General features: G+C 33.9%; 1 protein-coding gene across 1 annotated transcript; it reads right to left on the minus strand.

The window, feature by feature from the left end:
* Positions 1-9,282: 9,282 nt before the first annotated feature.
* LOC144443812 (serine/threonine-protein kinase Nek9-like) lies at positions 9,283-111,127 on the minus strand. The gene is made up of 22 exons (XM_078133364.1): positions 110,990-111,127; positions 109,184-109,361; positions 108,580-108,641; positions 107,980-108,050; positions 107,119-107,224; positions 106,372-106,421; positions 105,637-105,718; positions 105,113-105,282; positions 104,388-104,493; positions 103,815-103,952; positions 102,548-102,692; positions 101,884-102,084; positions 101,106-101,152; positions 99,943-100,104; positions 98,211-98,319; positions 97,531-97,692; positions 96,650-96,823; positions 94,635-94,694; positions 74,899-75,104; positions 70,943-71,179; positions 65,823-65,876; positions 9,283-9,465 (listed from the first exon to the last, which is right to left on the minus strand). Exons 1-22 carry the CDS (start codon positions 111,125-111,127, stop codon positions 9,283-9,285), a joined length of 2,841 nt encoding a protein of 946 aa, XP_077989490.1.
* Positions 111,128-111,965: the final 838 nt, after the last annotated feature.

A 111,965-nucleotide genomic window follows, 5' to 3' on the forward strand; every position in this document is an offset into this window, starting at 1 on the left:
CTATGTATATGTAAACGGGCCTTTATACTATTGAAATAATACACTATGTTTTTATATACATACTAATCCATACCACAGACAAGTCTGTGTCCATACAAACACACGGGATGTTTGTATGAATGAGTATTTACTCTTGCATATTTTGTTTTGTTCTATTCATTTGCTTGTTTGTTTGTTTGTTTGTTTGTAACAACGTTCCTGGTCTCCCTGTGGCACAACCTGTGCGCTTTAACGAATAGTAGGAATTCGCTATTTTAATAAATCATATAATTTTTTTTCAAAAGTAATTACTCATTGACCTTTTTTTTACACAGACATTATCAATAAATTGCGTAAGTAAAAAAAAATGCGACGTATAACAAAGTTCTGGCATGATACGTACATCGATACATTTTCAAATGACTGAATTTGATTGATTATAATAGTCACGTGAGGGGAGGGATAGACATGTTTTTGCACAACGAATTGTATGTTGTAATTTATCGAATTTAGTTATTAAAGACCCAACAAACACGGTTGTGAGCGAAAACGTCAACTGGGGGGGGGGGGGGGGGATATAGTCTGCCGAATGCACTAGCTAAATATAACTTTAGTTGTGTGACGACATTGAGTCGTTCACACTCCCTCCCCGGTCTCTCTCATTGCCGCTTTTTAGTTCAATACCAGTTGATTAAGATTAAGAATGCAAATCTAAAAATTGTATTATTATTTCATGTAGCAACGGATATTCAATCCACGTAGATAAACTTGAACTTCGCGTCAGAGAATCATTCATGAACTATATCCACCAATGGATGACCGATCTAATGCGACGACGACGAGGTCAAGATCAACAGCTAAAGATAATAATCTTTGGAAAGCACTTGTATCGAATTCAGTCCGTGCACTCCAAAAAACACCCCCCCCCCCAAAAAAAAAAAAATAAAATAAAATAAAATAAACCCCCCCCCAAAAAAAAACAACAACAAACAAACCCGGACAACAAACCCCTTTTTTTATTTGATCCGTCTGGGAATTAACTCTTCACCGGCCTTCGAATCTACAACTGAATAATAACGCATGTAGCCGGGGTATTGTTTTCCACTTGTCCTTGTCCCATATTTATCATCACCGTCCTCTATTAATATTCGCGCACCGTTATTCCCAACATTCGCGAAAGTGTATTTAAAGTTTGTCCATCCATCGCGTTTTCGGTGAACAGGTGTGGGGCCTGTTTATGAGCTATATAAGTCTGTAGAACTTAGATATATCACGCATAATCCCATATTGTAAAGTACGGTGCCCCGGGACGGTGCCATACGATTGATTATGGGTGTGGATGTTATTAAAAACAGGGCGGGTGAAATTCTATCCATAGTATATAGAGCACTATGAACGCAAATAAATGAACATGAACAATCATTAAAAAATCATATTGAAGAATCATTTTTTTGAATGAATAATTTTTTCAGTATCGATTCCAAATCTTTCGCCCATGACATGAGTTGGAGTGAACAAATAGCCGACTGCGTTGAACTTAAAAAGTGGGAAATATCCACACGTTGACATCAGTAATGACAGGATAATTAATGAGGCCATAAAAGTAGAACATTACGAACCATATGTGCACAAGGTGTAATGTTGATTTTAAAAAAAATGTTCGACATCTGACAAGTGATGAGACCTTTTCGACACATTTTGGTAATGTAATCAAAATTAGAATCTGAGCGAAACAGATGTAGATACAATAATTAATTGTACATGGTGTTTTTCGTGACTGAAATGGAACTGAATGTGTGTGGTTCGATGGTGCACAGTGAGGGCATTGCACTTGGGGCGTTGGGGGTTGGTATGTGGCTTTTCCAGCATCGAATTTCGATCGAAAGGTATCACGTGGACGTAATGTGAACAGAGTCGGGATATTGTATTTCACCAGATATCGTGGTGTGGTACAAAGGAGGGGCCATGCCTCATGGACAGTTTGCTTGTGTGTGTGTGTGTGGGGGGGGGGGGGGGCAAAATGTCCTATCTCTTCACGATACTTCCAAGTGAGACCTTTCGATCGAAATTCGGTGCTAGAAAAGCCACCCCTCCCTCAAACAGAACAGTGCAATACCCCCCCCCCCTTTATACCACACACTTTTGGCTGTCGTAAACCTCTCACACCTCTTTGCGGAAACCGTTCTAGCCCTCTTTATATCGTGATGGAAGAAACATCATTCTGGTTCGTGAGAATGTAAAAGAAACTAATGCCAACAAAAGCATCATATTTGTGTATAATTTAGTAACGACCCTTTTAGGCAGTAGAGGAAAAGAAATTTTGCTGAATCAGCATTCTGTTTCTGCGCAACTTTATGCAGGAGCCTACATGTAGAAACACATATCTTGTGACACAATTTGCTCTATTAGAACTTATGTTACCGTGTATATGACATTGTATAGTAGGAGAGTATAGTACCTGTGGTTTTATGGTTCTAGCCTTTATCAGTGGTACATAGTGGAGATCGCTATTGCACAACAACATTACAAAAAGGTGATTTTTAAAGGTATATTTAATAGCAGTGTAATAAAAACATAAGGTATAAGTTTATACAGATATGAAATGTTATATGGTTAACGCCATCAGGATTATAGGAAATTAATACAAAGCATAACGTTTCGTTCAGATCACAACAAGCAAGCTGTTTCCTTCCCAAATCACCTATAAAAAATAATAAAACAGTTCATTTTTTTATGATTTACAGTCACGCGGGAATTTGTTGGCCCAACACAGGATCTTGTGTTATACGATCAAAGCAGACCGGGGACGTGTGTATATATTTTATACCTAACTTAGGTATGTATGTACGTACAATGTATGGCAGCGCCGTGTCGCATCACCTGGTCTGTTATATTGATCTATTTATGGAAAGGGAGTTTGAGAGACGGCACAGGTGACCCAAGTCATTGACACCAGCCAGGGATTGTTACATTTTTGAACGGGAACCACGCCTTGTCAGTGATGTGAATGCGATGGCAAGGCACCTATTCTGCTAATAGATAATCTGACATCGACAAGTTTCGTCACCGACAAAAGAGTTCGTTCTATCACGCCGCATGGTGTCACTTCGCGTTCCGGACAATGACCGATGTATACCATCAATTTTGTTTAAATAAATATTTTTTACCAGTTTCACAGGGAAATCCTGAGCCAAATCATTGTATACGATACTGTGTTATTCAAAGGATTTGATTGCGAACACGGTTTTTCATTACGTACCCTTATTATATTCTGTGCAGCTACAGGATACGCCAGCTCCGGATATACTATTACTACTCTTACGTATCGACTCATCGTCTCGAGGACACACTGCTGGTGAAGCGAGTACATTTAAAAAAATCTCTCTGAGTTATGAATAATAAATAATATTGATTTCTTTGACAATAGTCTATAGAAGTGACGGAGGCAGTGGTATTATTTGGTGGATCGCCGCGCCAGCGACATCATACACAAGGAAGTCTGTCTACATATATCTATACTAGTATTACGCAGTCCCAAAGAAATAAGAATCATTAAATTCCTCGTAATAATATTGTCGATCAAAACTATCGATTATTGATAATGTATTGTGTCAATAGTCTGTTTACAGAAGGAATACACTTTTAAACAGATGACGATGGTGAAACACCTGTTCTAGCTGGGTAAAATTGACAACGGCGAGTTTACAAGTCCGCAGACTAACCCTAGATATCGACCCTTAGCTTTTATTTGATTTCGGTCCCCAATTTCGGTTACGTCCTCTAAGTATTTCAGAGGACAGCCGAAAAGAACCATGCGAAGGGGTTTACCTACGCTATCCGTAAACAGGCAACGGTTAGACTGACAGTGCATCGCGACCTACTTTAGCTACGATTGAGGATGCGATAATTCCAGTTGTTTCACGTGTCTTACGTGTCGATATTTTTAGATCCCGGTCGTTGCACCGAGTGATGAACGACACGTCATTTCTAGATAGAGATCGGACGGTAAATAATAGATAACACAAATTACACAATTTCAACAAATATATCATTATACAATTACCCATTTCATCTTTTATGACAATATTGGGAAAAAATAACTTCCTCACCATCTGACAGATCGCTTTTTTTTATGAAAATGGTTTTATTTCGTAAATCTTTGCACATTAAATAGCCTCAGCAGAATTAAAAAAAAAAACCCACACAATATCCGCATCACATAAATATTCATATAACTAAAACAAACTTTATCACTGTATGATAAAAAGCATATTTTAATGATAAATTTACACATCTATATTAAATAAAACTTACATTTTTTATGTTTTGTTCAATATTTATATTTCCTTATGTAGATGAATAAAATATGTGCGTAATAAAAATACCCACATCTTTACATACAGGTTGCTGACCTCTGTAGATATTGTAAATAGGGTTTGATAATCTGTACGTATTGACGTCATCCTCAGCTGTCTTTCAGTTTCATGAGAAACTCAAATCTGAATATAGAATTTTGGAAACCCCCCTTGCACTTCCCTGCAATGTGTGGCCTCTACCTTCCTACCCTTTTGCACACAAGTGTTAACAGCTTAAAATCGGGTATCATTTAGATATGATTGTATGAATGAAGGAGAAAAACAACATTAAAAAAAAATCTCTGGTTGGTTGAACTATGCCCGAATTCATTAAAATCTCTTGGGTGAATCCAATGTCTTAGGTAATGCTGGTACATTGATCAACTTTCTACTTTATTTAAGAGTGATTCTGATTGGCTCCTACACAAATCCTTTGACCAATCAATCACACACTTTTAATGATATACATTACATATATGACCGGTCATTGTGTTTGTAATGGTCTTGGTCAGTGCTTTATGACAACAGTTGTAAATATATACAATTTGTTGTTTTTTCCCCCAGTGATATTGGATAGTGTCACAGGTGTTACAAATACTAAATGTACTAGCATTGAACATTCACTGAGTAAAGGAATACAATGTAATTACTACAGCGGCAATCGAGGTTTCAGTTCACTAAGACAGACACAAACTTAGACTGTTGTTGTTCAATGTGGCAGAGTACACAAGTGGGTGATTGAGGTGCTTCTGTTGTACAGATGTAATTATCCTGTAATCAAGATAGTGTAAACTCTCGAGGTCCCCCTCCCCCCCCAAAAAAAAAACCCAGAAAAAAACACTACAAGATCATGAAAGTCATCAGAAATGCTACCCTGCTGTGCACATTCAAACCATTTGATAGCTAATATAGACGTCTCAACAATAGTTGTAGTATGTGTCTATCTTAGTAAGCCGAAACCTCGATTGCCACGGCAGTATTAGCACAGATGCATATGACAAGTCATTTTGAGAGCTTCACTTCATAATCTACAAAAAATTATTTCTTATTAAAACCCTGTAAATACAAAAACAAAAAAGCACACTTCATAACTTCAACATATCTGATATATATATATTTGATAATTTTAAATATTTTAAAGGAAATGTAAATTTACAATGACAGTCACATGACTCTTTTCAATTCGATGTATGGTTTTGACAGAATTTAGGGATGAACGATCATAATTGTCACTAACCTGTGATAAGTGAGAATTGATGACAATTTCTCATTAGCAGCTGTTACAATTGATCAAAAATGATCACACAACTGCATTTGCTGTCAAAGTTTTTTAGACTGTACAATTTAAAAAAAAATCTTATCCAATATCATAAATTTGTGGAAATTTTTAAAAATAGAATTAACAGTTTACTGAAATTAATGGTCAATAGGAAAGAGTTTCACAGTTTATATACATTTTTTTTAAAACAAGTTCTGATGTTACACCACCTGTAAACTCCATAGTCAAATCATTCATTGAATTGTAAAAGGTCAGGGATAAAATGCATACATCTGTGAAAAAAAGCACACTTTTCAAAAAACTCAAAATGGCAGACAGTTACATAAATCTCTATATCGTATATACTAGTTTGTATTTACATGGTACTCTGAGTACAAACATACATTCCAACAGGTTGCACAGTTATAAACATTATCAGAAATAAAAAATTTGCTTTTTTTTCTTCATATCATACATGTGGTAGAATATGACTGATGATGATCCAGAACACAGAGTGGGAAAGTGCTATATAAAATCTAACGTATTCAGTATTATTATGAACAGTACTGAATGCCTCCCTTCCTCATCCTGTATGCATATATTATGTAAGATTATCGATATTTGGTTTTGATGTGCAAGTTGTTACACAGTCTGGTACAGTTACTACTTTTGTTGTTTAATAAATGAGTGAATAGTTTACATAAATAGTTTTTTTTTCAAATTCGTACAATTATATAGGTTATATAAATGTCACATATGGCAGAGATGATGATCTATGGTCTGATTACAACATGTTGGACCATGTAACTAGGGGTAGGTATATTATATAATATATTATGACACAACCTGCTATGATGCCCAAGTACAACTGTAGTATGTACACTTGGGGAATTTGCATGAATATGATGCGATGTGTTTCTCTGCAGTCTTAGCTAGTGAAAGTGCAGCAGAAAACACTGTAAGCATGAGAACAAGTACCCTGAGTACTAAACCAAAACTTTTGGAGCCAGTGATGAGTTAGCTGGGAGTTTACATAGTGCAAGTCACTTTGTAAAGCTACAACTAAGGGGAAATTGCAGACGATCCTAGAGCCGGCACCTAGCTCTAAAAACAATGATATTACTTGTGTAATAAAGTCATTCACATCATTTCCTTTGACACTTATTATCCAGAAATAGTAGAAACACAAAAAGTGCTATTTTCAGCAAAAAACATGTGTTCAATTTACCGACTTTCTCCAATTACATATAGCAAGTAAATCATGATTTGTTATACATTTCTATGCCAAGGAAGGAGGTCACCAAACTTTTAATACGTAGAGTTTTGAATTACGTGATAATGACGATAAAATACATCAATTTTATGTCATTTTACCACACAAATTATTCTCTAATTATTGCTATTAAGTACAGTATTTTATCTCCACAGCCATTTAAAACATAATTGCGATATTAATCAGAATAACGTCATAAAACATTTCAATACGGAAAGTGCGAGTGTTATAGTATCCTGTTTTTTTTGTAGCATTAACCTGGTAAGTTTTAATAGTGTGTCAACTCTGTTGGGGGTCAGTCGTACTTTGGAAGTACTGACTTACCTATTATATGTAAATTAGCCGACATTAAAATGGCCATATGGATGAATAATGGGTACTTATTCTGTGTTTTTAATTTAAAAAATAACAAAATAACAGTACTGTGTCTTTCTACTTAAAGAAAAAAGCAAAGTGAAATAACGTATAGACCAATCTATGTTTGTAATTCATATTTCAAAAATTAAAAAAAATTGTGTACACGTGTAATTGCATGCAAAAGAAATGATTTGTAAACAAAGTGGGGTATTAAATAAAACACAGGTAATCGCTTGTAATCATAAGTAAACTCAAGTATTCAAACTATTCATGGATGGTGAGATTTCGGTATTAGGGGACACGATAAATGCAGCGCAATGGACGTAATGTAATGTTTACATGGTATACTTACAAGTGAATCACTCCCTGTAAGTATAATAACAAACTGTGTACCCATATTTTCCTTTTATAAATTCATTAAGCTACAAACACAGATTTGGTCAATGTTGTTTCACCTTATTTTTCTCCCATAGAAAATAGTCAAGTTGTTTTTATTCAAAATAGACACCTAAACTTCTCATCCATATGGCCACCTTAAAAGACTAATTCAAAGTGGAAGAAATCTTTTTCATGTTTTATATCATTAACAATCACTGCAACTTTTCAAGCCATTTTTTTTCAAGATGACAATGAAAAAGTGAAGTTAGGCTGGTCAGTAGAACTTTAGAACTACTTCCTCTTTCTGTTTCAAATAAGCTTTTCATTAAACATAAGATGCCACCTAAGAAATGAACTTTGTTCAACCCCTTAAAACCCATTCTCAGTTACAATCAAGAAAAAAATATCAGGAGGCAATGTACAAATCTTATAAAGAAGAGGTCAATTTGTGACCATTTTAGAATCCAATATGGCTGCCAAATACTCTGTTAATTCTATGGAAAAAATAAAAGATTAATGATTTCCTTGGAAACAAGATGGTAAACCCTCAAATCTCTTTTATTATTTTAAAAGGGCAAGAAGCAAGCTTCCATATAGTAAAATTAGGAGAGATTTTAAGAATATTGACTTTCAGTGAAATTTGTCCCTGTGGTGCAATTCAACCTTAACAGATAACCCTGAGTGAAAAAAAAAATTATCTTTTTATGCTTTATATCCTCAAAAAATTCATGTCAAATTTATCTATTATTTCCGATGACTCAAGATGACAATGAAAAGGTCAAGTAGAGTCAGGACAAAACTGAATACAACAGATAATCTTCCATGAGAGGAACTCTCCCTGAGATTACAAAGGTATCACTGATAGCTCTGAGATTATGGAGAGATGCACTTATTGGCTTGTAGCTGCTGGCTGTAGCTCATATCAGGTTTACAAAATGTATACATGCATTACTTATAAGTCCTGGTACTTGTTATCTCGTCACTGACTCTAACTTCAATGTCTATCTCTTCCCTCCCCCCTCCCTTCCTTTTAGTGTAGATGACACACTTGAGTCTACACACAGCTTATCTGTTATCATAGGATTTACAAACGTTGTAAATTGGTATGGCAGATTATCAGGTACTATCCATGGCCCATGTCTTAGAATCATAACATTCATGGATGACTAATGGACTGGGCAAAGGTAAACTTATGTAGATATTATAGTTCACACACAGGGCTTGTTTGATAACCATGACAAAGTGAAAAACCACCAGGAAAGGTGTTTTTTTTTTAATTTGGTTTCATAAAATACAGTCTCGTTCTGTTATTTTGTGTTTAACCTGTCTTTCTTCATAACTAATTGATATCATCTTTATACTCCCATTTCCCGTAAATCAACAATGGTTGACTTACTTTCTCACCAACCATGAAAAAAGACTAACTTTCATTTTTATGGGATGTGTGTCCTGAATGTGAATGGGTATCCATTTGATGATGTATTCTAACTGCACTGAAAGTCTATCACCTGCAGCTCTGCAGGGGGTCCATTTACATGAAGCCGAAACATCAATCCCTTGATTCCACTCCTTAACACACAAAAAAGTAATCTCTTCAAGTTCATCACGCTTGTTGGAAATCTCCTGAAACAAACTGTTGAATGACCACCCTTGATAAATGACCTTTTTACATGATTGCTGATTCAGACCAGATGAGGTGCTGAGGGTTGATTTCCACTGTGTGCATTCCTTGCGGAGATGCTGGACTTCTTTCTACTCAGGGAAGTAGAATTGATGATAGAGTCATCCATTGCAAGCTGGCATTCTCCTTGCCACTTGTCTATCAACTCCCAGAACCGAAGGTTGGCGTTCACCAGGGTTTCATTCTGTAGGGTCAAAAATAATAATAGGAAAATATTTCTTAGAAACAATATTACAAAAAAAAAAGATACACACTCTCAGTAGGACATAACATAAACATTATACATAATTTTATTAACGCTTCATCTTTTTATCTTTCTAGTTAAATACACGTATAAGTTATTCCTTTTTTGTGTGCAAGGTATAATTACTTAAATTTTCATATGCAAACTATATGCAAAGTGTAACAAGCAATATCCAACATTCTGTTGACAATGGTAACATAGTATCATAAAACAGCATATTCTGCTCTTAATTTATATTCTAATGTTATGATATTCATCAAAAAAGGAATTAGGACAGTCCACTTATGTATATACTATTCTGTTTTTAAAAAATCACCCAAATGTAGGCATCAAACAAACTTTTGAATTAAAAATTAGGTTAAAACCCCCTTAATATTCAAGTTATATAATTGCTTTGTTTGCCTAGTTAATGCTTCCTATTAATTAGGTTAAAATCCCCCTAATATGCAAATTATATAATTGCTTTGTTTGCTTAGTTAATGCTTCCTATTGATTAGGTTAAAATCCCCCTAATACGAAAATTATATAATTGCATTGTTTGCATAGTTAATGCTTCCTATTAATTAGGTTAAAATCCCCCTAATACGCAAATTATATAATTGCATCATTTGCATAGTTAATGCTTCCTATTAATTAGGTTAAAATCCCCCTAATATGCAAATTATATAATTGCTTTGTTTGCATAGTTAATGCTTCCTATTAATTAGGTTAAAATCCCCCTAATATGCAAATTATATAATTGCATTGTTTGCATAGTTAATGCTTCCTATTAATTAGGTTAAAATCCCCCTAATATGCAAATTATATAATTGCTTTGTTTGCTTAGTTAATGCTTCCTATTATATACACACTAATTAAGTTAAATCTCCATAATATGCAAATTAAGTAATTACTTTGTTTGCTTAGTTAATGCTTCCTATTATATGCAAAATACGTTAAAATCCCCTTAATATGCAAATGCTTTAACTGCTTTGCTTGCTTAATTGATTAATGTTCTATTATAAATATGTATATCATTAAATTCCTCTTTTAAAATAACAGTTATTGTTCCTTTTTTTCCCCGAAGATATGAACATTGCCTTCTTGTACCATGTGTGACCAATGGTGAGTTATTTATGTATTTCCATTCCGAACATTTGCCAGTCACAGGTTAGAACTGAGGGTATTCAACTCAATCACCAGACATGATATCTACATGTAGTATACCTTACACATTTTTGCTATTTTTATATTTATAGGTATCAATTTATCTAAAAAGTACAATAGGATGCAGGGTGAACACGTACATATAACCATGACGACTATCACATTTTTATCAACTAGATGGCATGGATACTTTTCTCAGAAAATAATATGTAATCATGATTTGTTTGGAGATAAGGCATGAATGAAATCAGGAAAGCACCATTATCTAAAACCATATTATCTTTAATCTTATAGAAGGGTATTGATAACAAAGTAAACAATACAGTTTGTTTTTTTGTTATTTTGGGGGTGGGAGGTATTAAGATGCAATTTCTCTCATGTGGGGTGGACAAAATTATGCACAATTGGTCTAGTGGGAAATCTTTGTAATGAAACTATCAATTTAACTTCTCAGTATTTTGTGTGGTATGTAGGTAAAATCTGTAAGTTCCCTAAATTCCCATATTTTTGGTATAACAGTGTTTTCTATTTAATTTACAGTACAAAAGATATGTAAATCTAAACATATTACCAGGGTCCCCAAGGCTTATAGAAACACAGTAGATGGATATCAAAAAGAATCATTTTCAGATAACTTCCAAAAAACCCCAGAGTATGTATTACTTATTTTGATTAAAATTCTCATTATATAAAATGGAAACAAAAACAACTGATTGCTGTTCACCCAGCTACAAAAAACCCTCCTTCAACCATGTTCAACTATTTTCAAATCAAGTGCCAAACAGTTTCATCAATTATTAAATTGACATTTTTCTGTCATTTGCTTATCTATTTTAATATTAAGGTATCATTAGTTAATTAAAGCAATTAATAATCTCGTGCCAAAAGAGATGTCAAGATGACCATAAAGTGCTACATCAGCGAGACCTGTTTTTAAAAAGTTAATTTGCTATGTTCAACCAGGCATTTCACATGATTACAAGTGGAATACGGCATCTGATGTGCATAAACTTCACTCACATGGAAAATCCGATATGCACTGTGACTATATTCAATATGAACAATATTCATGATCTTATCATGAAAACAGCCGTCATTAATCTGCAAGTCTGATCTCTGCTTGCATAATAATGTGCTCATTAGTATATCACTTTACCATTTGTATATCTGTAGAACTCATTCTTGCCTTTCATGACAATTAGCTCATTAGCATATCACTTCAGATTTGTATATATGGGGATCGAGGCCTTGTTTCCCATTTCATAACAGTTATAGCTCATTATATTACCTTAATTCACATTAGCATATTTGTAGAAATCTTGTTCACTCCTAGCATAACAATTAGTTTATTAGCATACCACTTCAAATTTGCATATCTCAAGGACACTTTAGGTAATTACACATACAGGAAATGTTGAACTTGCGAGGTTTTAGCCATTGATATTGGTACTCTTTGCCAAAGCACTATTTTTTTAATATTCATAAATGCCTAATAACGTCATTATAATTATTTTGTATAATGACCATCCTTGAATTGAGTATTAGCTTTAAAGGTTGTCTACACTAATCTACATAATTGCCTACTGGTCAGTATCCATAAAAACCAATGATAAACACTTTGACAATCAGAGGCCAGATGAGAAATGAAATTGGCATCAAGCCAAAATACTGGTCAATTAATTGCTAAAAAAAAAAGGTTTTTACTTGAACAGTGAAGGCAATTTACAAAGCCATCTTGACATCCTTTGGTATAGCAATGCTGTGTTCAAGTACTTATAGCTCCAATCTGATTATATCTGCCACAAAAGGAAGGTCAATATGTTTTTTTTTCAATTTCCTGAGTTTTTTGTTGACGTCTATTGTGTGATTGGGTTCATGTTTGTGTGATTGCATTCTGAAAAGGATGTTCGAAAACCGTCACTGGTTACAAACACAGCAAAAATGATAATCATGTATTTAAAAAACAGTACATGCAATAAATACAAACAGCTTTTCTGATTAGATCTTGTATGGATTAGTATAGATAATCCCCTTTATAGTGCAAAAAGATTACGATTTTGGGCTTATATTTGTAATTTAAGATTACAGATGAGTGAGCCAAGAGTGTGGGATTTCGATCGGATTTACAGGGATTACAATTTGGGGATTATATTAAATTATGTATTTAAGATTACAGACTAGAAAGCCAAACGAATGGGATTTAGATTATCAACACAATTTGGATCACAATTTTTTGGATAATTATTTGATGATAAAATTTACCTTATTTTAGAGAATTTTCTGTATGAAGGCTAGGTTCAGAAGGTAACATATCTTGGGCCAAAGGGCCTATCAGTAACTGTTGAATACATTTAACTATTATTCAATTACTGACATACATCCTAATTCCTGGGTAAAAACATTTACTTTAGCCCTTAATGAAATGGTACCTCCATCAATTTCAACTACAGAGATTCAATTGATTGTTGATATTCAGTGTCATTTCCACGAGGCATGGATATATCTTCCGTTTCAAATCAATTTCATGGGGCAAGAGATGGGAAACCGCATGGATGGACACGGCAATGACTGTTTGCTTCAAATATCTTAAATTCAAAATCCAAGTATCCATGGAAGTTATTTTTTAATATTTCTTCAACACCACAATCACACACATCTACAAAATATTCTGTATTTGCTTATATTCTATTTAAAAAACATACTTTTAAGCGTTCATTTGCTCTATATCTGGCTGAAAGACCTTCATCCCTTTTTTTGATCTTTTAAGGTAGAAAGATATAAGATATTTCCCCACAGTTTTCTTGCAAAGATAAGGAATGATGGACAGGTAATAGCATGGGAATGTAGAAATCATTAGAGTTCAGCTGCATCCATGTTTGCATAGGGCCTGAGTCACCGTGAACAGAATTTAAGTTGATGGGAGATTTGAGTGTTTACCAATCACTCTCATTGTCTTGGGCTGAACGTCTATGGTTGCTTCAGAAGCCTTAAATAGAATATCACTTTATTTGCAAATGAGTGAAATCAACATTTCTTTATTCAAGAATTGTCAAAGAAAGTGGGAGAAGATTCGCTACTTGGAGAAAAACTTCTTGGGTTGCAAATTAAAGGATTTGATTCAAACGCTTAACAAGAATCTGAATATTGGAATCCGATTTGGAATCCGATTTGGATTTCCTCAATCAAAGTTAATCAAGGATCCAAGTCAAATTCTAAAGCAAGGATCTACAAGTGAATCTGATTTGAAGTTGAATCAAAGATAAACGAATATTTCGGTCAAATGATCCAAACAAGGATCTGAATCAGAAAAAAAAAAATTGATAAAATCTGACCATGAAGTGATAACACATATTAAGTAAATTTATTTGACGGTCAGAGCTCCCAGCTCTATGCAGTGTTATGTAACTACCTTGGTAGTAATCACGCGAAGTATACTGTCCATGTAATATGAATAATATATACTGTAATCACATGGGCAGCACATTGAAACAAATAATTGATCTTTCTAATTCTAATTTCACGTTTCAAAAATTAACAATTGATTATGTTAAGAAGATAATTTTTCAATCATCATATTTTTCCTTGTTGTTGTAAAACTGAACTACCAGTAGAAATAAAATGATATTGGGGCAATCTTCAACAAGCACACACACATGCAGGCTTTAGGTTTCTAAAGCAATTTGATTGTGAAACATCTGATGGAATGAGCGAATTAATTAGTCTTATTTTGTATTCACATGTCTTGATGTCTTGTTTAGTATCTTGATAGTGTATGGTCTATGCACCTTTGTTAAATCTACAAATAACAATACCATTATCCATCTATTTATTTATCTAATAGCTATCTATCTGTTTATCCATCCATCCATCCATCCATCCATCACCCATCCATCCATCAATCCATCCATCTACCCATCTGTCCACCCAAATCCACCATCTTACCAACATGAAGGATTGACCACTAGAAATAAGTGATTTCACTACAATCTACTTAAACACCGTAAGGTGTTAATTGAACTATTGTTCTTTAATATGAGAGGTGATTGCAAAAAGTGTGATTTATGTATAAAAATAGAATCGCTTGCTAATATACTTGACCAGAAAGGTACGAAAATTGGCATGAAGAGGGAAAACAAACATTGAATCATCCATAAAGCCATAGACATCTCCAATATCTATGATAAAAGTTACAGTTCAGACAAACGTACCTTGTTATGGTAATTGATATTGTCATCTATAACCATTATATTCTGAAATGTCCATGTTTTTTGTTGGTGAAAGGTTCAGTAATTTTTTTTTATCAATCATCCGAATTTCTCAGTCATGGTTGTCTTAAAATTTGCAACTTACATTATTTTAACGTTAAATATTGATATCAGTATGTTACACAAAAATTTGGATGAGTATGATTGACGGATTGTATGGCTGAACTTTTCATATGATAACATGTTTTTTATCTAATTATGATACCTTAATTGATAAAACTGATACATCTTCTATGCTCATATAAAAAATTAATTATCACCTAGTTATTACGTAGTTATCTAATTCAATTAAATATGGTGTTACATACTTGCATAATTGGACGTTACCATATACACCATGATATAATTTTTTAATGATACACTCATTGAAAATGTATAAACTCAATAAACCCCATATCTCAGCACTAGCAGACACATTCTAAAATTGTAAACTATGGTTTTGTTATTTATTATATGGAAGAGAACTGATAGAGCCAATAAAAATGCTGAATAAAAAGTTACAATGATAAACATGACCATAGTCAAATCGTGAAATAGTCGTTTGTATATGAGACATACGATAACATGTTTGTTTGGTATACTGCGTAGCCAGTCTTTTAGTTAAAGTGATATTGATTATAAGTCAACAATACTGACAGAACACAATGTCAAAATGGCTGTCACTCATGTACACAGAAATGCACATATCACCTAATGTTTTGTACATGTACAATGTATTGTATGATTATTAATGAATAAAAATTAACCTTGAGCCATTGAACTGGACTGTTGATTAATTGAATGAAAAGGTTTTTCTTATATAAAAAAAATTGATAATTAGAATTTTAATTCAAAGATAGATCTGACGTACAGTGCTGGAATGATTGTTAATTTACAAATAAATTCAAGAAATGATATTCTCTCAAAATAACAATGATCTATTTTCTAATGATTTTGATAAAAAATGTCCTCATGAGACAAAGTCTTTCACAACTGTAATTTATACATATATTAACACACACACACACACACACACACTTATATATACACTAATATACACAATACTATCTCTATGAACCCATATACTTCCTGCACTCACTGTACTTGGCAACAAAAGAGGATAAAAATGTATGCCATACCCCATTCTGATAATGGCTAATAGACATAGAATTACAGACTCATTCTAGTTGATTCCACTTTTTCAAATTACCATTTAATGGAAGACACATGCTAAAAATAAGTGAAGGTCTCGGTCATCTGATAAACTTAGAATTGACCTTGATGCCCAATTAGTATACTATTGTTAGATGTTATTACAACAAGCTTCACAATTGCTCTGTAATTTTAATGATGGCTGGGCATGTTGCCAAGGCTTGACAAGTTATCCATAGTTTCGTGTCATATCTATTCTGTCCACACCACACCTAGGCCATACAACATTTCAACTACATTAAACCATGACCTGCCCTGTCCAGATCACACCTAGGCCATACATTTCAACTACATTGGACCACCACCTGCCCTGTCAAGATCACACCTAGGCCATACAACATTTCAACTACATTGGACCATGACCTGCCCTGTCCAGATCACACCTAGGCCATACATTTCAACTACATTGGACCATGACCTGTCCTGTCCAGATCACAACTAGGCCATACAACATTTCAACTACATTGGACCATGACCTGCCCTGTCCACATCACACCTAGGCCATACAACATTTCAACTACATTGGACCATCACCTGCCCTGTCCAGATCACACCTAGGCCAAACAACATTTCAACTACATTGGACCATCACCTGCCCTGTCCAGATCACACCTAGGCCAAACAACATTTCAACTACATTGGACCATCACCTGCCCTGTCCAGATCACACCTAGGCCAAACAACATTTCAACTACATTGGACCATCACCTGCCCTGTCCAGATCACACCTAGGCCAAACAACATTTCAACTACATTGGACCATCACCTGCCCTGTCCAGATCACACCTAGGCCAAACAACATTTCAACTACACTTGACCATCTACTATCCTGTCCAGATGACCAAGGCCATACAACATTTCAAATTAAAGAATTGACAATAGACCATACAACATTTCAAGATATCCTGTTCAGATGACATCAAGGCCATACAACATCTTAAGGAGACTTGCATTTCCACCTAATTGACACATGTTTTACCCACTTATTGAATTTCAACAAAGGTATTACATCTCTAGAAAGAGAAGTAGTACTAATTTGATTGCATATTTCAATGATATCCTTGGATTGGATATAACATCATAATGATTGCACACTGACATCTGAGGCATTTTTAAGGGACAATTGCACAACTCCACACAAGCTCAATAAATGAACTGTGTTCATTAAGGGGAGGGTGTTTGGTCCTAAATGAGTGAAGTTCGTTTATTGAGCTTGTGAATTGGAGATAATACAATAAAAATAGCACCAATGACGTTGTGCTCAACTGAAATCCAAGCGGTTATTTTATAAAGAAGCTTTTAGTATCGATCTACAAAGGAGTTTACCAAACCTCCAAAATAATATGCATATTAATCATTGTTAGAATTACTTCATCAACAGATCTTCATCAATACCCTTGAAAACATTGTCTTCAATAATTCTTTATCTGGACACACTCAATTTTTTGGAATTTAAACCTTTGACCAAAATTAAAGTCTTAAGCGTTATATTGTGATCAGGCCATCATCAGTATTGGTTTGAACAATCTTTACATTAGACAACCCTCAGTAAATTCCCCACTAAAATAGTCCCAAAAATAACATCTCCACACACATATTTCATCAAGCATTGACACTGTTTACTGTGACAAGTGGGAGTGAAAATGGACTTTAACCATAAACATACCTGAGATGTTACATTGAAAAGGAAATTGATCAGATGAAATATCACTCTTTTGGGCATAAGTTGCATTTCACTGATCTCACCATTTTCATTTGAGCATTATTTCAGCTATAAAACCTAGTAAAGTACCTACCAAATACCAAGTCAATTGATCAGGCAGTTTTTGACTTTAAGGGGATTTTGACTTAAAGTGGTTCACATACATACATACATACATACATACATACATACATACATACATTTATTGATGCCTACCAAGCACTGCTGAACCTCAGTTCAGTTATGGTAAAAACAAGGACACATTCTTTTTTAACCGTTTATAAAAGGATGGGGAAAATCATCTTATAAAAAAGCAGAGAACAATAAAAAGAATAGTGCCATGCTCTATCCTCAGGGTCATATGAGTAATTATTATATTGTGATAGGAATCAAAACCAATTTTATGACAAACAGTTAAGATGGTATGATTATACCCATGATAGCAATTATTAGTTTTGATAATAATACCATTCATCATATAGTTCGGATATAACACAAGTGAATTTTAATAGAAAGCTGTGGCACATCGCAATGACCTCAAGAACATCCTGTCAACCTTACAGAGGTCAACAAACACTGTGTATATTTTGGACTGCAAAGCTTTTTTTTTTTATCACAAACATGAAAAGATGATTGTCTTAGCATATTACAATGGAATGAATAGTTCCTTAATTTCACCCAATTTGTACAGATTGAGAGTGTAAGTTGAAGACAGCTACTGGGATTTTTCAGCTTATTAACCATTCAACTCCATGGTCTGAAATTGAGAAACGAACTTACCATCCCTGAGCTTTTATACCATATACAGTAAAACTCCAATTATCTGAACCTTCCCAGAGACATGGATTTTGTTCGGATATGCAGACAGTTCGGAATAATTGATTTTGTAGGTGGGGTATAATTTTCCCCCGTATTTGTTTGAAAAACCATGAATGCATCAAATCTGAAAGTTGTTTACACAAGCCAATTTAAAACACCTAGTTAAGACTGTTTATTGTACTTTTCGAAATAGATGAACATTTTAACGTAATGCAATTCAGATACTAGTCTTCTTCTGATTGTTTATCTTATTATCAACAGTAGAAGTTACATCTCAACTTTTATTTTATTTTCTCATTTTATTTTCCGAAAAAATTCTATTGGCCTTGATGTTATACTAGTAATTCATGTACCTTAATTTGCTTCATGCTCGTTCTTTCATTCAATAGAATGTTTACAGTTCCATTTAATTATTAAAATGTAAACTTCTTGAGAAAGCCCACTTATGTGTGATCAAGTATTAAAACATTCAACCTGGTTTTTACCCATTTCCTAGTAAATCCTATATATGAAACAAACAGAATTTCTCAAATATCAATCTTGACAATTCATATGACCACCTTAATTATAATTACACCATAGGATATATAACTGTACTGTTTATGTCTTTGTTACAATTGTAAAGTTTGCTTTTTGATTTGAAAACAAAGGTTTGACTTTATACTTGTGCAATTGATATGCCAGAAACAGATGAAGCAAATCAGGGCGTTATCTGATAAATTACTGACCAGATATCTTAATATGGACAAAGCAAATAGAGGTGTTACACAATAAATCAATAAATCATCAATCAGATATTCCGTACCTGGAAAATGCAAATAAAGGTCTATAGTAAATTATTGACCAGATATCCCATATACGGACAAGGCAAATAAGTATATTACATAGGGAATTATTGATGAGTTATCCAACACAACAAAGTAAATCAAGGTTTTACAGAGTGAATTATTTACCCTTATCCCAAATATGAACAAAGTAAATCATGGTCTTATATAATGAATTATTGACCTGTTATCCCACACATTAACAATTTAAATCAAGGTCTTATATCGTAAATTATTGACCTGTTATCCCACACATTAACAATGTAAATCAAGGTCGTATATAGTAAATTATTGACCTGTTATCCCACCCATTAACAACGTAAAGCAAGGTCTTATATAGTAAATTATTGACCAGTTATCCCACACATCAACAAAGTAAAGCAAGGTCTTATATAGCAAATAACTGACCTTTTATCCTAGATATGATCAAAGTAAATCAGGGTTTCATATAGTAAATTATTGGCCAGTTATCCCACACATTAACAAAGTAAATCAAGGTGTCACATAGTAAATTATTGATCAGTTATCCCACATCTGACCAAAGTAAATCAAGGTCTTATATAGTGACCTATTATCCCAGATATGAACAAAGTAAATCAAGGTTTCATATAGTAAATTATTGCCCAGTAATGGGATGTGTTGTTTCAAAAGTGTCTTACATAAACAGATGTGTGACAATTTAATTATACCTTGGAGGCAATTCTATAATTCTTTGAGCAAGAATGTGAGACAGTTTCAGTATTATTGTTCATATTAAAGTTATAGTTATCAGTATGAAAGTAATTGCCTCATAAAACTGGGACTCATCATCTTCATTTCACTCATCAACCTGAACTAATGTCATACCCTCATAAAACATTATGATCGTTAAATTTAAGACATAGCTCAAATAATCACTCATGGAGGTAGCAATTCTGCTTATTTTCGCACTAAGTGTTTGATCTGCTATGATTAGTAGGCCTACTGTGATCTGGTATGTACATTGAGATGATAAAGTCAACAAACAAACAAACAAACAAACAAACAAACAAACAAACAAACAAACATAAACATAGACAGGTAGATAGACACACAAAGAGCAAATGGTGTGATTGTCATTGAAATACACATAGTAATAATGTTATGTTTTACACTGTGCGTTCAAATTTCCCTAACACTGCTCAATGCACTTTACAGTTATTACACCTGACACAACCAGTAACAGTAACAACGGCCCTTTATACTTCCTCAACTACCTGGGGAGCATACAATCCATTTTATTGGTAATTGTTGCTTTCAACTTCAGTTACGGTAATAACTTTCTCTTGTAGGTGCCAAAATTTGACCAAAATTCATTACTGTGTGTAACTTTTCTAAAACTACATCTGAACTTTTTTTGACCTCAATTCCAGAGATATCTATAATGTGTAGCTATGCCAATATGCATTAATAAAGATGACATTTCACAGGCACTGGTATCACTGATTTGACGTGGTTATTTACGAACACTAATAATTTTGTACCACGATTGCCGTCAGCTGTATAAAATAATCTGTTTCTCTGAACTTAGAATGTCTATGGTTATAGTTTGATGGTGAATTCCAGGGTACTGATAATGTAATAAATCAATTATCATGATATTTAAAACTCTTTTGATTGATTTTATCACTGTTTGTATCGTTTGAGCAGACTGTAGCACTTTGTAGTTGACTTGTTTGATACTTCTACAACTTGCGCGATACGGCTCAGATGTCACCATCAATAGTACGACTGAACAGTCTCAGGAGTGGTATTGGGTGATACTTTACGCTATCATCAAATGGTATCAACACATAGCCATAAAGTTATCAAATATACATAATTTAAAAACCACAGAGTGGCTATTTTCATTTTATTTTACTTTTTTCATTATGTGTGTGTGAGGATTACGTTACAGTCGACTTGGATTTCGCTTTGAGAATGACTAAATGGTGCCGACATATTTTGATCTACGGCTGTGATCATGATCATGCAATCAACACTAACTTTTACGACTTTATGTTTCCACTACATTCTCAGGATGACTTTACAGAGATGGATTACAATATTTTTGCAACTGCTGAATTTGAGATGGCTTACATGTACTTGAAGGGTTGATTAGCTAGATATAAATAGAAACCTCTAATGTCACTTTACACTCTTTAAATACATTCTGCATGTACACTCATATCTTACACTTGATATATGATGTTCTCGATCACATGGCAACCAACGGATTACAATGAATGCATGTTTTTTTTGGAATTTCCCTGAAAATCTAAATAATTGTAATCCCTTCACACTTTGCCATCTGAAAATTTTCTCCCTGTCCTCAGTTTTGAAATAAGAAATGGGAAATGTTGGGGTTTACCATCTAGTCAAGAAAATCACTAGTCTTTTATTTTCCCATAGTCAACACAGTATTTGGCAGCCATTATTGATTCTAAAATGGCTTCATTTTAAAGTGGTCATATGGATAAGGATTTGGTATTTATTTTGGAATTTTTAATTTATTAAACAATTTTATCATGGTTTCATATTTGAAAAATCAATGTGAAACAATATAGACCAAGTCCTTGTTTGTAATTGCAAAAAATTAATAAATGTTTGTTATTGTACGTAAAATAATAAACACTTTTTAGCTATTTGCAATGTATTGAGTTACAAACACAGACTTCCTCGATGTTGTTTCACATTGAGGTAGCCATGATAAAATTGTTTTGTAAATTAAAAATCCAAAAATAAATACCCGATCCTCCTTCATATGGCCACTTTAATATCCTTTTGATCTTTATGAAAAAAGTTGCATGGTGAGGCCAAAAAACAGAAGAAGAATTGTTTGTGGTCAGGAAATTTGGTCTAAAGTGGTGCAACAACGTGAATTAAAATTTTTTTTTTTTATTTTCAACAAACTCAATCTTCTGCATGTATTTATGGTAGTTATTGTTCTTTTTATTCTTTACTTCAGAGAAAGTGTATATGTGGGGCAGATGCCATTTGCTTGTTTATGATTGGCTCTGCAGTTGTCTTCAAGGGTTATTGGGCTGGATAAACACACCAAAATAGAAGACCGACTGACGCGAGGGTAATAAGTGATATGTGCGCTGACCAGTAAAAATTCTATTTTTTGGGGGGCCTGACCCTAGATTTTTCCCCCTTGATTTTAGCAGAGCTTTCTTGAACAAAATATAAGAAACAGCAACAATTTTAAGATTTTAATCTCTGATATGCCTACCATGTTATAAAACTATAAAATGTATTTATCAATTTCTCGGCAGGAAAACCACAACTGAATTTCACAGGACTTTTACATTTTAGTGTGCACATAATGCTATCAGCTGATTATTTCTTTCATGTCACAACTTTGTTGCAAATTGTACACAAAAAGTTCATATCATACAAGTTGCACGATAATTAATCTGTGTAAAATTTGAATATCGTGCATTACTGGATAAAGGAATTCCTAACAAAGGATAGACTGAATGATTCTTTTTTTTGGTGGTGGGGGTGATAGTGGCGGGGGAGGGTACTGCACTGAGAAACATAGCAAGGGAAAAGGGCACTGATGTTGACTAATCGATCGGGTCAAAGTAATCTTTAAGACTTTTTAAGTGGAGAGTAAAAGGTAAAGGGGGGGGGGGACACTCAACAGTCACATATCCAAGATAGTCACTATCATATTTGAACAGCAAATTGTTACTGCATTTGACCCTAATAGTATTAACAGAAGAGCTTTAATACTAACAGTTGTGTAATAAAGCTTAGATTATCAATAATCTGGTACTAATTTTAACACATTCACGTGTGTTTTCCTCCTTCTGTCCATCTGTCGGCCTATATCTCTGTCACTTGCTTGTCTGTCTCTAGCTGAGTCCCTTTACAAACAAACAATATCATGTAACACACACATGTACACCAACACACATATGAATACTAAATTACAGAGAAGTAGAGCTCTTGATCAAAGTCCTGTCAACATTTTTATGAAGACTTTATAATTATGAACAGATGACATATGGTGGCCTCAGGGCAGATACTTGACAAAAGTGGCATGCCAGTGTCAGCTTGGTCTATAACAACAATTTAATAGATTTTGTGTGATCAGACCTTGCATAATTGTTATAATTAACAAAGAGTATGTAAGCAAAATTTCAGGGATACAAAAGACACTTTAGCTATTTAAAAAAAAAAATTAAAAAATTCCCTTCGCCTTTCAAAGTAACAGGCCTGGAACAAGTTGATTCATATTTGTTTGTGATGATAAATGGAAAGTTATTATTAAACCAAGGCTTTACTACTATAAATGTTTTTGCCACATGTGTTTCAGAATTGTATTTCACAGAATAAGCCTTGAAGTGGACATACCACAGATCTAACACTTTATTGGTACTCATGTTGATCAGGCTGGTGGTCTTTACTATACGTATATCAACTGGTGGTGACGGCAATACCATATGCAGGTTTCCTCGTGGGACCATATATGACTCACCCCAACAAATGCTGTGTTTCAAATGACGTGTGACCAGAAGGAAATAACAGATTGTTGGGGTGATTATGCAGCAGGATGAGCTGAGGGAAACTGATGGATATGATATCGCCAGGGTATTATTTACTAGTATGATAGTTATAAACATGTGTTTTGTCACTCCTACACCCAACATCCAGTTCCTGCATCTGACACCCACCTAAAAACAACCCAGGGAACACACACAGTTTGGTACACATGAGGGGGCCAGCCTTGGATTATGATATAATTTTAACCATGACCATGTAACTTCAATTTAGTATTTTATAATAACTTGTTAACATCAATCATACTGGTCTGACACACTAATACCCAGACTTATGAAACTGGAAGTACATCAATAATCTTGTGAACTCCTTATCCATGACTATTACTAAATGACAACAATTAACTTTTTACTACTTCGTCTAAGAGTGCCTTGGGGATCAATTTCACTGAAAATCAAAGTTTTTCCAAACTTTGTCATATGAAAGTCTGTTCTCTGTCTTTTTTTTTAACGAATAAATAAAATGTTTTTGTTTTTTATCATGGTCTTCTTTCTAAGGAAATTTACAATCTTGTATTAAGAGTTAACGCAGTGTTTGGTGGCCATATTGGATTCTAAAATAGTATTAAAGGGGCACAAGCTGCGTTTATAAAAATTTTACTCAAGTGAACCTTGATTAATAAACTACTGAGTATTATAGTATAATATTGATGTCGATGCAGGCCTTCTATGGTATTTCAATTGCCTTCTAATTTTGTTAGTAACAGTTGATTGCATAGTATGGATTCCTCAACATTTTTTGGTATATATCAAAAATTACATCATCAGATAGTTTATATGTTATATCTTAATACCAGGTTTGAGTTCACTCACTTGAAAGTGATAGATATGTTTATTTCAGTAGGTAGAATACTATGAGTGACTTTTAAATAGACAACATAAATCTCGCCCATTAATGTATAAACTCAGCTTGTGCCCCTTTAACTTTGATATCATTTTGAACATTATTATTTCACAAATTTGTATGATGGTCCCTCATCATTTTCCTTGATTTTAATTGAAAATGGGATTGAGTTTTCCCTCACACAAAGTTAGAGCAAAATGATGTTTACAGATGCATGATGTTTACAGAAAACAGTACAATACTTTAAAATGAATGTCAAAAGTACCAGCTATTATTACATACATGTATGTACCAGAGATTACTTGCACTGGTGCGCACGCATACTAGTGGTATTTGCACTGCAGTGCACTACTGAAAACATTATTGCATACATGAACTTGCATGTAAATAATATGTAAATGATGACGCAATTGTTCGTTCTACACAAAAGTGCGAGATCGCATAGTGTCATATTTACGGAAATTTGTTGTTTCGGATAAACATAATTATGTAATAATAACAGAACCCCATGCCGTGTGAGTTCCAGTGTGGGTACTCAGGGATATTTGCACTCATGCTTGCAGTGTTTTCTGTTGCACTTTCACTGACTATGCTTGTGAAGTACTGCCACAGAGAACACTGCAAGTATTTGTACACCACCGAGTACGTAATACGTAATACTTGCAATTGTGCGTCATGGGGTTCTGTCATATTTTTTCTTCAATGTCGCCAGTAGTCCAACAATATAGACTTGATACGGAAATACGTAACAGACAAGAAACCTTATCAATGAAGTCTAGTCGAATGAATAATTGATGTTAGTGTAACAAACGATTCACACTTTGTTCTGATTGGGATAGACATAAAGTGTCTACGTGAGTGCACTTACTCTTAGTTTCCAGACTCTATTCTCTAGTTAACACATTATTTATGCATAGGTGACTATAGAAATTAACCGTTTATAAAAAATAAATTAATGAAATGTCAACAAGACACATCACTTCAACATGTTTGAAAAATGTGTTAAATCGGAATACTTGTAATTTGAATACCAAAAACACGAATTGGTGGTGAACTATATAATTAGAGTTATAAAATGAAAATTTCTATTTGGATTTATTGCTCCAAAACTTGTGAACGTGTAAAAGTAGAGACATTTTTATCTTAAAGCCATGAATCCAAAATCCATGAACCTTGCTATTTCATGTATTCAATTATACAGGTGTACAAGAATCACTCTCCAGGTATGACAACAAAGACCCCCCCCCCCCACCTTCCCTTCCCCTGACTCCAACATGAGTGACCCTGTGCGTCTGAGGATAAGTCTTTGAAAGCTATCAACACCAAATGATAAATAACGAAAGTGAAGAGAAGACTTTGTGAACACCTGCAAAATAGTATAGAACCATTGTAGTATCGACTTGACACATGCATTTATACAGTGTCCTTGCAATTGATTGCATGAACTCGATCAAAAGATATCAATTTTGAACCTTATTTGGCGACAGACTGGCGGCATAAATGTCAGTGCGTATCTTGTACGACAACCTTGTCTTTGGCATAGAGATAAAGAGAGACATCTCGTCAAGCCTGCAGCTTACAGATTGCATCAATTATACAGCATTACTTCTTTTTGGGGGGGATCTAAGTGAGCGGATGACTCATATACCAATCTATGGTTTGGCTGGCAAGCAATTTACTGACTAGAAAAAGGGACAGCTTTTCAAAGTCAAAGTTACATGATCAATCAATGTCAAGCTTATGCTGGAGGGTTAAAAACACATCATCGCATCATTGTTCTGTTCTTGGTATTTGCATGTTGCCATAAAATGGCCAGATGGTCGCTTAACGATGCGTAAAAGCTTTTTTATTGAGTTATATGAAAATAATTCGGAGATAATTTTTTGATGGTTTGAAAACCGTATGATGAAAAGATAATACATTCTTTCTATATTCATATTGTTCCTAATTTTAAACATGTTTTAATAAAAAATTCCAACGTCTACTTTTCAAAAGGAGTCATCAAACATCGCGTATGTTTTACATGATGAGATATTTATACGTAATTTTCATATTTTATTAAACTTCATTATAGGGTCAATACTTCCATTCAAATAAACAATTGGTGAAATGTAACTTTTAGATATCAGTATTTCCAGAGAGGTTTGCAAATTCCTTTATAAAATAGAAAATGAAAAATGAAAATCAAATTTTCCTGTATCGTAAAATTCATTTTTTTTTTTGGAACACACGTCCAAGAGAGTGAGTAGTAATAAGGTGATTTTTAGGATGGAAAGGACTTCAGGTAAATTCTTAAGAGGAATTCTGTGGATAATATTTGACATCTATTGATGTCAAGAGAATTGCAACACAGAGATATTTGTATGCCATTTAGGGGTAGGGGTGGGGATGACAAGCTTCACATGCAGACGCCCTTTAAATACCGAAATACTGTTTATGATGGAGCAATTCTGTTTGCTTTCTTCTATGGTTTAGTTTTTAGAATGATGAAGAATATAGAACTATTAATAATACTTCTCTTGTCATTAAAGCCAGTTTTAATTTGTCCACCACTGATAAAAACGGCATTCAATGACAAGAGCGGTTGTATTAAACAATAAAATTTCACGAAATCAATGTTACGTTGTTTTTTTTAAAATTCATGGAAATATTGAAATTGAAATGAATGTCTTTCATCATTCTATGTTCTGTTGTCATGGAGATGGTCAGATTTGATAAGATGATATAAAAACGACAATGTGATCTCATCTAAATTTGATTTTTAGTAAGATGATCCAATTTTAATCATCGCCAGCATTTTAGGCGTTTTCCAATTTCCGTACAATATTAGATTCACAGTTCAATGTCATTTTTTGTGACATCGGCATAGAAACCAGATGAGTGAACGCACACTATTGAATGTCAGATTTAAATAATTTCCTATCGTACATAATTTCATAACTTTTCATCATATGGCCAAATACCGTAATTCAATGAATTTGCAATTTTCTCAAATTTCTCTGATAACCGAAGAGGAATGTGTCATATGGCTCTTTGTTGCAATGAATCTGACATTGTAATTGCAATGTCATCGAGCATTGTTACCAAATAGAAGATATTGTGAGATTATATTTTCAAAAACTGTCGCCTAGCTGTCACTGGAGTATTATTTCTGTGATCAGACAACCATCAATATATTTACTTAAAATTATCAAAATACAAAAATTAGACATTATGCATACAGCACTTTATCCATAAGTAGTACAGTATCTGGTTGAAATCGTTATAATGGTGGGGGTGGAGGTGGCACTGATTTTAGGGTGTGCACCTAACAAGCAATTTGATTGGATTTATTGTACTGTGCTATATGCGTATGTATTTACAGCTATAGGAATACACATGTAATGATGTATGCTGATGTTGTAAGTTGTCTTATAAAGAATAACTTTTCATTCTCAGAGGAAAGCTAGCAGTTTATATATATATATCAGTTTATGCTGAAGGTTAAACGTTAAAATGTCCAATTTTGAATTTTGTGTAAGTTCTGACTGTTCGTTGAGGTTTGGTAGTTACTAATTCAGAGTAACTACTCAGTCTACATGTACTATACACTACAAAGAAACAACTAATACATACCACTTTTACAATTATACACCACTGGCATGGACCCATGACAGCACAATGGCCCTTTTAAAATACTTTGCCAATGCCCTGGGGGAGCATGCATACAACCCCTGCTCTGCCAGTTGTAAGAGTGTAATATCTTAATCATTCACATAGTATTAAAACCTTTAATCCTGACAAAGTACCCATTGATACAGAGCCGGTTTTTGATCATTTGATGATGAATCTATGAATTTCAGTTGAGGCATTTATCAAAAGTATAAAAAATTACGTGTGAAACTGTAACAGGCTTTTAAAGAAAATCCTGATTTAAAATCCAAACTGTACTTAAAAACCATTCATCGTGATATTAGATTATAATAGTTATGCAATTGAACAGATTTAGGAGGTCGACATCCTTTCTGACATAAAATGCGAATTACTAACCCATTATTGAATCGTTATCTTTTCAACACATAATTTTGACATTTTTTGATTTTTGTTCCCAGAGGGGAATTTCCGTAAAAGTTCATTATCCTTTTAACATGCAATATTCAAGTGAACGCATTTCAAGTCAGCTGGGCAGCTAAACTTTTGATACTTTTTTTTCTAGTGTTTCTTTCTGTCTGTAGTTATTAGAGCATATAAAGGTATCACTGATTGTGAATCTTGAATGCAGTCTGCAAAGAAATTTGTTTTGTTTTGAAAAGGTCAAGGGTCATACTTGGAAGTCGATATGGTAAAGATTAAAAGAAAAGCTAACTAACTAAAAAACACTTGACAAGCAATATAAGGAGGAATCAATGGAAAAGACAATTAAAGAGTCTGCCTAGCAGTTACTTTATTTATCTGGAGGTGTGATCAATGTGTGTATTTTATGTCCTAATGTGTTTTAGAATTTGTAAGTGGACTTTTGTGTGATTGTTGATTTGAAGTATGAGGGCCTCAATGAAAAGAAGCCAACGTTGCAAAGCTCTGCATTGTTTGTAATATTTACTGAGTTTTACCTTGAATAAAGATGTTTCATAATAATAATAATAATAATAATAATATTAGTTTTTGTGCTCATTTACTGTTTGGGGACATGGCGGAGTTGGGTAAAGAAGGAGGGTATAAAACTGGCCATTTTTATTTGATAAGTAATATAGTACTAGCAGTTTGACAAGAGAGTTGAAATATTGTCTGTGAATTTAACAAACTTTTAGTCGCGTCATGTCACGTGTGTGAATTCTTGGTTCTCTGAATTTTCTAAAATTTGGTAAATCTCAATTTTTGGTTCGCTATTTCTAAGTTTTTCGTTGTCTCTGAATTTTCAACATTTGGATGCCTGTATTTTAAATTTGGGGTTTGCGGGCCATGAATTTTTGATTGTCTACAGATTTTGGATTGTCTTGTGAACTTTTTGGGTTGTCTAGGAATTTTGGAAAGCAGCGAAAGATCATATTGACAGCTTCAATGGCTATGAAAGAGACCTGAAAATTGAGGGAATTCAATTATAGATTAAGTTAAAAACTCAATAAAAAGAACTAATAACTTATAATAATAATTTCACACTGTGTATTACATTCAATCAAAGGGTCAATGACTTTTAGATTCAAATGAATTTTGTCAACAGACATAATTATAGTAGTTTTGGAATGGTCCAATTTATTATATCACATTTTTAAAAAATTAATTATGTAATTACATCATTTTAATATACTTATACAATAGATAACAATATCTTAGTATTCAAGTGTTTAATCTTAATGATGTCAATCAATCAATCAATCAATCAAGATTTCATTTGGTGGGTTGATTTTCAACTATGAAATAATATTTTAATGATCATGTTTTACATAATTTTCACTTGGTGTGTAACAGATACATCAACATACTTTTCCAGGAATTGATGATAACACATTATTAAAAAGCCCCATGTTGTTGTCAAATAATCTGTACCAAATGGAGAAATCAAAAAGACACTTTTCATATCATCGTCCCCATCCCCCAAAAAATCTCTCTGCAATCAAGATAGTGTAAGCACTTGAAGTTCAAAAAAAATGTAAACTTCCAGATGATGATAATAATAATGTTGGTTTTTGTATAGTGCTTTCCCACTTTGTGCTCAAAGTAAATTTACAGTTAGTATTACCCCTGGTATGGATCTATATCGCCACAACGGCCCTTTATACTTCAACTCCCTGGGGAGCATACAATCCATGGCAGCCTTTATAAGCGCATAGGATTAAAGCATTTACATTGTAGCCTCTATCCTACCAGGTCCCCAATTATACAGCGGGGTTGACTGAGGCACAGTAGTGGTTCAAATCTTGCCCCAAGGACTTTAGCCAGTCAGAAAAAAAGGGCAGTGATGGGGGCTCGAACCTACAAACTGCAGATTTCCAAGCTGGCCACCCTAATCATTCAACCATCATCAAAAATGCCATCCTACTGTGAGTATAATTAAAGCACTGTCAATTCAATAGCTTATATCAGTGTCACAACAATAGTTTTTATTTGTGTCTATCTAAGTTAGCTGATAGCTTGGTTTCCATGGTAGTATTCTAACATCTAACACAAAATAAATCAGTATGAAATTAAATCACTGGTAAATTCTGAATAATCAAAGGTACTAACAGACAGACTTATTTCAAACCAATACATTTTAATACTCACAATATAAAGTACAATGCAGACGTAAAAAATATTTATCTGCCAAAATAAAATGAAACCAAATTGTGGAAAGGTGTCTTTCAGCTAAAAATTTTGTTTACCAAAATATATACATTCACAATACATTTATTTATGAATTCGTTCATTCATTACAAAATCCTAAACGTTACTAGCCTAGAGTCAAGTAAAGTAGGGATTTGGGCAATCACCTGAGCTTTCATGTGATGGCGAGCGATACCTAATATCCTCTCAAAGTTTTAACACTGGAATAAAATGTTTCAGATATTTCTTCCATTTTGATATTTATATATCGGGTAATCGTTAATATATATAGAAGGATTCAATGTCTGTTTATAGACTATTAAAAACCAAAATAATCACTGATCTTAATGGTAAATTAGTAATATTATGTGACAGTTCCCATTTATTTTGTGAAAATTTAATTACTTCAATTATTAACCAATGCTATCTTCCACTAAGATATATCGTTTAATTGTTTTTTTAATATCCTAAAAAACATCATGATAATAAATCTTTTAAATGAACTAAATTAATTAGAGCTGTTGATTATTCATTATGAAATTTCATTGATTATCTCATAAATAATCTAAATTTTTTTCCATAAATAAATAGCAAGTAACATATTTGATAAAAAGATAAAAAGTTTGAACAAATTTCAAAAGTTACGTACAAATAAATGAAAGTAGTTTTTATTTAAGGTGTAAGCTGCTATAAAATATCCTATCATATAGTTTGAACTGAAAAGTAGACCTTTACTTCAAGTTCAGTCAGATTTGTTTCTAAAATTAGTTTAGTACTGCCATAGAGGTCATTGAACTTGGAGTATTTAAAGGATAGATACGTAAGTAAAGAACACTGCTCCCAACTATAACTATCAAATTAATTTGCTTTATAGTTTTTTTAAAAAGAGTTTTGACCAAAACCAGATTTTTTCACTTCATTTGCATTTCAAGGATTAAGTCACCTTGTCTTGGCCACAGACATTCCATCAACTATGCCTTGAGCAATATCTCATTTACACATCCCTAGAAACATTCCTAACAAATAGGAAAAATACTGCTAGTATATACCTGGTGTTTCTGTGTTGTATGATTTTTGAACAAAAATCATATTTTTGGTACCTTTTTTTTTTGCATGTCATAATAATTGATAATGTGCCTTTTCTCCTGAGACCTCATGGCATGCACAATTATTACCCCTGGCATGGATCAATGATGGCACAATAGCCCTTTATACTTCCTCAACTCCCCTGGGGAGCATACAATTCATTGCAGTCTTTATAACTTGAGCACATAGGATTATTAATTTAAGCATTCACATTGTTCTATCTAACCAGGTCCCAAATTATATAGCTGAGTGGACTGAGGCACAATCTTGGTTCAAATCTTGCCCAAGGACTTTAAACCATTCAGAAACAAATGGCAGTGATGTGGGCTGGAACCTGCAACCTGTAGATTCCAAGCTAGCCTCTCTAACCATTTGCCCACCCACCATGACCATGATGACTCCACATAAAGAACGAGAGTGGATAATTTTCTGTCCATAAATCCTTAGGAACAACAAATATGAAATCAATCTACCCCGTACTCTCCGAGTTTAAGATGTTTTCACAAAATATTTCAGACTGTATTTGCATATCAATGTTGGGGGTGTGGAGGAGAGAGGTGTCACGAACACTTCTTCATCTCTACATTTTCAAAAAATTCCAATAACAAATTTGAGACCATAATAATGTATAATTCAGTTGTGCTAAATAGTTACAATTTGATTTGATTTGCCAAACTTCTTTGTTAAAACAAAAATTAGATCTGAGTACAAGTATACTCTAAATATGTCACTTTATATCATCAATAAGTGCAAAGTGAGTGGATTGAAATTAAAATGACCTTGCCCTTGTAGTAGGAGCTACTCCATACTTAATCTTGTAGGTATGGATGACTATTCACTGCATAGACTGCACAACTGGTAATATCACTTTTAGTTATAATTCTCACATGATCCTTACTATTTTGGAGAAGGGCTCATAATACCATTTCTTGACAAAACTTCCTGAATTTGTCCCATAAATTAGATCACCACAATTTCTAACTGATCACACTACAATTGCTTAACTGTATATTTTTAATAAACTACAAATTTGATGTCAACACTTTCAATGTTACGAATTGTAACAAAAATTAATTTCTAAGATTGTAGAATTTTGTTATTTAGTTTTGACTTTAAGTGGCCATATGGATGAAGATTTGGTATTTATTTTGGATTCTTATAAAACAATTTTATCATGGTTTCCTACTTAAAATATCGATGTGAAACAACATTGACCAAGTCTGTGTTTGTGACTCAATAAACTGCAGAAAGTTAATCAAAATGTGTCAAAAGTTTGTTATTGTATGAAGTATAATAACATTTGTTTTACACATTTATTAATCTTTTGCCATTTATTGAGTTACAAACAAGGACTTGATCAATGTTGTTTCACATTGATTTTTCATGTAGGACGCCATGATAAAATTGTTTTATAAATTGAAAAATTCAAAATAAATACCCAATCCTCATCTACATGGCCGCTTTCAAGATATAGTCAACTGACATGCACCTATGAAATTTTCACAGTTTTATGAGAAATTTTGATCTTTGGTTGATGAATTCTGTTGTTTTGGTACCATCCATTGAATTTTATCATTCATATCAAAATAGCTGTAAATATTTTCTGTTCTCCATACATACAAAATTCACCTCTACGTCATTTTGTCAACAGAAATACAAAAATTCTCACATGACCACTGCAATTAATAGAAATGGCTCAACCATAAAATGTATTATTACTCAAACATTAGAATTTTGTAATGTGTAATAATAATAACCAATAAGTTTGCCCAACAATTTATATAACAAATATTGACAATGAAAACATCGACAGTTGACTGATAATGTTTAATTAAATTGTGACATTCATGTGAGAAATGATCATTGTCATGTTTGATTGCTAAATTTATGGTCAAACTATTGATAAATTGTAGCATTGAGAATTGAGACTTTAGATCAATATTAGCTTTGTTACTGCAATCAATCTAATAGATTTTGTTAATAGTAGTGTACAAAAAAAATATGATTTGAACAAAATGTTATGTTGTTCATTAACTTTATTGGACAAACTCAACTAATTTTTGATCAGGCCTTAAAAAAAATAGTGTCATCCCGATTAAACTCAGTTTTAGAATAGGTGGGGTAGGTAGATATTTTGATTTTGATTTTTTTTTTATGTGTGAGTGTCTAGTTCAGGTAGTTATGTTTTGAGTTGTTTTCCATATGGTCTCTGTGTTATTGGTTTCTTCCCATCTGATGTACAGCCATTACAGATTGGAAGACCAGTTTTATATTGTCTTTTTTCCACATCCACTATTTCTCGCGAGATTTCACAATGTTCGCGATTTTATTATTTTTTTCTCAAATACATAAAAAAAGTTTAGGGTTTGCAGTGAAATACTAGGTGGGGTTGGGTAAGTGGAACCAAACAATTATTCTTTTAGGCATCAGAATAACAGTAACAATCCCGGTTAATAAATTATTGAGAAATTGCAACAAAAAAAGTTACCAAATTTCAATAAAAACAAAGATTTCCTCATTTTGTTCACATTTGGTATAGACACTGATTACAGGATGTAGAATTTCCAATATTAAAGTGGCCATATGGATGAAGATTTGGTATTTGTTTTGTATTTTTAATTCATCATGGCGTTCTACTTGAAAATCAATGTGGGACAACATATGCCAAGTCCTTGTTTGTATCTCAATACATCGCAAAATCATTAATAAAAGTGTAAAATGTTTGCTATTGTATGTACAATAACAAATTTTCACACATTTTTTAGCTTTTTGCAATGTATTGAGTTTATAATACGAACACAGACTTTGTTAGTGTTGTTTCACATTGATTTTTCAAATAGGAAGCCTTGATAAAATTGTTTTATAAATTAAAAAAATCCTAAATAAATACCAAATCCTTCATCCATATGGCCACTTTAATAGTTAAGTCTTTTTTTTTCTGTGGAGTCCAAAAAGTGGAATTATTAAGTTGAAAATAATGTAAAAAAAAAAATAATTTAAGCATTTTTCCAAAAAAAAGAAAAGACACACAATGGCTACATCTCCATCCCCCAAAACTTGGTTCAGATTAAAGACGCCTTACATGTCTCTACTTGTTGGCTGATAATCTCAAATTGAAAAGAAACTAATCTAATCTGGAATGAATCCTCTTCATTGTCTAATCAAGTGTTAACAGTTATCTAACAAAATTTGAATGAGAGTTAAAACACATTATGTGATGGATTCGTGAGATGGGTTTTAAAAGCACATTGATGATTTGGTAGTTACGTTCTAAAGACATTTTTCACTAAAATTTTTTAACTATACAGGATAGGTGAATGAATTTCAACAAGTTTATTATTCATTTATAAGTATTTTGTTATCAAAACTGATAAGACTGCACAGAATAGGTGTTGAATTTTGTGATTACATTCTCTACAATTTTGTCATTCATATGAATATTTGTTACAGATTTCTGAAATTTTACAGATATTGGCATTTTGTGACCAAATGTCAACAATTTGTGTATTCATTAGAGTATCTGTTTATCCAAATTGATAAAAAGAATAGATGTTGGACAATTTGGAACTAAAATTCAACGATTTCTTCGTCGTTTCAGTCTTAGTAGTAATAGTATATCAGTCCTGATGAATACACCCTCCAGTTCTAAAATCCTGAGATATATTTGAATTATGGGTGGGTGGGGAGGGGGTAGATGCAAACACAGATTTTCATTCAAATCATATCCTGTGTTTCTGATAGTTTACTCACGAAGCAAATTCCATATCTATATTTGGGCTGATGATAATCTCCCCTTTGTCATTCTAATTATAAACACAAGCAGACTATCTAAACAACGTGGTAATTAAAGCAAACAGTGCCATTACAAAAAAAAAAAACCCTCCAATATTTGACGATGTCTGCTCTTTAGAACACAAAGCAAATTGTACAAAAAAGAAAACCAGTCAGACGAGAAAAATTCAATTTCGACTTGTAAACTAATAACCTCGCAACAAGGAACAATTTTGTTGTTGTAACGACTAGCAGTTTTGTTACGACCGTACGTCACAACAAGAAACGTGGATGGCATTAATAGTATTATTGAAATCTCATCTGATATCAGACAATGGCATATGGGAGATTTTCTTCTTTTATTGCTTGCAAAACGTGATATACAATGCTAAATTCAAACACTATGAACAGATGCAACAAATACACTTCCTTGACAAAGAAAGTATGAAAGCAGACAGTATGATAATAGACAGTTATATAAATGATCAAAAAAGGTATTATTGTAGTGCTAATTAGCAGATGTGCACTATCCGTTAAATAGTACTTAGGCCTAACAAAAAAAATTGTGCGATTACGATTACGTTCAATTTTACAATAGGTGGGTAGGTAAATTTTTTTATTTTAATTTTTTTTTTATTTGTGAGTGTCTTGATCAGGTAGTTCTGTTTTCTGTTGTTTTCCATATGGTTTCTGTGTTATTGGTTTCTTTCCATCAGATATACAGCCATTACAGATTGGAAGAACAGTTTTATGTTGTCTTTTTAAGTTGATGTCAGTTTCCACATCCACTAATTCTTGTGAGACTTCATAATTTTCGCGATTTTATTTTACTTTTTCTCGAATACATAATAATAATATGTTTAGAGTTGACAGTGAAAAACTAGGTTGGGTTAGGTAATTCAACAATTATTTTTTTAGGCCTAATTAGCAGATGTGCACTATCTGTTAAATAATAGGCGCTCTTTTTTTTTCAGATTGCTTTAGTGGCTGATGACACGTATTTAGTGGAAAACAATGGAAGTCTTTAAAGAGCTTTAAATAGGATATGAATGAACTTTTGGTGCACACCTGCTGATGGAGGTTAATATCTTGAAGTCAGTTACTAGATGTCACGGTAGGATGACGTCTTTCAGGAAAGGGAACGAAATACTGTTCAATATTCTTCCTTAAAATTGTCTACAGTGCAGTCTGCACATTCTAAACCATGCATAGTATGTATGTCGCCTCAACTTTTGCAAGTAAATGTTGCATTTTGAGTGACGAATTTGAAATTACATTGTAAATGACAGTTTTTGTGTTATCTTTTTTATCCAACATGATATTCTTCCAAATAAATGTGTAAAGGAATTTTTTTATCATTTTTTTTCATCCCTTTTACTAATAGACAGTAGCGGCAGATCAATGTAAAATAATTTTTGAAATTTTGATGTGGCTTATTATATGTTGTGTTTATATATTGCTGTCCGTTCGTGTTCTCTAATCCAGGATATTCTGACAAACACTAATTTGTATGCTGTTTTTGTACTTATGTCGATGTTCAAGGGCTACATACTGACATTAATTCTCTCCTAAGAGATTTTTTTTTGTTCAGTTAAGTAGTACAAAATCAGCTTAAAGCTGGAATTATTACTTGTGGGTCAGTCACGTCTCCTTGGATAGAAGCACTGTGATGATCCGTCAAAGTTTGTAAAGGTTTAAAAACCCAGGTTGATTTGAAGGATGCTTTGGATTTGTAATACTTTCAATCCAGAGTTCATTTTGACGAGTGTCAGGAGACTGGGGAGTCTTTCCTCGTTTTATCGATGCAATGTCATCAGTATGAATTGCACAATGAAATGGCTTTCATGTCGCAAGTTCAAAGAAAGATTGAATGGGTTCACTTTATGGGTTATTGGTTCGCTTTTATGAAGGATTGCTGCTTTTGTGATGGTCTCTTGGGGATTTTTTTTTTTTGGTAACATTGACAGTCATGGCATCCATTGCTTGCATGCCGCTGTGTATATGGTGTTAGCAATTTTGTAGTCTGCAATCATAAATGCTGTAAAATATGTACAAACATAAATAATCAAACTTAAGTTTCATTTGGTATTGTTTTTATAAAGAACGTGAATGGATTCCATTCAGTATTGCTTTAGCTGGTCAGACAAGCTATTAAACAGACTATTCATTAAAATTTGATGTGTTTTAGAATATAAATTATGATGTTGGTTCCCTTTCTAATCGTCTGCTATCTTTGATCCATCTATTTGACAAGTGAGGCAAGTGGTAGGCAATTTTTCTATTAAATGAGTGAAAAAAATTTACTGAATGCGCATTATTTCAATTCAGGATAAATAATTTTCCCGCCAAAAAGTTTTGACAAAAATATCCATTTTTTTTCAACTTTTTGGCAAATTTCCAATACATTTTAGACTGCAACTAGTAAAAAATCTGTACAAATGATGAATATGAACATTTTGGTTATAAAAAATTATCAAATTTATAAAAAATTTGACGAAAATAGAACCAGATGGCAGACAACATTTTCAAATGTCCAATGAAGCACAATTTTTTAAAAATCGGAACACTTTATATAATGTCAAGGTGGATTCTAATCTACATCACCATTTGCCTGCTGGGTTATCATAGTGTAATCTGACGAAAGATTAATAATCTGTTACATCTGTTAATTTGAATGACTGTTTTACGACTTGAAAATACATTTTTTTTTTATTAAACTGAAACACATACAAAGTAGTTAATATGTTGCATTCCTGACTAGTGAGTCATGTCCTAAAAATATCCCATTTTGCAATGTATACTACATGCGTGCTACACCCATACGCTCACACACACACAAACAACATTGTACAACTGGGTCGGATCATATGGTTTTTTGTACTTGCAACTAGAGGTAGGTCAACGCTGTAAACAATGGTGAACATCCAATTTTGCTACAATTACCGTGTTATGTTAAAGAATAAAAACCCTGTTTTTTTTAAAGGGCTGTATGTCACCCCGCCTTGAACTGATTAATCATTGGCAATATTTCAAAGAAATGTATGACCCTCAGATTAAAGACCCATGACAATATGGTCAAATAAAGAGATAAAAAGCTATGTATACATCTTCTAAAACAATACCACCTTGTACAATCACTCTTTTCATACTGCAAGCAAAGTATTGTAAACCCATATATTTTCACTACTACAAATATTTTTGCAAATTTTACATTCTACAGGTAGTTCTCAAAGACTAATTTTGACTAATTACAAGACAGGAACATTGTGTTCATGTACAAAAAAGACATTTAAGTCACTACATAATTTTGTGTTTTTGTTTTCCAGCGAAAGCAGAGAAAATAAGTCTTTAGCGAAAATGTCCATGTTTATAATAATCAGCTTTTCCAGCCACACTTCCGGCTAAACATATCCATATTTTCACAAAATAAACATTTTCTAATTGCTTACAAATATTTCCATCAAAATTTTCAATTCCATCCAACAAGTATTTTCTAATGTAAATATTGCCATATTTTGCAGTTATTAATAATATTTAATATTTACAAATTCTCATGAATCACTCACATTTAATATCACTGCTGAGCAAACAAGTTGACATTTCCATATTTTTTTTAATTTTTATTTTTGGACCGACTGAACCCAATGAAATTTCATCTTCTATGTATACATAAATGTCAAAAGTAAAATGAATGGATTGAAGCAAAAATGTTTTTTTTTTTTCAATCCAACTTGCAGCAAAACTTAGAAGGTTTTGTTCTTCCTTTTTAATCATATCATGTCTGTGTGTACATGGTATACTATACTATAGGCAAAAATAAAAAAAATATTTGTTTGCAATAACATGGCTACAAAAAATAGATTAGGTAGGTCAGAATTTTATTTCATTTTTTTTCTTCAATTTTTTGTTGTTGGGAAATTGCTTTGACCCATAGACAAGATACTCATTGGTCACAACACTTCTGTGATAGTTTGATGAGGTGTACAAGAAGTAAATGATGACAATTAAATGTGGAGTATAAAGCGAACACAATATACAGACTGTACTATATGAATTCAACTTGCATCATTGAAAGACTCAATTTCCCTTAAAGTAGGATTTAAAAAAAGAATCGATCAAAGATACTCAATTCTCACCACTTTACATTTTCTTGAATGTAAAAAAAAAATGTTTAGAGTTGGCGGCTTAAACTAGGGTCGGTTGGGTTACCAGAAACATACAAATTTTTTTATTTGGCCTTATCAAAAAAAAAACGAATCAGATGCATAAAATATATATTTATTTTTAGATACTTGCTGAAGTGATATATTTTGGTATGATTGTACAGCCACACTCAACTATAACTTGAAGATACCTTGATATTTGCTAAAAGCAAAGCAGCTAGATCATCAAAGTGCTAAACAATTATTACTACGGAAAATGTACAATCGCCAAACTAATAGACACAAACTAAAAACTATTGTTTTTGTATGATATAGATTACACAGGTGGATGATAGTGGTGCTTTTGTTATGTGGGTATAATCACCCTGTAATAGAGAAATTGTCAACATTAGAAATCACGAAAAATAGAGAAAGTGTCAATATTTATAGAAGTCACCAAAAATTTACACTGCCCGATCACGGAAGTCTGTAAAAAGTAAAACACCATGTGTCTTTTAAATGGAGCCATTCGATGACATCCTGCTGTGAGTGAAATTACATCTGATGTTATAATTGTTGAAAGCGTATATCACCCCTTTTTTGCAATAATAATAGTTTAAGTTTGTGTCTATGTTAGCTTGTCGATAGTTCATCGGCCACTGTTGTATTACTAGCCTGAAGAATTCACTTACAGCGGTAGATGACGAATGAAAAAAGAAAAATTGTTAGGAAAAGTTCAAAACAATAATGAAATCTTCAACAGAAATGGCTATCATAAGCAGGAGTAATAGAACAGATCAGAAACTCAAAGTGACAGACTGATTGCACAACAAATTATGGTTTAAGGCAAAAAATTAGATTGGAAAGAAAATGGTGTACAGGTTGAAAGAAGGACCACGCCACGAGAGAAAAAAATGGAAACCTTGTGAATTTATATGCGACCATACAAATCTTTTACCTAACAGTAGATGAAAGGGTCAATAAGTCATCAGATGGAAACCATGACATGTTTATTCTTGTTGGCAACGTATTAAATAGCCGGCGGCAAAGTGGAAGAAAATTGATCAGATTTTTACCCAGAGGGATAACGTTTGAGAGTAATGGATAAACAGGAAAGGTGCCTAGTTTGTGTCAGTAACATTGGCACCAAAATTCAACTCAACTCAAAATTCATCCCCCTCGGTGACAAATTAATCACTTTGACGATAACAAAGAAAAATTTCTGTGTAGTGCAATATCATTATATTAACTCCCTGCTAGAAGGAAAATTTTCATTATTTTTTTTTTCGGTAAATTGGTTCACAGATGTTTTGACTAGTGATAGTGTGAAAGCAAAGTTGGATTTAAAGCTTCTGGAGTGAAATAACTGTAAATTCCTTTGGGGGGGTCAGTAATGTTTTGTAAATTATGAAAAATCACATGACATGACTCATACTCTAGGCCGTCACTTTCGATTCATTCACGTATCTCTTTCTAATTCTGTTGCTGTGTAACATCTTAATGTTCCTTTAATTTCATCATCTGATGAAATGATTTGTGTTGACAAATGTAATTGACCCAAACAGAATGCAATATGTAGACATCTGACGCCTTCACACCTTCATTTCTGACATTTTCCCGCCCAATTTTTTGTAAACAAACCTTTTTTCTCACTTCAAAGATCTTACCCAATACAGCAAGTAATTTCACTAAAAGAATACAATATTATGTAGTCATCAGACTATGCCTTCACATCTCAACTCTGATATTTTCCCGCCAAAATTTGTGAACAAATTTTTTTACTCACATCAAAAATTTTAATCAATTATTTCACTGCAAATGTGCACTCTGTAGTTTGCCTGATTGCCTTACAACACAATCACCAAGATTTTCTCACCAAATATTTTGAACAAAATAAAAAATTTACCTTTCAAGAATTTTAACACATAAAAAAAAACAAGTTTATTGCAAGAGAACAATATAAAGTCATGTGATAACTTAACACCTTCATTACCAACATTTCTCGCCCAAAAACTTTGAAGAAATTTTTCTTCTGAAAGTACTCTTATTAAAGTAACCTTACAACAAGAAAGTCTGTTCAATATACCTTTTTTTTTGTATTTTACTTGTTTTGACCCAAATTTGAACGAGAACGGTGACTATCTATTTATCATACATCTATAAAAATGGTGTTAGGCCGCTGTAGGCTTGTGTTGAATCATTTAAATGAAATACGACACACACACATGCACAGCTTAAAGACCTTAGTCCTGACAACATTGCATTTGAAACTTTTACATTTTTGACAGGATGTCGTACGAATGAAAAATGAAGCCCCTACTCTATGCTTTGCTCAATAAGATACATTGTGTGCCGACACAAAGAGACATAGATGATGTTTTAATAATGACATCGCCCAAGAGATGTACTAGAGGAAACAGGAAACCCCTAAGAGGCTTGAAAAAAAAGATGAAATTTGTCGCTGCATTGATGGATGAATGAGTTCTGAGATGATTTTTTAGTTGTAGGAGTCCTCCAGTGATGCACTGGCCATCCATGCATCCATGCAAATCGTTAAAGACACATCAGCGGTTTTATTCTTGGTTTCTTTGAATTAAAAAGTCAATACTTGGCATTCTCACATGATGATAACTGTGTACAACGCTTCCCCTCGAGTACAACTTCAGGTGAAATTTAATTTCCAAAAAAAATCTCACAGAATATGTGAATCTTTGTCATCCATTTTGTGTTCCCCTTTTACAATGTACATGTGGTTTTTCTCATCAAATATAAAATTGATGAAACGGCACTACAATTTTGAAAGGACTTTTAGAATTCAAGCAACAGTGCACTTGTACAACATGTTGATTATTATTAAAGCCTCAGAACTCCTACAAAACCATGACAGTATCTGATTCTAGGATTAAACACCGCTTGACTGCACATTTGATGTCAAAAACCTGTTCATAAATTACGAGGTAAACTAAATAATTGTACAGTTTGTAACAAACTTTTGACACCAAAATTTGACAAATTCTGCTGTTCGATCAACAATATCTACTTTGATATCAGACTTTGATGACAACGACCACCACCACTAAAAATGTGACGACGACATAGCCACTATCAAATACTACCATGACAACCATGTAATGGTCATGTGAAACTATTTGTATCTGGGAAATTTTTATGTCAGCTAGAAACCAACGTAAAAGTACTCAAAAATGTGAACATTTTAGTCAGTTTTAAGGTGTAAAAACTAATTGGATATTCCTATTTATTGTACTCGATTGCAACAGCTAAACTAGAGATGCAGATAAAGAGTCGGAAGCCGGCAAAAGTAACCCGCTAATTTGCAATTTCTTGCTGCCGAATTTGTGTTGAAATATTCTTAATTTCAACCACTATGAATCCATTGTTAGGCAGTAATTGAAAACAGAAAAGATTTTGTTAAAACTAGTATATAGCATTGTTAATAGAGGTTAGATCTTTTGACTACTAACATTTGAAACATAATGTCTTTTTCTCTCACTCTTTTTCCCTTTATTTGGTTATTTGTTTGTTTGTTTCTGTATGTGTTTTAATTTTCTGTTAGTGCTGCTCCTAACTTGCTTAGTGAGCCCCTTATACAAAATGGATGCAATAAATAAATAAATAAACAAATCAATAAATGTGTCCTTCATTGGTGTTATCGCCTACTTTTTTTTTTGAGTTTTACCTGCTACTTATCAAATTACCTACATCCCTGAAGACTACAACATTGATTGATTATGAGTGTTACACTGACACAATCATACTAAATATTGATTCTGGAAAATTTCAGCGTTATTTCTTGTTGTGTATTATGACTCTATGACATGAACACTGAAATCTTCAGATATTTTACGCTTTTATTGAAATTTTTGCAACTATTCTACAAGTAATTTCTTACAATGTGAAAAGTTATCTTTTGAATTGGGTATGTTTGTTTGACGTCATAATTACAAAAGTCAATAATATTTTTTATATATATTGTGTATGAAAACCATCATTTAGACATGTTGATGACCATAAACCACCATTGGTGACTTCCAAAGAATACCACTATCAAAAATGGTTGAGGAATACCACCACTGAAGACAACCACCAACACCACCACCACAATTTTAAATTGATAACTACTATGTTTAAGATTTTGATGGGTATTACAGCATCAGATATTTGAGAAGACCATCACAAGAAGTTGGAGAATACCGCCATTAGATGTTACAGAATACCACCATTAGATGTTACAGAATACCATCATTAGATGTTACAGAATACCACCATTAGACATTGGATAATACCACCGTTAGATGGAGAATGCCACCATCAAAAATTGTAAGAGAATACCACCATCAGATGTACCACCATCAGAAGTTGCAGAATACCACCATCAGAATTTGGAGAATACCACCATTATTAGACATAGGACAGTACCACCCCACTGCAAACTTTGATGACTGCATCCATCAGATTTGGATGACAACCACCACCACCAAAAAAAAAATTGATGACACAGCGACTGTCAAAGACTACCATGACAACCACCATAAAAAAAAACTTTTATGTCATCATCAAAGACTTTGAGAAATACTAAAATCAAAGACTTGGCTGACTGTGACAACTGCAAACTCATCATTTATAGACCACTTATTCGACCTCAGAGTGACAATGCAGAAAGTTTGACAGCTACTCACAAACATTGTGTTTAGTATGTAGTCCGACATATGGATAGTGGACAAAGAAAAATGTAAATCAACGCCAGCATTCTTGTCTGCATAGCAGGTAAACTGACATGCCCGGCCTGGTTTTTACCTTCAATGACATTCCAATGAAATAAGTTGGTAGGAAACGTGGTATTAATAGCTCCTCCATAAAAAACATTTAGTCTTTATAGCTAGGGAGTGTCCTTCTCATAATGGTCTCTATTTTGTTTCCTCTTTGTTGCTTATATAATTTTAATTGCCTTCCTTGCCCTCAAACGATATTTAGCAATAAATGGAAAATGGGCAGTAAACTTATTAGTCAGGGAAAAAATTGATCTTTACAACAACTTAAAAATATGACAAAAGTGTATCAATTTCTATAAAAATTCAACCCCAATCAGATGTTACTAAACACATGGAAAAACAACAATTGGACACCCCCCCCCACCCCCCCATGAAAAGTAAAATAATGTAATTTTTTTGACATTTTTAATATCAAAAGTTACATCAATATACAAAACTTCAATTCTTATCTCATTCTAACATCATCATTAAACACATTGGACACCCCATTAGAAGCTAAATTAAACACACACACACACACACTGCATTTGCCCTTTGCAAACATATTAGAGAAAGTTGATTCAATTTCCAGAGAATAAACCTGATAGGTATCATTTATGATTTCAATGTGAATAGAATTGTCTTAATTAAGACGATCAGTGTTGCACAAACTTGGACTAGTGCCAAGTTGTTGTCCAAATGGCCAAAGAAATCAACATGGCACAGGACCTTATACTACAGTCAGATAGCTAAGTATAGAATGACATCTCCATAAACCTGTGTGCGGTTACTGTTCATTACCTCCGAGGTATGTGCTGGTGGTCTTAGTCCGGACGTTGTTTATTTCATCATTCTAGTTTATAAATAGTTTAAATACATGTATAGTGAATTGCTTGTATGAAATAAAAGGTACAAATAAAGTCACTGACGTAGACTTCGCACGCAAGGTGACCACAAAATATGGACTTTGCTCACAAGATGATCACATAACACCAGGAGATAAAAATAAACGAATATAATCTTGCCTTGCTATACTATGTTGTGAACTTGTTTTTGTTTGATATATTTTCAGTGAAAATAGAAAACACAAGATGTGCAAATATTTTGATAAAGTATGGAATTTACCTGAAAAATGGTTTTTAAAAAGTTGATAACATAAAGGCTAATTTTTATTTGTCTATCTATGATGGTGAACTTGTTTTTGTCTACTGTATTTTCAGTCAAAACAAACATACAAAAGATGCACAAATGTTTCTGTGTATTGTTCAAATCTATTTGACTTTGAAATGTTCCCCTTTGAACAACTGCCGTCCATTGTAAGGATGTCATTTTACTATTGCACTTAACTTTGTTCAATTTCATTGTAAAGGGAGGGGGGGGGGGGGAACAGTCTGCGTGAAGATCAAAGGATTACTAACAATAATATAGGTTTTGACCAAAAAAACAACAATGAGGGAATTATCTCGGAGAACTGTTTTTCATCATGGTCTCTGTTGTATACAAAAAAAAGGTGCTGTAATTTATGCGTGTACTGTACAGCATGGTACACTTGTACGATTGGTTTGGAACTCTGCTATTATAGAAGAGAGAACACGATGAACGGAGTAATGGTGTAATCAAAAGTGATTTTCCTTAATTGATCTTACTATATGCATTGCGAAATACTCCAAATATGAAGCATAAAAGTCAAATGACGAAAAATCATCACTCTTTTTTTGGTTGGCTTGATGACATTGTAGTGTGTAGGACATACTGCAAGTCTAGAAATTTCAACTGAAAGGTATATTTCACTTGAAAACAAAGATGCAAAAATATTCATGATATTCATGTTTTTGTGTGTGTTTTTACTTCTTTCTTTTTCTCCCTATCTTTTCAGCTATGGGCTGTACTAAGCATTGGTGTGTTGTCCCCCTTCCCCCTAAAATAAAATGTAATAGTAAATATATTAAGCAGTAACAAAAATGTCTACTTTTTTATATGAAACACAATGTATAAAAGTAAAAAAAAAAAAAAATCATCGAAGACTAAGCCATAAATAGTAAAGTGTTGTAGTGGTGAGCATTAATTAAAGCCAGGTTTACAATACTTGCACATACAGGGGGGTCAGAAGGTCGATACAAAATAGGGTGAAATTTATGTTCTAAAGGGGAGGGTGCAGTAATCTGTATCTGTTAACCTTCTGATATACGGATACACAGGTCATTGCTTTATGTGTTCTGTACATTTAGTATCACGACTATGTACAAATAGTTGTTAATATTTAAAGTTTTGATTTAGATAACATGGAATAAAACCGGATCTATTAACAAGAGTCTGGTGAATGTAGCGTTTCACGATTTTTATGAAGTTTTTTTTTCTCCATATTTAATATAAAGTGTTGGTTAAATGCTTGTGTTGCATCCGTTCACCTTTTTTAATATAGGAATTCACAGCTCATATCGTTTGACTTGTGTGTTCTGTACATTTAGTATCATGACTACAGTATGTACAAATAATTGTTAATACATAAATCCTATTTTAGATAACATTGAATAAACTAGTGTTTCACGATTTCTACAAAGTTTTTCAAATTTTTTAATTATAAAGTATTGGTTGGTTGGATACTAGAGTACCGGCTAGACAACACAGACTGACATGTTTTAATTTATTGTACTGTACTTTGCTCTGGTTAAACCTGAAATAGAATATTAACACCTGGACACATAATTCAAAAAAAAGAAAAAAAAAGTATATTTGATTTTTGGGTGGACCTGACGACTTCCGCTTCACATGCTACACATGTATTACAAATGGCAATGTGGAATGTGACAACCTTCTTAATCCTATTTTTTACCGTGAGAATGAGGTGAGCAATTACAGGTACCAAGATTATGAATTGAAAAATGTAATACAAGTTACTACTGAGTATAAACATGCTCATTAAAATCAAAGTGATTCTGGCCTTTTTCCTAAAAGGTAATGATTTTATACATCACAAGAGCAAGCGAGCCTGCCTGACGAGCTTGGACTACTGTTTGGAAAGGTAGGGTTATCAAACAGCGCCCTCAACGTCATAAACAAGAAAGTATTTTGCATAAATAAACCAGAATTGTAAGCTACTTTTAAATTAGACAAAGCATTTTGCATAAATAAACTCTGTAAGCCACTTTTTAATTCCATAATTTACAGGAAGTATATTTTGCCATGGTAACACATTATATAACATTAAACCTCCCTTCTTTTTCGTCAGAAGGAAGATAAAATCGCCATAAAATATCATATTTTGAACATGAACTTCATCTTGGAATACACCATCAGACAACTAATAAATAATAACTGATTTATAGGAACTCTATAATCTGTGTTTCTTTTGGTTGATGGATAGTTTATGTGTTATGAATTATTCATCATCTAATTTTGAGAGAGAGAAAGAGAGAGAGAGAAATGAGACAGACAGACATACAGACAGAGCAAGAGGGAAAGACAGATGGTGAGGGAGCGAGAAAGGCAGAGACAGAGGCAAACAGTAAGGCAGCACAGAGCAAGGCAGCACAGAGCAAGGGAGAGAGAATGAGAGAAACAGACAGCAAGGGAGAGAGCAAGAAAGGGACAGAGAGAGGGAGACAGAGACAGAGACAGAGACATACTGTCTGATTCTACACTACATCTCATGGGACAATTCTCATTACAGACATAGATTGTGTTGAGCTTTTGAAATAACAGCGATTACAAATGTTATGACTGACATTAATACTTTGACATTAATATGGAATCCATACTGGTCTGTCTCTACCACCTGTCTTAGCTCAATTCTTTCCTTTTCTCTGTTGTTCTCTTACGATTGCGTGTCTTTGCTACATTGGCATAAAACTCTCCTTGTTCATAAATCAATTTAAATGATTTAGAACATTTGGTGATTTACGTTAATAATTCTAATGAACTTTCTCTAATTAATCATATATTAAATATCCTATATGATATATTTCAAATAAGAGAAAGTAAATAATTCAATTCAGGAGTCTTTTAATGTAAGTCAATTCAGATTATATACAGCATACATAGCGGTACACTGTACTGTCGATAAAGTGTCAAATTTTTGGTAAAAAATCATAAAAACTTTAACTCAAAACTGAACAATTTTTATCATACATATAATACCATCAAAGAACACCATACAAAACAGAGTAATGATATGGTTATTTCATTCTTTGTCACTGCAGAGAATATTGTACAATTTGTATGGGTTCTGGAGTATCATTAATGATATTACATCAACTACAATTATTTGTGATTTCAGAGAAACATCAAGTTGATCTTGAGCCTTTATAGGGTATCTTTGCTATGGGCTATTGCATCATGGGAGTCAGCAGAAATAATGTATTTAAATTGCACACTGAATATTCATGAGTCCTGGGTGCATGTACCCTTTAGTGTAAAACGGGTCTCATGAATATTCATTGTGCAACTTGAAAACATTATTTCTCATGATGTCTCCCATGATGCAATGTCCCATAGCAAAGATACCTTTTAAAGGTAAATGATCAACTTGATGTTTTTTCTGAAATAACAAGTAATTGTAAGTGATATACAATCATGAAATGACTCTTAAGAACGCATAGTTTTTTGAAAATGACTTCATTTCCTGGAGTGGTGTTCCCCTTTAAAATTAGCTTCACGACTAGGTATACTCAAGCTACTAACACATGGACAATAAAAGTGTGCTGTCCGACACAGAGTGAGAGACAGAGAATTGAAATTAGAATCAGAATCAGAATCAGAATGACAATGAAAGTTAAACTTAGAATCAGAATCAAAATTAGAATCAGAATCAAAATTAACATTAAGATTAGAATCAGAATCAGAGTCAGAATTAGAATCAGAATCAAAATTAGCATTAGAATCCAAATCAGAATCAGAGTCAGAATTAGAATCAGAATCAAAATGAAAGTCAGATTATTGATATATGATGAATACAGAATATTATATGACAATGTATGTGTTGAAATCTGAGACAGAAGAGGAGTAACAAGTTACACAAGATCATTTGAAGTGACATGGATGACTGGAAATCAATATTTGATTATTTTAAACAAAAAAATTTGGAATTATGTAACTTGGCTCAAAGATAAAATGTGGGAGATGGCTGGTGGTATGGTTTTTAGAAACATAGTATTTTATAGTGTAAGCAGAAAGTAAGAGTAATCAGCAATTAAAAGTTAGAGAGATAACTATAATTTAATATTTAGAAGAAATTTTACAACTAAAATTTACAGAAATGATATAACGTATCAGTTAACCTTAGTATTAGAATGCAATTGTACACACAAAAAATGCATATTTCTCAAGTTCTGTAAACTTGAATTTTATTTGGGATAAAACATGATAAGGATTTTTTCCTTTCTTCTGAAATAATGAACACAACTATCTTACAAATGAGAAAGTGAACACAGAAAATGACACACACACACAGACACTGTTTACACAAAGCTTAATGAGTGTTGGAGCTGGAGAAAGATAAACAAACAAACATTTCAATAACAGCCAAAATAAATATTTACAGAATGAAATATACAAATAACATAAAAGTATTGCACAGAGATGATTATATTTACATAAACCATATTCATTGGGATGTAAGTGGATGGTCTCATAACTTAGAAGTAGAAATGGTATGTGATACTTTTATAGAATGAACATCTCTAGAGGACCATCTTGTAATATTTATGTTTGTCTCAAAATAAATATTTTTTTTTCATGATTGTCATGACGATGTTTTCTTAGGAAGACTTCAATAGTGCTTTCCTAGTGTACTGTTTGATATTTATTGTATAGGCTGTCTATGTTGCTGATCTGTGTCTATGATATGTGTAGCTTTCACCTACATTCAGGCAAGAGTTATCATAGATGCAGATCAGTGATGTAGAAAGGTTAGGTCACTATTATTAAGGCATAATTTTAACATGAATCAATTTTATAGAAGTGAAATTTTTCTTGTTGTCTTTCAACAGTTTCAACAATGTCAATTTCAAGTTCATGTGGAAAGGGGGGGGGGGGGGGGGGGTTGGGGAAGATGGAGGGGGTTGGGGGTGGGGGTGGGTAGACAGAATTACCAAAAGTGCAAGTCGTTTCCTTTAGACTAATAGTCTTAATACTGACTTGGCACAGGACCTTTGTCTTTCATCAGAATAAATATGGTAGAAGTAAATAAAACAACAGTGGAATGACTGATAATACTGAACTGAGAATACAACAAGCACCAATCAAAACACAGCTACCATACAAAAAACAGTTAATGAAGAACTCAAACTATCTCTCTTCTGATTGGTTGCACCCAAAAAAGAATATTTAAATTTCAAATTGAAATGCACACTTTTATCCAATGAAATAAGACTTTATGAGCATGCTCATAGTGAATGATAAAAACCATTTTACTAGTATTTCTAGACTAAAATAGTTAAAATGCTGGAAAAATATTTACATACACAAACATGTAAATTTACACAAAAACATAGAGCACACAAAGACAAAACATTTGAAAATGAATAACAAGTTTCTAATTACGATATAAAAATGTGCAGAATAAACAAACAAATAAAATTATTGTAAATCTGACCTATAAATATGACATATACAATACTGTATAGTTTATTTAAATGTATGTGCAAAGAATAAAGGTCCATGGACTCTGGGTGGTTCATACTTAAAACAAATGAAAATTTCTACTAATAGCCAAAAACACTTTTGAAGCAAATCTCAAATTTTTGATGTCTTGTCAGCATCATCAGGGGTGTACAACAATGGGGCATTATTAAGTGTCTTGCTTGAGACACAGAAAATGGAATGTCGTGATGACACAAAACATTAGCAAAAAATTTGGGATTTGCTTCAAAAAAACGTTTTGAAATTTTCATTTATAACAATAACATAATAGCTCGATTGAATTTGTAAAAATTTTATTTGAAACTTTTCCCAAATTGTGAAGTTTAAAATGTTATAAAACTTTCCAAATACGGGTGATCCAAATCTGTATACACACAATAATAAAAATAATGAGAAAACCAACTTGAAAGTTTAAAATTAACGTTTAGAAAAACAAGGAGGATACATCAAATATTGGTATTCTCTTGGTTCTTGTATTTCAAATTAATAATCACAACGTACAGTGTGTCTCTGTGAAATGATGATGGATTGACTATTACAAAGACTTGGTTAATAGCTGCCGGCCAGAGTAACTTACAAGTTTAGAAGGAGATTTTAACAGATCGTGTTACGTTAATTAGTGGTTAGTAATGGCTGATTTTATCTAGGATGATCATTCTATAAGGAGCTTCTAGGCAATTAGGTCAAATGATGTGCTGGGTGCAGATTGAAAGAATTTTACAAGAAATATTGTCTTTTGCACAGTGTTGTACCATAATTATGCAAATTCCTTATTTAGCAATACATTTTCCTTGTTTGGATGTATATTTAAATCGTGTGACAGTAATTCCACAAATTCCATAATTTTGCCAACTTTTTTTCCACCAGATGTTTGGTGTTTTAATATTTCTCTCAGTGTATGGACTTGTTGTGTCTTCATATCAGAGAAACTTTCTCGGAATATAAATAAAGTTAGTTCTGTCATGTATGATGCCAGGGACAGGTTGGATGTGGGAGATTGAGTACTTAAAGATGTATATGCAAGACTCAAAATAATGAAAAATATTTTCTTGCCCACTGGACAAGTAGAAATTAAAAAACACTTGTCCAAATCAGAAAGTACTTGTCCAGAAAATAAATATTTTTTTGTAAATTTTATTTAGATCACTATTATTTGTAACTACAAACCATCTAGTCTATGTTACCTAAACCCTTACAGCACACTGTCATTTTAATAGATATACAAAATTAGGTATTACAACAACTACAAACAATCCCACAGTCCTTTGCATCTGAGCATGCTCTGTTTGTATTGCAAATAGGGTACTGGTTTGGATTGCAAAGAGGGTATTGGGAAACTTCATGTAAGGTAAGTTTAGAGATGAAGTTACAATTTGAAAACTCAATACAGTTGCAGGGCTAGAATTATAAGAAACTAATTTATGGCCTATTTTTTGCATCATGACTACTTTAATAACCACTTTGTGTGGGTGGTTAATAGTGGATTTGGTTCTCTCTTGACAATTTCACCTAGGTAGCACTTCCTTTCCCTTGATCACAAGTATCATTGTCAGGGGCAATTTATGTTTCTCACTTTGCAATGGTTGTATACCTTTTACAACTCTTTCACACTTACTGAAGCATAGTTCCTTTTTTTCACAACTACTTCACAGGATGTTCACTCCTTTTTTGAAATTTTATACTGTGATTTTGAGTACTCACACACTGCACATGACATTGTGTATAATACACTGAATCACACTAACAAAAAAATATGTATAAACTTCAATATCAGTTTTCACACATTCTTTTAGCAAATTTAAAATTTGTTGTTATGAAGTGCCCCACACTCGCTACTTCTTATACACCTTGACTCGGTTTCTAAATAAACTAGAAAGATTGATTTACACCTTAAATGTCACGCTCTTGAACTCTTCTCAGTGGCCATCTTATTGAGTCGCAGTATTTTGTTAACAAAATTAAACTGCAATAAAAATCATAAATTTAGCTGTTCAATAAAACTCACACCTTGATGGAAATCAAGAAGAAGACAAAAAAATCAGGGGTCGCCATACAACTTTTTGAAACAGAGGTCAAAATTATGTCAAAGTTCAGTCATTTTGGAATCCAATATGGCTGCCGGATACCGTGTTAAATAAAAGATGGCCGATTTTACTTGAAAACAAGTTTGTGAACCCTAAAGTTCTTGTATTATTTCAAAAAGACGAGGAACAAGCTTTCACAAGGTAAAGATTGGAGAGATTTGGAGAAATTTCAGGAAAATTGGTCCCCAAGATGCGCTAAAATTGATTTGTTTCCCTATGTCACTATGACTATGTTGGCCAAGATAAAGAAAATTTTCAAAAAAAATAAATAAATAAATAATAGATACTGTTAGTATGGGTGAGTCTATTTCTTTGACTTTTGCCTTGTTTTTGTTAGAATGTTAACATACTCAGCATTCTTTTATTCTTTGTGCTCAAACGGTTTGTTTTTAATATTACACTAGACTGACGCTAGTGCCCTGAGGCAATTAATTGTCTGATAAATAATTTCAACAACACAAATTATGCATTATTATTACTAGTGCACCCTTTTATATTTTTTAATTTCAATATGCCTCAAGGGATTTCACAGCAAGTCAAATAATGAAGGCATGGCATCTCACAAAAGACAAGTGAAACTACATATACATTATACTTGATTTAATTGCAAAGTAAAAAGAAACAATTTACTTCAGCAAATCTAAAAAGGACGTACAGAATTCTCAATTATTCTTAATGCTATTACAAATACTTTCCATCAATATCAAAGGAAAAAATATCATGTTGGTTGTACTTGGATTATACCCAACATATATGGTTTTCACCTTGTTACCATTATAATATATGCTAATTTGATGTAAATGAGATTCGCACTTGGTACAAAGACCCCACGTCAATGTAATTTTGATCCTTGCAACAGATAGACATCCATGTATATTTTGTACTTTAAGTTATATTACAACACATTATTTTGGCCTTATTGCCATTTTCATTTATGCTAATTCGATGTAAATGAGACATGTTCAATTCAAACTTGGTACAAATATTTGCAACTGTCAGTATATAATTTTCACCATCACAGCAGATAGATATCTACGTATTTTTTTGTACTTGTATTATCAACGTACATATGATTTGGGCTTTTTTCCTGTTTTCATATTTATGTTAATTAGATGTAAATGAGAGTCACTAATCAAACTTGGCACAAAATATATAACTATCAATATATTAATTTCACCATTACATCATTACATTTTTGTATTTGTATTGTAAAACACATTATTTTTAGCATTGTTATCATTTTTATACCCTGTGTAACAATCTCACATATGCTAATTAGATGTAAATGAGAAATGTACGACTCACACTTAGCAAAAAGATATGCAACTGTCAATCGATAATTTTCACCACTGCAACACAGATATAGATGTATTTTTGTACTTTTATTTCAACACACCAATGATTTTAACTTTGTTATCATTTTCATATATGTTAATTAGATGTAAATGAGAAATGTACGATTCAAACTTGTTACAAAGATACCAGTGTCATATTATTTTCATCATTGCAACAGACAGATATACATGCATTTTGTGTACTTGTATTACAACACATTATTTTGGCCATGTTGCCTTTTTTCCTATATGCTAATTAGAATTATGTAAATGAGAAACATGTGATTCAAACTTGGCACAAAGATACACAACTGTCAAGATATCAATTTTCATAATTACAACATACGATATATTGATTACACATATATTACACACGTTATTAATATCACAGTAAGAATAATATGTTCATTATACTTTCAGATTATGTTACTGGAATTTTTAATAATTACGCTAACAACCAGAGTGGAAAGAACACAGGTGCCATTTTGATTACAAGTCGGTGTAATTTACAATGAAGACCATGCAGTACCTGGACTTGCTACTATCAATTGCCTCCTAAAAGTCAACATATCTCAGTTATTGAACAATGAAGCTATCTTCTCTCATAATTTATGCATACATGGAGACATTGCACATATGAGATAAACATGTGATAAGCCACTCCACTGCTATGAAGAGATAGGAAAAGGGGGAAAAATACTTCTTCATTCTCGGGAGTGTAATTTAATTCTTGCCAAGTATAGAAGGTCAGGTTGAATGTCAATGTGAATCATTTGTACTTTAAATTACAACTTAGTGACCTTTCTTGAAATATAGATTTTACAGGACATGAAAATCACTGAGGCAGATTTTATTTGCAGTCTTACAGAAAGTAATCACTCTATAGAGTGGGCTTATATTTGATTGAGCATAACAGCCGTTGTAGGTCGCCATGACCGTAATAAAAAAAAAGAAGAAAATCTACATTTTTACTACCTAGAGAGGTTTTTATGGTTTGTACAAAGTCAAGTGGACAACTGAGAGTGGAAAACTTTAATCAGACACAGAGGTATAATTATGGACTGGCAAATGAACCACAGAGATGGCCTTCAGTATTTTCCCAGGGTGCAGGGGAATAGTAACATATTTCTCAACACACAAAAAAAAAACCTACACCAGAATAAAATATTTCTTCTCAGATGAAAGCATTTTGTTATATTTTATCATTTATGATTATGATCAACTGGTGCAGGATGGAACCAATACAATCTCATAAATTATTAATTAATTAGAAAACTCAATGCAATGTAATTAAAACATTAATTAATGAAAAACGAAAAAAAAAATGAATTAATAGGTCTCAGTACACAGAATGATTAATCAGTATAATACCTATCCAATGTACAAGTTATTTTTACTTTATTTATAAGTTTGAAATTCAAGACAATACATCTAGTTTTATTGTCGCTGGCTATTTTTGTACCCATTTACTGGCTGAAGATTTACACCGATATGTACTAAAGTTAGCTTTATTGGCCAAGTCATATCATGTTTCAAGTACACACACGTACATTTCTAAACATGGAATTCAAATTTATATTATATATTTATATCAAGTCAATATTTTATACAAAGTGAAGTCATATTTATAGCAAAGTACAAGAGGTCAGTTGACCACCATGTAACATGTGTGCTATATACTTTTATTTACTCGTTATGAAAAAAATATTTCTTCATAAAATGTTAGAAACCAAACTACTTACTTAATAAGTACGTGCCATTGTAATAGTAACTCTAGCTATGTTTTCACTTTGAAGAGGTATTGATAATAATATTTTATATATCATTGTGTATGAGTAAGTAATTACTTATATCGGTGTGCCCACATAATATTGGTATTTGCACTGCAGTGTAATATCAAAACATTATTGCATACCCATATGTAAATGAGAAGAAGATCATTCCTGTGCATACAAAATCATGGGCACACACACTTGCATTTCTTTATACAGAAATTTGCTTTTTTGGATAAACATGTGTATAAAATGATAACAGAACCTCATGCTCTGTGAGTGGTGGTGTAGGTACTTGGAGTGCTAACACATGTACTTGCAGAGTTTTCTGCTGCATCTTCATAAAGAGAACACTGCAACTTGTGCAAATAATCAAGGTATGCCACACTTGCACTCATGTATCATGTGTAATGTGATGTGGTTCTGTTTTTGTTTTTTTTACCTAACAGCTAGCTTCAACAGTATTTATCATCAGATATGGACATCTAACTTACAGGAAGGTTTATAGTTCACAATGGTCAAGGGGCCTTATTTGAGTATACATATATGTGCTGCCCTTTGGGGGTGGGTTTTCTAGCCCTTTGGTCTAAAATGGCGTCTGTTTTTTTGAGCTGAAGAGTCTAAAATGGGGACCTCATTGCAGTATTTTCAATTTTGCTTGGTCTAAGATGTGGCCCATTGTCCCTCACCAAATCATAACTACCATTCATTGCCCTAAAGTGTTGCCTCCTATATTAAAGGAAAATGTATTTAGGTCTAAATTTCATCTTTTTAAAACCTGTGTAATGGTCTGAAATGTGGGTATTGATTTTTGGTCAAAGTCGGTCGAAAATGGGGCCTGGGGTTTCCAGCATTGGTTACACACCCCCCACCAGAGCTGGCCACCAGCACCTCCCCCAATTCTTGCATATACGGATATGAAAGGGAGATTTAGTTGTTGATTTTCATACCACATTTAATGGCCTGTCATGCTGCAGTGTATGAAACAGGACACATTCTAACCTGTGCTAGTTGAAAACAGATTCAGAAATATGCAAATAATAACCTGAAAGGTATCCATGTTGTGTCTGTAGTTACATTTGGTGTGTTTTTACAAATATCTACTATGCTTAATCTCCACACAAACATATGCTTCTAGAAAATACTAATTTTAGTCAACGTAATACAATGGAATTGTTCTATATACTCTTCGGTAACACTGCCGTATGTTTTTCGAGTTCAACAACCTGGACATTTCAGCGATATAATGATACCCATGCTGGGCATGGATTTTGAAAGAAACAGATGTTTGACAGAGCTATTCAATAAGTTGGTCCTCACGAACAAAACAATGTTCTTATCTAATCCTTATAGCTTCGACCTGATAAGAAAATGCTGAATTTGCTAGATCATGGGATTTAAACATCTGGCTTTTAAAGACCCAGTTTGGATTAGGATCAGAATTTAGGTGTGAAAAAACAGTTGTCTGTCAGAGCTACTACAGAAAAAAGTCAGTCTAGAACAAAAGTATGATCTTATGTAAATCATAATATGGCTCCACTGATAAAATACAATGAATAACACTGAAGTAAATCACTTCCTCTTTAATGTGCTGCACTTGTTTATAGTATTCATATCGAGTGTAAAAGTATACTCTTTCAATTGGTTTATTTACAAGCCTAGCATGTGGCCTTTCTAATGTGGTCAATTGGCAAATGAAAGAGTATATTTGACACTTGATATGGATGCTATAAACGATTGTGGTATATACAGAAAATGCTTTACTTTGGTGTTATGGGTTGTACTTGACATGGATGCTATAAACGATTGTGATACATACAGAAAACGCTTTACTTTGGTGTTATGGGTTGTATTAGCAAATGAAACAATATACTTTTACATTGTCTTGTAATGGTTGCTATAAACGATTGTGAAACATACAGAAAATGCTTTTACTTTGGTGTTATGGGTTGTATTAGCAAATGAAACAGTATACTTTTACACTTGTAATGGTTGCTGTAAACGATTGTGGTACATATAGAAAATGCTTTACTTTGGTGTTATGGGTTGTATTAGCAAATGAAACAGTATACTTTTACACTTGATATGGATGCTATAAACTATTGTGGTACATACAGAAAACGCTTGGTGTTATGGGTTGTAACACCCATGAGGAAAACCTGGGATTTAAACTCAGATGAACACATGTATTATTAAACTTTGCATATAAGCCATGGTTGATCAAAGGTAAAATCAAATAGTAATTTAATCCTTCAAATTTAATGTGGTTTTATCGATGACAAAAAAAATGAATCCAGTATTAAACACTACAAAGTGATTGAGAAGAACTGAGAATGACTTGCACACAAAAAGAAGAATTCTAAAAAGACCACGAAATCAATCAGACAGTGTGCTCCAGATGGTGAATAATAGCATAATCAACTCACACAGAATTGATATCAATGAGCCTCTCCTACAAATCATGCGAAATTAAGGCTTTACATCTTTATCTCATCAGATTGATATAACAGAAATGGCCACTGGCAAAATTCAGATGAATTCTCCACACATCAGAGATTGAGGTCGCGTCTCCTTGACTCCAGTGGAAAACACCCAGAGATGAAATTGAGAAGTGTGTCCAACATTTGACAAGATAAGACTATGATGTGGGTGTGGAAAAAAGGTCGTTCAACCTTGTTCTAACACAAGTTCAATGACACAGCAATACGGCTGCCTTTAATGATTTTAATGATTTTTTTTTTTGTTCGATTATGTTATATACTATAAAAGAAATATGGTACCACCTGCAGCAAGCTAATCAGAAACATGACACGGACATATTTTGTATTGAAAAGCTGCCAACAGTTGGCTTTTTAATATCAATATATTGCTTTTTTAGCTCAATTCAGGTTCCAGTAGTTTTTTTTTAATGTGCTTTGTTATTTTTGTTTCATTACTGGTAATTTCTGGCTGTATGTTCAATATTTCATTTTGTGCGCAGACTACAATATCATAGTATGTACATATGCTTGTTTAATGAATCGTGAATCAATAATATTCAGACTTAACATGCAATAAGGGTATCAAATCAAACAGAGGGAATAAAATATTACCCCGTATCAGGCAATATATATAACTCACATGAGTCAGAACTACATGTCACGCCATTGGATTCAGATTGGAAAATTTTTCAATAATTTCATGAAAGTGAGACTGTTTGAAGCATGGCTATAATAAATTGACACCAACATTTTTTAGATTTGATAAAAAATTTTAGGACTTTTTTATGATTTGATAAATTATTTACAAATTGTGATGAAAATTTGATAACGTTCACTTTCAGTAACACCATATTTAACAGTTGTTCATAAAGCAATATAACGAAAGGTCTGATATTATTATGATAGTGGAATAATAATTGAATGATTGTCACGTGTTTTTTTTTATCCATGGAGTCAAATAATCACAAGAGGACATCTAGTTGTATATCTTGTTAATCTCTTGAGTGCAAGTCACAAAAGGTCGTTTACCCAGTTTAAAAAGACTCCTGAAAACTGTCATTGTACAGCCACAATTACAAAAGTGTTAAGATTTATTCTACAACCAAAATCATAAAAGTGTTGAGTTTAAAATTGCTGTAATTGGATAGCCTACATTAAAATAGTGTTGCGTTTAAAATGGCAGTAATGGTACAGCCAAAATTCAAAGTGTTGGGAATTATTCTACAGCCAAAATCATAATAGTGTTGAGTTTAAAATTGCTGTAATTCTACAGCCAAAATTATAATAGTGTTAGAGTTCGAAATTGCTGTGATTTTTATACAAATATGTACATTTGCCATGTCACAAACTTTTTTTATATCAATCATATTATATCAGGCCATCAAAGTTAATTAATTACTAAACTAATTAAAGAAAGGTTACTTTGCATAATTTTGTTGTTGATAAATCCACGGCTGGATGTGGCTCTATAAATACGACATGTTTGATCACTAAAGCCTACACTATTGTAAGTTCAGCTGTATATTTGTACTCCTTGGCCATGCCCTTGAAAACTGACAATATCCACAGTTCACTTTATCCATGGAAGTGTAATTACAGTCTATACATATGTGTTTGGTGTCTCCCTCTGGAACACACCAAAATGAGTATTTTGTCAAGTTCACTGTGTTGGTAACACAAGTTTAGTAAACCTTGATGTCTTGTATGATGGATGGTTTCACTAAGTGAAGAATTCCCTAGATAACTAAGGTTATCAAATATCCTCAGCTTGGTTTTCAACTTCAATGATTTCTAGATACAACGCCTAATGCGTGTTCTGTATTTACCACGCTGGCTTGCACAAAAAAGAAAACACTATACTATGATGTTTGACTTGAATGTCTTCCCGATTAAATAGTTACAGACAGTGAAATGTGGCTGACAGTGCATGAATATATAAAACTTATAGCAAATTACAGGTAGAGTGTCAGTGTATCTGAGAACTGTCACAGGTGTGTCTTATACTTGTTTTTTTTTACACTATGACAGCTGTACAGTTGTTATGTGGTTGTATGGTACTAGCTGTATAGCTGTATGGTACTAGCTATGGTACGGTACTAGCTGTATAGTTGTATGGTACTAGCTGTGTGGTTGTATGGTAGCTGTGTGGTTGTATGGTACTAGCTATAGTGGTATGGTACTAGTTATGTGGTTGTATAGTACTAGCTATAGTGGTATGGTACTAGCTGTGTGGTTGTATGGTACTAGCTGTGTGGTTGTATGGTAGCTGTGTGGTTGTATGGTACTACCTGTGTGGTTGTATGGTACTAGCTGTAGTGGTATGGTACTAGTTATGTGGTTGTATGGTACTAGCTATGTGGTTGTATGGTACTAGCTATGTGGTTGTATGGTACTAGCTGTGTGGTTGTATGGTACTAGTTATGTGGTTGTATGGTACTAGCTATAGTGGTATGGCACTAGCTGTGTGGTTGTATGGTACTAGTTATGTGGTTGTATGGTACTAGCTATAGTGGTATGGTACTAGCTGTGTGGTTGTATGGTACTAGTTATGTGGTTGTATGGTACTAGCTATAGTGGTATGGTACTAGCTGTGTGGGTGTATGGTAGCTGTGTGGTTGCATGGTACTAGCTGTGTTGTTGTATGGTAGCTGTGTGGTTGTATGGTAGCTGTGTTGTTGTATGGTAGCTGTGTGGTTGTATGGTACTAGCTGTGTGGTTGTATGGTACTAGCTGTGTGGTTGTATGGTACTAGCTGTAGTGGTTGTATGGTACTAGCTGTGTGGTTTTATGGTACTAGCTGTGTGGTTGTATGGTAGCTGTGTGGTTGTATGGTAGGTGTATGGTTGTACAATGTATGACAGCTGTGTAGCAGCTATGTACACCCAGTGATAGCTGTACGGTAGCTGTATGGTCTGGTTGTGTGACAACTGTGTGGCAGCTATGTGGTTATAGTGACATCTATATGGTAGCTATAATCAAGTGACACCTGTATGGTAGCTACGTGGTTGTATGGCAGCTCTGTGGTAGCTCTGTGGTTATATAATGACAGCTGTATGGTAGCTACATATGTGGCTGTATGGTAGCTTTGTGGTTGGTTGTATGACAACTATGTATATAGTTGTAATGTGGTTCAGTGATAGCTCTATGGTAGGCTAGTGGCTGTCTAACAGCTCTATAAACACCTCTACATTTGCATTCTGTATACGTTGCATCGAACGACAGATCTATGGTGGATATGTGGTTATACAAAGCTCTATATAGTATCCCAGTGGTTGTATGACAGCTCTGCAATATAGCAGCTCTATAGTTGTTACACCATGTGACACGTCTAGAGTTGTTATGTGGTCATATAACCTAAATATGAGTGTAAGAAATCATTCCTAGCACTGCTAGCGACTGTACTTATCTTATCTACTTCATCTCAATATTAACAAACTATAGAATTATAAAGGGTATGAATGAAGTTTAGAAGTTTTAAACTGAGTCAGCGTTGAAGGGCATTACCAATAAACCCACAAGATGGCCACAATATGTACTATTCAGAGTGTCATATGGACTTAACAATTGAGTACACAAATGATGGTACCGTTCGTTCATCTAAAATCATTCATACTCATTTGTCAAGTACAGATGCAATCTATCAATCAATCTTACACTTCAAACATCAAGGTTTTTGACCTTGAGGCATGAATTTCCATTACAGAGTCAAGTGTATAATTGCTATGCACGCTCACACACACTACACACATTATGTCTTGCTAGGATTTTGAGATGTTCTCTTGACTTTTAATAATAAAGTTACACTTGGTGTTCTATTAGTTTAGTTCTTGGATTGGCATGCTAAGCTTTGGGTGTGGAATAACAGTTCTTGCATTATTATTATTACTGGTGTATGAATGTATTATGCTTTTAAATAGGCAAAACTTTCAAAATTTCCTCTTTATGTATCCAGAAATCTTTGTGAGATGTTTTATAATACTTGCACTATTCTAAATATGGTATGGCAATGTGTGGTTTTAAGTGTGTGATGGAAATATCTAGTATCTTGACTTACATTCTGTTTTATTCCACTAGTAGTTTTTTGTGTACAAACATATCTAACACCCCCCCCCCCCCCCCTTCATCCCCAGTGGGAGATTGAATATTAAGGCTGGGGTAATATTTGTTACTTGTAGCTAGCTGACATACATCTAATACATTGAATGTATTTACTTTGGCATCCAACAATTTTTGCTGAAAGACAACTTTTCACCTTTTGACCCCACTTTAGTTTAGTGGATAAAATCTTTTTTGCCTCAAACAGTATACATATATGACTATTGGTACACCAGTTTTTTGTGAGTAAATGCACTGATTTGAAATAAATCTACCTTTTGATTATTCAGAGTATATGTGAAAGTGATTCCATTTTCACACTGGATTTGGCACATTTTTTTTTCAACTAAAATAAGTTAAAATAAGTTCAGAGTCAAAATAAATGCCCTCACAGTATTAAATGAAAAATGTTCTTTCCAACTACAATATCGAAAAGAGCATATTTAAGTTAATACTGTCAAAAATTGTATATCTGCCAAAATGCTCTCTCGAGCCAAAATGTGAGCCACTGTTGGTAGTCAAAAATTGGTAATGTACTGTGTTGAGAGTTATTATAGCTTAAACATTGAAAAGAGGCACAGAAGCAGTCATGTCAAATTAAAACATTGTCGTATCATATGTGCGGAGAGTTAAAGCGACAAATGAAATCTTCATCTGATTCCGAGGATTACGAGTCATTTAATTGCATATTAGACAGGCTAGACAGCAGGGATCCAATAAACCTGTTATTAACATACTCAGCTGTGAGACGGTCAAGGTATTCTGGTGTGTTAGCCAATATTGAAAATGGACTTGCACAAAAGAAACTGATAAATGCAAAGTCATAACATTGGAAAGTCTGTTTCAAAATTGATCTGAACACAAAAGCCCACAGCTTGTACGTACATAGAATTCTCGGAAAGAATTAAATGTATGAGAGATAAGTTTACCATATGCCTTAGGCTTAAAACATATTGTGTAACATTAACAGAGCAAATTAAAAATCTAATTAACATATCACTCGGCATATATTTTTTTCATATTTATGATGACAAATTTCATATTTGTATGGATATATCATACCGATATCACTGGATATTTCTAGATTCGGGTTCCCTATTTTAAAAAAATCACAAAACAGAAATGTGAGACACAGGCACAGAATGAATCGACAGCATATTAGACACAAATCACGTGACAACAGTCAAGACTTTTTGAGAAAAGTAAAATTGTTTCCAAAACCTTTTCTTCTGACAGAAGTTTTGAATATGTATTTATAAACAACACAGTTTGATGGATAGTTTTGGCAAAAATTAAACACGACACACAAGAAAGGTAAGGATAGTGCACTAATTTCTGACAGCAATTTTAGGCGGGAAAGACAAATTTCCATTTTCTGAAAAGCACAGACAATGGGATGAGTTCTGACAAAAGTTTTGACCTGGAAAATATTTGATTAGTAAGTTTTCATTCTTTTCGGAAGCAAAAAAAAAATGCCTGATTTCTGACAGATGTTTTTAGTGAGAAACTACAAACTGGCACATTTTCCATGTCTTGACAAGCACAGATAATAGAACGATTACTGACAAAAGTTTTGAGCGGGAAAATATTTACAGTAATAGACAGGCAGTGACGAAAATGAACTAAAATGTTAAACACAACTTTTGAATGACAAAATATCACAGATGAAGGAAAAATGTACAGAAAAAGCATCTATGCATTTTGAATTGGTTTATATAGAGGATGAAAAGCTTGTAGGTCATTGAACCATTTGATTGACTGCTTTATACAAGTGATATGATGGAGAAAAAATTTCCTGTCAATAACACTGCATGTAATCAATCTCCACTCCTAGTGTGTTTCTTTGTGAGAAGCAAGATCAATAATTCTCTAAACATAACACACAATCCTTGAAAATGGCGGGAGTTTCTTTACAGCCTACTGATCTAGAATAGTTTTTCCAACATCACTCCATTTAGCTATTGAAATGGAGACACAGCTTACACACATGATTAGAATGGAGTCAACGCCCTTGAAAAGTGAAAAAGTGTACCTCTCCCCGGGGGGATTGATTCTTTTAAAGTGCGTATTGATTTTCGAACAAAAATCTTGTGTGCAGTTGTTGAGGAAAAAAAAACAAACTGCAGCTTGAGCCGAAGTGGATTAAAACAGATGAGAGTGTAGTGATGCTTCAGTAATGATAGATGTTAGCCTGACACATACAGATTTGGCAATTAAAATAACGACAACAACAATTAGAGATGATGACAGAAATGATGATAAATGGATGATAATGATGATGTAGAATGGCCGACTCAGGCTATAAGGAAGAACAACACAGGTGCTGTCGGTGAACTTGAAAGATACGAGATTTAGATGGACGGATGGATGAATGGATGGATGGAGTAGAACAACACATGATAGAGGCAGGCAGGCAGGCAGGCAGACAGGTTTTCTGCTAACTTTATTTTAGTCTCTTATTGCCTGGCTCTCTTCTAACTGACGTACCTTGCTTTCTAACACATGTATCTTTTCTTCCTGTTCACTGACTGTTTTCAGAAGCTGAAAGACAAAAAAAAAAAAAATCACAGAAAATTGTAAAAATCAAAATTTATATAAGCAAAATAATATCTTATCTGTCTATAAAATTTTGCCAAATATCTAGTTGAATATCTCGGAGACCTATGAGAATTTACTCCAAAATGTGTAATTTTCAAATCACAGTAAATCGTAAAATCAAAATATTAATAAGTAACACAAACAATCAGTTTTTGAATCCTTCATGAATTTTGTCACATTTTTTGACTAAACTTCTGTAAAAGAATTTACTAAAAAACTTTCAAGTGTGTAATTTTCAAGTGTCTTTCTAACTTTGTGTCAACACTTTTATATCTGAATGATTCAGACAAAAGTTCCATAGTCACATCAACTTTATCGCTACTAACTATATCTTATAGCGTCCTGTATTAATTTCTATTCTCCAGTACTTTCCACTAATAATATTTCATTGAAACAGTTTTGATTCAAGTCCTGTATTCAGACATTTTATATTTTTCCACAAACTTATGAGTCCACTGCACTCAAAACAAAGTGATTTATAAACAAGGTATGCTAGCTAGGTCAACTTTCATGAGCTACAAAATGTAAACACATATATCACTATATCAAGTGTATATATATTTTCCAACTGTTGTTTCAACATGTCTTGCATTATGTCTTAAGCTAGGCAAATCTACAACATTCTTACAAATTTCAGCCTCATTCCAACTTTTCAAAATCTACATGTTTAGACCTAATTTGCATATCAATGGTGGACATCATAATGCCTTTAACAATTCTTCATCTAAACACCCCCAGAAACATCCCAATATAATTTCAATCCAATCAGTGAAGTAATTTTTTGGGTTTTAATTTTCTGACCAAACACTACACCTTTCAACCCTGATTTGTATATCAATGATGAGGTCATCTTGTGCAGAATTTCTGTTGGAAACATCCAAGCCAAATTTCAAAGTGATCTACCTTGTAGTTTTTTTGAGTTTGAATTCTGACCAAAAATCACTTTAAAAAAAAAATCTAATTTGCATATCATGAATCAGCCTTTACACCTTGTCTTGATATAAATCTTCATATAGACATCCTTAGAAGCATCAAAATCAACCTTCAAACCATTCTGTACTTTTTAAAAAATATTTTTGATCTAAAATTACACCTTTTTCAGTCAAATTTTGCAATTATGTTTAATATAAATCATTTTTAGATCTAATTTAAAAGGATCAACCTGCCTTTAATAGTCAAGTCATCATTTAGACACCCCTAGACACATCCTGACCAAATATTAGACATCACAACCCAACAGTTTTAGAAGTGAACTGTTTAGACCAAACCACTTTTTAAAACTTATTTTCATATCTCTGATTACATTAAAAAATTTCTACCTGATTTCCCAAGTCATTTTATTTTACCAGGGTCCCAAAAACAAAACCCTAGACATACCCTGACCAAATATTGAACATCATCAGCCTACCAGTTTTAGAATTGAACTTTTAAATAACTTTTTGAAACTTATTTTCATATCATTGATCTATATACAAATACATGTATATAATAAAATCTACCTCAGTCCCCCCCCCCCCCAAGTTATTTTATTAGGGTTTTGTAACAAACATTTGGTCACTGTAAGGAAACCACACCAGTTTACCTGCTCCACCCCTTTCTGTTACCAGGGTTCCAAAGCCTTGCTAAAAATATTGTTTATACAACAAATCAACATTGTAAAACCATGAAGGGTCTTTTGCCATAAAAACTAGCCTAATTCACTCCTTATCTAATTTATTGCATCATTTTATAGAACACGTTCCTAAAATTGATGTGTTTTTATTATACTGTATGCATATGAGACTGTTTGTATTTAGAACGGATCAAGAGGGGATCACGGCACTACAGGATAATTTATGTGAATGCTAGTAATCCTAATTATTTACACTGTGGCTACTTTACTACCATGCACATGGCAACATCATATTCAGTCCGACAAATATTTGTATATATTAGCTCGTTTGACACGAACTTATTTCACATTCTTATTTTCATCATTTCCATAGAAAGAGCTGTGACAAAGCCTACTGATTTTGTGTAATGGAACTGTAGGTTCGGTAGTGATATAGGCATGGTAACCATCCGTCCGTCTGTCAGTCTGTGTAGATGTGTGTAAACAACATAAAGTCAAAACCTCTAGATCAATTATTTACAGTGTTACCAAGTAGTAGAACTGCTACTCTTGTTGTTATTGGCAAATTAAGGTATTGACAGTTCATTTCACATCTTCCTAAAAACCACCAAATCTCTTTTTCAGGAGATGCACAGACCTTACAAAATCTGTCCTTTCCATCAAGTTGAACATACATAATCTGACAAGACAATGTGTACAGACTGTGTACTTTTAATAATATTCAGAGACAATTGTCTTTTTGGAAAATTTTATAGTTCACAAATAAGGCTTTTTAGACCATAAATAACTGGGGACAGAATAATAAAGGACTCTATTTCAGACTCTCCAAGTACACCCAGAACTACATTTTACTTTTCAGATCAATGGTCTACAAAACATAAACAAGGGATGGCATATATACATGGAGAAAAGCACGAGAAATATACCCCATCTCTCCTAAAGTTATGAGCAACGTCAGAACATTGTAATCCTTCAAATTTAAGGTGCACAATGTTCAGACATTCAATGCTGCTGCCATGAGCCTTTGTAGTGGAGAAAATTCACTGCTCCATTGTTGATTGAAAACTTGGAAACAACAGGAAATCATGGCAACAAAATACACTATAGCAGTGCATGAATATATTCTCTATAGCCTGATCAACATCAAATAGTGCCCTTTAGTCAAATTAATAATCTGTACAATCATAAATAAATACTATCATATAAGATTATTTTTTAAAGATTAAAACATGTTTCCGAGTTCGAAAAACTGTTGGTGTGACTATCATGATGCAAAAATCCTGCCATCCTGACAAGAAGGGAGAGGAACAGTACTGTACCATTTTTCGCAATTTCACTCACTACGTACACCATCTAAATCCCTGGTGTACATGTGTATAGCATATATCATATTTTGTGCACACTGAAAGACGTATCATACCACTATCCGCAATTTCCCTCTCTACGTACAGTACACTGGGTAAATCCCATATCATATTTTGTGCACACTTTCTCGATTTCTCAGCCTGGGGTCTGGATTTATTGCTTACAATAATGGGTTTTTTTTTTGATGAATTATAGATGTTGACATCAATGACTACCAGGTCGGTAGTAGCAAAAATATTAGCACTGGCTTTGACCTTGACCTTTGCTCTATGACCCATTAATCCTTTCATTTTTTGAAAGTTATCTTTTGATCTTCTCACCATGTAGATATCAAAATGATCTGAGAATGAGGTACTTTGCATTTCAAAGAAATAATTGTATTTTTAATATCTTGATTCAGGGTCAGTGTCATTCAGATCAGGTTTCATATTCAACGTTCTCACCATGTACCACAGGGTAATAATAATCCAAGATGGGGTACATTTTGCATATGAAAGAAAGTGTAGTCTGTTTGATCTTGATTGACATTTTTCAATCCGAATCAAAATTTACTTTATATTTTCTCTTCAACAATGTCGTGTAATTTGGCAAAACAATCTATGATATTAATCAGTTGAAAGAAACTGTCGTTTGTTTGATCTTGAATCTTGTCGATGAACTTTTATCCTTTTATTTGCTCAACATCTATTTGGCAAAATTACCCGAGACAGTGATATTTAGCATGTGAAAGAAAACTGTCATTTGTTAGATCTTGTTAATGAAATGTACTTTTTTTTTATTTTCTCAACATGTATTCGACAAACTAATCTGAGACAGTGGTATTTTGCATATGAAAGAAACTGTCGTCTCTCTATGTGAATTCGTCTGAAGGTCAATGTCATTTCCATATATGTTGTTGATTCTGGCAAAATAATCATCTCATCAAATATCATCAGTATTACTTTAAGAACGGTGATTCTTTGACAGAAATATTACAGCAGCACTTTTTCATTCCCTTTATTGCAGGATTGAAAGACAACTTCTGGTTCGTGTAAATCAAGACAGGATGTACATGAGGCAGATTTCTGTAGTTAATACCTTATACTTTGGAAAAATCATTGAGTTTTGATACAAACATTACAAAGCACAGGTGATCACAAAAAATATGAAAATCATTTCAAAATTTATGTACTTTTTTACAATGAAAAGTGATAAAACTGCATAACGAAATATTTGACAAAGATACAAAGATTGATAATGTCTATTTGCTTGGAAATAAGATGGTGAACAATTCTTATTTCTCATTTGGCACACAACTTTATATACAAACTTTCATGTGACAAAATCTTATTTGAAACCAAGATAAGTTTAATATGGTGATACATCCTTCCTGTTACTTTGTGACGAGTCACGACAAAAAAATATGCCACAACAAATCATATGTCCAAAACCTGATGTTTATATATTCAAATTTTATAAGCTGTTGGTCTTCTTATACATTTGTTGAGAGCTGGAGAAATGTTTGTGAAAATTTTGCAATTCTTACCTTCAGTAAGGAAAGGTTATGTTATACTTTTGTCTGTCTGTCTGTCTGTCTGTCTGTCTGTTTGCCTGTATGTCTGTCTGTCTGTGTCTGACATGTCTGTGGACATATCTCAAAAACTACTGCATTAATTCTGATGAAACTTGCTACACATCTTCCATATGGTAATGATAAGAAGTGCTTAGGTTTTGGGAAACAGGCATGAATATTAATGAGTCATTTGCATGATTACCGATTTTCAGTAAATATACTATATCTTAAGAATACATATCATGTAAAGCCTGGGGTTTTTTTGGAAGGGGGGGGGGGCATGCTTTGGTATTATGTATGTGGAAAAATTCAAGGAAAGTTTTCCAATGTACTACCCTTTATGAACACATTATCAGCTGCTAGAGTGCACCTTCATCAGGACAGAAACATTGTCAATACTTGCATTGACAAAAACATTCAGTACCAACCTTCCAACACTACTGAACTAATTCACCTACATACATTGCACAATTCACTCACCTTGTCATTTTCCAGCGTTAAGTGATGTACTTTTGACCGTAGAAAGTCGATTTCATGATGTGTAATTTCTTTGATGGACTCTACAGAGGAACCAGTGTCCTTTAGACTCCCTAGATCCAATGGTGGTACAATCGGAATGGATTGGCTGCTAGCACAAAAACCAATGCTGCCATTATTGATATCTTGCTGGTTTTCTGAGTGTGTCTTCATTGGAATGTACTCAGCATCGTCTAACTCCTGATGACACAAAACAAGATGTACATAATCCATCAAACTTTATCTGTTTGTGTACTGTTTGCCATTTTGGTTCCATGACAACACTTTCTGTTCTAAATACACTGCTGAAAATTACTGACTTCATATGGAATGTCTTAAAATTGTACTCACTTTCTTTGATTTCAGAATATCATTGAATCGGTCTACATGTTTACTACAAGTTTAACTATCTTGTTACATTGAGGGGCTTTTAAAAATTAGATACTGGAAAAACTACAGTTCATTAATTGTATCGTGTTAATGAAGCCTGAAATAAAGTGACACACTTTCACACTCTCTACTCTATATTACATTTGTCCCAAGTTTGAATGAAATCATCTTCTGTTTCTCAAAAGATATCAGTGTACCAGTGTGAGTCACCTTTGTGCCAGGTTTGCTTGAAATCAGTGTTTGTCAAAAGATATCTGATTTGACTTGTGTGAGTCACCAGCAATGTAGGTGAGAGCTATCACAGACACAGACCAGAGATGTAGACAGGCTAAAAAAAGGTTTGACTGAAATCAGCCTGAGTATGTCACAGTAACATAAATGACAAACACATGGCCGGATGAGAGCTATTCCTTCAGTCTCATCTTGGTGATGCCCAGTGGGGCTAAAAATTCTAAGAATGAGGAAGTTGTTCATTTAATTCTATCACATTATGACATCAACAATAACTATTTGTTAAAGTGGAGAGTTGGCTTTACAGTGAAATAAGAAAATAGTTTCTTTTATAATTTATCACGGAACATAGACCTCGACTTAAAATGTGAACTATAGATATATCATATGGGCAGGAATATAAATTATCATGGTATGCAATCGAAACTAAATTAGATGGTGTTAACGATAAAGAGAGATGGACAGTAAAACTGTACAACACACAACATAATTTATGTACGATAAACGATAGTATGCAGTCTAAGAAAATTATGAGGTGTTGGATTTAGAGAGAGGTGGACAAACGGACACTACCACTCAACAAGACCGTTAGATGCAACATAAATAACACAAAAGAATGTAAATTATGACAGCCTGCAATTGAAACCACATTAAATGGTGTTACATATGTGAAAACTGGACGGTAAACATTAACAGGACACAACATAATTCTTGAACAAGGAATGTAAATTATGAGGTAACAATCGTAAAACAATATTAGATGGTGTCAGATGGTGGCAAACTTGAAGGAACTGACAAATGGAATTGAACATGATTCAATTTAATGTATACAAAACGAAATGTGTATTACTAGAATAGCGTGCAATCAGACAGACAGAGTGATAGTTGAGAGACTTGGACAGTCAAAAAGAATGAGTGTGACGTAAATTAAACGCAAGATGTTGAGAACGACAATGACAATCACACAACATTATAGTTGGTGTTTGACTAATTGACATAGAAATGGTCATGAAAAACATGAATTACGATGTGAATCAAAGAAGAATCATTTGGTGATGGGGAATCTGATGGTAAAGTGTAACTCAACAATTTAAGAAAATGTAACTACAAAGGTACAATTTCACTCTGAAAATTTTCGGTGAGTGCTTTGAGAGGACTGGGTTGGAAGCATCAACATGGTATAACCATTTAATACTAGAAGTTTGCATTCTAAACTGATGAACAGATGGTATTGGACTTGAGAGGGCTGGGCAGGATGAATATGATACACCATAAATTCTACTTAAAGAAATGTTAGCTATGATGATGATTTAAAATGGAAACCAATAAAAGAAGGAATAAACTTATAAGGGTTTGACTTGGACACATAAGATCTAACATGAATTATATGCTTGAGAGTGAAATACTAATTTATGACATGATCCACTTGTTAACAATAATATATATGAGAATGAACGTTCCTGGACTTTGGGTTTACAGTATCAAATGAAAATTTCTATTCACTGTAGTCAAAATATTCTTGGAAGTCAATCCTAAATATTTGCTGATGTTTGATCAGTATTGTTAGAGGTGTACTACAATTTGGGATTCATATCTAAAATTTTGTGAGTAGAAATTTTCATTTAAAATTAGTAGTGCAAGATTTTTGATGGCTGATTTTATGATAGGTTGATCTTCGTAATTTTTGTTGATGAGATTATACGCAAGACATATGATATGAATTGTTAGGAGTTTTGTGCCATTTTTATACAGATTGACATTTGGAGAAGTTATTTTCAAGAAATGTTTTATCAGCTCGAACAAAGGAGTACAGAATGTTCTCGTCAAATGGCAGCCATTTTGTATACCTAGAGCATGTTAAAGGTGCCATCTTTGAATAAACTTTCACAGAATTCTATACATGCTGTCCAACTGTTGTGTTCTGAATAGCCACGATACCTGTTCCAAGACCAAAGATTTGCATTTTTCTTGGCTACCAAATTGAAATTCGAGATAATGAACAGATTCAAAATTCGCATTTGAAATTTCCACGTGCCTCCAGGAATGCCTAGATGGTCATGAAAGTGGCAAATTGTTTCACGCCCAATAAAAGTCTAAATCCATTAGCGTAATATGGTTTTATAAGCCATTGGATTTTATATACCAGCCTACGTGAAAACAAAATCTGGGAAAATCCATAGTTCTGAAAGTCACTTCAAAAAGTAAACAATTGTTACGGTCAATGCTCCCCAGTTTGTGCATTTCAGTGCGTCATACGAATCACTAGTAAGTAAACCTTTCAGAGAATTAAGGCAATTTTCATAGAAACACAAGATATTATGCTGAGACAAAATAGTTGATACGTAAAGGACTAACATTAGTGTATAATTTGTTACACTGTGTAGATATAGGTAGGTCTACGATCGATCGGAGTATTAGAAGACATTGCTATGGTATTAGTGAAAGACTTGACATGTTTAATAGCCCCATTTTTATTACAAATTGGCCATTACTTGATTCACATTGGTCATATGATATATCAAACGTTATTTGTGCAGTTGATGGCTTGCACGTAAACAGGCCATATGAACATGAGTCAATACTTAAAAGGGTTCAATATCCGGTTACTGACATTTAAGGGAGATGGTCTGACGGTGGTTAGATAAGAGGAAGGACTTTTTTTTAAAAGGGGCATTATTTTCTTCTAATGACGACAACAGCATGATAACACATGGCTGATTTTTTATTGTCTTTTACAACCCACATAAAAGAACAAGTGAAATCTGTTCAAATTGAAAGTTTTGTTTTAAATGTATAGGTAATTTCGACAGGGAACCCAGTGAGAAGTGAAACGACAATGCAATATGATTTAGTATTGAAAAATGGATACCCGATGGCATGGCATCTAGAAGATGGCGCCATCAATATACAACTGAACTAGGACCAATATCACAAGTATTACAAGTCTTTTTGACCTGTTAAAGAATATTTTATAACTTTCGTTAAAATCACTACATTCTACAAAATTTCCAAGATGACATATTTCACATGAAAAGCCATGTATTAAAGAAAGGATTACTACCATCTAGTTTTTAAGTTGACTTGGTGTATTAACTGGTTTCAATTTCACTGATTCTGGACTTTGCCTAACAGAAATCTGAATTGACCCCCCCCCCCCCCCCCCCAGCATTAATGCATTCTTTTTACTTGTCTCACTTTACCTTTTGATGAAATTTGCTCACAACAATCGGACATATATTATTGGATTTTAAATTCACAAATTCTGCTTCTAAATGAAATGAGCTAAATTGCAAACTTACAGCTTTCAGCCATATTGGAATACTGCTTTCTGCTGGATTATGGCCAACACCATGTTGACCTCGTGTCCAGTCTACATCATGAACTGGTGATGTGTCCGACTCTTTGTTACCCTTCTTCTCCTCATTTGCTTGAATGGCATCACCATCTATTTCATCTTCTTTGTGGAATACGTCACTCTCTGATCGACTCACTAAAGGTTTAGTTCCTGAAAAATGACAGAAATGAAAACATCACTCTCTGAACTACTAACTAAGGTTTAGTACCTGAATAATGATAAAAAAAAAACACCTTCACTCTCAGAAAAACTAACTAAAAGCTGCAATTCCTGAAAAAAAGGACAAAAATGAAAACATCATTCTCTGAATAACTAACTAAGAATCAATCAGCAACAAGACTTGCCACAATGTGTTCTTGGATAACACCAACGTTCTAGCCAGAGAACAGAACTGGTTCAAATGTAAAGTAAAACAAGTTATCTACATCAGACAGGAAAGACCCATCATAAACAGGGACCAAGGAATTACCAACTACCATCAATTTACAGATTTATTATTCCACCAGTTTCAGAGAGGGATATTCATGCTGAATAATTACAGCATTGCATGACCAAGGTTCCTTGTAGACCAAAGTGTCATTTTGCTTCCAATTTACCATTCTAAAGTAATTATATTTTACTGTCCTGTAAATACGTTCTCTTTCACCTCACCCCTTCATAATTCATTCAAGAAAGATTTCGGTCAAAATAGGTCTGAAATGGAGTGTGTCATTTGTCACATGGGATGCAAACATTTAGTGCCAGACTGACCACAGATTTATCATCATGTTCAAGGAATACTCATCAAAATGTATTTTTTAGTGAATACAGTTCCTGTCTGGCAGTGAAGTCATTTTGTACCACACAATATTTACTGTTTTGGGGTTTTGTTATTTTTATATCAATCGTAAACAAATCATGTGAATGATAGTCATGAATAAACAAAAATTCTGCAATACCAACAACATAAATTGTTTAGCTTTAACTGGGTGATGAAAATAGCAAAAGACAGTAATTATTCCATTTGGAAATCTTATATGTGATATTTTTTCCAGTGTATGTTTTCAATCTCCTGTGTTTTCTGTCCCCAAAGGGGGACTGTTACAATGGACTCTGTTTGTGCGTGCATATGTGCATCCATCTGTCCATAATATGTCATTTCTCAGATATGCAATATGCTATTTCCTGGTACAATGGTGACATGTCATATGGGACATATGCATATCACTTTGTTTCGTGACATATGCAAATTTCACTGAATGGTGGCCATATTTGTAGTAACAATCATGATTTACTGCATAACTCAAAAACTTTAATGCATGGAGACTCCATTCAAGTGTCTATCCCAATGATTAGGTGCCAACATTCTTTTGAGACCTTGACCTTTGACCTCCAGGGTCAATTATCAAAATCCACCCATTAGCTGTACATCACACACTTGCCACTAATTCATTTTAAATCATGACCATTCAGTCGCATAGAAGTACAATGTTTGAGGGACATGTGTCTTCTACAAAGACTTGTTATACATTGTGCTGTACATATATATTGTGTCTACAATAATGTTGCTCTTTTCCTCAGACTAAATTAATCAAAGAGATCATGGAATGTGTCTCTTTCATTCCATTCCATCCCCATATGGTGAAATGACGAAATATGTTGATTTGTGAACGTTTATTAAATCGCTATCTATCAAAACAACAGATGTTGTTGTTGTTGTTGTTGTTGTTGTTGTTGTTGTTTTTGGAAAGTCCTTCTTTGATAACAGCTTTATACTGATCTTCTCTTGTACTATCTAGGCACATGAGTAACCCTGGCTTACAAAGTACGAGCACTGAGCACACCACTGAGTTTTTCCAACATCTGCAATCTCTACTTTTACAGGCATACCATGTAATATTCCAAAATTCACAAAAAACCAGACTTAAGTACTGTTACTAACTAAACCAAAGACAAAAATCCCCTCCATTCATCAGTCTATCCACGGACATTTTTACGATGTGACTGTTATTTACTTTAACAATTAAAGGACACACACAGTTACACAATGGTTGGACAGTACCAGCATAAAATCACAAATTTTGGGGACTAGTACTAGGGAAAAAAAATGATTAAGTGAGTTTCGTGACTGTTCTGAAGGCTAGAACTTATTTAATGAGTATGAAATATGCTTTGAGTACATCATACCAGCTGGTGCATCGACCTTATAGTATATTGTAGACTGAGTAACGAGACACGCGTACAAGAACGAGGTAACATTGAGAACGTTGTAAACAAGCAGCACGACAGCTGAAATAGTTGAATTGTCATTAATATCAGATTTACTATTAACGCATTATCATTTTTTTCCAACAATAATGATGAATGGACAACATGTGTGTAAAAGTATTATTAAGATATCAGACATATTTTTTGCTCCATATTGATTTGAATGGATGTACATTTATGAGCTGGACTATTTTTGTATCAAAGATTGATACCGAAATTGGCTGACAAAATTAATATTGCTGAAATAATGTGGACAACGTCATTTGTCTGGACAAATATTTTACAAGCAATCTAAGTTATTTTTAGAAAAGACGTGGAAAATCGACAACTCTGCCCAAATATGGCCAAAATTTGTGAAAAATTGAAAAAGTAACAAATCTTAATGTACTCCACCTAAGTGAAGGAAATATCAAAACAATTCAACCATTGATTACAATTTGAATTTATGAGAACGATGTAATGATGCAGTAAGTACCAACTTCAAGATAGTTTATAGTTTATATACCATGGAAAATCTGTAGTTGGATAAAATTTATTTAAAAAAAACTGAAATAACAACGCTTTCATAGTTTTTCAAATTTGACTGATGGTGTACTTTGCATTATGGGTAATAATCTATATGTATGTGTTATTGCATACAAGAACCAAATTTAGTCAAAGGATAGTAGACAAATAGTAGTCATTCATTGTTTCTTGTATTGTATTAGTTTTTTTTCTAAACATATCATAAATTAGAAAAGAAAAGTCTTGTTGTCAGGTGTTTTCAACAACAACAAGTTGTAAAGAAGTAAACTTTGGGGACACAACATTACATGTAGTGATTGGTCCCCACGATGAAAAAACATCCTTTTGATTTCAAAGTCAGCAAATTACAATTCTCCCATCTGGTGTAGTCAATAACTATTTATACTTTACAGTAAAAGTTGCTACATTTTAGCATCTCGCTCTACAAATATTGTAAAAATATTGCTACATTTCATCATCTGGCTCAACAAAAACCTTACTGACATTGTTACATGTTATGTCTGGTTTGATACATATCTTACTGACATTGTTACATGTTATGTCTGGTTTGATACATATCTTACTGACATTGTTACATGTTGTGTCTGGTTTGATACATATCTTACTGACATTGTTACATGTTATGTCTGGTTTGATTCATATCTTACTGACATTGTTACATGTTATGTCTGGTTTGATTCATATCTTACTGACATTGTTACATGTTATGTCTGGTTTGATACATATCTTACTGACATTGTTACATGTTATGTCTGGTTTGATACATATCTTACTGACATTGTTACATGTTATGTCTGGTTTGATACATATCTTACTGACATTGTTACATGTTATGTCTGGTTTGATGCATATCTTACTGACATTGTTACATGTTATGTCTGGTTTGATACCTATCTTACTGACATTGTTACATGTTATGTCTGGTTTGATACATATCTTACTGACATTGTTACATGTTATCACCTGGTTTGATACATATCTTACTGACATTGCTACACTTTATTGATCTGCTAAGTTAATGGTGTCTCATGCAAAGACAATATAGCGATGTTCATAGTTTGTTGTCCAAGACAATGAATTGAATATATAGCAGTGTAAATTAGGTATTTGTACAGCCAGACTATAAAATGTAGCAATAATAGTATTAGTGTCTTGAGTCAGACGATATTGTACTTCAGCCTTACTGACTTCTTTTGTAACTTGGAGAAGTGAAGAGTAGCGCCAACTTGGCCAGATTTCACAGAACAAATATATCAGTATGCATAACATACGTGCGTGCTAGACAACAAAATTCATCATAAACATATAGTTTTATCCCCAGTGCAGTGTTTCTCCTCATGGCAATACCGCTTAATTGACGTTTACAGCTTATAGTTTCTAGATCTACATAAACTGAGTTTTAACGAATGAAGTACATGTACACTTAAGATTTCACGGCCAACATCAAAGGATGCATCCATCATCAAGTCTGCCTGTGTTGTTGACACTGATGGATGCACCTGTTCATGTAGTCTAAATTTGCATAATAATGTTGTCTGGGCTACAGAACGATCAATAAATGTCAAAACCGAAAACTATAAAAGTTTCTTTATTTAGAATTAATAGCAGTGTGTTTTATACATACTTTTTTCTTGGATGCTTTCTCTACACGACTGTACTTGGTTGTTTGTTTATAATTACTTTCCTCAGTTTCTCACACATTACATTCTAACATACAATATTAGCATGGTTCAATCTGCAAACTGCTATTACTGTCCTTGCTTATATGTTTGCTGATTTATCCTCAGTTTCATACATCCAGAGAGATTGACAGACTAAACACACCATAAAAAAGCCCCCTGCCTTCTCTTTTGGTGCCTGTAGGGGGGCGCCTTAAATTGGAACTTGTTGACAACAACCAGTTTCCTTTTCGATGAAGGTGGTAACCTAAAAATAGCTAGTTATTTTACTGTATATCTCGCTTCACATTTGGTCAACAGTAAAAACCAAATACAACAACAGCTTTTGTCAAAATTGAATAACATCTGACACAGGTTATATTGACATCCATTAAACTGACACAATATCCTGGTGGTTTTTTTTTTATCCACTTGGCACACAGTATTCAATGGCTAAACTATAGGTCCTTCATCAATCATGAATTTACAGGTAATTAATGCAGTCACTTTTACTTCACCGATTTCTACTGGTTCAAACTGGATTTAAAAAAAAAAATTACCCACACGAAGCTAAATGTGTCCTTCCTGTGACCTTTATGAACTAGATTTTTTGAGTTCAGTTTATCAAATTCAAATTGGGCTAGTAGAACTGACAGAGTTAATGACAAAATGGGAGAGCAAAATGAAACGTAACACTAAATTTGAACTCAGTGACTCCAATATGATATTTGAAACTTCCAGCAAGCATGACTACAAATCTTACAGAAACAAGAGTAAAAAAGAAAATGTCTCGCAATAACATAAATGTTACTAGTCTAATGAATGCTTAATGTGTAAAATTTTTGTCACAAATATTAAGAGAAACTTAGACAATGTGCATCATAGAGTTGTGATAGTCCTGGTTACTTCACAGACACTGTCAACACTTCACAGAGTTCCATGTAAATCTAAAATAGTTGTTTTATACTTTGTGACTTTTGATTAATTAATAACTTTATCATGTTATTAATAGAGGACAAATTTCCAAACGCTGTAATTCACATATGTATTCATCAACTTCCTGAAATTATATTAAGGCCTAAAAAAAAATTTGGTTCCAGTTACCTCACTCCACCTAGTTTTTCATGCTGACCCTAAACTTTTTTTTTTACGTATTTAAGAAAAAATAATAAAATCGCAAAAATTGTGAAGTCTCGCAAGAAGTAGTCGATGCGGAAACTGAAAAAGACAATATAAAACTGTTCTTCCAATCTGTAATGGCAGTACATCTGATGAGAAGAAACCAATAACACAGAGACCATGTGCACATGGAAAACTACGGAAAACATAACTACCTGAACTAGACACTCAGATATGAAAAAATATATATAAAAAAAAAAATCACCAACCCCCACCTATTCTAAAAATAAGCTTAATTGGAACCACACATTTTTTTATTGTTAGGCCTACGTCAAATATTGTCATTCTTAAACAGTTATTTATACAAAGATTCAAATGAACCATTTTCATATATTCTCAAATTTAGTCCAAAAGATACAAAACACTTAAGACATTTTTCCTGAAAGTCTGACGACATGACTAACATATTGTTTTTTATGACTTCCTACATTTCACATTTAGTACAAACATGAAATGAGTTAAGGAAATACTTCTGACCTTTACTTGACCCATACACGCATTAAAGTCAAATTGTTCATATTTTGTTCATACTTTTCCTAGAATTTTGATAAAAATATAATATTAACAGTACTTCAAAGAATCATTATGATAAAACCCAAAGGTGTGTAAATGCAAGTGTAGTACCACTAGAGGTATGAGTGAGTGATTGCGGCGTTATCTGCGGCCATACACTCACAAAAGTGAAGATTCAGAAAACACCGCAAGTATACTTGCGTTCATACCCCAATGAGTGACTACACTGGCAACCAACCGTCACAGGGTTCTATTATCATTACATCTGTTAAATCCAAAACAGTATATTTCACACACAAAATATTATCGTCCATTCTCTCCATTTTGCCTACATCGAACAATCCTGAGCTCATTAGCATATAGGTACGCAATACAGTTTTCAGTGTTGCACTGCAGTACATAATACCACTAGTAATATCTGCATATATATGTAATTACAAGTAATCATGCAGTGGGTAGATTTGTAATGATATTGAAATTAGTATTTTCATAATCAAACAGACACAAAAGTACAATATAATAATCTCACATAGTTTATCCTGGTAGAATAATTGCTAGGCTAAGTGCTGAGACACATCCTTAAAATTGATGTTACATTTACATTTACTAACAGTTCTAGGAATAACATATTGCATAAAGCTATCATTAAAATAAATAGACTTCAATGACTGTTGCCGTATTACTTTTCCCAAACATATGCACAGAACTATAAATTAAAAAATCTCATACAATTAACTATACTATTCAGAGTGAAAAGCCAGACTGACGCTATTCCTAATAATGACATTCGGGAACTATATAATATATTTTACGATGTGGGTTCTCACATTGCAGTGTCTGACCAAATTTTGTTTTAATTGAAGGGAGCTGTGGCATTCAAATGAATCACACCACAGTACATCTACAATAGCTATACTGCGATCAAACTAAAAATGGCATCATCACTTTTACTATATTTTTACGACCTTCGAAATTAATGTTTATTATCACCATGTGTTATAAATTGGTGCCATAGGAATAATTCAGTTCTTACAACAAATACATCAGTTATTTACACAATCCTCATTTTTTTGCCCAATGTTATTAATGAGTGCAGTGAAACGATATATACTCCTTTTCTTCTGGAATTTTAAAATCAAAGGGCCATTTTTCAGATTTGGTGGCTTTAGTTGCGGATGAAAACTCAATTACATGGTGCTACTCATGGATATGTTCTTTGAATCACGTTATTTGAGCTCTTCAATGTTAACAATATTTGATGGTACTGAGTAATACTCATGCCTCACTTTATATTTACATTCCCAAAGAGCAGCACATCAATGTACAGTCAAACTGGAATGTGAAGCACCAACGTCATCCTTCCCCCTACCCGGCACCCCACCTCTGCCCCACCCCCTCTGCTCCCCTAGAAGGGGGAGCAGGTGGGGTGAGGATGAATACAATATATATTGTACTACATATATCCCAATAATAGCCTTCCCTTTTCAGAAGACTTTCACCTTTGTTAATAATAAATCTGTGAGTATATAAACAGAAAACCAAAACTAAATTCATGACCACATTGCCATATACCGATACTAATACCCATGATAGATGTAATATTACACTTCTGTGTTCAAATTGCAGAACTGCACTGAAAACAGCCATGACCCATTTTTTTTTCAATTCCCACCACCATCATCATGCAGTTGTTACTATGCACAATGTAATTTGGAGAGGAAATAGGTCAGTGTCATTATCAAGAATGACATCTCTTTCATCTAATCTTTGGTGTCCGTTCCCTGGAGGATGGAATCACCCGATCTCTTCATGTTTTATACAAGTGTCAATTTGTTTCCATTTTATCAGTGATGAGATACAGGTGCTATCTTGGGACACGGGGAGAGGGAAACCAAGGACCCTAAAGATAAATTGGGGATGACATTGGCAAGGACGCTGAGAACATACAGGATGAATAAAGGATGGAGCAGTGAGATGAATGTGAATGAACAGTGATTATTGGTATTAATGAAATGTGGTAATGATCCTGATAATGCGTGTTCCATCAGAATTAACAGACATACTTTATTTACAACTAAGTCAAAAGAATGTTTTCATTGCCCCATTTACATCTGATTTCTAGCCCCCTCAGCTTTAAACCTTAGATAGGAGGGAGTTTGCAAGGTGCTTTTGATTGAAGGGAGCTGGGGCAGTGTGCCCTCTATATAAGCCAATTTGAGGCGCCACTGACGCACACAATTTCTAGTGACGCACAACTCACAACAACAAAATTTAGCTATCATTAGAGGGCAAACTGAGCTGGAGCTGTGGCATTCAAATGAATTATACTACAGCAACACCTCTACGATAACTGTACGGTGATCAAACTCAAATGACAAGAGGTATAAATTGTATCAATGACATTGCACTTCAGAGATGAACCTTGTTGTTGGACGAAGATTGAAATTAATTAACTTAAAATGCTAATACCTTCAGGCTCCTATTATATTTTATATAACACCCCCCTCCCCCACTCGCATAAAACAACCCCCCCCCCCAAAAAAAAAAAAAAAAAAAAAAAAAATTAAAAAAAAGAAGAAGAATTTTTCATGAACCATGTATCTGACAAATTATGGAAGTATGCACCTACCCCCCACAAAAAAGGAAGAAGCTTTCATGGACCATATAGCCGACAAAATATACATTTAACACTCTTTGTCAATATAATACTAAGCAGGACAAGGTCTGTTTGACTTTACCAGAGACTACTCTGGGGGATAAAAGTGAATTCTTTTCATCCAGGCCAGCAGGTGGATGCATTAAATGTTTTTCACTTTCTTCTTTGTATCATCACTCATTTGTCTTGTCAATAGAAACCCTGGGAATTATTGAAAATGTACAATAGATAGCATGTTGAAATAGCACATATGGAATTGTACAACACGTGTCAATATTGGTAATAAACATCTGGGGTACATATAAAATGAGCAAATTTCTTTTTTTTTTAAATATTGACTGCACTTTTAAGGTCCAGTTTGGATATAAGGATTCAAATCTAGGTATAAAAAAAAACAGTTGTCTGGCAGAGCTATAGAAAAAGTTGGTCCAGAACAAAAGACTAAGCGTGTGTAAAAAAAAAAATAACACTAATGCGAGAACCTGGGATTGAAAACCTGGCCTTTAAATGACAGGAACGTGATTCAGGAAGGGAGCTATAAAACATAACCTACATTTGTTATGAAGTAGTTAGGGGGCCATTATAAATGAGTATGAATAAAGGACAGAGGTTAAGTTCAGTGTTAATGGATGTTTTTCTCTAAAAGTGTGTCATTTCTAATTAATCATTCTCTTGGCACCGTTAAACCATCAACTTTTTGTCACTAATAAATGATATACCCCTACTTGCGTAGGAGATACATCTATAAACTGTTGTTTTGCATTTCAATTTTTTTTTTTTTTTTTTTGGTTTCTGACTTGATTACGTGCGGAATATTACTGGAGGCAATATATTATTGCTTGGGCCGAAGAGCAGCTGATTGGTCATCCATCAATATGACCTATACATGTGTCATATATAGACAGAACAGATCCATCATTTGATGATGTCAATATGTATCATAGAAGAGATTGAGGTACTGTGTACAGGTGATTGAATACATACAATAACATTATTTATCAAATACCCTGTATTTCATCCAATGTGATTCAATCATAGACAGTCATCCACTGTCTTATATGATTCAATGGAAACTACGCACATTGAACATTTGCAATTATTTTCCGTACCGAGGCCTGGAAAATTTTGCCCAAATATGGCAAGTGGCTCACTTGTCGATATCCCTTACATAATTAGCTCAGTAATTCAGTTTGGATTTTTGTTTTTGCAAATAAAGTAATGTTTCACTATTAATTTATGTGGTTACATGATTCAAATGACGTTTTCAAATTACTTCGTCCGGTATATGATAAAACCTTTATGGCCCAGATATGGATTTTGCAGACCTCGATAGTACGGCTTACTGGCCCAACTGACTGGTCCTTCTAAAAGTTGAGCCCTTCTGCTGTACAACTTCAGCCCACAAACCCCATATCTGAGCCATGAAGATTCTTATATTCATTCATCCAGCAACTCTGATTACGTGTTATTATCAACTCAAGGCACAGACAAATCTTGATGCCCATAGCATGCTGAATCTCAGTTCAGTTGTCCTAATGTTGGTTTTTCTTGTCTCTTTTAACGCTATCAAGCAAACAGGAACTGATAAAGTGGAAACAGACACATGTTGCCATGGTTTCAAGATGTTGAATTCTACATCCTTAAGTGTTGGTGTCAATCATAAAGTAGGTGATAAGGACAGTGCATTGTGAAATGTGTTTAAAATTCCAGGAATCAGAAATGACTGATTTGTGGGATTATACACACATTTCACAATTGATCAAATTAGGCTATATTTTCTGACGATAGAAACAACTTACTGTTACACTACACAACAAGTAATTTTCATTGTTGTGTGATGACTTTTAAAAGTTAATTTCAAATACCAACTGTAACTCATTAGTCTTCAAGATCACTATTTTTCTATAATTTGACCAGTTTCTTCACATACACTAGTAGTAGCTCTCATCAAAAAAGGTTGGAAACAGAGGCTAAAGAAGACAATTATTCTGAGGTTCTTAATTTCATGCAAGGCGAGATACAGTCATAATTTCTGACAAAGCCTTGCACTGACACTTTTGTGTATATCGTGTGCAAATAACAGCATTTAGCAGATCTAGAAAATTACACATTTTTTACTGTCTTGCAGTTTGACCATGGACTTGGGTAGATCGGCATTTAATTTAAACAGTGGATTGCCATTGCACTTATCCGACACTATTTGGACAAAGTCAAAATCCTACCAGACTTTGTTTCCTTGGACAAATGTCTGCTGCATGAGCCCAATTATAGATTCATTTCATTTGGTTGGCATGCATTTCATGTGCAGCATTGTGCCTCTGGAACACTTTGCCACTTGAGTGACGTCAAACACTCACAGCTAATGTTAGGAGGGACCTAAATACACAATCTATTCAGCAGAACTGTCAAACATATCTGTGCCTCTGAACTTGACTCATATTGGATACTGGTGCTTTAGAAATGACTTGACTGACTGATGGACGGACTGACTGATTGACTGATACACTTAATAAATGACTTGATTGATAGATCGATTGATGACTGACTGATTGATTGATTAACTTTATAAATGATTTGACTGATTGATCGATTGATTGATTGACAAATTGATGGATCGATTAATTGATACTAAAGGCAGAAATAAGCCTGACCAAAATTCTCCTTCTGGGGCATCATAGTATAAAGGTCAGTTACAATACAAGAGCAATTACTAAGACATGCAAACGATGACACAGTGACATGAGTAGAGACAAACCTATCAATTTACTAAGAAACAGACGTCCAACCAGCCTCCAGGAACTGCATGATATCATTAAATTGTATGTGTGCAGATCATGGTTTCCTATCTCTCGTTTCCATGAACACAACGTTTCAGAAATGACTCAAATCAGGATGGGTTGGATCATTTTCACATCATGAGTTATGTATATCCTCTACCTGTACAAGGTCATACAGAGGACACAACTGCATCTCAAAGTACCGAACAGTTTTAATACTTCCATGATGTAATGATACATTGTATACAAAAAAACATTATCACAGGATTTTTTTTTTGTCCACTTACAGAGTAGACCATTGAAGACAATAACAACGGACATTTTCAACTATTTTGAAATCGGCCTAGTATTAAACTGTTTTGAATTTTAAACTTTGAGAGAGTAAAAATGAAGACAACTGTGTTTGCAACAATGGACTATTTCAACTTTTTTTCAAGTCAGTCTATTAAAAATTGTTGTTCAACATATTTTCTACTAATGTCATTTACAATGTGATTGAGTTGGCAGTAAAAATGTCGATTATATATCACAATTTTGTACAAATGTTAAAATTTTTCCGACTACCATGAAAATTACTTCATATATCATCAAGTACATATGTATTGTGCCTTTACAATTTTTCAAGATGTCTTAGAGAGTTTAATCCTGATTGTAAGATTTCAAATTCTTTCACACAAGATAACCAAACAAAAACAACAACATTCGAATCCAGAAAATTCATTAACCATTTCTGTATGATAAAAGTATGTAATGATCTGAAATCTAAACTTGAAAATTATCAAATGATATCGCGATAAGTCACTCATGAATGTTTCAAGACCCCATAGCTATGAAGGCAGCTGAATTAGTTTAAATTTATACAAAAATCACCGTCAAACGTAGAATCTGTCTAGCGGTTGATTTTACTGGCAGTATGAAAAAATTTTCATTAAATTTAATATTTCATGTATGTGTACATTTCCCTCAAGTCTGGAATAAATGGAAAAATTGACAACAAAAAGTAATCATTAAAAATATCTGTTTCAGAACCAATAAATCTTTTCCACAAAAATCATGCATTTTTTTCTGTGAATCCAATTATTTTTTCCATAAAAATTGCATACCTTTCAATGAAACTATATAAATTTTTCACACAAGTATGTTTCTTTTCCTGGAAACCAAATATCTTTTCCAAAACCCTGTGTTATTGTAGTCCTTTTGAATGGTTGCAATGCCTTTGAGCTCTTCCGTTAGTGAATTTGAGTGCTACGGAAATATTTTTGATATATTATTGACAGATGGAATGACTCTGCATTGACTGACAGGTTGAAATGTTACCGATATAATCTTCGCATCTAGAACTTGGTCAATGTATGTATACCAGATACGAAGGATTGACTTGCACATTTTTGTCTTTTAACTGGGGCAATGACCTTGTGAAGTGCCCCCGGATGTCGCCGTACTACACTACAGGTCACGGTTTTTAGCTTAAAGTTGCTGGCAAATGACAACAGTATAATACAACTATGGTTCACACCATGTCCCAATTTAGTAACACATTTTATGATTTGCAATATCAGTTACAGATCTGCATCAAATGTCAGGCAATAATATTAAAATATTTAGTTTCTCATCATGGAGAACTTCAACATTATGGGTCACTCTGGAAAAAATAACATCCTTAGAGCATCCCACCTTTTTAAAAATGCAGCATGCAGTCTTCTTGTAATAATCACATTTTTTACATTTTTTGCCCAAACTTTTCTGTTAATAGGACAGAATTAGGATCAACTATCGGAAATAAACACCTGAATGGCACTGAAGCACAACTAACAACGCCATATTCAATTTTGTAGTTGCTATGGCTAATGTTATGGTAGCTCGGCATTACAGATTTCAGCTCTATCCTGCTGTAACTAACACCAACGGCACGGTGCAGAGCAATGGATTGAATTGGCAGTTCCATATTGTTATTACTACAGACTCAATTTTGTAGTTGCTATGGTCAATATTATGGTTGCTAGTTACTTGTAATAATTTTTTGGAGTATCTATATAAAAGGAACACCCATTACTCTGAAGGATCCAATCACATATGGATAAATTCACTAATTTCATCAAAAGTCTTACTTTTTAGATAAAATGGGTGTCATGACATTTGCTTCATTTAATATAGGGTTTATTTCCGATACTATCATCTAGGAAGCAACTTTCAACCAACATTGGATCTAATATGTGATGATGAAATAAAATGATCAAAACCCTCTGTGCGATTCATTTACTACAAATATGGTTTCATTTCCTACACTATCGCCTCGGAGGCAACTTTTAACTGACTCCGGATCTAATATGTGACGATGGAATAAAATGATCAAAACCCTCTGTGTTTCTCATTTACTACAAATATGGCCTCATTTCCTACATTATATTACCTGACACTCGATCTAGCGCATGAAGGTGAACAAAAATGATAAAATTCTTCTGTGAGACTCACTGATTACAAATATATAACTATATTTCATACGATGTTTACCTTACTATCACATGAACACACATTAGTACTAACACATGAAGGTGAACAAAAATAATGCAATCTTACAGTGTGAATCACCAATTTTATTTCCTTTACTCCATGTCTCCCTAGATAGTGTAAGCTAATGACTTTGTCCCATCAAGGGTGCCCTTTAAAACTTAACGCAATGCATTATGGGATTCCAAATTGTTTTCTTTCTCTTTCTAATCACAGGGTAAGAACTCCTATCTGTAGAAGAACACCAACTGATCTTGGTTTTGTGAATATTATAATATCACGTTACATACCTCGCCCTTCAATCCCATGTCTTTTACTTATATCATCAGTTAATAATTTATATCCTAGTACATGCAAAGGCTACCTGGCGGTGTTTTTTCTCTCTCTCCATAATTGAGATTGTATATCCTGTTTGCCTTGAAGACAAACTCTGAAGACTCAAGCGTAAACTTTTGAATGTACATTATGCCGGCTGCGTCAACGGTAAGGAAACAGCACACTGAATTTAATAAGGAACCTCATGAAATGCTTGACAAAAATTGATAGTATTTTCGTTACTGATAGCAAATGCAAACTTGTCCAAACACCAACCAGCTAAGAAGTAATTAGTTTCACTTTCGCTTCCCTTTAATAATACTTTTCCTTCAAGGAGATAGCTCTAAGTTGCAATGTAAAGATTGACTTTCTGTTTTTTTGCCATTTTTATTTCAGTTCAATGATCAAACACTTCTGGTTTGTTAATAAATTATGTTTATAATGGGTCCATATGTGTATGTTATTTGTGAATGATAGACTAAAGTTATGCTTCTGAATAAACACACACACATAGTATAGTAGTATAGTAGTATGCTGTAGTGTAGTGTAGTGTAGTGTAGTGTAGTGTAGTGTTAGCATAGTAATATAGCATACCCTTAGTAGTATAGTACAGTACAGTACAGCACAGTACAGCACAGTACAGTACAGTACAGTACAGTACAGTAACAGTACAGTACAGTACAGTACAGTACAGTACAGTACAGTACTGTACAGTATAGTATAGTATAGTATATTTTATTTGAAACAAATATGTCTGAAATACACATAATCTATAGCCATAATATAAACTAAAAACAGATAAAGACTAAATATAGTAATAAATAAGACAACCTCACAAATAAAAAAGGTTACTGTTTGTTGATAATGTTACACTTTACAGTAGTAAACCTCCCATATGTATTTAGTAAAGACACACAACACATACACACAGTGACATACACTCATCATATACATATATATGTCCTCATATACACATCGACGTAAAAACAACTAAAAACAAGGACAACATTTTTAAAAAATACCTTCAAAACAATAAAAATGGCACAAAGACCTCCAAGAAATAATTTTGTTGGGTTGATTATTCACTGACAGCTTGACATGTCATACTTGGGAAAACACACAAAATGACAAGACAATAGAACACATTTTGTCTAAAAACCAATTCTGAATAGACAATAAGCTTTAACTGTACAAACATATGTCTACACAGTGTTCATGCCCCAGTTTAATTGTCAGAGTAACAGCTTACCAACGCCCTTCTACCACAATAGCAGACAGTACAGCAAATTTTTTAGTGTACATTTGCTGGCATGCATGAACGAACAAATAGACAGTTTACAGGTATACACATCACCCTACACTGTGTTATTATATTGTTATTTTCAATTTTAATAACACATTAATGTTCCTTTCCAGTTACTGACCTGATAGATACTGCAGAGTACAGTGACCCCCCCCCCCCCCCACCTTCCCACTGCTCTGGATCATATTATAAGGAAGCTGCTATTAAAAAAAAAAATGTTGGCAATTAGCCCAATAACTGAACTATTTTGCAAAATGCTATTATTTTTTATTATTATTTCTGTCCATCCAAGGACGTGAAACAGAACACCAGGTGGTATTTCTGGGGCAGGGAACACTGCCCTCGCCATTTGGGGTTGCCATTCATCTCAACATCAGACATACTATTAAAACAATCATGTACATAAATCATTAACAAAAGAAATTTCAAATTACACAACAATGTATGACTTGTACATATGTACATATTGTGCTGGGGCAGAAAGAAATGTGAAAAGAAAACACCCCAAACACTAAAAAAAAATCAAGCAAAAAAAAAAAAATTCTACTTTAGAAAAGATGTATTCTTTGCTTGGGAATTCATGTAAAAGACAAAATTAGTAAATATCATATAGTTACTACTGAAAATGAACTGTTTGCTCAGAGCTGTTGACAAACTCATGACTGTGTTGAATTTATAAACCCTTCTCACATTCTGTCTTTTAAAGCTCTTGCAACCTGTAAACGTTATCATGATAACAAAACACTTTTCTCCTTGAAAATAATATCAAACTGATTATCATTTCTGTGCAAGGGAGGTCAGGCCAGTCATAAATTTATATTTATGTATGTTTTTTACACTAATCAGATGATATGGAATTATTTTTTGCAAAAAAAAAATGTTTTTTTTTTTATAAGCTAATTGCTGTTGAAATTGGCAGCTTGCCATGAAAGAAACAATATCATCATGGTACTATTAATTTGATTTTGAATTATTGCCAACTTTTTCCAAACTGAGACAATGATAGATGTAAATAATTTATGTTTATCTAATCCTTATGTCAATCCAAACACATACACAGACACACACACACAGACAAACAAACAAACAAACAAACAAACAGACAGACAGACAGACAGACGAGCTAGACAGACAGACGAGATAGATAGACAGACAGAAACTTTGCCATGCCTATCGCACTACTGAACCTTATCAGTTCAGTTGTACTAAAAAATTATAACACCTTCTGGGATTAACGATAACACAATAATTAATTATGCATGATGTTAAGACCATTTTTGAAATTTATGTATATTTCATTAATTACTATTTCTTAAAGGATCAAATTTAGTGATTTTTTTAGCAGAGGTAATATTCAGGTTTTAAATTTATCCTAAATGTGAAATTAAAACTTTTCAGTGAAATTTGTTTAAAACAAGTTTGGTTGCTTTTTCTTTCAAGTGGCCTTGTACATTTTAAATGATTCATTGCTACACGACAACAATATCTTTGACTTGAGGGCACCCTTCAATTCTCACAAACCTAGTAATGTGGATCCAATTTTTATGTGTGCCTGTAAGCAAGGTGTCGCATTGTCTGCATCAATATTAATTCCAGACGTAGAACAATTTGAGAAGGAAATTGCACATACAGAAAATGTAATTCAGTATTCTAATTTGATTGGAATTTTTTAGTTTCATCAATAACATATAATCATTTCACTTTGTAAAGGACTTTTTTGTTTATCTTATATCAATACTAGTAAACAGTGTGCCAAATTTATGGTAAGTGAGCCATGAACTGGCTTTCTCCAATAATGGTGTGGTTGTATACTGCCATCAGTTGGTGACCTTAGGAAATGTTTTGACAAGTTCTCATTATGGGGTTAAAAGGTCATTTCAAGATTTCTGGTGACATCAGGTACTCCTGAAAGGTTTCATTTTATCATTGACTTTTTTGACCTGAACATTTGCACATCAGCAACCCTACACTGGAAAAAAAATTCAAACCTATTTTTAGAATGATTTTTTCTTAGTTTCTGGCATGAAGAATTTTCATCTGGCATGAAGAATTTTCATAATTATGCAATAATGAAAAAAAGAAGGGCAAATAGCAAAGTTGTCATTCAAACAAAAGAATGACAATAACAGGTATCAACATTTATGGATAATAAACATTTTGTTTTTCTGCCAATATATAAATGACATTACTAATTAAAGTGCAAATGTACTGGAATTTGTGCTAGGTTGTTGCAGCAATATTTTTTTGGTACATGTTTGATTAAATTTTCTCAGACTCAGAATGAAAACTTGTCCAAAAGATTGTGCAAGCACTGATATTCGGAACTGTTGTAAAAATTACTCGAAATTTCTACACACACCAAAATTTGAGATAGGCTTATTTGGTGTTCATATTCTATGTTGTCTAAAAATCATTATAGAACATCTTTTAAAATCCACCCTAGCCCTTGTTGACAGTTTCATGCATTTACAGTCATCACGCAGTGATCATGATATATTAGATGGAAGTAATAGTGTTGGCTATTAAAATGGTCTTGTAATGTATCCCATAAGTGCATGTAATATGCCAGACTGCAATCAAGACTTGAAGCCTTACAGGGCAGCTGAATCCATTTATCTCTTTGAGTCCCTCACCCTCTCTGTACATGACAAACCCGCGTGTGTGTGTGTGTCTACATGTAGCCTAGCACCTATATACCTTCGTAATGTGTATCGGAAACTAGACTCTGTCCACATGATACTGCGAATATTTCTTACACAACAAGCTTCCTGTATAGAATCCTGGGAGACATCCTTGCAAACAATTGATAATACTTAAATTACCTCAAAAAAAAACAACATTAAAATATTTACATTAGGTGAAATGCTTGGACAGTATTGCACGACACGCTGACCTCTAACCTAGGGAGTGAAGGCGTACAATCTTGATGGATATCCAGTTTCAGTATCTTAACATATGCAATGTCTGATAGCTTTTCTGAACTTTGTATTAAAAGTCCAAATTATTGGCCAACTTACAAGACTATTCTGTTTCCTTTCTTAATCAATCAACGAGCTGATAAAGTTTTATGAACGTTGTAAGATCAGAAATCCTTGGCACACATTTAACCCTAGAAGGAAGTGACCCTAAATACTTGGAAGTTGTGCAATGATTCAAAACATTTCCTGCTGAAACCGAAAGGGTTCAACCGCAACCACAAACATCTTCTCGTGAGTCACGTTTTACTGAACAACTTTTTGTCTATAGGTATGAAAGTTTATCAAAAGGTGCAAAAGGCTTAAAGGCTTCAGTTTAGTGATGGGATCCGTGTAACAACCGCAACTTAATGAAAATCATGCATGAGTGAGTAGAATGAAGGGTATGGGGTAGGGTGGGGTCCACCGGGGTACGGGGTATCTGGTAGGGTGGGGAGTTGGGGTAAAGAGTATGGGGTAGGGCGAAGAGTTGGTGGTATGGGGTATGGAGCAGGGTAGTTAGGGAGTTGGGGGTAAGGTGGGCCGCTGGGTTAAGGGGTATGGGGATGGGGAGTTGGGGTAAGGAGTATGGGGTTGGGGTTGAGGGTAAGGAGTATGGGGTGGGGTGGGGTGGGGTGAGGAGTTGGGGATAGAATATCACAGGTAATAATTAACACCTTGATTCTTGGTGTATACTATAGATATCTTCTAATACTTTGTATGTACAACATTCTTGGGCACAAGTAACACAAGTAAACCATGTTGATGTGTACGCAAACCCTGGGCCAAGTCACATTGAAATATATAATTACAAGGAACTAAACTATAGGAAAATAAACGGGAACAATAGAGTAACACGGACAATGCAAGGTCACCCATAGCTTGTAAGAAACCATGACTCCCTGACCTATAAGTTAGGGAAGACCACAAAAGTAATCTTCAAAACAAGTAACATGAACAAACAATGGCATTCTTGGGTTACACAGTTTTGAAATAAATATTGCATATAACTTCAATGTATAGCACACTGCTTACTTACACTTACCTTTGAGAGCTAGATCAGTGGTACTGCTGGACCGGATTGTTTTGGATTTCAGCACTTTTTCTGTAAAAAAAGTAATTCAAAATACATATTACAGAAAAACAGTTACAATGTTCAAGGACATTATCTGAAAGTTAGATTTAATACTGGAAGTAAAGAAACTTTGGTGGTTATATTAGAACTGCGTCAGCAAATATAAAATTGTAAACTTTTGACTCTAGATGGCGCTATTCAACTTCAAATCAAAAGAAGACTACGACCTTTGACCTATTAAAATGCACACATGCTGAAATGACAATTCCTTTAAAACATAGATATTTCCTTCATCTATCCCACAAATTGATGTAGAATTCTTTAAAAAATACATGTGATCACACAGTGATATCATAATAGTCTAAGATTAAAATACACATGAAGGCTCACCCACATTAGGTTTTATTATACTACTTTATAATATACCTAGTGATAATGCTGTGCCATGATTCGCTAGAATCAGTCACGTGATAGGAAAATAGAATGACTATTTCCCAAGGGAAATAGTTCCATCAACTATTACATGGTCACGTGACCACCGCGAGTTCACAGCAGGTAAAAATGGCAGCTTCTGACGATGTCGTCTGCCACCACGAGTTCACAGCATGAGGTATATTATAAAACACATATTGCCTGGCCTATATTCGGGCTATAGCACCCGTTCATTACCCCCTCGTGACTGTGAGTTACCATAATCACATGCTATCTCCCGAGGCCGAAGGCCTAGGGAAATAGCATGTGATTATGGTAACTCACAGTCCCTCGGGTGTAATAAACGGGTGCTATAGCCCTCATGGTCAGGCAATATGTGTTCTATATTGCCTGGCTATGAGGGCAATAGCCCGGGGGCGGTACAAGTGGCCAGCTCTCGTAGAGGTGTGTGGCCAGTGCTGGAAACCCCAGGCCCCCATATTAGACCCAATTTGACCAAAAATCAATACCCTATTTTAGACCACTACAGGTTTTTAAAAGTTGAATGTTTAGACCTATTAAGACATTTCCTTAGGAGGCAACATTTTGGGGCAATTAATGGCAGTTATGATTTGGTAAAGGACAATGGACCACATTTTAGATCAAGCAAATTAAAAATTAATGCAAAGTGGACCCCATTTTATATTCTTCAGCTCGAAAAAAAACAGGCCCCATTTTAGACCAAAGGGCTAGAAAATGGGTGGCACATATACGTGTAATCTAATAAGGGGAGTAGCCCCCTGGGGGTAGTAGTGGATGTCTATTACCCCTCCTGCTGTTATGTAGTAACTATTTACCGAGGTTGAAAGCTGAGGGAAATAGTTGCTCCATTACAGCACAAGGGGTAATATGATGTCTACTAGTGCCCAAATAAGGCAGTTTTTTATAGTACATCACATTCTCTATTTATGTAAATAAAGCTTTCACACACAGAGAGAGAAAGCCTTACAGTCTTTGTAAATTTATAAATTTCAGAGTTTATATTTTGTCATGTACTCTCCAATTATCGTTTCCTTTTTCCTTTCTAGAATGATAGACAGTGGCCCTATTCTTGTTGAATAAACTTATTGTACATTCTCTGGCAAGTATTCTTTCCAGAATCAAAGCAAATCACCAATAGAAATCCTCTAGTACTTTAATAGTGCCCTAGGGAAAATAGAAAACAAGTAGTGCCCTCTATATGCAAATTATGGTCACCATGGGTCACTAGTCCATACCATGTGATACAATCTAAGCCAAACACTGAAGACTGTATGAAAATGATGTGTTATCAGTGTTCGATCTAGGCCGCGCCATTGCGCAATTTGCGCTAAAAAAATCCGATTGGCCACTATTTCTAAAGTCTGTGCGCTTTTTCGGGCGCAACATACTGTTATACTATACTATAAAGATCTACTGAAGATTACTCAGTGGAAATCAAACTTCTGCACACTCTTCCTCTTGTACAAACTCTACCAGACAGCAATGGATAGTTAGTTATCAATGGTAAACACTGTTCCTATTGTGATACTCACCTACAACTAGTATCGCATGCCAGTGACAACAGCTGAGATCAGGTACAACGTGTAATGTACCAAATATAGGGCGAGGTATACACACTGCACCTTTCTTTCTACTCGTCATTGGTGCTTCATGATCAAGGCCAAGTCTACCATTGTCAGTCTTACCAAACGAATAAATGTAATTATCTGAATTGGAACAAGAAATAAAGAATAAAACGTTATCGATTAGAAATTGTGACTGAATGTCACTCCTAACGATATAGTACACAGTTGAATCTATGTATTTATCTATATTTGATTACTATTCATGCATATATTACCCTGGTAATTGAGCCTTCAGTTTGCTAAGATAGACACAAACTAAAACTATTGTTGCAACATGTTGATGCAACAGTGATAACTTATTGAATGGACATTGGTTTGATTTTAGTCTCAGTAGGGAGGCCTTGCAGAGTTTTATTGACTAAGAGTTCCATGAACTTGCAGTGTACTATTTTATTACTTCAAACGACACTATGTTGATCACAGGGTTATTACAGTCGCACAACAGAGAAACCACTATCAGTATCATCCACTTATGTAATCAACCACACTGAAGAACGTTAAATTTACTTTGTGCATATCTTAGTAAACCGAAGACTGGATTACCAGAGTCCTATGTGGGTTCCCTCTAGTTTGGTGACCAAATAGTATCATCTATGAAGCGTGCAAAATTACAACTGAATGATTCATACAAAAGGTAAGATACCAAAACTTTCATTGAAGCAGGAAGTGTGTCCCCTTCTTTAACAAGGTATTTTCTTTTCTTTTTTTTGTTCTTGTTGTTTTTCTTTGTCTTTATATTGTTGTTGTTTTCATTTCTTTGTCTTGTTTTGAGGGTGTGTGGTTCTTACCTGATGTTGACACTACAGTGAAATCATCTCCACAGCTCACTTTCTGTACTCGTTGTCCCATCAGTGGACCTGCAACTTCACATATTCTGTTCCTTGGTTTGAAATCACCAACTCCTAACTGGCCGTACTTATTATTACCAAACATAATCAACCTCCCATAAACTGTGTGTGGATGAAAAAAGAAGAGTTTGTACTCAGAGACTTGTAAGCTCTTTGGTTGAAATGTTGCATTACAGACCAATGTAGACAAGATTTTTACACCAAAAAGTAACATGTCTACACGGTCTTTCAATATGAGTCAAAGTTACATTTTTTTTACACTTTTGGCTTTCAATTTGTTAAAGACTGCCCTCATTGACCTGTCATGCTACCATTGGTAGTATTTAGAGTAAACAAAACTTCACTGCTTTACAATAGTTCTGTAAATTGTACCACACATAAAATATTTTACAAGGTTTTTTTTTAAAATTTGGTTTCCAGTTTTAAGTATTTTTTTCACCGAATATTATCCAGTTCCTTTATTTTGCACATTCAAAATATTGTTTACCAGTATTCAGGTCCTGTTTAGGACACAAACTCATACCAGCAAATTCTATCGAAATTGTGATCAAGTCGTACAAAAAACTAGAGAGTTCGGATCGATGTAAACTTGTGTTTTGTGAAGTATGAAATAACCGTACCGTCAATGACACCTGTGTGGTTCCTACCAGCTGAGACTGCAGTAATGTGATATCGGTTCAGTGGTTTGACAGTGACTGGAGTGTGTTTGATGGGTATGTCATATGATACCTAACAAAAAACAAAACATTATTATGTGGACTTAGAATATGATATTTCTAGATGTGCAATAATTGGTGACATAGGTGCTCTAAAATATCTGACAAAACAAAACATTATACAATATAACAGTGACATGATCTGGGTAGGTGTTTGGTCCTTCTGGCTAAACACCACTGTTTGTGATTTCAGTCCCACAAGGTGTGTACATCACATAAAAAAAATAAATACAGTGTTTATTCACATTCCATCGCAACACCTTCATATTCATATTTTCTTATTAACATGTATTCCCTACCAAAACTGTGTTTGCACAATTCTTGATTCTGTGTACGGTACACTTTCTGCACTTTTCTGCCAATATTTTACATCAACAAATTCATCCCTTTGTGTATTTTCTTTTACATTGCCACCAAAATTACACAGCCACCATTCTTGATTTTGTGCTACTACAGTACCTTTTTAACATTCCCACCAAAATACTGTGTGCATATTTTTGATTTTCTGTCCTTTATAACTTTCCCACCAAAATTATCAGTTTCATGATCATGCGCAATTCTTGATTGATTTTCTGTACACTTGTACTTTCCCACCAAGATTATACAATTCCTGTTTTTCTGTTGTGACTTTTGTTATAGTCTGGCATCAAAATTGACTTTGTCAAGTGCCTGCAGCTGTAACTTGAACTTTTTTTCATAAATATTTTCATATTATCAACATATTTAGGTGTTTTATACTTGCTGAAGTAGGTATAATCATCTAGTGACCGATCACTATCAGTATCTAACAATTTGTTTAAACACTTCCTGTCTATATAATTCATACTGTTTACATATGAACATCAAGCTAGTGTACATGTGCACAGTACCGACAACAAATGGCAATGATGTGTGTACACTTGTTTATCTGTAGAACATTTTCTTATGGTGCACTTTGTTTTTTTTCAATATTTTTTTTAGCATAATTTGTTTGACTTTTCACCAGCAGTGTATGCATGTACACACTTTCATCCTGTTATCCCTGTTTAGTATTGTACAGAGTCTCTGTGCCATGTCATTTGATAAATTGGAGTTTTATAAGCCTCCACTATTAATAGACAGTTAATTCAGCCGATTAGAATCATTGAATTATTTTCAGTCAAGGTTTGGTGAGTTTTCGAATGCCGCCAAAAATAAACTAAAGACACGAAAAACTTTTAGCTTCTGGGCATTAAAATGACAGAACCCCACGCTGCACAAGTGCAAGTGTGGCATACTCGTTGTATTTGCATGTGTGCTTGCAGTGTTCTCAGTGCCGTACTATCACAAGCATAGTGAGTGAAAGTGCAGCAGAAAACACTGCAAGCATGGGTGCAAATACTCCTGAGTACCAACACTGGAACTCACTTGGCATGGGGTTCTGTTATTATTACATACTAGTATGTTTATCTGGAACGACAAATGACAAATTTCCATAAAAATCATAAAGCATGATCATGTGATTTCAATGTGTATATGCAATAATGTTTTTGGTATTGCACTGCAGTGAATATACCACTAGTATGTGCGCACACCAGTGCAAGTAATCTCTGGTACATATGTAATAATATCTGGTAGAGAAGGGCTAAATGATAAGTAGTAATCATGTCACTCTTACCTTGACTTGTTTTTGTCTCAGACCAGCAGCAACATTATTCAAACCTAATTTATTGAATTCATTGCTGCCACAGGCCAATAATCTACCTCCTGCTGACATAAAGAAACTGACATCTGACCCTGCACATACCGATATGATGGTTCTCTTCCCTTGAATGGCCACCTAGAGCAAGTTACAAATGTCAGAAAATGAAGACCAATATTGTTATAATGTAATTACGAGGTTGATACAAGAGTGCAGAAATCAGGTGATCAGCTAGGGGTATAATTATCACTGGTCCAGACTGCCAGAGGCAAAATACAGACTGCCCAAGGTAAAGCCAGGATTTCAACTACTGTTGTGATGTGACATATCTAAATACCCCTAATCATAATCATAAACTGACCTAAAACACACTAATTTGAGCCTTCAATTACTATTTTTTTTCTGTGCCAAAACTTGTTCATACAGTATATGGAGTTCAATACATAGTGCTCACCGACCTTGACCATGATTGGGTCGGAAAAAAAAAATAGCTGTAAACTCACTGCCACAAGTATTATTTAAAATGCAACTAAAATATTTACAAACCATTTCTCTCTTTTTTCAAATATAGGCTAAAACACTAACTTAGCGTCAGTCTTCCCTTGAACATAAAAAATCACAGGTAATCAAAGCATGCAAGTTATGCAAACCATACAAGTGTGTTACACTGACAAGTTGTTCTGTGACCGAAAAAACAGCAATAGGGTCAACAAATAATTCTGTTTTAGGTCAATATGTACTGGTTAATATGATTAGGGGTACTAGTATTTAGATATCAACTTATAACAATAGTCTATTTCTTGCCTACGGCAGTCTTGGGTAGTAATTTGTAGGGCTGGAAATCAGAGATGGATTATTAGGATTATCTTTCATTCTGGAACCACCTTTTCCTACAACTCTGCTAGAGATTTATTTTCCACATGTAAATTGTAATCCTAATCTGAAGTAGGTTGTATGTATCAATCTCCTGTGACTTCCAAGCTTGTAGTAACATACCATCTGCTCAGATGGTTTGTTCCACGGTTCCTCACTAGTATATATCATTCTTTCAATTTCTAATAAAGGAACATTTTTTTGTAAATAAATAAATAATACATGCAAGGAAACAATTTGGACAGCACAAAGAATGTAAGACATACCCTTTGTGGCTCATTGTAGTCATCTTCAGAGCCAAGCCCAAGACGACCTGAAAAGTCAAATTTAGCATGTTACATGTCATCTATGTATTGAGTAACGACAACAGACTCTACATGACAATGTACAGGGTACATTATCCCTTCTCTCACTTTAGTCTTCATAGAAGACAAGCCTAAGTTAACAAAACCATTTTCAAGAGTTACGACTCCCAACACATAGTGGATGTAAAATCATAAACGTCCATACACTACACATTGTGTAGTGAAATTTGAAGTTTTACAGTCACACAAATTTTAGGTTTTGTCATTTCAAAACATCCACATTGGTCTAAGTTATTCCTTGTTTCCCCTGTCCAGTCACAGGCTGGTCATATTTTATGAGACTTTGAGAGATGAATATGATAACTTTGATATTCAAAAGTAGTTACTTAAAATCACAGGTATACTCCAGTTCAATTTGATGTAACCAGTTGTCTGGCATCCCTGTAACCTCTCTCTCTTCCCAAGATAACTTACATTCTCCACATCCCCATGAAAACTTACCTTATTCTTGACACCCCCCCCCCCCCCCATAAGTACATAATTTACCGATGACTACACAACTTATCACTTGATACAACTTACCATATTTTCCACATCCCCATCACTACACAAGTTATCATTTGATACAACTTACCATATTCTCCACATCCCCATGACTACACAACTTACCATTTGATACAACTTACCATAATCTCCACATCCCCCATGACTACACAACTTATCATTTGATATAACTTACCATATTCTCCACACCCCCATGAGTACACCTCTCCATCCCGTGTTAATGCTATTACATGGCAGTCACCGCAGGAAACTTGTTCCACAGGTTTATCACTAAAGAAATTGATTGGTATGGGAGTATGCACCTCATCACCTTGTGACCCACCACAACCAAGGCAGCCATAGTAATCAGAACCAAAAGTATACAGTACACCATTTTCTATAAGAAAATAAACACAAAAATGATATGGATGTCTGTAGTGCACGTCATTTGAAATCAGCTACACAAATTTTGGTCAATGTGAGAATGTGGGATGGGGTTGTGACCCCCACCTCTAGCCTGCAAATCTTAGTTCTGTTACAAAATTTATCTATTGTATGGCACATTTTTAAGGATGACATAGCTTTAGTTTAACTGAGAAGGTAACTGAGATTTGAGTAAGAGCAGTTTCAACATTTCTGCTTCTGGCCCATCAAGTAACATACTACAAAACCCAACAGACTCATCAAATTTTGTATTTTCAAAGAATTCAAGATGAAATAATTGGTAGCAGCAAAACACAGTTTATCTGAGTGTAGGAAATCATCTGTCAACTGAATTCTATGAAACTTCAGTATAACTTGTTTGCGTTCAGCAAATAACGTTCTTCATCTGTACATTAAATTTAAAAGTTTGTGTTTACCATTAAGACAGGCAGTGAATTCTTCTCCACAGGAGACTTGTTTTACAGCTTGGCCATTTAAAGCTTCTACTCTCTTTGGCATCCTATATGAGGCAGTGTCACCGTGACCCAACTGACCTACGATCCCTTGACTTCCTTGCACATTCTGGTGGTGAGGTGAAAAATATTAGAGACCGGTTTTCATCTACCATATACAGCTCAATTCAAGTGGTTGGTTGAAAACATGATTTTGTATTTCTATGATAATAGGCTCCATTATGTGATTGGCACAAAACATAAAGCAGAGAACATATTTTTTTACACGAACTACTAAGGCCTAATAAAAAATACTGTGTGGTTCCGATTACGCTCAATTTTAGAATAGGTTATGTTATTTTATTATATTTTTTTTTCATATGTGAGTGTCTAGTTCAGGTTTTCCATTGTTTTCCATATGGTCTCTGCAGTGTTTTTGCTAAGGTTTGGGAACCCCGGTAACAGAAAGGGGGAAAGAGGTAAAACTGGTAGTGCTTCCCATGCAATGTATCATAGTTTAGGTGGGGAACCCCGGTAAAATGATGTGGGAACCCCGGTAGATTTTACCTACTTACCGCCCTTAAATAAAACACTGCTCTCTGTTGTTTATTTCTTCCTATCAGATGTACAGCCATTACAGATTAGAAGAACAGTTTTTGAGTGTCTTTTAAAGTTGATGGCAGTTTCTGCATCCACTATTTCTCGTGAGACTTCACAATTTTTGCAATTTGATTATTTTTTTCTCGAATACGTAAAAAACAGTTTAGGGTTGGCAATGAAAAGCTAGGTGGGCTCAGGTAACCGGAACCAAACAATTATTTTTTTTTAGGCCTAACAACAAAATAGTCAATCATAAAACATTGCTACTACCCAAGTAGTAAAGTAAATTTTGATTAAAAAATACAACAAAATTAGAGCGATATGAGGAACTATATAATACTTCTCACAGGAGCAGTACTTTGTGACAGTATCAACAGTAAAATGGTTGTGAAAATTCAAAGACCATGTACATAGACAGTAACTCCAGCAAAATTACAGAAAATTGAACCATACTACCCATGTGTTAAAATCTTTCTCATAAGTTACAACAGCAACTATCTAAACCATACTCACAGTCACTGCCCATGTGTAAAGCTCTTTCTCAAAAGTTACTACAGCAAAGTAACTACAGCCTGTGTACTAGGAATCTTATGACAAACTCAAACAACATTACAGAAAATTGAACTGACGTTACAATAGAAATTATACTTACTGCCCATGTGTAAAGCTCTTTTTCAACAGTAACTACAGCAAAATGGCAGTGAGCAGCTGAAACCTGTAAGGCACTATCTCCATCTTTGAAGACGTCCAATCTCTGTGGAGACTGCCGTCCTCCTCCCCAGCAGTACACCTAGAAATATAACATACACTTTATCAATATAGCTTGAGCATTTCCAAGGATGTGATAACAGTTACTTAGCTAAAATATCATTAGTTCAGCAAAATATATCCACCACATTGAAAAAATGTTCGCAAAATTCAGTGTGGGGTCTGTGTTCGAATACACAATCAATAAATAGTAAAGCAACACTGCATGATTTCCTGACCAAAAAGTGGTTCCGTGTTCAAGTAAACATTTTCAAATAAAAGAACTGTTGAAACTTCAGTAGATGAACTTTTCCATTTTCATCTTGGAAAATTAAACTAACCTCAACCTTATATCTTAAAACCTGTGGGCTGTGTGATATAAAATGATCTTTTTTCCAAGTTTTCCTTTGTTTTTGTGGCCTCATTCAATTTCACATTTTGTGCTTTCTTTGAAAAAAAAAACAATCATGACACTCACCTCACTGCTTTTGGACGTGACAACAGGAATCGTGTCGACTTGACTGACAGAAGATTTTAGTTTTCTAGAAGTACTGTTAAGTCCTAGTACTTTTTCTTCCATCAAACTGGAGGAGTCATGGAAGAAAAGATACAACACAGAAATAAGTGTTCTGAGAGTCAATGAGTGCAATACATCTACCATAGTTCTATGCAAATTTTACTGGGTTTCCAGACAATTGAGGTTTGGGAGACTGAATAGGTTGTACCACAGTTTAGACATTATCAATCTTTATGTTAGCCCACAAAAACGACTGTGTACAACTGAACATCAGGATGTTTAAGGTAAATAAGTGCTAGTTTTATACAACACATACTTGTGTCTCTTCAATTTAAACCCAGCGTTACTCATCAAATCCAAGCATAAAGATTTACTTTTGCCTACTAACTACAGCTGGACATTTGTTTTATTTATTTATTTACAAGCTAAATTTGTACCTCATTTTTTTCTACATTTCACTTACTTTCCTGAGGTTATAACTCATAATATTCACTGGAAATTGGTGAAAACAAGGTCTAAATCCAAATCTTTCTTTCAACAATGCATTGATATGTTAAATGTACCATCTTTGGACACTGTGTGGCCGGATGTAGCTTCAAAAGTTCAGACCAGTTTGAAATACATTCTTTCAAACATTTCTTGTACCATAGAATAAAAGAGTTTGAAAACAGCTACATTTTACTTACTTTCCTGATGCAAACATTGGATGTGATAAGACTTGTTCACTTGTCGGTCTCCGTTCTGGTTCTTGTTGTAATAATTCTATAACCAGTGTCTTCATTTGATCCGAATAATTAGGATTAATTTCTACTTTGAATCGACCTTTCACTATCTCGTAGCAAAGTTTTAGTGGATTCTGACAAAAAGGAAAGATATATCAATCATGTGAGGTAAGTAACACATGATTTCAAGAACTGAATAATAAAACATGAACTAGCTCACCAAAACTCATCTACTCAAACAGGGTCCCTCTCAATTTCAAAAGTCCTCATCGAATGTACCATTGTCGGGTAAGATTTTTGTTGCGCCAGACGATAAAATGAAACAGTATGCTTTGTAAAAATAATGTGCCCATACACCAATGACCTATATAAGTAACTTAGCACTACTATACATCATGCATCCAGACTTGATTAAATTGGGTGCTGGCTTCTACTCCATGCTTTGATGTTACGAGGCAATATGCTAGTGAATTCATCTACATACTTACTGAAGCATCAAATGTTCTAGTTAATGTCAGCATTTCATACAGTACACATCCAATAGCCCACATGTCACTTTTCATGTTATACCTATTAGTAGAGGGGAGGATACACAAAATAGACGTTCATTATTCTTAAGTACTACTTCATTCTCCTAACTTTCTAGGCAAGCAGCCTGCTGGTGAGTGGGTAAGTGTGTGGGCATTAATGGCATCATGATATAGTTCACCTTACTGCATGCTAATCTTACACACTTGTTTTCAACACATCTCAGATACATGTATCACATGCAATACACGTACAGCTGAGAATGAGGAAAATTTATTACAAATAATTTCTTTAAATAATATTCAAACATGAATTCTTGGTACCTGACATAGAATATTACTGCCTAGGCACATCATAAAAATAACGACAAAATTTGATTTCTTGTCAACACTATAACTTCCACTCCACTCATGTCTTCACATGCATTATTACTATAGGCATGCATGGAAATAAGTCGACCTTCTTGTTCTATTTTAACCTTCTAACATGATGTAAAAAAGCTATTGCAGGTACCGATCAACAGGGGCAACACCTATGTCTCTTAAGTCAAGAACAGGGTGTCAATATACGATGGTGCAATACATGGATGTATGAGTCTTCAAACTATATACATTATTACTATCATGGTAGTACATTTATGAATTTTTATTGGATAGTTTCTACATTTTTCATTCACTGCTGTGAGAAAGACTCACCTTTCACCTCTTATGATTTCTGGTGACATGTAGTATGGTGTACCAACCACCTACGGGATGGAAAAAGAAGGAAATTAACCATTTTATCACTTATTACTATAATATTCATAATACGAGTGATTCTTTTATTTATTATTCTATGTAATGATTATTCAAGGAGATCTAATGTTGGATCAAAAAGGTGACAATTCTCATCCTATCAAAAGTGCATTCTTTTATGAATACAATTTCAACAATACATTTCTAAATGATCTATACAAATATTTTAGTAAATGAAACAAATTTTTCAGCATTCAAAGACATAGCCCTGAATACTAAATGTGTTAACTGATGTCTGCAACATAATCCTACAGGTTTGTAAGTTCATAACAATACATGTAAAACTCATAGATGGAAATGACTCATTTCCCATGCTGCCATTCTCGTGCATTTAAGGAACTGTAGACCTTGTTATCAACAGGAATATTTACAAATGTAACCAACTTCCTCAACTTCTGTATTAAGCTGATCAACATATTGAAATATCACAGCTCACAATATTCTGGGATTTCCACACACAACTTAAATTTGGAACATACAAGAATGATAATTCTCATTTAAAAAATTCTAAATACTCCTTGAATAAAATGATGACTGACCTTCTGTGTGATGTATATTTTTACATGATACTGATGAATTAGAAGTTCAAAGCACTTTGAAGAGGAAGTAAGTGCATGTCTATGAAATAACTATAAATACAAAACTTACTGTATCTGCCATTTGGCTTTTATTGTCAAGTACTTTAGAGATACCAAAGTCACCCAATTTCACTAACGCTGACTTGGTCAGAAAAATATTCAAAGTTTTAATATCTCTGAAATAGAAAGATAAAAATATGTGATGAAAACATATAAGTGATATGATATATGATATGATATGAGCATCGTGGCTCAGATAAAGTGCAATAAAGTCTCCACGATAGTCTAATGCTCCAATACAGTCCCATGACACTTGCCAGTGAGAGAGTGTGGCATACTCAGGGTATTTGTGTAAGTGTTTACAGTATGCCAACCGCCAACCTTTCAAGTCTTGAATGCAAATGCAGAAGAAAACACTGCACACATTTGTACAAATACACTGAGTACCAGTACTCAAAATAACTGTGTATATAAATGATATGTGCAAGGCCTGGCAAGGAACTCTTGTATGCTTATTTTCATACTGGTGAAGTAATAATGTTTGCAGTAAATGTACTACAATGAAAATAACAATCATACTAGTACATCTTGTGTATGCACCAATACCAGTAATTATGGATACATTTGTAATTACTGTTATGAAAATAAAAAAATAAAATAAAAAATAAAATATAAATAAATAAATAATAAAAAATAAATAGACCATGTAAATGTACATAGCCTAACATACCAACATCATAGTTGTTTCTGAATCCATTATTCAATTTTATCATGATACAAGTAGACTCTATTTTCATATATTTTTGAAATTTATGGCTACGTCCTTGACTATTCAAATAACATATTTCAGTGGTATCGCACAGAAGGAATGTAAATGCTTTCTATCCTGTGGTGACTATTTGTAACCCTCCACCAACAACACAACACATACCTATGAAGAATTCCAAAGTCGTGTATGTGAGCAACAGCTGAGATAATTTGAAAGAAGTACCATATGATAACCTATAGAAACAAAGATAATAGAAATCAATGCAGGAACTGAGTAATGATTGTAAGAACTTCACACAAGTTAAACATTAAATAAATGAGACAATGCAGTTATTATATCAAGTGTCTGAATCTACAAAACTCAACTTATAACCCCCACCCCATATCACCACTACACGATCAAAATTTTTTTTTTTTTAAATGTTATAAAAATCAAACAAAAAATACCTATCTGTGATAGTGCTCATATCAGAAATTACACATGAGAAATTCTAATGTTTGATTGAAGGGTCCTGGTGTCAAACATTCATCACTTTCGTAAGGCGAGAATGGTTTTAAAATGAAACACATGACTGACTTAGCGATGATCAACTGCAAATGCCAAAAAAAGAAGAAGAAAAAAAACAGGAACCCTCTTTGTACAATTTCATCCAGGCAAGAGTTCCCCATTCCAGAACAATCAGGAAATATTAGTATTATTTAATAATATTACAACCAAAGTTCCACTTCTAAGTTTCAGTCAATTAACTGTCACAATACTTACATGTTCCTCTAACAGTTGTTCAATCTCATGCTGAGCCATAATTTTTTCATACAAAGTTCCCCCTGTAAGATTAAAACCACACAGGTGATGTTAGACTGGTGATTGTTGTGTGTATATGTATATATTACTAGGTTCATCTACAGAAGTAAATGTATTATGTGATTGAAATTCATTTCTATTCACTGAATGACATGATTTTTTTTTTTTTCAAATGAAACAGTTAAATGTACAGTATTTGTATTTGTGTCATTTTTGGAGTAACCTCTTACCTGTCAATCACAATTATTAATTTCAATAAATTTCTCCACTGAGTCTTGCCCATAGATTCTCATCTTGTTTAGTTCACTAACATTCACTATTATTCACATTACAGTAGTACAGTCAGGCAGTATAGTATATACACTGTATAAAGTTTCCAGAAAACATGTCAAACTTTTACATAAAGAAAATGGCAGCTTATTTATAAAACTGATATACATGGATTTAATTTATTTATTTATTTTAATTTATTGCATATCCAACTTTGCTTTGGTTCTGATGCTGTGGACTATTATTGCATCAGTTCACTTTGCACAGAACAGTGTCTGTGTTGTCAGTTTCTTACCATTAGCATACTCCATTTCAATAAGGAGTGTGTCCTCATGGAGGAAGTGATTGAAATAGCTTATTACATTGGGATGGTTCAGCAAAGATAAAATTTCTATTTCGTTCTGAGAGTCTCTCCTTTCTCTGTCACTGCATCTTGTCAGATCAACTTCTTTCCAAACTACCAATGAGTTATCCTGAAACAAGAAGAGTATGGCCTCAGCCTGATGTTTTTGTTTGCATTGGGGGGGGGGGGGGGGAAAGGGGGGGTTACCTTCCATTTCAGTTCAGTTTGTTAATAATATTATGCATTTAGAAGTCCTCAAAGGATATATATACATGTAGTTTACAGCAATGAAAAACAATATACACAAAACCCCTGAAAAAAAGACGTGTAAAAACAAAGACAAGTTACACATATACAACCTGGTAGCATCGATTTAACAATCTGACGGGACGAACTTGAGAGCATTTAAGACAACGATACCTTCTCCCAGATGGGAGATTATCAAAATATAATGCATTAAGTGGATGTTCATTGTCAACAGCAAGCACACGTGCCTTAGTGAGGCAAAAGTTGATAACATCTGAAATTCTACTAAGTTGTTGCCATATCTTGTCTTGTTTTCTACTGTGCTAATCACCAAATGTGGCCATAAACGTACAGTTTATGGCCAATTAGGGTGACCATATTTTTAAAAAGGTTTCTCATTACTTTTTCATGACAACTATGGGTTGGTCGGTCGATTTAAAAAAAATGTAAAAAAATAAAAAATCTTTTTCATGTTTCTCTGCCCTCCCCTTTTCCTCCTCACTATCTTGTTTTTAACTCAATTGGCCCCTACATTGGATAATTTCCATCATGAAAAGAAATGCTGTGTTTGTGAACAAGTGCAGTCGTTTCTATGACTAGATGACGTCCAATAGTCCAGACACTTGCTTGTTCTTGTCAGAGAGGGCACTGTTCCATAAAATATTAAGGACAGACAAAAATAAAAACATTTTTATATTTATATTTTGATGTCGGAGCTGAAAATTTTGGCCGGTTGGGTAACAAGAAACAGAAAAAAAATTGGGTCACCCTCAGACAAATAAACAATAGGACCACTGTTATGTTTAATAACAATGTCATAATAATATCTCATGGTCCAATATTGCCACATTATTTTAATTTGCAAAAAGTCAGGTTTTCAAAAGAATGGTGCAAGACTAAAACAGGTTCTAAAATACAAACAGTAACATGTTAGATATCTAGATTTTAACAAGACATCGTATTTGAAAATTGCAAATCAAAGGGGAAATAAATTAAAAGTAATGAAAAAAGAAATATTATTGTTCATGTTTATTCATGCTGGATTTTTTCATTTTTGATCACACATCATATTCCACGTCTGTCGTATTGTTTATGTAGTTCTGAGAAACCTTCGTATTTTTTTGGTGATGATTGATTTCTCTGGACCTGGGACGCCTTAGGTCGCACTCTGTCTACAATAGTACACACAGGGCCAGGGCCAAATGTCATGTAAATCGACTCCTTTCAAAAGGTAAACAGACTCATGTTCTCATCACATTCACTGCGGTGTGCGCAATCATTGCTGTCAGCGCTAAAATTGTGTTCATATTACAGGAACAAGCAGTGTCAAAACATAGTACACATTCATATTACAACATAACAGACATCCTTATTCACAACATGACAGACATCCTTATTCACATTTGGAGAAGTAAAACCTTTTATAGTCAAATACAGTCTGTCCAGTCCGCGGACGCAAATGTCACACGGTCATGTTTTAGCGATATATAAGTGTCGTTGACATTAACATACCTCAGCAACTTTGCGGTACAACACTGCCTCACCGAATGCACCTCTTCCAAGCACTCGCACTGGAATATACAACTCTTCTTGTCCGGTATCTGAAATAGCCGATGAAATCGACGAGTCTGCAGCAGCCTCGTCAGCCATCTTGCAATCTTGTAAATATATATGCGCATGTGCAGTCGGTATATAAAAATAAAATACAAAGACCAGCGCCAGCTCCCTGTATGTTGTTGACCCGCTCACGTCGGTGGTGAGCGCAATGATAAGTGCATGCATGCAGTCATTGGTACATGTCTGTTACTGTCTGTCAAGCTCCATATTTCTCTAACAATATTCAGTCTTTTTCTGTGCATATTTATATTTTTCTTTTAATAGTTCTCCTCCATTGTGAACAGCGAAGAAAAGTCCCATGTACTACACTTTGAAAGAGGGGAGATGACACTGTCAGGCTTGGATAAAATGTTTCCATGACCACAGTCTCACCCAGAAGAAAAATAAAACAGGTGAAGAAATTATTGTTTCATGTCAAATTTTGTTTGTCTGTCTATTATCAGCTTAATTTTTCTCAGAGATTATTTCTCTCTCAAAGTTGAAGAATAAGTACCAATGCGCAAGTTAAATTTTGTTTTTGCCAGAATAAAGAGGGAGGGGACATGAGAAATATAATTCCACACTCTAATGGAATCTCACACTTGTTGGCGAATTTTTGTCTCATACTCACTGACACAAATCCCACAACTCATGTGAGATATTGCAAATCTTCACTGATCACTGAATATTTAGCCTGTCAAATACAAAACAATACAATTGTTCTCCCCATATAATCATATCCCCAAAATAGGCTGAGAAATCAGTAGCATACTCTAGTTACTGTTTGTAGACCAGGAAGAGAGCATCATGGGTTTGGCAGATGGTTTGATAGTATTTATTCTTTCAAAGTATTGGAGGCAGAGAGAAGAGGTACCAAAGCAGTATGTCAACT

This window comes from Glandiceps talaboti, chromosome 2 (assembly GCF_964340395.1).
Source record: "Glandiceps talaboti chromosome 2, keGlaTala1.1, whole genome shotgun sequence".
In the NCBI taxonomy this organism is placed as follows: domain Eukaryota; kingdom Metazoa; phylum Hemichordata; class Enteropneusta; family Spengelidae; genus Glandiceps; species Glandiceps talaboti.

Coding starts and splice junctions, on each gene's coding strand:
- LOC144443812 (XM_078133364.1), bottom strand. CDS start 111,127: ATGGCTGACGAGGCTGCTGCAGACTCGTCGATTTCATCGGCTATTTCA. Junction 101,153..101,883: donor ATGGGGGTGTGGAGAATATG/GTAAGTTATATC, acceptor TTGACTTTTCAG/GTCGTCTTGGGCTTGGCTCT. Junction 97,693..98,210: donor CCACACAGGTGTCATTGACG/GTACGGTTATTT, acceptor ATCCACACACAG/TTTATGGGAGGTTGATTATG.